The 121,896-nt window shown below is 37.6% G+C and overlaps 8 protein-coding genes and 1 non-coding gene across 10 annotated transcripts; 6 read left to right on the top strand and 3 right to left on the bottom strand.

Moving 5' to 3' along the window:
• Nucleotides 1-202: 202 nt before the first annotated feature.
• Nucleotides 203-21,914, bottom strand: pdcd6 (programmed cell death 6). Its single transcript, XM_056254164.1, has 6 exons — nt 21,728-21,914; nt 15,742-15,803; nt 4,474-4,518; nt 3,021-3,179; nt 2,678-2,787; nt 203-899 (listed from the first exon to the last, which is right to left on the bottom strand). The coding sequence occupies exons 1-6, from the start codon at nt 21,808-21,810 to the stop codon at nt 801-803; spliced, it is 558 nt and encodes a 185-aa protein (XP_056110139.1). The 5' UTR covers nt 21,811-21,914; the 3' UTR covers nt 203-800.
• A 653-nt stretch (nt 21,915-22,567) lies between these two features.
• Nucleotides 22,568-43,851, top strand: rec8b (REC8 meiotic recombination protein b). Its single transcript, XM_056254160.1, has 18 exons — nt 22,568-22,764; nt 23,105-23,173; nt 23,316-23,458; nt 27,438-27,513; nt 27,654-27,774; nt 28,000-28,057; nt 28,150-28,217; nt 28,525-28,606; nt 34,418-34,499; nt 36,104-36,260; nt 36,452-36,592; nt 38,168-38,240; nt 40,879-41,036; nt 42,383-42,431; nt 42,797-42,872; nt 43,039-43,155; nt 43,239-43,345; nt 43,432-43,851. Exons 1-18 carry the CDS (start codon nt 22,709-22,711, stop codon nt 43,506-43,508), a joined length of 1,710 nt encoding a protein of 569 aa, XP_056110135.1. The 5' UTR covers nt 22,568-22,708; the 3' UTR covers nt 43,509-43,851.
• A 2,692-nt stretch (nt 43,852-46,543) lies between these two features.
• si:ch211-196f5.2 (uncharacterized protein LOC556372 homolog) lies at nt 46,544-49,643 on the top strand. Its single transcript, XM_056254163.1, has 3 exons — nt 46,544-47,058; nt 47,147-47,379; nt 49,257-49,643. The coding sequence occupies exons 1-3, from the start codon at nt 46,745-46,747 to the stop codon at nt 49,367-49,369; spliced, it is 660 nt and encodes a 219-aa protein (XP_056110138.1). The 5' UTR covers nt 46,544-46,744; the 3' UTR covers nt 49,370-49,643.
• A 759-nt stretch (nt 49,644-50,402) lies between these two features.
• ipo4 (importin 4) lies at nt 50,403-68,184 on the bottom strand. Its single transcript, XM_056254152.1, has 30 exons — nt 67,824-68,184; nt 67,556-67,642; nt 67,396-67,475; nt 67,262-67,303; nt 66,920-67,049; nt 65,804-65,983; nt 65,634-65,699; nt 65,339-65,440; nt 65,179-65,262; nt 64,832-64,981; nt 63,870-63,923; nt 63,653-63,762; nt 63,425-63,533; nt 63,192-63,321; nt 62,911-63,024; nt 62,717-62,830; nt 62,483-62,606; nt 61,847-61,958; nt 61,635-61,762; nt 61,475-61,552; nt 58,935-58,992; nt 58,733-58,838; nt 57,212-57,405; nt 54,246-54,296; nt 54,005-54,130; nt 52,473-52,699; nt 52,258-52,390; nt 51,193-51,297; nt 51,026-51,095; nt 50,403-50,927 (listed from the first exon to the last, which is right to left on the bottom strand). Exons 1-30 carry the CDS (start codon nt 67,890-67,892, stop codon nt 50,797-50,799), a joined length of 3,264 nt encoding a protein of 1,087 aa, XP_056110127.1. The 5' UTR covers nt 67,893-68,184; the 3' UTR covers nt 50,403-50,796.
• A 2,221-nt stretch (nt 68,185-70,405) lies between these two features.
• Nucleotides 70,406-74,392, top strand: nanog (nanog homeobox). The gene is made up of 4 exons (XM_056254161.1): nt 70,406-70,939; nt 71,408-71,769; nt 71,866-71,985; nt 73,990-74,392. Exons 1-4 carry the CDS (start codon nt 70,582-70,584, stop codon nt 74,305-74,307), a joined length of 1,158 nt encoding a protein of 385 aa, XP_056110136.1. The 5' UTR covers nt 70,406-70,581; the 3' UTR covers nt 74,308-74,392.
• LOC130087726 (small Cajal body-specific RNA 11) lies at nt 73,809-73,938 on the top strand. Its single transcript, XR_008807381.1, has one exon. It is a non-coding gene; the product is annotated as a small Cajal body-specific RNA 11 (non-coding RNA).
• Nucleotides 74,393-76,086: 1,694 nt separating the features above from the next.
• On the bottom strand, nt 76,087-87,520 carry tm9sf1 (transmembrane 9 superfamily member 1). Of its 2 annotated transcripts, none has more exons than XM_056254151.1 (9): nt 87,250-87,520; nt 86,264-86,481; nt 85,994-86,125; nt 85,074-85,196; nt 83,509-83,861; nt 80,362-80,516; nt 79,026-79,211; nt 78,484-78,757; nt 76,087-77,273 (listed from the first exon to the last, which is right to left on the bottom strand). In XM_056254151.1, the coding sequence occupies exons 2-9, from the start codon at nt 86,474-86,476 to the stop codon at nt 76,880-76,882; spliced, it is 1,830 nt and encodes a 609-aa protein (XP_056110126.1). In that variant the 5' UTR covers nt 86,477-86,481; nt 87,250-87,520; the 3' UTR covers nt 76,087-76,879. The 2 variants fall into 2 exon arrangements, with proteins under 2 accessions (XP_056110126.1, XP_056110125.1); XM_056254150.1 differs by having other exon boundaries at nt 87,276-87,520.
• A 258-nt stretch (nt 87,521-87,778) lies between these two features.
• On the top strand, nt 87,779-96,941 carry fen1 (flap structure-specific endonuclease 1). The gene is made up of 12 exons (XM_056254149.1): nt 87,779-87,872; nt 88,118-88,233; nt 88,327-88,429; nt 89,561-89,663; nt 91,440-91,503; nt 91,595-91,704; nt 91,819-91,955; nt 92,063-92,129; nt 92,233-92,364; nt 94,661-94,812; nt 96,392-96,506; nt 96,748-96,941. Exons 2-12 carry the CDS (start codon nt 88,152-88,154, stop codon nt 96,823-96,825), a joined length of 1,143 nt encoding a protein of 380 aa, XP_056110124.1. The 5' UTR covers nt 87,779-87,872; nt 88,118-88,151; the 3' UTR covers nt 96,826-96,941.
• A 1,156-nt stretch (nt 96,942-98,097) lies between these two features.
• LOC130087636 (sialic acid-binding Ig-like lectin 12) lies at nt 98,098-104,771 on the top strand. The gene is made up of 7 exons (XM_056254045.1): nt 98,098-98,117; nt 98,233-98,624; nt 102,971-103,285; nt 103,383-103,643; nt 103,785-103,872; nt 104,033-104,084; nt 104,258-104,771. Exons 1-7 carry the CDS (start codon nt 98,098-98,100, stop codon nt 104,468-104,470), a joined length of 1,341 nt encoding a protein of 446 aa, XP_056110020.1. The 3' UTR covers nt 104,471-104,771.
• Nucleotides 104,772-121,896: the final 17,125 nt, after the last annotated feature.

The raw sequence follows: 121,896 nt of genomic DNA, 5'->3' as shown, positions 1-121,896 counted from the left end.
AACTATACACTAGGGTGTAGTATTGTGCTTTATACACAGAGAACCATCCAATCTAACCTAAAAAAAATATTTATTGATCATATTTGACAGTAATGACACTCATTTTTATCTTTTGTGTGCTGTCAGACTCTTGGTAAATGTAAAATTGCTCAAATAGCTCATGAGTAGCATTCATGAAAAGATGCACATACAAATGAAAGACTTATTTTCAAACATGTTCCAGTTTTTAATAAAACAGTTTTTTTGTTGTTATTTTAACAGTTGTAAGGCATCATGCATGAAAAAGGCATACAAAAGCATATGTACCTCCTTCCTAAAATAAAAGGTTGAATTACATTATTGTGCAGATTAAAAATATAATTCTTTACAAATATATGGAAGAGCTGACAGTCAATCCAAATAAAAGGATCTTTTCATGGCAAACACAACCTGCACTCACAGTATTTCATTGTAAACATGAATTCAGCCAAAGAAAGAAACATTAATTCATGCTTTGACATTAAGAAGATTTATCAGAAAGCATGCAACTGAGTCTTAATATGATTTTCACAATGTCAACATTCATTAAACACAGAGAGAGAGTGATATTTCATAATTCTTTCAATAATAATGGTTAAGAAATATGGCGATATGGCTACTAACAGACGAACAAACAGACAGACAGACGGAATGAAGAGTCATAAAAATCCCGTCCCCGTGTCGTCCTGTAGAGGGTAGTATTGGCTAGTCTCTGTCTCAGACCGCATGGGGAGGGACATTTGGCGTTTGGCACAGGAGAGTGCAGGCGTGCTCGTGTTGTGCTATACCACGTTGAAGACCATTGACAGATACTGCTCGTACGACACCTGGATCCAGCCGTCCTGATCTGTGTCATATCGCCGGAACACGTCAGTTAACCTCTGTTTAAATACAAAAATACCCAATCAGTTTTAGGTGTATATCACTGCATTATGGCAAACTGTCCCAAACCCATTTGACTTTTGTTCTTCTGCTGAACACAAAACAAGAATGTGCTTTTCTATATAATTACAATGAATGGGGACTCAAGTGTTCAAGCTTCAAAAAGGACACAAAAGCACAACATGAACGTTTTATAAAAGTGGTCTATATAAGTCAAGAGCTATGTATTGCAAGTCTTCTGAAGTTAAACAATAGCTTTATGTTAGGATTAGGAACAGACCAAAATGTAGGTTTATTCACTGATAATCTTCTCCTCCCGTAAACTGAACCACAATCAGTGCATTGAACTCAAGAACCAGATCAGACTGATTCATTAATAAATGTGACCAAATATCTGAGTTAGTTTGACCCCAAAACACTTTTTGAGTTAAAGGGGCTATAGATAAAATTTAGAAACCCTTGTTATTAGCGACACTGATGGAAGATGGAAATACTTTTGCAAAGATATAATGTTAACGAACATCCCCAACGGCCGTTCACGCAGCAGAAAGAGCAACGGAAGAGAGGCTCGTGCGTAAACGTCACATCCTTTTGATTTTTCCAACAAAAACAACCCGAGTCCTTCACATAAAAATCAGTCTACAGGCTTTCATAGGCAACCTAGCTGTTCATACATTGGCAATAAAACAAAACAATTAATACATGAAAATTCTTAAGCCCATTTAAGCAAAAAAAAAAAAAAAAAATCCAGTTTGCAGTAGAACCATACTACAACTAATAATAATACATTATCATTAAAGTGCCCCTATTACGCTTTTTTAAATATTACCTTTCATCAGAATGCTGGCTCACCATTGGTCAGCATCACACGTATGTGGTGCTCACGTGAACAGCGTCGGCCAATGGTAAGCCGGCGCTCTGACGTAGAACTCGGAAGAGCTGCACTGTGTTTACAACGTAAACGGCGTAGGAGACTGACACAGACGAGAAAAAAAAAAGTTGAATAAAGCCATTATTTTTGTTTGTTTATGTTGAATACTTTCACAAAGTATTCTCGTCGCTTCATAAAATTAAGGTTGAACCACTGTAGTCACATGGACTATTTTAACGATGTCTTTACTAACTTTCTGGCCTTGAAAGTGGTAATTAAATGGCTGTCTATGGAGGGGTCAGAGAGCTCTCTGATTTAATCAAAAAAGATCGTCATATGTGTTCTGAAGATGAACGAAGGTTCTTACGGGTTTGGAACGACATGAGGGTGAGTATTAATGACAGAATTTTCATTTTTGGGTGAATTAATAGGCTACATTTTTACTGTATAAAACTCGAAATGTGTTTCTAGGTAAAAGTGACTCAAAATGATGAAGAAGCTTACAAATCAGTGCAGACTGGCCAGTCGGTTCATTGAAAAGATCTGATTCTTAAGAAATATGAATTCACGAAACACATATCCATCTATCATGAACTCTTCATTGATAGATGATTCGATGGCAAATGTCAAGAGTGTCTGCAAATAACAAAAATTCTGTTTGTTGCTCACACAAAGCTATCAAATGACAGCTTGCATGAATTACTTTTATGATATGTTTAAGGTTCTTTTGCTATTTTGGAGCTTGACGGTCCAAGTATTTGAAAAAGAATAGGCAGGATATTCTTCAAACATTCTCCTTTTGTGTCCCACAGAAGAAAGAAAACAACATGAGGGTGTTAAAATACTGACCGCATTTTCATTTCTGGATGAAAAATTGCAAATGTTGCATACAACACAGATCATTACCTGTAGTACAATACAGCACTGAATGAAGTCATCAAAAGCCACTTGTCCCTTCTTCTGACGGTCAAATTTCTCTATCAGTGTGTTGTAGAACTGATCTGAAAGGCGATAACCTGTGCAAAAAGAGAAGTGTTCGAAGTTAGTTCAGAATTTTCCACAAGGGTGACATTAATCATTTTTCATCAGTGGTTCCATCAGTTTATTTGTCCTTCCTCTTATTGGTCTTGTGAATCAGTGCCCTTGCCACTAATTCCTACAGGATTTTCTTCTGAACACCTCACTGAATGCATCCATCACCTCCGGCTTTCCATTATTAGCAGTCAATAAGTAAGCATTACGAACTCACCAAAGCCGGTGAGAGCCTGTTTGAGCTCGGTCTTGTCGATAAACCCTGAGTTGTCCCTGTCGTAGGTGCGGAAGATGTTCTGCCAGTCTGTGATGTACTTCCAAACGCCGGCAAACTCGTTGAAGCTGACCCCGCCTTTGTTCTCCCGGTCAAACATAGCTAAAAAAAAGAAAAGAAAGCATTTAGGGAATATTTGGTCACATTTAATCCTCAAATTTGATGATTTATTGCATTACTTTGCTTTTGAGGTAACGTGACTGGTTGATTTTCTGTCAAAACCATTTACTGTGTTTACAAAGTACGGCCACGGGATGCGTTCATAACATTTTGCCCCGAATTTGAAAATATTGAGTACTAAACAAAACTGTCTGAGATGGACGAAACAGATGGAAATGTATCCCTGAAAAATCATAATTGAGCTTTTACGATGCCTGTGTATTAACTTTAAATGAGCTGAGAGTGATCGACTTATTCTGGAGTGAAGGATCATTAAACACAGTCAATTATTATTGACTAACTTTCTCAACAGAAGCTCTGCCGATTTCTGTTTCTTAATACAAAAATCTTCCATTTTCTGAGCTCCTTTCAAGGCGGATGATACATGCTTCCAGTTTAAGCTGAAACAACTAAACCTTTATAAGCTAAATGTGCTAATAGGAAACAATCTAGGTTGTCATGGAGCTCACAAACAAACAGAGGATTATGGGACAAAGAAGAAAAAGACAGAATGACTGTTTCTAAATTCTCTTGGAGACCGGTCTTGCTAGGCTACCTTAAAAGAACAAACTCGGAAGGACACGAGGACACAGAACACATCCTTGTGAGAATGAATATGTTGCTATAACTGACCGTTCAGCACATATTAGGCAGTGGGACAGCAGTATTCAATGCACAATAAATAAAACATAACATCACAGATGTCATAACCTATTAAAATATTGACTTACATTATTGTTATTATTTGATATCTTTTTATTTTACATGAGTATGTATAATTATTATTTAATGTTTACTTGAATATTTAATGCTTTGACAACTTTAGGATTCTTTTAAAGGCTTTCTCCAGGTATTAGAACTTCATTAAAATCATGCCAAACAAACAACACATTGTTAACTTTCGCAAGCCATTTCGTACTTGCAAACTTTCAGCGGGAATCTCTTAAGTGAGAACAGAGAAGTTTAAAGCTTACAGGCTTCCGTACGTCGTCCGCCCGATATGATTTCTGGGAATTTTAACGTTTTGATGCTCTCAAGTCTGCGCTCAATGCATCCTCGATTTCAAGAACACATCTGGGTATTTTCATGCATTATCTGTACTTGCGTTCTGGAGTATTGGAACTGAACTTTGGCGGTTGATGATGACTTATTAAGAGAACACAAGATCACTAAAGACCGCATATCGAGAAACGGCATGTATATGGTTTTGTGAACACAGGACAACGATAATACTCACATATAATTGATCTGACGGTCACAGGGTTGAACGGTGTCCATGTACCTGGAGATGAAACAAAACAAATAGTCAGATTTAATTTAAAACTAAATTATTAAAGCAACAAAAGGAAGCTTGAATCAATATGCCAGTCATTCCTGTAAGCAAAATGTTGATAAATGTTATGTCATGCACTGTTTTTAACATATGTAAGTAGAATAGAAATAGAATATTCAGCTAAATAAATATTTATTTTTCATGTTTGTATCATTAAAAGTAAATATTATGCTTATATTTCATTATATTGAGTAGGTGTTTTGCCAGTGCCCGATTATTTTCTGGAAGGCTCTTAAACCTGTACAATAGACAGACTTTATTTTAATGTGTCCTTGTTTAATTGTTATGACTGCAAAATTTAATACTTAGGAATATAAATTAACAAAATGTACTTACTACATCTAAGTTTAGGGCTTGGCTTTGAAATTGTGTTAGTTACTTCTAATTATACATCACTTACATTTATTACTATGGTAAGTGTAACAAACACATTCAAATAGTATTACCAAACATTTCTGCACATTTTAAAAGGGAATGACATATTAATAAAAGATTATGAATACAAACTCTTTTTCTACCTTACACACAGAGTAATCATAGATGGTAAAACCAGGAACACGTATTCAATAGTGTTCTTTTTAAGATAGCCAGCGGTTACAACACAGCTGTATAGTTTCTATTTTAATCATGGTCCTCTGTTCATTCACGGTCTCCTTTGAGCGTGATTTGTAATGCCAATGGTGAGATCACTAGGGAGTGGCATTTTGGTCATAACATGAATGTAGTAAAAAATACATTTCAGGTATGCTTCAGTAGGCAGCCTTTACTGACCTTGAGGAACACATTTTATAGTCTTGTCTCTGATCCCAGCTCAGTGAACTCTCCATTTCTGCTTTGGCTGAAATAACATCATTTGTTTGAGCGTGCTTATCTTAGGACACCTACAGAACACAGTGGGCGGCGTGCTCCGCGTAACAACACCAGAAGACACAGGAATGAAACGTACAACTGTAAAATAAAGCCATTCTTCTTCGCAATGCTGAGTCATGGCCTCACACACACTGACAGAGCCGCTACGAGAGGGAGGAAGGACTTGCACTAGGTGAACAATCAGGGAATAATCAGGATGCACCTTTAGTTAGTGGGATGGGGACAGATGTGAATAGCCCTGGGACGCAGGAAGAACAGAATGGAAAAAATAACCTTTGTAATGAAAGGCCAAATATATACACTCACCGGCCACTTTATTAGGTACCCCATGCTAGTAACGGGTTGGACCCCCTTTTGCCTTCAGAACTGCCTCAATTCTTCGTGGCATAGATTCAACAAGGTGCTGGAAGCATTCCTCAGGGAGTTTGGTCCATATTGACATGATGGCATCACACAGTTGCCGCAGATTTGTCGGCTGCACATCCATGATGCGAATCTCCCGTTCCACCACATCCCAAAGATGCTCTATTGGGTTGAGATCTGGTGACTGTGGAGGCCATTTTAGTACAGTGAACTCATTGTCATGTTCAAGAAACCAATTTGAAATGATTAGAGCTTTGTGACATGGTGGAAGTAGCCATCAGAGGATGGGTACATGGTGGCCATAAAGGGATGGACATGGTCAGAAACAATGCTCAGGTAGGCCGTGGCATTTAAACGATGCCCAATTGGCACTAAGGGGCCTAAAGTGTGCCAGGAAAACATCCCCCACACCATTACACCACCACCACCAGCCTGCACAGTGGTAACAAGGCATGATGGTTCCATGTTCTCATTCTGTTTACGCCAAATTCTGACTCTAACATCTGAATGTCTCAACAGAAATCGAGACTCATCAGACCAGGCAACATTTTTCCAGTCTTCAACTGTTCAATTTTGGTGAGCTCTTGCAAATTGTAGCCTCTTTTTCCTATTTGTAGTGGAGATGAGTGGTACCCGGTGGAGTCTTCTGCTGTTGTAGCCCATCCGCCTCAAGGTTGTGCGTGTTGTGGCTTCACAAATGCTTTGCTGCATACCTCGGTTGTAACGAGTGGTTATTTCAGTCACTGTTGCCCTTCTATCAGCTCGAACCAGTCTGGCCATTCTCCTCTGACCTCTGGCATCAACAAGGCATTTCCGCCCACAGAACTGCCGCTCACTGGATGTTTTTTCTTTTTCGGACCATTCTCTGTAAACCCTAGAGATGGTTGTGCGTGAAAATCCCAGTAGATCAGCAGTTTCTGAAATACTCAGACCAGCCCTTCTGGCACCAACAATCATGCCACGTTCAAAGTCACTCAAATCAACTTTCTTCCCCATACTGATGCTCGGTTTGAACTGCAGGAGATTGTCTTGACCATGTCTACATGCCAAAATGCACTGAGTTGCCGCCATGTGATTGGCTGCTTAGAAATTAAGTGTTAACGAGCAGTTGGACAGGTGTACCTAATAAAGTGGCCGGTGAGTGTATATATATATATATATATATTTGAGCCACCAAGGTCACCCTGGCCATATTAGGTAGGCTGTTGGAAATAGTGTGAATAGCGTGGTGCCATCTCAGAGGGAGAATGGCTGCTAGTGGCAAGGACTGGAGAGGAGGCGGGTCTGAACTGAGGCACAAAGACGCCCCTATGTGCTGCACACTGGCTCCAGTCACAGCAATGCCCACTCCGGGAGGAATCATGGAAAAACAGTAACATTCACATCACTCCACTAGACAAGCACACAAGCCGTCAGCCGCATACAACAACACTGCATATGCTAACACAAGGACTTCTTTTTAAATCATATTCAAGAGACAAACACAGCTGATAAAACACATTTTATGTTAAGAGACTGGGCTTAGAAATGGATGGTATAATAGCACATATAGGTAAAAAATTAGCTTTTTACTACACCTTTCAGAGGTGAGTGAATTAAGACATTTACTGGATGTACATATTTAGTTTTTTTATAGAACCTTTTCATTATTAAAAAAACATAAAATATATTTATATACATAAAATATATTTTTGTCCTTATGACAATATCATTTTTTCTGTGAAACAAAAGATTTTTTTACAGAAATTATTCATTTTATTCAGCAACTATGCAATTAAATTGACCAAACGCAACAGTAAAGACATTTACATGATTAAAGACTTCAAACTATTTTTTTTAACTTCCTATTAAAAAAATTTATCATGGTTTTCACAAAAATATTAAGCAGCACAACTGTTAATTTATAATAAGAAGAAATGTTTCTTGAGCAACAAATCATCATATTAGAATGATTTCTGAAGGATCATGTGACACTGAACAAATAAATTTAGCTTTGCCATCACAGGAATAAAATAATTTTTAAAATGTGTTAAAATAGAAAATAATAAAGAATAATGTTTTACTAATATTTTACAATATTCCTGTTTTTACTGTCATTTTGATCAAATAAATGCAGCATTGGTGAGCATAAGAGACTTCTTTCACAAGCATTAAACAAAATGTATATTATAAATTTATGATATATAAATAAATACATATTTTTATGTCTGTTTTGTTGACCTACAGTGAGGAATTTTCCTGTCACCACATGGAGTTCTGGGAGGAAAAAACTTCTAATGATAAACTGTCCTCTGAGGTCAAAGTTGTTTGTAACAGATACTTTTCTAATATCTGATTTGAATCTACTGTATCACTTTCATTAGTGAAGGTCAGACTAACATTCTCAAATTTGGATTTAAACCATGTAATGCTGCAGTTTCTTGTCTGCTAGCACAAAAGTTCACATCAAAGTTTGTTACACACTTGTATAGAATTTTGACCTTACATTGTGTTAATTTAATCAGGACTGGTATAGATATGAAAATGTAATATCAAAACAGTTGGTACAAGTCTGATACATCTCTGAATCTGACCACACCACAAGAAAACCTGCAAACAAACTCTGCATTCAGGCTCCAAAAAATATGAGATAAATGAGAACCAGGCAGTCAGTCACTATATGCCTATAAAACAGTTAACCACAGCTAAAAAGTCCTAACAGCAAGTTTGAATTTTTTCATTTCCATTTATGCTTTGTGAGTAAAATGCATTATGCTCTGGTCACAGGAGTGAAATTATAATGCAACACGGCTGGAGTCAGTGACCTGGACGGTTGTGACATAGTAAATCACAGCTGCCCACTGCCACTGCTTCACTTCCCTTACAGCAATGACTTCTGAAATAAATCTACATGAACAGCAGCACTACAGCAAACGCCTAAAGCAGCATTGGAGACATTCAGGAGTGTGTAAATGTGTTGAGCCAGCTAAACGACTGAGCTGAGAGGAAACAACTTTTAATGTAAGATAATCAAATCAATTGAATAACAGTGACAATACAGAAGTGTTAGTTCAACAAAATGATAAAGATAAAGCTATTTCAGAGGAAATTCATTAATATCAAAATATAAAGCTGGAAAATATTCTCTTAAAAATTAAGAAAGGAGGTTTAGGCAGCAATGCCATTTTAGGGAAAAAAAAAATAAGTTTTTAAAGTCCCCCTTTAGTCAATAATTGTATCCTTTAAAACTCACCTTTGATCACCAAAATTACATATTCATTGAAAACACATTTCTTCATGCCTTAAAATAGCTTGATTGTAACACGACACCCTTGCCTCATTTAGTATACGCTGTTATAATTAGCCCCGCCTCCACTCACACCAGCTCAGAGATCCACTCATTGACGATTACACGTTGACCTAATTGGTTACACTAAAAAAAAATGATATGTTGGCTTTACTTAACTTTTTTATGTAAACAGGTTCCACCGGTTCCACATAACTATGTTTCGTTAAACAAACATAATATGTTCATGTAACTTCAACATCATGGAATTTGGTCATTTTAAGCGACCCAATTAAACTCTGAGCTAATGAGTTAATTAAGTGAATAACTGAGTGATGATTGAGCATTATTGAAGACACCTGATGTTAACAAGCAGAATCTCTGAAGGAGAAAACCGGAATGTTTAAGTCACCATTATGGAGATAAGTGTGTGTTTTAGTTGGGCTCTTGACCATTAACTTTAGATTTTGTTTGGTTGGTGTACATGAGTTATAACAGCCGGATGAACAATAAACAAAGGTCATCTGATGGTGTTGGTTGTGTTTTAACATAATCATTATTTCATAATCATTTGACCTGAGTCACTGAACTTATATTAATCCGAATTTCTGAGTTAAGTTAACCTTTCGAATAATAGCAGCATTGTCATTGTAGAGGATACTATTTTTAGACTTTTCAATGAAAATCAAATGATCAAATAAATAAATAAATAAATAAAAAAGAAACTTCCTAAAAAATATTTTGAGAAGGCACACACAGACATCAGGAATCAGCCTGTGAATCTCAACAATGGTGACAATTATAAAGCATGTTGCAGTGCATTCTGGGTGCCACCAATCAATCATTCATGGCTCCCATCATGCATTGCTGCATGAATAAATAATGAGCTTATGATCTGTTTGTCACCATTGCTGAGATTCATATGCTGATTCTTGATGTCTGTGTGTGCCTACTCAACATATTTTTTAAGAAGTTTATTTTTTATTTCTTGATTTGATCATTTGAATTTCATTGAAAAGCCTAAAAGTAGTATGCTCTACAATGACATTAAGGAAAATTTAACTCAGAAATTGGGTTCAATATAAGTTCAGTGATTGAGGTCAAATGATTGTGAAATAATGATTATGTTAATTCACAAACAACACCATCAGATCTCCTTAGTTAATTGTTCATCTGGCTGTTATAACTCATGTACAGCAACCAAACAAAATCTAAAGTTAATAAGTTAATGGTCAAGAGCCCAACTAAAACAAATACTTATCTCCATAATGGTGACTTAAACATTCCGGTTTTCTCCTTCAGAGATTCTGCTTGTTAACATCAGGTGTCTTCAATAATGCTCAATCATCACTCAATTATTCACTTAATTAACTCATTAGCTCAGAGTTTAATTGGGTCGCTTAAAATGACCAAATTCCATGATGTTGAAGTTACATGAACATATTATGTTTGTTTAACGAAGTTATGTGGAACCGGTGGAACCTGTTTACATAAAAAAGTTAAGTAAAGCCAACATATCATTTTTTTGAGTGTACAAGGTCATTTGTGACGTCAGAAACATCAGCAATTTCAAACCGCATTTTTGAGACTGTCTTAGGTTCACTGCAGTTTTAAGGAGAAAATACTCAGCAATGCTGTTGACTTAAGAATTTGCACATGGTTCGTCTTAAAGCATATTAAAAACACCACATAGACAAATAAACAACATTAAAAGCTTGATTTTCACCCCAGGGGGACTTTAAAAGAACCATTTTTTCTTAGCGTAAAGAACACTAAGTAATTTGTTTCCCCTATAAAGACCATTTTGTGCAATGAAACGGTTCCATGGATGTGGAACCTTTATTAAAAATAAAGAACCTTTATTTTTAAGAGTGTATACTGCAGAGTGCAGACATAGACATGTTCAGCATCAAGTGTTGAGGTCAGACCCCTGGTGCGACTGCTGTGTCCCTGAGGTGCTTTCAGAGACTCAGAAAACAGAGTAATGGACTTTAGCAGTGCTGAAAGGCTTGACCTGACCACAGAACCACTAATCTATGAACAAGAACGCAGGAAGGCTCCAGCCATACACTACATAACACGTGGCATGCGATGACCTCTACAAAAGTAGACTATGAATTTCCAATGGCATACTTCTTCATCATTATATCACAGGGTTACTACAACGTTACACAGTTCTGTACTTCATGACGCAGAGTTGCTGAAATGTAAAGAGTGTGACAATGGCCTATGTGCTGTAACACAGCATCATGATCACACTGCAGCAGTGCTGACAGGAACAAGCGCTGGGATCATTGAACCGTTCAGCTTAAACTCACACAGCCAACTCTCAAGAATGATAACAGAGTTTCCTGCTAATTCTGCACCTCGTTGAGACGAGCACTACATCAACCTTGTGGCTCAGAGCAGATAACAGCTTCTGGCAGGAGGGAAAGAACTCTGACCCACTTTGGCAGCAAAGCCATATGCCCATGAAGCAGAATAGGGTAAGGAGATATTTCAGATATAAGGCACAATCCATGAGTAAGGCAAACTTTGGTGTCCTGTAACTTTTTTTAAACATCAGAGCACAAAAAACTATGGAAGTCTTGTTTCCGCCACATAATAAAAAACGTGATTGCGACTTTTTATTAGGGCTGCAACAAACGATTATTTTGATAATCTATTAATCTAATGACTATTGGAACGATTAATCGACTAATCGATTATTCCACTGATTAATCAGTAGGCTTTGATGAATTATTCAGCTTTTGCAATTAGTTAAAATATTGAGTTATACCTACTCTGACTGATAAATAAGACAAGGAAATCAGCCAACTGAATAGATCAATCTCCTTCAGGTTTTCTGTTCGTGGTTTATACTCGGATCCGCACAAGCGCAAATGTTTTTCTTACACTTCACCAAACCCATGATACAAAAGAACCAAAGGAATAGTGTAAAATCCAGTAAACCTTGAGATTATTACTTGTGACATTAGAACAAAATATATGGATATGAGAACATATGTATAAAACTAAATTAAACAACAATCTCTTAAATATTTTTTAATTTCATGAAATATTTATATTTCATTTCATGAACATTTTTTAGTTAACATGGACCTATATTTTCATTGAAAAGGCTTATATCTGCTATTGTAGGCTCATTTTTTAAATGCAAGCAATTAATTTAGACAAGTGGAAACTGGGTGGCTGACATTGTACAGGCGTACCAGAATCGCCTCGAAGTCGTGCATCTTCGGGAGCGGAGCCACACACAAAATTAGAAAAAATAACAAGGCTTCAGAAGTCGCCAACAGGGCAACTGCTACAATGACTGGTACTGTGTTTTTATGAGACTGGGCATCGAAACAAATTGCACAATTTGATTTCTATTAATAAGTTTGCGATTTGATTCAGATATAGATTAAATTAGATAAATTTGTATATATATATATTATATATATATATATATATTAGTGCTGGGCAAGTTAACGCGTTATTATCGCGTTAACGCATTTATTAATTAATGCCGACAATTTTTTTATCGCGCGTTAACGCAGAGGTTTTTTTTATTATTATTTTGAAAGTCCGTTGCTCACTGCCTCTGAATACACATAGGCCTACAGTCAAACCATGGATCACAGGAGGGGTGGGATGTTGGTCAGCCAGCAAATAACCCACCCAAACAAGCAGTGGAGAGGCTTTGGCAGGTTCTCTCAGGTGAACAGAAAGGGAGACAGCGCTCCGCGAGTGAATGACAGGCGCTCTATGGATAGTAACCATGGCACCGGCTTCTGTGCGCTACGCAGCTGTAGCCTTTTTAACTTAAATTAAAATTATACATAACTTTACCTGATAGGCCTGCGTTTAGTTTAGCGGGGATGCTCTGCCATGTGAATTCCCTCCTGTTGATGTCCTGATAACTATTTAGATTCTGGAAACTCACAAACAGCGAGCCGAGGATCAGTCTCTCTTCCAATGATTTGTGCTGCGCGTCGTGTACAAAAAAGTTAGACAATTCAACTTCGGCAACGCGCGGGCGCGTGCGTGAGGCGAGCATGACCGCAACAGTTTCACAGGAACGCACCCGCTTGTCGCTGCACCTGTGCTCGACCACTTCACCTCACTCTGTTTAATGTAATCTTACGTGGGAAACCATGGCATGCCATGACCAAACCTAAGCTGCTATCAGAGAAGTAACGTTGGTCGACTTATATCTGTAGTAGTGATCATGACCCTTTGACTACATAGACTGTTTCTGCTGCTCCCTGATACAAGATACCTGTTCAGAAAAAAAAAACAAGAAAACTGGACTCTTTTAACAAGCTAGATAAAAGGTAATGCCCTGGCAGTGGCAAATAGCTTTGTTTAAATATTTGATTTGATTACATTAATGTTTAAGTTGAGATTTACAAGAAATATTTTATTGATACTGTGTAAAGGGAATACTGCTGGTATAAAAGCACCTTATTTGTTTAAAGTTTTTGCAAACCACATGTTATTGCCCTTTTGTAGCAGTACATTTAAATCAAAAGTGCGCAATACACTACTAGAATTCATTATTCAATTTTGCGCGTAACAATGCGATTAATCGCAAGAAAATCATGCGATTAATCGCGATTAAATTTTTTAATCGTTGCCCAGCACTAATATATATATATATATATATATATATATATATATATATATATATATATATATATATTAGGTACAGTACATGTTAATTTTTCTCAAGTAAAAATAATTTCTCAACTAATGCTGTAAACTGTACAGGTAACCCAGTCAGCTGGTGCATTAATATAATATTGAAGGTTAAAATTAACTAATTCGTAATTGCATAATATGCTATGTAAAGTATTTATAATAACATGTATTATATTGCACTTTCACAAAAAAAAAAACAGTTTTTAGCTAACTATCGAATTTATGGTCTATCAAATTTCTTTCTTCTGCTGAACACAAAAGAAGATATTTTGAAGAATGTTGGTAACCAAACAGTTGATGGCCAACATTGACTTCCATAGTATGGGTAAAAAAATACTATGGAAGTCAATGGGGCCCATCAAGTGTCTGGTTACCGACATTCTTCAAAATATATTATTTTTTGTTCAGCAGAAGAAAGAAACTCATACAGGTTTAGAACAACTTGAGGGTGAGTAAATAATGACAGAATTTCCATTTGTGGGCGAATTCTCCCTTTAAAGGGATAGTTCACCCCAAAATGAAAATTCTGTCAGTATTACTAACCCTCATGTTGTTCCAACCCCGTAAGACTTTCGTTCATCTTCGGAACACAAATTAAGATATTTTTGATTAAATCTGAGAGCTGGATCACTCCTTCATAGACTTCTAATTGAAACTTGCCGGCCCAAAAGTTATTAAAGACATCGTTAAAATAGTCCAAGTGACTACAGTGGCTCAATCTTAAGTTTATCAAGCGACGAGAATACTTTTTGTGCGCAAAAAAACAAACAAAAATAACGACTTTATTCAACTATTCATTTCCTTCTCTGTGGGCCTCGAGATTTCACGTAGTGAAACTGCGCAGCGCTTCTGTGTTGTACGTCACACGCATCGCACACATGACCAGCGTCGGCCAATCGTGAGCCTGCGTGTGACGTACAACACAGAAGCGCTGCGCAGTTTCACTACGTGAAATCTCACGGCCCACAGAGAAGGAAATGAATAGTTGAATAAAGTCGTTATTTTTGTTTGTTTTTTGCACACAAAAGGTATTCTCGTCGCTTGATAAACTTAAGACTGAGCCACTGTAGTCACTTGGACTATTTTAACGATGTCTTTAATAACTTTTGGGCCGGCAAGTTTCGATCCCTTAGAAGCCTAATATGGAGGAGTGATCCAGCTCTCAGATTTAATAAACAATATCTTAATTTGTGTTCCGAAGATGAACGAAAGTCTTACGGGGTTGGAACAACATGAGGGTGAGTAATTACTGACAGAATTTTCATTTTGGGGTGAACTATACCTTTAAATCTTCAACCCTTTTATGCAAGTTATTATAGAGAAGAAGAAGAAAATCAACAAATATTATTCTTTGATTTCTGGGAAATCTAAAAGCTTATCAATAACAACAAACACATAGTATTTAGTTTGACCTTCTGAGGTCAATCAATATTTTGTGAACACATCCGTTCACTGGTCATTTGTTGAGAAAAGGACCCATTGTGTACCCCATTCATAGAAAGTGCACTGAAATCACCCAGAATCTCCAAAAGTTGCCCATAATGGTTAGTGCATGAACAAGAACTTCATTTAGCAACTGTGGACATCTTCATTTAGCAACAATACTGTAAAAATACTTTAAAGTACTTTAAAGATCACTGATATAAACAACAAATGAAAGACCCATTTGTATTGCAACAAAAATTAAAGAATATTTCCATATGGAAATATCAGCGTGGCACATGAAAATTTTGCAAAATCATACTGCCAAAAATAATAGTATTGACAAAACAATCAGATGACTGTTGTCATAAAACATATACTGTGTACAAGAAACACGTTTATCCGATGTAAAGGAAACTTGGTTCCTTTTATTAACAGTCTGATATTCTCTTAAATAAAAGATAGTGAATGGAAAACTCACACCATATTTATACTTGAGATTTTTCTTTTAATCTTTCGACTAAAAAGTAAGAAAAAAGGAAAAAAATGGGAAAAAATAAACATACCATTTGATAATGCCTGCTGAAGCTCTGTGTCTGATATTGCCCCGCTCCTGTCTTTATCTACCCTGGAGGAAACAGAAACATTTTTGATCATTGGCTAGCCAAAATAACGTGATTCATGTTAAAAACTTATTTTATAGTGAATGGCTTGAAATACAATGAGTTCTAGAACAATAAATGGGACAAGTAGGAAACAACTCAGGATGTGGGCCTGCTCAAATGAAACTGAAAGTAAAAGCTTACGTGGAGAACGATTCAGAGTGAAAATCATTGTATTTCCAATCATTTACATCTAAAAACATTTTCATTTCCTTTGAGTTTACACATGGGACGTTTTAGAAAAGTGTGTCTTGGGAAGCCAGTTGATTTGATCTTTCATTTGCTCACATATACATTCATTCGTTCATTGATGTCGTGAAGGCGCAGCCACATGCTGATCTTGTTATGATTCATTTCAGTCAAGGCATGTCAGCAATGACTTTAAAGGAGGGAAAGTCTGTCTCACGCAGAGCGCTTCGACTATTTCTGCTGTTGGGAGTGTTCCATTACACATATGCCATAAATCGTAAAAAGGACACGTTTCCATTACAAGCCTTCTGAGCTGAATTTAAGGGAATGGTGTTCCATCTATGTGGAAATTACATGTATTATTTGGTCTGTTTTGTAATATAGAGATTACAGAAGAAAAGGATTGGGCTTCACAAAATCTTGTGCTACACTATTATGAAATATACACCATAGGCTTAGCACACCAACAAAACCCCAGTGTTTTAGGCAGCGGAGGAAAAAAAACATAGAAAAACAGAAGAGACGGACTAGAGAGAGGCCTCCTCGATAATTCGGACAGCTAAAACCTTGAAAGAGAGTTCAGTCTGGGCCATAACCACAGTAAACCGTGAAAGGAATGTCTTGTTGGCTTGTTTATCCAACAAGACCCTGCCCAACCTGGCAATATTTGAACTCGTGACTCGAATTCACACAAGGAATTCAAAAACAACCGTCAACTTCAGTCACTCTTTATACACTGTAAAAAGTGCTACACCCACAAAGTAGGTTTTATATATTTTAAATATTTGTAATCTAGTTTATTTTATTGGTTTTATACAAAAAAAGTATCAAAATACTTCCTCTTTACTTAAAATATATCAGTTTTTATATAACAATATATTTTAAATAAAACCCATGCAATTTATTTGGGTAGTTATTTGTATGTGGTTGTTGTGTACAATAAATGTTATAAAAGTGAGTTGACAATGCACAATTTATTTGAGCAGCTGTCGATGTGACAGGTGTGTTCATCCAACGTAAATATTTTAAATTTTATAAGTTGGCATTATCCCTTTTTCACTGGCGGGGACTCCAGGCAGATGCAATATCTTCCTCGGCACTTCAACTGTTTGGTCGCTGCAGCGGATCTGAATTTCAGGGTCTGATTAACACGGTAAGTTGAGCAAATTTAGCCGAATGACTGGTGATGTAAACTAAAGTCACGCAAAATCGCTTACTCCACTAGGGAGCTGAGGTTAGGTTTGCAAATTGTATAGCTAGCTATCCTGCACAAGCTAAGATGGCTGCACAGTGTGGTCGATCGGCAGACAACAGCAGTGTTTAAAAACACATACAAGTTACGTATGTAATAATTAGTTGCACAAATGCCTCAGTTATATTTTTAGATTGCACAGATTCAATTTCGGGATCATATGCGATCGAAACGGTCACAATTTCTCGAGCCTTCAGGCAATAGTTGTGCGGGCAAATAAGGGAAAGTAAGATGTGGTGTTTTATGGACAACACTTTGTTTTGTGTGTTGTGTGTCTTTGACAGGACTCAGAGATTATGTTATTATACTTTTGCATTACTAAAGCAGATGCACAGATTAGACTGTAGAGATGTATGTTTAGTAGTCTGTCTGATTTTAGAGATTTGATCCACGTTATTTTAATGCTGCATAGTCAATTAATGACAGATTTTTGGTCTAGATTTTTAAACTATTTCTAACCTATTACTTAAAGAAGTTACATATACAACTGATTTTTTAACCTTATTTCTAACATCTAACATTTTCCTGGTCTTTAGATACCCAAGCACTTTTGTTACCTGGGGTCTTCGAACTTCAAATCCAGGTAAGACAAACTGATTTGTCAGATTATACGTGTTCTGTAAGTCCAATAGACGTTCAGGGAACCTCCATACAAGCTTAAAAACTAGTTCAGATGTGGACATATTTTATGTAATTTAATGTCTCATTTAGACAATTTAAACAGTTTCTGGACCAAATAAACACTTTCAGGATGCATTAAATTAAAACTCATGTTTATTTCAACGTAATTTCTAATCGCAAAGCAACTCACAGACAGTGTGTGTTTGTCCAAAAATCATGAAATCATTACTGTCTACTTAGGGCAGGCAGCTTAAGGTCCCTGGTTCGAATCTGATTTCTCTCACGATCCAAATATGTATAAATTACAGATGCCAAGCTGTCTAAAGGTGTCAGTGCATGTTTGTCCAAAAATCATGAAAAGAAACTTCACTGTCTGTGAATTGCTTTGCAATTACACATGGAAATTACATTGAAATAAATGTGAGTTTTAATTTAATATATCCTGAGAGTGTTTATTTGGTCTAAAATAAGTATAAATTGTCCAAATGAGACCTTAAATGATGTTGAGAATTGTCCACATCTGAACTAGTTTTCAACCTTGAATGGAGCTTCCGTGAACGTTCATTACAGAACACCTCAAAAAAAGTCGTAAAAACTTTCATTCTGGCTCCTCTGTGGACGTCTTTTCAATGTACGTCTTTGTGACAAAGACGTTGAAAAGATGTCTTTTGGACATAATTTTGCTTTGTGGGTTTATTAATATTGTGATGATATGGGGTGATTACGTTTGCTCTCGAAAGATATTTAAACTCTGTAGCTTAATTAACAGTAATGTGATGACCAATCAGGTACAGGCAAGGACAATTGCATTTGTTTTATTGTAATGCATCCTTTGAACCAGAAAAATACAACACTCATGCTAGAATAGATCATGATATTTTAGTACCCACACTCTATGGCATTGTCATGGTAGACTTCACTCTGGTCACAGTATCCATCTTGTATCCACCACCTTTAGCAACAAAAGTACAATTTGGACTTTGTGTCTTATCTCTTCTACCTGTCTGCTATATTCATCTCATTTCCTATTTGTCTGACCAAACTCTTGTTTCTTTTTTGTCTCCACCAATAGAGTCGGGCTGAAACAGAGGTGCACGCTGAGCTTGGGAGTTGCCTACTGAAAATGTACATGTGCCATCACCCCGACACGATTGGGATTATCATATAAGGACAGCCCGTGGTCAGAGGTGTGCCAAACCTGTTGAAAGCATGCTGCCTCCTGTTTGAAATTAACCTGTTTGCCTCTCGACCTCAAGTTTCCCTCAAAACTGGTGTATACTTGAGATATATCAGAGGCTTTTTGTAGGATTGGACCCTGTGCGTCCTAAACCATCATCATGTCATTTTTGACATTGCAGTTCCAGTGTGATACAATGTGATGTTATGGCTCACATTTACCTTGATCCAAACATTTCAGATTGGGCAGTTTGGATATTTCACTGTACTGTTCAGAACAGGTTGAAAATACACTTCTACAGTGTTTGTTTTATATTAGAGTGTACATGTGCGGCCACATTTATTTGCTGTTTTGTAGTCACTGTTAAAAGTGACACTGCTTGACATTGAATAAATTGAATATTGTCTTCAATCTATCTTCTCATCTTTTTCTTCTTCAATTGAATTTGTAATTGTTATTGACAATTAAAAAAATTATATTAAAATGTTTATTCACATATGATTAAGTTAATTTTACTAAGAAAATAAAGTTCATAAAACCTAATTAAAATGAGTACAGGTTACTTGTAGCAACCCATAAATAAGTTACCTGTACCAAGAAAAGTAGGTTTATCTAACTGAGTAATACTAGTACTATTAGTTAACTCAACTTGATTTTGTTGCGTTTGTATAAAGTAATGTTAAAGTGTTCAATATACTTAAAAAAGGCTGCAAGTTGAATCAACACAAAACATCCAATGCAGCCACTTGCCTCACTTTTTATAAGTTAGATCTAGGTATTACTTTTTACAGTGTACCAGTCAATTCTGATAAGAAGTGGTTTGAGAATCCCTGGATTTCATTTACTAACTGGACTGACTAAGTGAGAACTTCCATTCAAGGAAAGTATGAACAGGAACATCTGGATCATTACTTGCTTTTACCTAAATGGAAAGTGGAAAAAACTCGAACTACGTCTACAGCTAAGTGAGTGAGGGGATTTGGTTTTCCCAGAGTTTCAGTAGGCTTTCCAACTGAACTTTTTCCACTCACTTCCCAATAACATCACAGCAGCCATCATCAAGTCCAGGGGTTTTTCAACTGGGGTCCAGGGACCCCCAGGGAGCAACAAAAGGAAAATCGGGTTTAGAGTCGTTGTAAAAATAAATAAATAATAAATAAATATGATTAAACTAAATTAATTAATTAAAATAAAAATGTGATTAACATTTTTATTCTAATAAATAAATAAATGCATCTAACATTATACTCTAAAAAAAAAATCCTGGGTTGTTTCAACCCATGTGTGGGTCAAATATGGACAAACCCAACCGTTGGGTTAAAAATGTAATTAAAAGATGTAAACCAAAGGTTGGGTTTCTCAATATTTGACCCAAACGTTGGTTGAAACGACCCAGCATTTTTTATATATATTTTTTACATAATAGCAATTAAATATTTCCCAAATAACATTTTACACATATTTAATATAGTTTGGGCATTTATGTATAGCTGTCTTTTACATATTTTCCTTCACACGAGGATGATAATAATTGGAGGTGTGTGGCTTCTCAAAGATTGAAAACCCGTGCAACCACATACACAACCAGGTCATATACACCTAGCAATCATAATCCAACCATAATATGACACAATTCACCTTGCAGTTCAATATAGTCAATGGAAACTCAGATGACTCATATGTAAGAAACACTGGTGACTCACAACACCTTTAGACATTCCCGAGTCATATGACCAAGGAACAATCAGTTTGTTTTTATGTGATATTATATTAGTTCAAATATGAATGTTGCTAGGTTACGTTGACTGACTTAAATCTGTTTCAGTGTTTTGGCGGCAGGGAAATGTTCTAAAGGAGCGTTTATGCGTTCTTTTCTTGAGTTCAAAACGAAAGTTGAAGTAGGCTACATTTAATTTGACAAGGTATCTCAAAATCGCAACGGTTGACAACAATACAGACTCGAAGGCCAGATACGTCCGTGTGTACATAAATCACTGATCTATATAAATTACGTATAGCGATTAGTGACATTAACAATATAAAATAGCGCAACTGGAACGAAAGAAGAACGCGTCCCGTGTGAACGGCCCTTAAGGCTCAATCCTCTGCAGTATTGCATAATTCATTACCTAGTATAGAGACGAGCAACTTTGTTAAACAAAAACAACTCAAACTCCACTCACTTATATGCGTGTGTGTATTTGTGTAAAATCACACACACACACACGTACACGCGCGCGCACACATACACACACACACACATATATATAACGTTATATATAGGCTATATATATATTCACACACACAGACACACATGCGATTTTATGGTATTCAAAACTGCTAAAAGCTACGCAAAAAGGCGTATTCGATTATTCTCGGTGGCAATAGGAACTGTAACTGTGTTGAATGGTTTGATAATGAAAGTCAGACGAAAAGAGTCTGCTATCCGCTGAAAAGCAATCGAAATGCGGCGGAGCTAACTACAAAAAAATTACAGATATTTGCTTTTGCGAGCTATACAACCCTCTACTAGTTGCCTATTGCATTTCGTGTCTTCTTGTACGTGACTTGCAAGAACATGCTCTTTCCTGCTGCGCTTGTCAAATCGACAGGCGTTCAAATGCGGAATCGCTGCTCGTGTTTTCACTCACCTCTGAAATATATTCCATAAAAAGCTCTGATCCGGCGGCGCGTTGTTATATTGAGGTGGTCTATACTGGTTCTGGTAGGCCATGTCCACGGCTTGCCCCGCTAGACGATCAAATGTGCTCTATGAGCAGCTAGATTCAACTTGCTTAAATCGGACTCTAAAGAATTCTTCACGCAGAGGCGTGGCGTGAAAGTGCCCACTTCCCATTAAAAATTAGCTGACGTCACACGGGACAGCCCCCTTCGAATTCTGCCGGGGCTTTCTGCTGTTTTGATTGGATTGTCACATGTCAGCGCGGAGTGTTTGCGCTAAATGGGCGGGGCAAACAGTCTGACTAATGGAAAATATGAACTGTTCCTAAATGAAATATTTCTGTTTTCTTCAGACTGACAGATTTCGACAGGATAAATATATTTTTTTCCACAAAATCCAAGGGCAGTCAAGGCCATAGTGATAAATGTGTTATTGTATTTAGGGTAGCATAATTTATTAGACAATCTTACACAAAAATAAATATTTTGTCATTGTTGTCACCTTTTTAAACTATACGTTTAGAAAATGTAAAATGTGTTTTTTTTTATCAGAGTGTTATAGTCATTTTATGTCTTTAATGTAACATAAATATTAAAAATGTCTAAAATTATTAATAATCCCTCAGACCATCGGATGTGTGTCAAAAGCTAGTGAGCTGCCTACATAGACAGCATTTTGAGCCCCGAACAGCGACAAGATGATGTCTACGTAGGCAGCTCACTATGCTTTGAGGCGCAGCCTTCGTTGCATCTGTCAATCACTCCTCACAGAACTAACTGAAGAAAAAACATCTCTGTAACGTTATGGATTTAGCGCGTATCTGAGGAAATTCACATTATCTCCGCGTGTTTTGGCTGAAGTAAAGTGTGACCAAAGGTTATCAGATTAGATTTTAAATTAGATATCGATTGTGTTCAGATTTGTGAACTGAACCGAACTCTGAGGTAAAATGTTTTATTATCCAAACGTGCTTCAGCGTCACACTGGCTGCTTCTCTACTATCTGGTATGTATACCTTATTATAAACACGATTACGAATTTAATAAATAATAATAACACTACCAACATTAATTTATTGGATGTTAGTTTAAAAAAACTAACCACGCTGAGGTAACGTTAGCGTTTAGAAACTTTTAAAAACTTTTTAGAAACTCGCTAACCTCACAAAATATGTACTCAAACTTAACTCTGTAAAGTTAAAATAAACTATAAAATATGTACAGTTGAACCTATATTTAGACAGAGACACTATAATCTGAGTCAACAGGACGTTTAAGAACAAGAATATCATGTCAAAACATTGACTGAAGTTTTGTTTGTTGACGTTTGTTTGTTTTGTTTGCAGGCTGGCAGCCACTAAAGGCATCAGGATTTCCAGAAGAGAGTACCTCAAGGTCAACGTCATGCGCACTTGGTTAGAGAAATCTTTGTTTCTTCTTCAAAAATTCACCATATCAGTGTGAGGTGATAATGTATCATGCTCTTTCTTTCAGGTTATTTTGTCATATTTTTTAAAATGTTAATCATTATACGTTGTGTTTGTGTATATATTATAGTGAGGACATTGTGGATTACGTGATGGTCCAGGTTCCTCCAAGCCATCCTAGTCTTCCCCGGCCCCGTTTCTCTCTTTACCTGTCCTCTCAGCTTCAGTATGGCGTAGTCATCGTCTACCATCGCCAGTGTGCTCTTCTGCTGGGTGAGATAGTCGTCATCCACTGTAGAAACATTGACTACTAGTGTAGATTGTACAGTTTTGCTTAACATTTATTCTACAAAACACCATTTAAAGACTGCAGTACTAAAACTGATCAAAGCAACATACACCAACAGTATACTATCCCTTGTGAAAAAGAAGTACACGTTAGTATACTTTTAAAAGGGTATGGTACAACACCTTAAGGAAAAGGTGTTGCTTTTTACCACTCCCATAGTGTATGTTTGCAGAATTTTTATTTTTTATTGAACATGAATGGAGTAACATATTTTGTGTGAAAATAAATCATAAAAGTAGTATGTTTGTTTAAAAATCTTATGAATGAATGGCAAGGTGGGTCTTTTAACCCACACATGGGGTAAAAGGGCTCATCAGCATAGGGCAAAAGGCACAAAGTATTTACACAAATACTTTAGCTATAGTAATATGTTTTTAATAATGTCTAAGTTAATACTTGTTCAAAACAATCACTTAAGCAAAGTTTGTACTATTTTCTGTTTATTTTGATAAATGAAAGAATTAATTTTTGTTCAATAAATATTCATTTAATTAATTAATTAATAATTCATTAAAATATGTTCATATATTCATGCATCACAGAAACAAACTGATTTTAAAAAGTAAAGATTCTGAAAGCGTTGAATGAGATCCCATAATAATTCAATATAGATTTACAGTAGCAACAATAAATATGATATTTTATTAGGCCTATATGATATGATTAATATCTTATTTTTAAATATGATGATTTCATCATAAATATGATGATTATCTCTAAGCTGGGCACCCAACTTAATATATGATATTTACATTCTGAATCTAACCATGTCATGTCAACAAATGGAAAAGTCAGGCAGATATTTATTATCATGTTAATTATTGTGCCTTTAGCCCTGACAGCATTTTACCCCAAATACCATACTTTTACATATTCTTCTGTTGCTTTAATTACCTCTTCTGTTGCTTTAATTACCTTGAACAAAACTGAAAAACATTAACAAGACATTTATCTCAAAATACAGTCAATAATTTTATGGATTCTCATTTGCTACATAAATCTACATTTTAAAAAACATTAAATATTAGATCAAATTAGCGCAGAATCAACTTTGCATTGCTGTCCGCAATCGCGTCAAGGATCAGAAAAATTTCCAAGTGCATCATCAAAAGCGGTTGTTAAAGGGGTCCTATTGTGCAATTTTATGAAGTCTTAATTTTGTTTTTGCGGTGTACTAAAATATGTTTTCATGCTTGATTGTTCAAGAAACGCATTATTTTTCCACATGTTTTACATTATTACAGCACCTCTCTCCCCAGTTTGGCTCGAACACGCCGATTTCGATAAAGCCCCTCCTTCCAAAATACAAAGTTGTGCTGTGATTGGCTAGCTGGCCCAGTGTGTTGTGATTGGCAGAAAACAGTGTCTCTTTGACATAGCAACAACACTGTCTTTCTCTAATGCAGCTCAGCCAGGCCTCGCCAACTCTCTTGCGAATTCCGTGGGTGGGGATTATTTAAATGAGTAACATTGTGACTTCTTAAGATATTGAAAAATCGCGTTGTAGTCCAAAAGAGCTGCTGAATGTAATCAGTTCATCACATTTAATTGCATCTTATTTGCAATTAAATAAAAAGGTACGGTTTGAATTTTTTATAGATGCAGTTTAGCTGAATTCTTTTTTGACCCACCCAAGTTAGACCTAAGTAAATTTTTATGTAAATTCATAATTAAATCTATTGTCTTTAGTCAATTTCACACAGCAATCCCGGTAAATTACCGTAAAATTGCCAGAACGACTTTACCGGTAAATTAAAAAATGTGCTGTTCACACAAGCAACGGCGTTCTGGCTTTTTACCGATGACAGACCATTCACACATCAGTTCCAAAATACCGGTAAACTCTGTGATGATGTCATTAACCGGAAGTGACCTCTAAAGTTGTTAACAAATCTCTTCAGAGGAGAAGAGGAGAAGCGCTTTAGTTTAGGTATCACTTCAATTTGAAGACATTTGTGTGTTTAAATTGTTTTATTTGCTATTACAGCAGAAGATCATTGTAACTACACTTTTTTTTTCTATACAAACAAATACAACTTACATCCTAACAAATATGTTAGAAAAAAAAAAAAAAATCCAACCCCACCCAAAAACTCAACCTAAAAGTGCTATCCAGTGGTAAAAGCAGGTGATGAAGGCATAGTAAACATTAATCACTAGCTTGCAGAAAATAAATAAAAGGTGACCAAATTTTTTCAAATAACAAAATCTTATTTTTTAGAGCACACCTAATTTTTTCTAAATGTAGTGTACCAGTCAACTCTGTCAACCATAGTTTAATCGTTGGAACTTCCTTTTTCTTCCAAAACAAAAGAATACGTTTTTTAGCAGAAATTATACCATATGTTGAAGACATTTGTAAACAGTGCTGAGTTAATGTGTCATCAGCGTTATCATTTTATGAATGGCCCAGAGCCGTTGCTCTTTCTGACCTCGTACGTGCAAAATACATTTAACATGTATAACGTGCAAAATAAAATGTTAAAACAATGATTAAAACTATTAATTTGACATGTAAAAGTGCACTTTTAAAAAGTGTACTTCAGCATGTTAAGAAACATAGTCATGAAAGTGTACTCTCTTACACTTAAGTGGCCTTTTATTTCATATTTATTTTTGTGTCATTTTTAAAAATTATACTTTTAAGGTTTGAAGTACGCTATAGGTGCACATTCGATACAATAAAGCACACTTCTTTTTCACAAAGGATGTGCAATACAGGACCAACAAAACAATACAAAACATGCATGCAAGTACTTGATGTGACACTTGTGCTCTCAGCTGGTCCAAATGAGTCTGAGATCTGTCTTCACGTGACCATATGAGGGAAGCCCATATGGTCAAATAGCACACAACATTATCTTGTATTGATCAGCTGAATCCGCAGAATAGAGATTTGGCTGCTTCAGTTATTAAAATTTAAAACAGCTGCCAACACTGTTTGCACTCAGGAACAGATGAATGCTGTTGTGAGATCTTCTGTCTGTAGTATAACTATAAAACACATTGTCATGTATTGAGTGCGTTTAGAGATTTGAACGGAACCGATAAGCAAGGGAACAATTCAAGTAAGCTGAGACTGAAATCATTCATCAAAATGACAGAGATTTCAGAGAATAGTAGACGTGCGTACGTAAAGGTGCAAACAGATGCACTCCCTTAAATATGGAAGTGTCTCAAAGTGGACAACCGGAACAAACCGCTTAATCTATGGAGGTATTTAATTTATGAGCAGGAGAAAATTAAACAGAATCCATTTGAATATTAAATGACCTTAAAGTGATGTATGGAAGATTATATTTTCCACTATCTAGACAAACTTCAGCTCCCTTATCAGTTAAACCCAATTCATTTATAAAAAATAAGCTGCAAGAAATCATCAGGGTTATGATATTAAAACAAGTGCATTGCCATTTACAAATCATCGCCTATTTAATATTCTGTTAAGTATACCACCCTGATAAATAATAAATATGCCAGTACACAGAGGTTAGCTAATTATTACACCTAGATACAGTATAAAAGTCTTAGTTACAGTAGCAAAACCAGCTAGGTTTATTTTGAATTTATTTGTATTTGTTGTTCATTTATAGTAGTTTTTTTTATTTTTTTATATATATTTTATTTTATTTTATTCAAGGATCGGAGAGGTAAATCTATTCAAGGTAAATAGTTATTTAAAATAAAATTACAACTAAATTAAAAACTAAATAAAAACGTTGGTGCAAGAAACCTTGACACATTATAAATAGACATTTAAATTAAAACATTAAATGTTTTGCATGAATGCATTTTCCTTTTGTAACAAATGAATGCAGGCATAGTATTCCATTACATTGTCCGGCAATGTGTTTTTATTGTATTGAAATGGAGTGAATTGTTTTCTGTTTGATTTCCCCACAGAGGAGGTCCAGCAGACCATCGAGCGCTTGCTTCGCTCAAAGAGACACTTGAACATTGACATGCCGGACACTGACAGGTCAGATTCAGGGTTGTCACTGTCATGTTGTCTCACTTATGTAATTCATTCTGACACAGACGTTCATATTATTCTTTATACACCCGTGACAGCTGTTTATATCACTACTGTTGCTGTTCTGGGACTGTGTTTCCCTCTAGGTTGGTGCTGAATGTCGCTGACTCTCTGTTCCAGCTAGAGGAGGCTGAATGGGCACTGGAACCGTTTTTTGGAGTGATGGGGGTTGATTGTGATCTGCCTAGTTCTTACGTGTCATCTCAGGTGATAAACTGATGCGTATACATACGGTTTGCATGAATTATTCATTAGAGCTATATCTAAATACCAGAATATCGTAGAGAATTGGATCCAATAGCAACATTAAAAAAAAACTCACTTCCAAACTGTAGAGTTCATTAAAGTGAATTTAACGCAAACACATCACATTAGTCTAATCTCGACCTTTTCTAGGCAGTTCAGCCAATAATTTATTGTTTATTGTCACAGGAATTTATGGAGGCCTCACCTTCTCTGGCGGTCAGAAAGGAAATTACATTACCTAAAGGTGAGATTTTGAAATATCGCAAGAACTGATGTGGGTCAAAGAGTTGATCTTTATGGTTTTCATCTAATCTTTCCTTCTCTTTCCCTTTCAAGACCTCAATGCTTCTCCTGAATCAATCACCATCAAAGATGCAGAGCTGGTTCCTGTGCTCGGCACGGAGGTGATTTTCACTTGCATCTCACTCCTCCATACTGGCAATAAAAAACACACAGAGATCTATATTTGAGTCTGTGTCCGCAGCCTTTGCCCAAACCAAATGCATGACGGCACTTCTTTACCATTTGCCCCCACAAAAAATCATACGGCTCTTTGTGAAGTTTTAGATGAGATCATCTACCCACATGAGGCTTAGTCACGAATAACACCAGATGGGCACCCAACTATTATTCATTCCTTTTTATCTGCGTTTATTGTACCACACACTTCATATGCTGTTTCCCAATCTCATGTTTCTGATCATTTTCCAGTTTGGTGGGGCAGAGTTACCTGAAGCCACGGCTCATGAGATTGACATGCTCATGGAACAGCAGGATCTGTTCCATCTTGGTGGTGAGATTGATAGATAAATGGATGCACTAAAAGATTGACACATATAAATACTAATCTCAATTAACATTTGTCATTATTAGCCATTCACAGGGCCACACAGAATCTTTGCCTGCTTGAGATGCGTGGGTCAGCTCTAACGTCACCCGTCATCCATTTATTTAAAAATAAATAATCCACTCGCAACCCACCCAAACTATGATTTTCTCTGATTTAGATATTCTCACCCGACCCGCACTTGATCGTCACATTACAATTACTCAAATTCTCAGTGTTAAACGTGATGATACTATTCTATTACACTGAAATAGGCTGCTTTTAAATGAACATTTGTTTAAAGTAAAAGTTCTTCTTTGGCAAAATTACATTTCCTTAATAGCCTAAACACAGGCTTTACTCCCTTCAAATATAAATTGTCACTGACTACGTTTACATGCAGCCAATAACCCGTTCAAAACCGGGATATTAGCAATAACCCGGTCGCGCACGGCCATGTAAACACCGGCAAAAACCCGAATATGCTCATATCCCGGATTTTAAAAACCGGGATGTGATACCTGGGGTACCCCTTTTCTAACCCGAATTTTTGGTCATGTAAACGCACATCGGCATATCCCCATAGTGATTTGTGTTCTGCGCATGTTCTATTCGCAAGGAATCTTGGTCTTTTGAGTAGAGGAACTTCTCGGCGCATACAAAAACCTGCGTGCAGTATACCGGAAGTAAACATGGCGAGACGCAGCACAGCATACTTTTGGAGCGAGGTCAGTACCAGGACCAAAGCGCAAACAAAGGCGATCGCTATCTGCCCCGAACTATTCATTATCTGCGTGCTGCTGCTGTTGTTGTTGTCTTTGGATACAGGAAGAAGAATCGGAAATGACGCATAGTGCGTAAGGTTGTCCGTACGTCTTGACGCTAACCGTACGTCGCCGTTTACATCGGGATATTGCAATTCCATGTATACAGGAGAAACTCTCTCTGCTCACGCATGTAAACGGGTTATTCCTAATGTTTCAGAAACCCGAATAGTGACCTTAACCCGACCATAATCCGAAAATTGGCTGCATGTAAACGTAGTCACTGTTTCCGTCACTGAAACTTCCCAGAACACACACGTGCAATAAAATAAATATGTTCAGCCCAAGCAAATGTTGGAACCATTTGCAGTAGCAAACCGTGACTCTTGAACCTTTGCCCTCTCACCCCCTTCCCTTATTGGGGAAAGAGTAAACTGAGCCTAAAATTAGCCTAGCTTACCGTGTCCTCTTCTATAGTACTGCATAAGTTACCTTTGACAAGAAATGTAACAAGCAATCAGCACAGTGAGTTTGAGAGTTCACAACAAAATGTAAGAAATCCTCATTATCCTCAAATTGCAGCGACGGCCAGAATAAAATCTGTTGGCACGTGACCTATTAGATTTTAAATAACTTACCCACACAGCAAACAATTCAAGCAGTAAAGCTTTAGCTTGTTGGTTGATGCTGTCATCCAGAGGTATGGAGGCTTGGCCCTCTGTAATTTCACAGCAGGACCACCAATCACAGAGCTGAAAGCGTTAGGTGGAACAATTCTAATATGGAGAAAATGGGCATCTATATAACACAACACTACAAAAACTTAATAGGTAGATTTTAAGGGATTATTTCCTCACAAAGTTTTAGATGTTTGTCAATTTATGAATTCCAAAAATAACATTACAACTGATGACTTTTTATTTAAAAAGTTTTTACTTTTTAAACTATTATGTAAAAGTTTGTGAATATAAATTTTTACAATAGTTTATAATATACAATAGACGGTTCCCTCTGGTTTATTGTCATATACATACAGCGCTTCACAGCCATTACATATCACATACCCAGCACTTGATTCGTCCTAGTTAAAGGGATAGTTCACTTTGAAATTAATTTTTGATATGTTTTAGCTTACCTCCAGTGCATCCAAGATGTAGGTGTCTTTGTTTCCACAGTATCTTCAATTTTGATAATTTTAGGTAAAACCGTTGTTGTCTGTCAGTCATACAATGGAGGTGAAGGGGGTCCTCCTCAAAGAGCAGTCAAAATTAAACATTATTTAATGACTCGTAAATGTAAGTACACATTGATGCCCTAAGACACGAAACGAGCGGTTTTTGTGAGAAAACGAACAGTATTTATATCGTTTTTACCTCTTGTAAACACAGCCACGTCCAAGTGATCTGAGGGCGCGGACGCTTCCGTGTGTGACGTGTACGCAGACTGGTGCATAGATAAACTAGATGTCGCCTTGGCGACGGCAGTTCATTGGAACGAAACCTTAGCCAAGGCGACATCTAGGGTATATATATCTATGCACCAGTCTGCGTACACGTCACACACGGAAGCGTCCGCGCCCTCAGATAACTTGAGATGGTCCTCACTGCGGAACATGAAATCCACGGGGAGGAGTCGGATCCAGATCCGACCCCTCCCACCTTACATACACCTAAACCTACCCAACTCCGCCCCCTGATCCCTAAACCCACCCCTAATCCCTAAACCCAACCCTAATCCTACCCATCTCCACCCCTTGGATCTTGATCCGACTCCTCCCCGTGGATCTCATGTACTGCATTGAGGTGCTACTGGATAACTTGGGCATGGCTGTGGTTACAAGAGGTAAAAACAATATAAATACTGTTCGTTTTCTCACAAAAACCACTCGTTTCGTGTCTTAGGGCATCAATGTGTACTTACATTTACGAGTCATTAAATAATGTTTAATTTTGACTGCTCTTTGAGGAGGACCCCCTTCACCTCCATTGTATGACTGACAGACAACAACGGTTTTACCTAAAATTATCAAAATTGAAGATACTGTGGAAACAAAGACACCTACATCTTGGATGCACTGGAGGTAAGCTAAAACATATCAAAAATTAATTTCAAAGTGAACTATCCCTTTAACTATTTCAGTAAAATGCTTCCATTGCTCATTAAAACCTGCAACTGCGTAGTTTAATGAGTCTGCAAATTAGTGCCATCATTATGTTGAAAAACACTCATCAGAATAATTTCTGTATTTTTAGTTAAAGCTGTTAAGTTATTAAGCAATATTTTTTTTCTTTTGTGTTTTATATAATGAGCGCTAGGAGGACCTCTAGGCATATGTTTTCCTTGATTGTATTTCCCTGAAGAGATATTTATTGTTTTTGAAAACAAAAGTAAAGGAGTGACACACGTTCGTTACATTCTACCGTAAAAAGAGAGTTCCATGTCTTTATCAAAAGCAACATTAATGATTTATCTCTCATCCACCCGCGACCCACCCCCATTTAAATTGGAATGTTATTTTTTATTACTTGGCCCGCTTGACCCTCGGATTATACGCAGCGTCCATCGTGATCCGCGCATCATTACTGCCCACTGAAGTCTGCAGAACGCTTTGAACTACATTTTATTAAATATTACACATTGTACCTTCACCTACATCCATTGCAATATTGGGAAATATATATATATGAAAATATATTACCCATATAAATTGCAACATATACTACATGTAACATTTTACTTTTTTTTATTTTTTTTTTATCTAAATATATTCCTAACCCAAAATATACTATTTTCTTGCTCCTTGGTGTACATTTTGTAATATATTAAGGCATTTGGATGTTTAAATGAAATATATTTTGAATTTAAAATACATATTTATTACAGGGTTCCCGCGGATCCTTAAAAAGTCTTAAAAAGTCTTAAATTAGATTTTTAAAATTTAAGGCCATAAAAAGTCTTATAAAGTCTTATTTTTACTTATGAAAGGTCTTAAATTTTAGATGACACTTTGATTTAGACATATCTAAAAGATTTCCAAATTAAAACTATCTAATTAGCGTACGTATTTTTATTTATTTATTATTCTATCTTTGTGGATTTGCTAGTTCACGTGACATTTCGCGTCACTCGCGAGTCGCGGCAGCATAACTGTCTCCTGCACGCGAGAGGAGAGAAAGAGAAGAAAGGTCGTAAATGTCAGTTCAGTTGTAAGTTCATTCTTTATGTGCGTATGGTGTGCGATGTGTATTGTCTATTATGATATTGTAATCATTGTGTAATCATGTCCCCAAATTAGTTTTTGTCTTATATTATTCATATCATATTATGTTCTTATATTAGAATATCACATCAGAAAGAGTGCCGTTTTCCCGTGCACAATTCCAAGTGTGATATTTATGTTGTACAACAGTTAAATTAACAATAAGTTAACATTGAGTTACTTTTTAGACACAATATTGTCAATATTGTTTGTTTTCCCTTTATTTCGCCGACTATAATTTCAAAATGAAACCGTAGCAGAGTCTCAATGCAACCGACAGCGATGATTTCTTGACTGAAATCCGCGTTTTGAACGAATCACTTGCTTCTTTCCCGAATGAATCAGCCGTTTGAACGAATCGGTTGATTGACTCCCTCAACTCACTTATTAAGACAGTGATTTGCCGCTGCGGTTTCATATTTAAAGTACCCTTTAAATAAAATGTTAAAATTAGAAATCATTTCATATTTAAATATTGAATATTGATTTAAAAATATATATCTCATAGCTTTATTTATGCAGTTGTAAATGGAGTGTAAATATATTAATGCCACTTCTGATGCCGCTTCTGTCACCTCTGCACTGCAAAGATGGATTTTTGATTGAATGATTTAATTTGACTGGTAACAGTGGTACTGTATGATTATAATATAATTAAGTATTATTGTATAATTACTGTATAATTTAATTTGAATGATAGTATTTGACATTAGAGGTGATGCATAACTCTAAATAAGTTTAGAAAAAATCTCCATATATAGGTGAAAATGCCCCTGAAAAAATCAATTTAAGGTGGCAAATATTGCCCCTTAATTAAAATATTAATTTCTGTCACTGCTGTGAACTGACCACTGCATAGAATATGAAAAATATGAATATCTTCGTGAGTCAGCTGTCAACCACAGACCTAAACCAGCCATGGCACCAGTACAAAAACACAATCAGTAAAATATCATCTAATTATTATCAACAAAACGTTGAAAATATCAAGATATTTTTTTGTCAATACTGCACAGCCCTAATGTATGGTATTAATTTTGATTTCTTCAGGTCTTAAAAAGGTCTTAAAAAGCCTTAAATTTGACTTTCAAAAGTGTGCAGGAACCCTGTATTAAAGCAAGTTAAGTTACAACATATATTTAGCATGAACTATCATTCAAAAGTTTTGGGTCTGTAAGATTATTATTACATTTTAAAATAACCGTTTTCTACGAAGCCACTAAAGGGACCTTTGCAAAAATAAAAATATACAGGCTTTCTCGTGCTCAGGAGAAAATATCGCGATTGTTTTCTCGTGTGCACGCGAACGTTTCTCGTGAGCATGTGAAAGTCTGTATATTTTTATTTTTGCAAAGGTCCCTTTAGGGGCTCCGTAGTTTTCCATTTTAATATATTTTAAAATGTAATATATTCCTGTGATGCAAAGCTGAATCAGCAGCCATTACTCAAGTTGTGCTGCTTAATATTTTTGTAGAGATTTACTTTTGATCAATTTAATGCATCCTTGCTGAATAAAAGTAATAATTTCTTTAAAAAGAAAATCCTACTGACCCAAAAGATTTGAATAGTAGTCTATTAGAAATATATTTGTTCTGCAGATTTACCCTAAAACTCAGCACAGAAAATGCCAAAAAGATACTGTCTGGGCCCATTCGTAACATGATTACTTAGTTAGTTGACTGTAATTGCCAGCTAAAAACTCGTTTTTATTTTATTGAGTCTAAAAGTCACATGTTTTCCTCTATGCTTCCTCAGATGATGAAGATAAGGAGAGAGAGAGGGTGACAGAAGGGGAGAAATCAGGATATATGGATCCTGCTATGGTCTCTATAGAACAGTGAGTAGCATAAAGATGAGATGAAGGACATAAAGATGAAATGGATGAAGGAAATACTGCTGTTCCTTAAGATGGAAATACTGCTGTTGATTCAAATTTGGTTAGTCACACTGCACCCAATTCTGATCTTTGTGTCTTTAGGACTGACTGTCTGCACTGAAATTAAGCAAGACCTGCTTGTTCAGACAATGTAGTCAATATTTGTTATTTCTACGTAATGGTAATGGCTTAAAGGACAACTCCGGTGCAAAATGAACCTCGGGTGTAATAACACATTGGTACAGACTAAATCGTTCCCTGAGATTTGTTTTCATGATAATCGAATGTAAAGAGTTTTATCTCTAAAAACAGTTTAGCTTATAACGCTAGTATATTGGGCATCGAGTAAGCAAAAAGAGATCGCTAGTTAATACCACTAACAAGGCTCAAATTAGCCCCACACTAACACGGCAGCATAATGAGTGTCCTTACATGCAAATCGAAGCATTGAGAACTTTGTAAGTGTATAGACAGTTTAATAAGAAGATACTTTACACAGACAGTACAGTTAGCGCATACAGACAGGACCCATCTTGGAAAACAGTCTCGATCAGTCAAACCACGAACACGGTGATACGTGAGCTGAACTGTGACTTGGAATCTCATATGGTCCGTTGTTTCCGGAAGAAAGCACTGAGCGCATAAGAGAAGCACTGAACGCAACAGAGAAAATAAAAAAATAAATATAATTTATCTTATCTTCAATATCTTCACGTACTGTTCGTATCACCGTGTTCGTGGTTCGATTGATCGAGACTTTTTTCCAAGATGGCTCCTGTCTGTATGCGCTAACTGTACTGTCTGTGTAAAGTATCTTCTTATTAAACTGTCTATACACTTACAAAGTTCTCAATGCTTCGGTTTGCATGTAAGGACACTCATTATGCTGCCGTGTTAGTGTGGGGCTAATTTGAGCCTTGTTAATGGTATTAACTAGCGATCTCTTTTTGCTTACTCGATGCCCAATATACTAGCGTTATAAGCTAAACTGTTTTTAGAGATAAAACTCTTTATATTCGATTATCATGAAAACAAATCTCAGAGAACGATTTAGTCTGTACCAATGTGTTATTACACCCGAGGTTCATTTTGCGCCGGAGTTGTCCTTTAAGCTTCAGCACAACACACCAAGAGTTTCTACAACAACTGAGTGTCATTGTGGAAATGACAACATAAGCTTGGAGGCATTACTGTAGTTTACAGATGAATGCACAAGTTGTGTCTGAAACCATCCACTTATTCACTTATTAAAATCATCCGATTTGAAACTACATGTGAATGTGGTTTTCGTTGTGCTTCATCAAAAATATATTTACATGTGTTTCATGTTTTTCTTTCACCAAAAATCAGTTTTTCGCTGCCTGTCTGAACAAAGCTGTTGGGTGTTTTCTATCTAGTTCTAAACTGATAAACATCAGTTTGGACAGACAATGACAGTTGTTGGGCCAAATGTCCTTGAACTAGATAAAAAAAATAAAGAATCCCTTGACTGCACAGTTTAATGGAGCCCATAAGGTTTGCCTGAACTGGCCAGTAGAGTTGAATGGCGTTCTCGTTGTTTGCAGACTGAAGAACAGTGAGTGCATCGTGGATGAGAGGAATGGGCGTCTTACGGAGGTCACCTTAGATCGGGTCGCTCTGGAGATGACTCCTCCCCCCATCACCATGCCACCAACCACTGAGGCCAGTGAGAGAGACGTCGAGATGGAGCGCTCCAGTGAGGTTTGTGTGTGAAACCATGTCCGCATTACCTTGCCCATTATGCTCTAGTGTTACATAATCCATATGTGTTCTGAAGCGTGAACGCAAAAGCTTTGTAGCAAAGAACAGTTACATTGGGCTGAGTCCACAACAATGTGTTTAAAAACCTCTCACTCTTTCATTTTTCCTCTGGTTTTGTCCCTCTTTTTCAGAAACTCTCAGTTGAGCAATCTGTGCATCCAAAGAGGCGAAGTCGCAAACGGCAACTGATCTTCGCCGACCAAAACACACAGATTACCCAGGATGCAATGCGACAACAAATCAACAACCCTCTGATTGAAACCCAATCTCTGGTGGGAACTTTGTGAAAGATAACTAATCTAATCAGTAGTGCCAGAAATCTTTAGGCAAGTCAGGATTTAATTTGATGGAGTTTGAGGGAGCCGTGGTGTGATTACAGAAACGATTCTTGATGCATCTTAATTTTTCAGTAACAGCATATAGGTGCAGATCTTTAAAGAGTTAAAGGGATACTCCACCGTTTTTTCATATTAAACTATGTTATTCCCTCAACTCAGATGAGTTGATACATACCTCTCTCGTCTCAGTGCGTGCACTCAATCGCTCTGTCTTGCGGCGAAACTTTGATAGCACTTAGCTTAGCCCAGTTCATTCATTAGGATCCAAACAGAGAAGCGACCAAACACCTCCAGGTTTTCCCTATTTAAATACAATTACACGAGTAGTGTAACTCGACCAAGAATGGTGACACAAAATAAAACATTGCGCTTTTCTAAGCGTGTAAAGTGGATAACTGTAATGTATGGCGGAATACCATAGCAAGTGCTTGGGAGCACTTCGACTCGGCGCAGTAATATCATCACTCCGGAGAGGGTGGAGGTGGCTTCTCTGAAAACGTGGAGGTGTTTGGTCGCTTCTCTGGTTGGATCCTAATGAATGAACTGGGCTAGTTAAGTGCTATCAAAGTGTCTCGCGCGCCAGAGCGATTGAGTTCACGCACTGAGACGAGAGAGGTATGTATCAACTCGTCTTAGTAACGGTGGAGTATCCCTTTAAAGTGGCTCTTTGGATTCCTTATAAAAGCCTTACTAAAACATGTTCTTATAGAAATTATATTTTGGCAACCTTTGGTAATATTATTTTTTTATAAAAATTGTCTGAAAACAATATAAACGATATTTTATGTCTATTTTGATGCCTGTCGTTTGACTCTATTGAACTTTAAAGAAATATAGAAATAATATAAAATAACATAAATATTTATGTTTTCCTTACCTTAATTTAGTTAATTCCAAAATAATTTAAATACATTAAATTAAACACAGTTTAAAAGATTAATAAAAAATAAAATATTTCAAAAGTTTGAAGTTTTTGAATTTGATTTTTTTTTTAATCATTTCTGAAAGTCTCTTATGCTCACCAATGCTGCATTTATTTAAACAAAAAACTGTAAAAAAAAGGTAATATTGTGAAAAACTTTTATAACTGTTTTCTATTTTCATATATTTCAAAATGTAATTTATTCCTTAGATGACAAAGCTGAATTTTCAGCATCATTACTCCAGTCTTCAGTCACATGATCCTTCAGAAATCATTCTAATATGCTGATATGATCAATGTTGAAAACAGTTGTGCTGCTTAACATTGGTCTTAATAATGCATCCTTGCTGAATACAACTATTCATTTGTTTTTTTTAAATCTTACTGACCCCAAACTTTTAAACGGTAGTCAATGTAATATTTTAATTATATGTAATATTTAAAAAAAATTATAGATCTTTTGAAAAAAATGGCATCTATGTTTGCAGTGCATCTACTTTGGTGGTGAATCTATTTCCCCCCCAACCCTTGCTAATATGATTCTCTTTCTGTCCATCTGTCTCTTTTTCTTTCTCTTTTTTCCTTAGTCTGATGTACTCTTAAGTATTTCTGCCTCTCGGAAGGCATCAGCATCAGTTCTGCTCAGCACACCGTGTAACAGTACGTTATAACACCAGTACCTCTCATAAATGATATGCTTGCTCATATACAAACTTGTTTTAATATCATTGTGCATAAAGTCATCAACAGCTCTAGAAAACACTTTTTTTTTAAATTCCAACACTTATACAGCACAAATACTTATCAACTAAACAGAGAAACTACTGCATCAGCTCCTTTATCTCACACTGGACAGTTTAATAGATCTCAATAATGAAACCATTGGACCATCAAAAGGCTCAGCAGTTTTATAAGGAGCCAGGAAGCACCTTAAGGCCCGATCACATCAAGGACGATAACTGTAACGATAAAGATATACACTCACCGGCCACTTTATTAGGTACACCTGTCCAACTGCTCGTTAACACTTAATTTCTAAGCAGCCAATCACATGGCGGCAACTCAGTGCATTTTGGCATGTAGACATGGTCAAGACAATCTCCTGCAGTTCAAACCGAGCATCAGTATGGGGAAGAAAGTTGATTTGAGTGACTTTGAACGTGGCATGATTGTTGGTGCCAGAAGGGCTGGTCTGAGTATTTCAGAAACTGCTAATCTACTGGGATTTTCACGCACAACCATCTCTAGGGTTTACAGAGAATGGTCCGAAAAAGAAAAAACATCCAGTGAGCGGCAGTTCTGTGGGCGGAAATGCCTTGTTGATGCCAGAGGTCAGAGGAGAATGGCCAGACTGGTTCGAGCTGATAGAAGGGCAACAGTGACTGAAATAACCACTCGTTACAACCGAGGTATGCAGCAAAGCATTTGTGAAGCCACAACACGCACAACCTTGAGGCGGATGGGCTACAACAGCAGAAGACTCCACCGGGTACCACTCATCTCCACTACAAATAGGAAAAAGAGGCTACAATTTGCAAGAGCTCACCAAAATTGAACAGTTGAAGACTGGAAAAATGTTGCCTGGTCTGATGAGTCTCGATTTCTGTTGAGACATTCAGATGTTAGAGTCAGAATTTGGCGTAAACAGAATGAGAACATGGAACCATCATGCCTTGTTACCACTGTGCAGGCTGGTGGTGGTGGTGTAATGGTGTGGGGGATGTTTTCCTGGCACACTTTAGGCCCCTTAGTGCCAATTGGGCATCGTTTAAATGCCACGGCCTACCTGAGCATTGTTTCTGACCATGTCCATCCCTTTATGGCCACCATGTACCCATCCTCTGATGGCTACTTCCACCATGTCACAAAGCTCTAATCATTTCAAATTGGTTTCTTGAACATGACAATGAGTTCACTGTACTAAAATGGCCTCCACAGTCACCAGATCTCAACCCAATAGAGCATCTTTGGGATGTGGTGGAACGGGAGATTCGCATCATGGATGTGCAGCCGACAAATCTGCGGCAACTGTGTGATGCCATCATGTCAATATGGACCAAACTCCCTGAGGAATGCTTCCAGCACCTTGTTGAATCTATGCCACGAAGAATTGAGGCAGTTCTGAAGGCAAAAGGGGGTCCAACCCGTTACTAGCATGGGGTACCTAATAAAGTGGCCGGTGAGTGTAGTTCGAAGTAACTATTTCAAACCATCTAGTCCACACCACAACTATACTGATAACGGCACAGAGAAACGACATCGTTGGAATCACTTTCAGAATTTTTTTCAGATAAAAACATTGACAGCCAATCAGAATCCATCCTGTTTTAAAAAGCTGGAGCATTTAAAGCGGCATGCGACATAACCGCAGCGCATGCTTAGAATAAACAGAACGATATGTGACCCTGGACCACAAAACCAGTCACTTGGGTGCATTTTTTAAAAAGTTTTATATCTATACATCACCTGAAAGCTGAATAAATAAGCTTTCCATTGATGTATGGTTTGTTAGGATATATATTTGGATATATTGCAAATATATAAATAGAAACATATTTGGCCGAGATACAACTATTGAACATCTGCAATCTGGGGGTGCCAAAAAATCGAAACATTGAGAAAATCACCTTTAAAGTTGTCCATTTATGTTTGCGCTTGTGCTGCTTTCACTCACAAAAATAAATGTTTTATATATTTACGGTAGGAAATGTACAAAATATCTTCATGCAACACGATCTTTACTTAATACCCTAATGATTTTTGGCATAAAGAAAAATCGATAATTTTGACCCATACAATGTATTGTCGGCTATTGCCACAAATATACCCGTGCGACTTGTGACTTGTTTTGTGATCCAGGGTCACATATTGTGTGTTGACGTTAGGGTTGCCAACTGTCCCGAATTAGCCGGGACGTCCCGATTTTTGGGCCTAATTTATTTGTCCCGATCGGGACCCCTCTTGTCCCGATTATTGAGTGCTACACTGATCTGACTGATACAACAGCAACACGACCCGTAAATTAGTTCAAATCTCCTAGAATCTAGAGCTGCGCATGCGAGACAGAACATAGCTGTATGTGCGTCAGCGCCAAACCATGTAGCGCAGAGAGAGAGGGAGAGAGCGAGAGACTTTGCCATGCGAGAGACCACCCAAAACCCCCCCCACCCCGTCAACAAAACCGAAATCGCCAAAATATAGTAATATGTCCCGCATTTTTCTTTTCGGAAGTTGGCAACCCTAGTTGACGTGGACACTAATACACTCCACTCTTATAACGATCGACCTTGCATTGCAGTGCTCATCCACCCTGATCTCCAGAAACTATGGAAATCCTCCAGCGTTTCTTCCACCCTCCCCCGTCCCCGCAGGAAACGGCAGGCGCAGGAGGAGGGTGAGCAGTTGGACAAGGAGAAAGAAAGAGGGACGGAGAGGAGTCGGGAGTCTAGCAGAGAGGTGAAGAAGTCATAGGTTGCTTATCTGGTCATGTCGGAGTCAGAGACTTGATTTATGAATCATTTCAAATGAGAGTTCGAGGTTATTTTCAGGCACACACATTTTATAAGCATGCACACACATTTTATAAGCATGCACACTATTGATGTTTAAAGGGTTAGTTCAAACAAAAAGGAGAATCTCATTATCTTTTACTCATGTGAGAAATGAAAATGTATGACAGAACGATAAAAGATGACAGAACCTTTTTGGGTTAACTATCCTTTTAAACACTACATTAACCGGAAGTTGAATGAGAAAAATAGAGGACGTGGCTTGTTTTCTGGCTGGGAAATGATTGGATTTAGAAAAGTAGGCGTTTCATTCTGCTTGCCAAGCCGTCAAACTGACGTCATCAGAGACGGAAGGCCATTCCTGATGGGAAGTACATTTTCAGATTTTGATTAAAGATGGCGAAGACAAAAAAAAATTGTGGATTAACTTGGACAGATGAATTGTTTACCACAAGACTAGTCATGTGCGCTAACCAAGTAAATAGGGTCCATTGAGTTTATGCTAACCACTTAAAAAAAAGGAGTGCACTTAATTTTATTGAATGTGCTCTTGTTGTGAACTTCAACTCTTAAAAGTATATTTTTTAAAACTTGTATTGATATTATATTAATAAAAAGAAAATGCCACTTAAGTGTACTAAAAGACACCTATAGCGTACTCCAAACCTCAAAAGTATCATTTTTTTAAATGACACAAAAATAAATATGAAATAAAAGGCCACTTTCATGACTTTGTTTCTTAACACACTGAAGTACACTTTTAAAAAGAGCACTTTGTAATAATGTCTAATTAAAAGTTTCACTTTAAAGCGCATGTAAAGTACTTGATTTGTTATAATATTAACTGTGTTATTCAATATTACATTTAAAGTTAATATATTTGAAATGTACTGAATTGCAACATCATCATAACAAATGTGTAACAAATGTATTTAAATGCATGACATACAAGTTTCCGTAGTTTACCAAAAAATACTTCTCAGTACATTCGACAGTACACTTTAACCATATTTCAAAGTAGACATATTTATAAAAAATAAAAGATAACATTGCATAAGTCCTACTTGTGTGGGTAACAAAATCTGAGGTTCAGCTATCTGCATTTAATAAAATACAATTTAAGTATTCAAGTGTCCGAAAACATTACATTCAGTCTGCACTTAAGAATACTTTTTTAAAGTACATTATTTCCATAATTAATGCTGTATTTAATAGTATGCTAAAGTGTACTTTTTCACAAGATTGTCTCTAACTCGCTTTCCTTTCTGTGTGTTTCTGTGTGTGCATGTTTAGGTGGTCAGGGAGTCTGGTGAGGCGGCTCTGCTTCTGTCTGAGCTCTCAGGTGACAAACAAATGCTCCCCTTATCATAATAAAATCAATGCGATTTCAGTGAAATGTATAAGACAGTGTCAAAGCACTTTTTGCTTGACTTTAGCCTCTATGCTCAAACCACAGTCGGGTACCAAATAGCCCCACAAGAAAAAGTTAAATATGATTTTTTTTTTTACTTTTTTTGTTGTTGTTGGTCCCTATGAAGAAATTATGTTTGTTTATTGAAAATGTAAAATGCAGAAAGTTTTCTGTGGGGGTTGTGTTTAGGGGTAGGATTAGGGTTGGTGGAGAAAATATACAGTTTATACAGTATAAAAATCATTGTCTATGGACAGACATTAAAATCCAGAATGTGTGTGTGTGTGTTTGTCCAGCTGGTTCTGACGTGCTGCTGGATGTGTCTAAAGGAGACAAGTCTCAGAGTGACCACATCACTCCCACCAACAGATGGTGAGAAATTGCAAAAGGAAAAACAAAATGCATAAAAATAGACAGTTAATAAACACTAAATGTCAGAACATGCATCATATTCAGGACTGCAGTTGTACGTCATGCGGTACAGACAAAAAGAACTGTTGGTGCATGAAATCCTGTGAAATAAACATTATGTGTGCAGGTCTCCTATAGAAGAGGCTCCTGTGTCTATGGAGGTGATATTAGAGGAACATGTTGAACTGCCACAGGGAGAGACGGAGCCCGAGATGAGTGACATCACCACCGCTGACCTGCTCAGGTTCGAAGAGGCGCTTAGTAGATGAACATGTCTTTGTGTGTGTATGATCAGGGTTTTTTTCAGTCGTTCTCTCTGTCATACAGACTGATCATTGGCTTCATCAAGCGCTTTGAGAAGGTCTCCTTTCACTCACTGCTGCCTCCAGAGGCCGAGCGCAGCACTACAGCTCATCTGTTCTACAAACTACTGGGTAAGACACGAGACATCCTGTTGGTGTTTGCTTTTTACTGTCTCTCAGTATGTATGTGTGTGACATGTGATCTGTTTGTTCTACAGAGGTGCTCGGTGGTCTGAAGTTAAGTGTACATCAGACTGAACCGTTTGGAGTCATCACCATTACCATGAACCGTTGAACACACACACCATGTGCAAACATACATGCTCTCAAGAAAGTTGAAGCTGTTAGATTGGTTTAACTGAGCACGATGTTATGCTGAAATATATTAAGCCAGTTCAGAGGCTAGTTTTTGTATTCATAACAAAGAACAGTACAGAAAAACTTGTACATAATATTTGATGATTATGAATAATTGGTTACTGTAATTATTATTTTAATGTAAATAATCTCGCATAGCAGTTGCATGGTCTTAGAGCGATAAAGTGTTCTTTTTAGATATTTTTTTAATGAATTTTTATGATGTTTTGAACTTTATGACGTTTAATGTTTTCATTTGTATATATACTGTATATAACTTGTTATAACTTTTAATCTTTTTAATCACTTAGGAAATGGTTTGTAATAGGCTTCTGAAGTTTTTAGCTGTTCTCAAGTTATGGAAGAAATATGTTGAAAGGTTTTTATAGAATTTGTCTCAATGCTAATTTCAATATAATAAATTTATATATAAAAAAAGGGACTAAAATTATTGTTTGAATATTTGCTGTTATAAAAATATAAGCATTTGTTGTCAGCTGTCAAATTATGTTCTACGTTGATTCATCTGTCACATACAAAATATTCTTACAGACCTATTAATATAGTCAAGTCACCTTTATGGTTCAGTTTGGTTCAATAACTGTCACCTTTATATATATATATAGAGAGAGAGAGAGAGCTTTATACAATACAGATTGTTTCAAAGCAGCTTTACAGGGATAACGGGAAAATAATGATTCAATGATGCAAACAGAATTCAATTCTGCTGTAAAGCAATAGTCAATAAGTTGAAATCACTTCAATAACTGTAAGGTTCATCAATTATGGAATGAGTTCAATTCATCTATAAAGTGGCTCTGGAGAAAACGGCGATGTCATCATCCAGCTCAGTTCGGTTCTCATCCAATAATGTCAGTGCATTCAAGTCAATAATATAATCATAAGTAGTCCAGGCCTACCTAGTGTGTACTTAGTTTTAAAGCCCATGTGATTTAAACAACTTCACCACACCGAAAGTCAATAAAAATCATCATACTGAAGTAGCAAACAGATCTTTTCTTTCGTGACATACTTGATTCTATCCAACTGTTGTTGACCCACTGGATGGAGGAAGATTTAAATGCGAAAACTTTGGAAGATTAAAACTGAGGTAAAAAAAATACAAATGGTTTAATAGCAAGCATTTACAAAATAGGGTGAATTTCCATTACATGATGACTTAAACCATAGACTAAAAAATAGGCTTTAAACTAGTGTAGGGGAAGTGAAATTCAATTACCCCTTCGTCCACAGGGGGCAGTGCAGGACCAGTGAATCCATTAACCCTCCCAGCAGAAATCCCTTTGTTGACAGTGATCTCATACAGTTCATGATCTCATGCCTGCCTGACCTCACACTGTTAAACTAGAGTCATGAAGCAGTTCTCACAAATGTAACACCAGCCAGAAACAACGACAGACCGAAAACCGGCAGCCCACTGGGCACAGCAAAACCCATGCCAACCTTTCTGTTGCGCGGATTATGAAATGCGAAGATTGACGTATGCAGACCAGACTTATATGGTAAAGCAGTAGTTAGCATACAGATGAAGAGTCACGGAAAAACTATGAACGGTCAACAACGACTTCACACTGTCCTCAGGCAACCGCTATCCCACCCCATAGCACAGATGCTCTGAATTTCAAAAGGGCTGAGGGGAAATATTTCATATCTGGCCTGCACATGGTCAAGGGAACCCCAATCAGATGTTTACATTAACAAGTGACTATACAGACATTAAGAATATGACATCACAAGTCAGAAGATAAACATAATTTACGTAAAAGAGTGTAAAATTCTCATTGACTAGACAATGAAGTTAAATTTAGGGCAGTATATACTATTGTAGCACTTAGTGAGCACAGCATACTTGAATGTTGAGTATGCTGATCAACTTGTAGGCCTATTACTGAAGGGGAAAAAAGGACAGAAGTTCATAGGCTGTTCATTCCTGTGATGCGTGCCACACGATCATGAACATGCAGAGTTATGAGGTGACATGTTTTCTCAAGGCATTCAAATGTGGCACTTTGCTGTAAGGACACAGTAAATCGCTCAGTTCTAGTAATCACCTGTCAGACAGGAATACACAACTGCACTGCATGCTTAGAATGTAGTTGTGTTAGGATCACTTTTGTTATGTTAATTACTTTTTCAATTCCATAAGATCACCTTCCATAAGATCAACTTAAAAGAATGATTCTCCAGCATTTAGTACCTGTTTGTTGTTAAAAGAACTGTGAAAACATTGACATATTTACATATAAATTGCTGTGCCATTAAACAAGCTTCCTAACATAGCAGTGACTTAATTTAGTAAATTTGTAATATCTGGTGCAAAATATAATGCAGAGGGTAAGGGGATTCTAACTTAAACACGTCTGATTGGCGTGAAATTATCATATGTTTGTGATTGGCTACACTGCTTAACGCTGAAAAAATGCATTGATCGAAACCTATTTATATTAGTTTTAATGCTCTCAAGAGCGGAATCACCAAATCTGCTTATGTTTCAGTTTATGAGTGTTTGCGAGAGTGTAGGATTCAGTCAAAATTTAGCTTGTGCGCTGATCAGCGGACACTAATCAGCGCCTCTGATTGGCCATTGCATTCGTAAGCTCAACAGAGTCGTGTGTGATTGGTTATAGTGCCCAACGCTATAAAACGCGTAAAAAGTATGATGCAACATGATCAGATTTAAATTTAATGTCGCCTGAAATCGACACTTTTCATTTATTTTAATTTTCACTTTATTACTAGATTTTGTTTCAACGTGCAGGTGCATTTTTGGCCAAAGCTCCCATTTTACACACTCCACTTATGTAGAGCTAGTTAGATGCTAGTTAGTTTGTTCACAGAGTACTTAAGTAGCGCACACACACGCATTGGGAAGGGGAAAGATGATTTAATAATATAAACAACTCTCCATACTGTAATTTGTCAGCCTATGACAGACTAATAAAGCTCACACGTCAGCGCCACATTACACACATTCACACAGACCGTTTAAATCTCCACTGGACTTCAGTGTTCTCAGAGCGTCACGCATTCTCAACCCAACGGCAGAGAGAGAAGCACCTGGGAAGACTCGTCTACATCAGGTTTTATTGGATCTCAAATTTGGAAAATCAGCTGATTTGAGGAGATCAGGGTTACCATTTCAACCACAGAGGAATGAAAGGAATCAACTCAATGATCATCATCGACGAAAGGAAAGAAAACAAAGAGGAGCCACAGCTGCCAGTTAAAGACACCAGTGGCAAGCTGGCAGGCCAAGAAAAAAATCCAGAGGTTCAGCATGGGGTCCAGCACTGGGAGAAGCAGGTGAATGGTGACGGCCCCTTAGACTCCCCCACCAATGACAAAACGGTGCGAGCCGAGCTGGACTGGACGGTGCCCATGTGTGTGCATCTGCCCATTGAAGTTCTGAACCCTGACCAGGCTTTTCCATTCCTGAACACTACACTTGCTGACCTCGGCATTGAAGAGTGAGTTTAAATTTACAGATGCAGTTGTATCTATTTAATTTTGGGTGAAATATTCTGTTAATATCTTGATTTCTCTATGTGTACCCAGATCAGCGGTGAAGGAGCGCGTGGTGTGGGTGGACACTAAGCGCACACGGGTGAAGGGGAAGTCAGGGAAGCTGAAGAAGGAGAAGGAAGTGATCGTTCTGGAGGTTCGTGTGAAAGCGCAGCATCCCGGAGAACGTCAGAGTCAGGAGGTTCTCTACAGCACCGAGTCCCACACCGACCGCTCCTTCTGCAGAAGCGGGGTGGACATCCTCCCGTGGAGACACACACAACCAGGTGAGACATGAAGGAGCTAAACCAGTTTTAACTGGCAAACATCATTTCATTTTACACTTTTGTTGGCTCAAAGGAGAGGATCAAGTTAATATTCCCAGGCAGGGTAATTATAATTAACTAAAACTAAGGGTACATTTACAAGTCAACGGCGTATTAAAAGCGTATTATTTATTTAATAAAATAAAGTTTTTCTCTATGATTTTCGGGTAAAGATGACAGCGTTGTCAAAATTATCCCCATTCAAATGGATTCGCGAAAATGTCTAAAACGCTGTATTATGCTGCCAGGCCAGTGGTTGGCATTGTCACTTTGTAAAGAAATGCTACGCGCCTATAGACTGAACAAGTAACATGTATGCACATGATGTCACCGTTTTCACTAACTAGCGTTTTTGTAGTTTACATGGAGATGATAATGCTATCGTTTTCAAAAACTTGCACTTTGTTTTCAAAAGTTTGCATTTTCAGGCCCCCAAAACACTATTGTCGTGTAAATGAAGAGCCAAAATGCATAAAAAAATGTTTCAGTTTTAGTTGAAAATGGTGTCATATAATAAACAGCCCCTAAAACCATAAAAAAAAAACATTTCTTTACTTGAGATAAAATCTGAAAAAGATAACTTAATTTCATCAGCAAGTTGCCAAAACAACACTTCTCACTTGCATTGTTTAACTTTACTTGATGTACCAAAATAACTAACTAAAAATGAAATAAAAATGTATAAAATGTATAAACATTGCACCTGAATAAATATGCTGTAACGATAAAACTTTATACATTATAATTAGTCCGGTGACGTAGGACTGCACGCACCGCAACAGATTTGGGAAAAAATTTTTGGGAAAAAAATGCAGCTTAACGTGTTCTGAATAGATTTCTAAAGTTCATTGAACTTCATATTCAGTAAAGCAATGGTGTTAGTTACCGAAAATAAATATGAAATAAAAAAAACTTGGCGAAAAAACACATGAAAATCATCAACTAACTAAAATAGGTTATATACAAAAAAAATAAAAGAATCAATAAAATGACAAAAGCACCTAATAAAATTATATTTTTAAATTAAAATAACTAAAATTAAAAAAAATATATTTAAAAAATAAAAGCTAATACAATAATTTGTATAAATGTACCCTTAGTATAATAATATACATAATAGTATAAAATACTAAAAAAGCTTCAGTAAGGTTGCTGTACTTTACAGCAGTGTTTCAGTTGAAATCTCATTAAGATGATGGTTTCTCCAATGGCATTTTGCTGCACAGATTGATTTGTTCTGGCAAGTGGGTAATAGTTTCACTAAGTAAATTTTTCTAAGAAATGACTTTAAGTAATAGGCTTCCGGCACACATGAAATCAGCAACATGCACCCAAAAATCATTATTAACACTGCAGTCAAGAAAGAGGAGCCATGTTAAATGCAACCAAACAGATTGTATATTGTTATTGCCGACTTCTATTGAACAAAAATCCTTCATCTCCACTTAATTACAACTAGTATTACTACAATCCAGCTGAAGTGAATTTCATCAGCATTTTTTCAGTCCGTCGGTTTCCATTAGGCTGCAGTGTCAGGGCTTGCAGTAATAGAACGCTTCATTCCTGACGGTTAGCTAACAGATGACATCTGCAGATCAGTGAGGTGAGCTAACATAACGCTCGTGGCTGCTGAGCAAGTGTGTTTGGTATTCGCACGCTCAGCACACTCTCCTGCGTGTTTGTAGAGCGATTGATATTCGCTTTCTCCCTCGACATACCTATTCCCCAACCTCAAATTCTTCTGGGTTTGTGTGTAGAATTCGTCTGATGCACATAAAAATAACCCACCGTATAAACATGGCAATGAATATTCTTGTGTCTCCCCTCCCCCCTCCCAGCGGAAAATGAACTCGAGCCGGTGGAAATGACTCTGGCCTCGGACACAGTGTCACAGTCCAAGCCCAAATGGCAGAAGACAGAAGAAAAACGAGACTTGCCAAGCGAGGAGTGATTGGAAGGCGTTTGACAGCTAGGCTAAAGCAATCTAACACCTTACACGACACAGAAGACTATTCCCAATTCAGGTTCTGGACGTTTTAAACTTGTGCAAGAGTCTAAATTTGATGTGCTATGCTGCAAGTGAAGGATTCTGCATTTTATTTATATTAGGTGGCTGTTTAACTAAAGTTGTGTGGGTAATATTCTACTAAAAAAGGTTTCAATCTCTTGCTATTTTTGTATTTTAGAATAATCAGCATACATTTCATCAGTGACTGCTTTACCTACACACACTTTTACCTATATATAATTTATATCCATCTACTTAAAAAAAAATCTTCCTGATCCCAAACTTTAAAATAAATATATACTTTTAAGCAGCAAAGAATAATTAAATTGATCAAAAGTGACAGTAAATACATTTATAATGCAACAAAAGATTTCTATTTTAACAAATGCTATTCTTTTAAACGTTCTATTCAAAGTATTTTGAAAAACTGTATCATGGTTTCTATAAAAATATTAAGCAGTACAACCGTTTCATCATTAATAATAATAATAATAAATGATTATTGATCAGCAAATCAGCATATTAGAATGAATTTTGAAGGATCATGACACTGAAGTAATGATGCTGAAAATTCAGCTTCACCATGACACTAATAAATTCCATTTAAAATATATTAAAATAGAAACAGTTATTTTAAATTCTAATAATATTTCACAATTTATCATCAAATAAATGCAGCCTTTAAAACCATTTTAAAAATCTTACCGACCCCAAACTTTTAAATGGTAGTGTATTTGTGTTGGTTTAATTTGCTGATGCATAAAAGAATATTACTGATGCAATAGAGTTAAAATGATCCAGAATGAGGTATAATCTAATTCTGCAACATTAAACCTTGTACTGCATTTTTCTATAATAATAAAAATGTGCTTTTTCAGAAATATGGTGGACTCTTAAACTAATTCTGGATAACAAGTTCAACATATTCATGGAATATTCCCAGGACATGCATACCAGAAATAAACAAACAACAGTGAACAATTCATAGAAATATATTTCTTTCACCGCAAGGGCAATTCAAAGCTTCACACTCAAATAAGCCAGAATTTCATGGAATATTCAATATAGATGGGAAAGCAGAAGATTCATTGAGACAAAAAAAAAAAAAAAAAAAAAAAAAAAACTCTTAGTAAAACAAAATAAAAGTGACAAGAAGCATAAGTGACCTTTGTAATAAATTAAGAGGAAATAGTCTCAATGTCTCTGCTGCAATACAGAAAGCAGAGTATGCCAGTGAGCGCATGTTCTGCTAACTGTCTAAGCCCATTTCTAATGTAATAGAAAAAAATCTATTAGTTTGGCTGGCTTTCACAAGAGTGGAAGGCCTTCTGGAAGGGGAGGGGATAGATACTTTGAATAAGGGACAGGTGTTATGATTGAGTGACAGCAATGGTCATTTTGTTTCTCTGTTCATCGGGAAGTGACATTACCGCACTTTCAAATTCCTGAGTGTGATGCTGGGCTAGACCTCGGAGCAGCAGGATCAGGCTGTTTTGTGTTTCTAAAAGAATAAATATGAGTCAAAATAAAAATGATGGATTCTGAATGTCATTCATAATATAAAATTAAAATATTCCAATGGTATAAACACTTTCTTACCATTATCGACATCCTTCATGCCCAACAGATGAGCGGCAGCAGATATTATTGGCCTGAGCTGACTAACAACCTGGAGTGAGAAATAAAATACAATCAGCCCATTGACAGGACAAGATTCAATAAGGAGCTGTGAGCAAAGCATGCTGGGAGTGAAACTGAGCGTTTACCAGCACAGGGTTGTGTGAGTAGAGGAAGGTCAGGCAGCTGTAGACGGTCTTGTTCTCCTCCATGTCCTCTTTCAGAGGGAGACGAGCCACCAGAGCAGGAAAGACCTGCGAGAAAAGGGTAAAATGGGTATTATAACCTTATTTATTTTTGTTGTATCACCCAAAACTCTGTTCAGGGCTCGACATTAAGCCTTTCCATGTGCTTAAGTAAATTGGTCATTCACTTGTCTGAGTAAAACATTTGCTTGTCCAGTAAAAATAGGATTTTTTTTGTGTGTTGTAATTATAATTTATTCTGAAGCAATATTCTCATCAGTGTTCAGTCAGCTTTGACATATTTAACTCTGCCTATTTATGATAATGTTAACCTTTATAAATGGCATTTTTCCCTAATCGTTTTAAATTAATGCTTCATCTTTCATTTTAAATTCTTAAATTTGATAAATAAATTAAATTATAATAATGAGACACTATAGGGCTGATACCAATCAAATTAAATAATTTACACTGAAAAATTACAACTGCATTAAATAATGTTATGATTGTTTTAAATATTTTTTGAATATACAAATAAGAAATGTTGGAAAGAATGATAGTTTTAAACACGAAACTAAACCACCAGTAGGTGGCGGCAGGTGACCGTCTTAATGAGTGAGTCACTGATTCAAACGACTGGTTCAAGCAGCTGATTCGTTCAGGAATGAGGCAGTTGTTTATGAATGGTCATTGAATCTTTCGCTCAAACGATTCGTTTAAAACGCGGAATCATTTAGTTAATGAAAACGCGGTATCATTCAGTAAGTATCTATCCTGTGAGGTGCATTATGGTTCTGCGTAACAATGAGAATGAACCTCATTGGTTCTTGAGAAGCTCAAACCTGCTGTGTAACACACGAGAATGAACCTCATTGGTAGCGAACATGCTTGAGCTTCCGTTTATCTTCATTTGTGTTTCGAAGATGAACCAAAGTATAAGGAACAACATGGAAGGGAGTAAATGAATTTACATTTTTGTGTGAACTATCCATTTAATAATAAAGATACTAAAATGAAGACAGAAGTGACCTGCTCGAGTGGGACCCCCTCCACGTGGCTCATGATCATCCTGCACAGGGCAGCACACAGGTTGTCAATCACTCTCAGGTCAGACTCTTTAGAGAGTAGGTTGGAGAAGAGGGAGAGCATCATGGGGTAATCACTGAAGCACCGGGGTTAAGGTTAACAGAGCCATGGAGATCTGAGAACAGGTACACATGCACAAAGGGATCTGTGAAGGATACGAGGCAACGATGGGTCCGGCGGCTTGTGCGAGAGCTCCCAGTGCATACACACTGTTATTGCGCACTTCTGCATCACTGTCCCTCACTCCAGCCACAAGCAACGGAAGCAGCCGATTGGACAGCCGGCCAGCAACCGCCCTGCCTCCAGCCACACCCGCCAATGAGTGCAGGGTTTCTCCAATCGTACCAACAGAGAAGGAGCGGTCTGCCTCCGTGCATGAGGATTTCTATAAAAAAAAAAAAAAAAAAGTAAAAAGGGTGATGCTAGAAATGCTCAAGAAATGGACGCATTTAATTTAAGGATTTAATTAACCATTTCATTTTGTTAAAGAAATGACTTTACCAACGAATTAATAATGTTAGATTAATCAAATAAATTCTGTTCTTTTGAACTTTCTATTAATCAAAGAATCAATGAAAAAGGTATCGCAGTTTCCACAAAAATATTAAGCAGCACAACTGTTTTTAACACTGATGATAATAAGAAATGTTTCATAAGCAGCAAATTAGCAAATTAGAATGATTTCTGAAGGATCATGTGACACTGAAGACTGGTAATGACTGCTGAAAATTCAGCTTTTCAACCACAGGAATAAATTACATTAAAGAAAATGGTCCCCCTGTGGTGAATGTTGTGTATATGTCTATGTGGTGTTTTTAATATGCTTTAAGACAAACCATGTGCAAATTCATAAGTCAACGCCATTGCTGAGTATTTTCTCCTCAAAACCGCAGTGAACCAAAGACGGTCAAAACGCGGTTTGAAATCACCGGTGTTTCTGCTGTCACAAACTTCCTTAATCACGTCAACGTGTGATTGTCAACTAGTGGATCTCTGAGCTGGTGTGAGTGAATGGAGGCGGGGCTAATTTGCATATTCATAGAACCTCGTATACTTAAAATAGCTTAAATGTAACTACACTCTTGCCTAATTAAGGCATGAAGAATTTTTTTCCGAAGAAAAAATGTTCAAATAGGTCATTTTGGTGATCAAATATGAGTTTTAAGGGATACAATTATTGACTACAGGGTGACTTCAAAAATATTTCACAATATTACTATATTTTTTATCAAATAAATGCAGCTTTGGTGAGCATAAAAGACCCTAAAATATTGAATGGAAATATACATTACACATATTTTTGTAGTTTTGTTTATTATAAAATATCAATTAAAATGAAATGCCATTTAAGAATGAGTAAAGGAGACTTTAATTCATGATGGAAATATTGACAACTAAAAGAAATCTAAAAACAAGAAGATAAACTCCCTTAGCAAAATAAAAATAAAATAAAAATGTATATACTCCTATATCACCTATACCTTAATTCAATTCAGTCATTCATTCCAGGAGAGCAACAAAATATCTGGTACATAATATCTGGTACAAGTAAAACATTTAATTCATTCTCAAATGCAAGTCACATCACGCTCCGTCTGAGAGACTGCCGATTGATGATGCTCTTGATTTGAATAGGTCTTAAAGTATGACCTTCATCTGTGAATGCAGAATGAGAGAATTCGAGACTCACAGCTTTGCTCATGATGAGGGGCAGCAGGTCATTGAGGTGAGGGTAGAACGTTTCAGCTGGTACAGCCGAGGCTAAAACAGGAATCCCTTCACCGGCAAACTCCTGCAGCATGGCATCATACTCCGCCTGAGACACAAACACTCAATTATTCCACTCTGTCACAGTCCTTTTAGGTTAATTGTATCGTTGCTGACAGTGAACTGTGACTAAATTATAAAAACTAAAATACTCAAATAAACACCTGCTGCTCGTCATCATCTGCTTCATCCCCACCTACATCCTGACACACGGTCTGAGCAAGACAGAAAGAGAAAATGAGATCACAAGCATAAGAAATAACCAGCCACCCCCTTATGACTGCAGACTTATGTAACACCTTGAAGAAGTGAGAATAAGCTGCTGTTTGTAGCCAGTTTGTGTCAGCGCTATAATTCATTTAATTATTTGAAACAAATTCTTTTGACAGTATAAGCCTTTTGCTTGGCTTAAAAGGATTTTCAGAGGATAATTATATCCAGTTTTTCTACTGCCTTATTCACATTCTTTTTTGGTTCTCACAACACAAAGGCTATGTTCAGACCGCAGGTAAATGTGGACCAAATCCGATTTTTTTGCTCGATTTTTTTGCAGATCTGTTTTTGTCATGACAGTTTGAACAGCACAATCCACATGGAATCTGATCTTCCATATGTGGTGCTAAATCTGATACAGGTCAGATTTATTGCAATGCGACCTCAGTCTAAACAGTCACTCATAACGGAATTAATGCGACTTACATCAGATCAACACTCGTCACAATTCTGTGCTCATGGGAGTCACTTTAAAGATTTTACATATCCAAAGTTATCAAGACAGTTGCGAAAGGTAGTCAGTGGAAAGACAGTGATGTTTCAGAACCAATAAGTATTACAGTGACAGCTCTATATAAAAGCAAAACTCTTTTTTCGTATATAAAAAAAATCGGATCTGATCAGTAAGGCTTGCAGTGTGAACGTAACCAAAATGACTTGATAAAATGATGTTAACCGTTGATCATGTTACTTCTTAACATGTTTTGATCTTGTTTATCTAATGACAGTATATCATATCATACATAAAGTGGTTGTACTTTTATAAGTGTAAGGGGACTTTTCAATGTTTTTATATGTACTTTATGATGGAAAATATTAGTGCTGGGCAAGTTAACGCGTTATTATCGCGTTAACGCATTTATTAATTAATGCCGACAATTTTTTTATTGCGCGTTAACGCAGTTTTTTTTATTACTATTATTATTTTGAAAGTCCGTTGCTCACTGGCTCTGAATACACAGGCCTACAGTCAAACCATGATCACAGGAGGGGTGGGATGTTGGTCAGCCAGCAAATAACCCACCCAAACAAGCAGTGGAGAGGCTTTGGCAGGTTCTCTCAGCCTCAGGTGAACAGAAAGGGAGACAGCGCTCCGCGAGTGAATGACAGGCGCTCTATGGATAGTAACCATGGCAACGGCTTCTGTGCGCTACGCAGCTGTAGCCTTTTTAACTTAAATTAAAATTATACATAACTTTACCTGATAGGCCTGCGTTTAGTTTAGCGGGGATGCTCTGCCATGTGAATTCCCTCCTGTTGATGTCCTGATAACTATTTAGATTCTGGAAACTCACAAACAGCGAGCCGAGGATCAGTCTCTCTTCCAATGATTTGTGCTGCGCGTTGTGTACAAAAAGTTAGACAATTTAACTTCGGCAACGCGCGGGCGCGTGCGTGAGGCGAGCATGACCGCAACAGTTTCACAGGAACGCACCCGCTTGTCGTTGCACCTGTGCTCGACCACTTCACCTCTCACTCTAGGCTGATTTATACTTCTGCGTCGGACCTACGCCGGAGCCTCTACGCTATAGACTACGCGTTGGTTTTCATTTATATATCTGCGTCGTTGTCCGCGTTGACGCGCAATTACACATGCAGAGGGAGAGTGTGAAACCCGGGGAGCGGTTCTAGCAATCACAGCGCTTGCGGTACGCGTAGAATTGACGTTACATTTTTGGAGAGGTGCACGTCAGGGTACGCGCGCTATACAGCTACGGCGTGAGTTCGACGCAGAATTATAAATTGGGCTTTACCTCTGTTTAATGTAATCTTACGTGGGAAACCATGGCATGCCATGACCAAACCTAAGCTGCTATCAGAGAAGTAACGTTGGTCGACTTATATCTGTAGTAGTGATCATGACCCTTTGACTACATAGACTGTTTCTGCTGCTCCCTGATACAAGATACCTGTTCAGAAAAAAAACACACATGAAAACTGGACTCGTTTTAACAAGCTAGATAAAAGGTAATGCCCTGGCAGTGGCAAATAGCTTTGTTTAAATATTTGATTTGATTACATTAATGTTTAAGTTGAGATTTACAAGAAATATTTTATTGATACTGTGTAAAGGGAATACTGCTGGTATAAAAGCACCTTATTTGTTTAAAGTTTTTGCAAACCACATGTTATTGCACTTTTGTAGCAGTATATTTAAATAAAAAGTGCGCAATACACTACTTTAGAATTTATTATTCAATTTTGCACGTAATAATGCGATTAATCGCAAGAAAATCATGCGATTAATCGCGATTAAATTTTTTAATCGTTGCCCAGCACTAGAAAATATAAAATGAAAGATTGATAAAGGAGTTGTAGTTAGTGCTGTATTTTTGGATTTTAAGAAAGCTTTTGAAACTGTAAATAATGATATTTTGCTTTCTAGGTTATCAAATTTTAGCTTCTCAGCTGATGCCATTATGTGGTTCAAACCTTATTTAGAAAATATGAAAAAATGTGTAAGAGTTATAAATACAGAATATTTAGATTCTAATATTGGAGTTCCACAAGGATCTATTTTAGGTCCATTGTTGTTTAATATGCATGTAAATTATTTACCAAATGTCTGCCCCCATATGTTCTTTGTCAAATGAATGCTGATCATGTTGTTATGCATGTACATGAAAAGTTAGGCTACATAAGGAATTATCCCAACGTCACAATTACTTGCTAAATCATGTTTACATCTTAAATGTCGAGAAAACAGTTTGTATGTTCTTTACCAAAAGGGCATATCCTGATGTAAAAGCTGAGGAGTTTGTCCAGGGACAGAATTTTTATCACATTATATCTGGTCAGATGACAGCATTCATTTTAGGGTTCGATACCCAAAGAGGTCTAAAAATTAAATCCTGACCTTTTTCTTCAGTACGTCTTTGATGGCGTTACTTATTTCAGTCAGTATCCCTGGAGCCTGCAGTGCCTCCCCCTGGCAGGATTTAACCACAGCATTCATGGACTCCAGTACAGCCATCACCACCTGTCTCTCTCTGTCTTGTCTCACCGCCTCCAGAAAACAAGGCAACACCACCTGCAACAGCTTATGCAGAGCTGGAGAGATATAAAGAGAGATATGCAAGAGTTGATCAAAGGATTCAGGGTAATTGAAAACTACATGTTCTTTCACCTTCACATTTACTGCAGCTAATTTAATGAAGAAGTGGGTGGAAAGGAAACGATAAGAAGTGAATGAATGATAGGGGCCTTGAGGCACTCCACGGCAATACAGTCAGAGTTAAAAGTTAATCCTCTTGACAAGTGGCGCTCCTAATTCTTTGTGAGACATCATTAATGAGACAGACACAGAACAGATGAAAGGAAGCAGAGAGAGCGTGATGTGAATATAAAGGAGAGTTCAAATGAAAAATCAGAGACATGTAGATGTTAGTACCAGAGGTGGGAGGTTTGAGCTAAATTTTCTAATGGTAACAACAGTATACATCAAAAATATTTTTTTTTCTGGAAATTCAACTCGAAAATGTTTCATTCATAAAGATATGCATTACTATATGGTTACGTAAATAATCTAGTAAATCCATCTTATTTTATCAAGTTATTTAACTCGATTGACAGACACCAAAGGATATTACTTCATTCTATTTTTAAAACCTCTTCTACTCACCAAGGCTGCATTAATTTGATCAAAAATACATTAAAAAACTGTAATATTGCTAAACATTATTAAAATTTAAAATCACTGTTTTCTATTTGAATATATTATACAAATGTAATTTATTGCTGGGATGGCAAAGCTGCATTTTCAGCAACCAATACCCCAGTCTTCAGTCACATCCGTCAGAAATTATTCTAATATTCTGATTTGTTGCTCAAAAAACATTTCTTATTATTATCAAAACAGTAGTGTTGCTTAATATTTTTGTGGAAACAGTGATGCATAATTTTCTCCTGATTATTTTATTAATAGAACGTTGAAAAGAACAGAATATATTTGAAATAGAAATTTTGTAACATTAAAAATCTCTTTACTGCCAAATTTAATGCATCCTTATTGAATAAAAATATGAATATCTTTCAAAAAACTTTTGAACAGTAGTGTATAACTTTCAGTTATGATTAAAAGAACAAGATACTTAGAGAATAAAATATTATGGCATTAATGATTATTTGTTAATTCTAAATACAATTGATTAATTATGAAAATTCCTGAAAATGGACATTTCTAGCTTCGGTTATAATCAACCGAGTAATAAGTTGTCAATACTTGACCAGTTAGAAGTGTAGACTATAGTTTTAGCATCAAAGATATTCTGAAGCATAAAGAGCACAGAATAATCTACCAGCTGACACACTGCTACCATCCCTCACTAAATGTGGTCATACTGCTCAGACCTATTGTGTACAGTTGGTTTTAATGTACCCTGGTGGTTAGCCTCCGTTGGGTTTTCCTTCCACACTTTGTGCTGAGCTCGGCAGAACTGGCCCATGGCACCAAAGGCAGCTCTCCTCACGTCCTCATGTGGGAACTAATAGATGCACAAGCACAAAAGAGCACAAACATCAGTAACTCAGCATTATGTGCAAGCACTCATGAAACCACAAACATGGTACCAGTCACTCACATCACTGAGCTCAAAGACCTGCTGGAAGCTGGACTCCAGGAAGGGCTGGAACGCCACTCTGAGAGACAGAAAAATAAGCTGGATTCTAAGAACTGTGTTTTGTACCAAAACAAAACATTTAGTATACTCCACGTATTAGCCAGTTAACTGTCTAATAACTGATAAATGTCTGTCTTTTCTGCTGACATAACCAAAGCCACAAATTTGAGGGGGATTTGTATTAAGAACTACTTTCGTGACACAATAAAGCCCAGCCCAACATTATATTAGGGGTGGAACGGTACATGTATTCGTATCGAACGGAAACGGTACGGGCGTCACGGTTCGGTGCACGAATTTACACGGTATAAAAATAAATAAAACTGTAATGCGGAACTACTGTTAGATACGCGGGTTCTTTAGGGACACATAATCTGTACCATCGGCTTAGCTCTGAACGCGCGTTCACTTCAAACGTTGGCTTTATACGGTCGTCCTATTCGCTTTGGACTAGCGTCGAACTAGACGCGAATTTGACGCTCTATTCGCGTTTGGTGTGACCGTGACTGCATAATGGACAGGCTGCGATGTCAAGATTGCAATGCTGGAGTGTGTGTGTGTGTGTGTGTGTGTGTGTGTGTGTGTGTGTGTGTGTGTGTGTGTGTGTGTGTGTGTGTGTGTGTGTGTGTGTGTGTGAGAGAGAGCGAGAGAGAGGCGCGCGGGCGCGATCGACCTGTGTGTGTGTGTGTGTGTGAGAGAGAGAGGCGCGCGATCGAACAGTGGAAACATAAAAAACATACTCCGTCATTTTGTTCATACAGATCATTAAACCTGCAAAGTGTTTACTTCTATTTGTGTACACTCGCAACAAAACACAACATTGTGCTTTTGTCACACTGTAAACTCTTGTCAAACTGTAACCTACAACTGTCACCCAACCAAAATCACACACACACACACTGTTTTAAAAGCAAAACATATTTATCCAACTCCATTTCAAAACAGTCTGTTGGTCCCATCTTTTGGACATTCGTCATATTGCATTGGTTTTCATTTCTTGTCCTCGGAGCACTAATCTTACACATTCTACATTGATTAAAAAAAGAAAATCGAATGTGTAATGGTAGTATTATTTTATACAGAAATCAATTATTTATAATTCAGATGAGAATAATGTTACATTGTCAATTAATAATGTTAATTAAAATTAAGGAAAACAAATATATTGATCTGAAATATAGCAAAATAATTTTAAATTAATTCCGGTACAATTACCAAACATATCGCAAGGTCTTTTTGTCTTTTTATTAATTTAATTAATAAACTAATTATATAAAACAATTGTCAGTGCACTACAAATAAACTGGTTCTATGCCTTTATTAATAAAACTTATTTAAAAAATACAATGCCTTCTGCATTTTTTTTTTGCTTTTCCCTCCATTGTACCGAAATCGTACCGAACCGTGATGTCTGAACCGAGGTATGAACCGAACCGTGACTTCTGTGTACCGTTCCACCCCTACATTATATCCTGCTCAGAAATATGCTACTGTGGAAGTGTAGTTTGTTGTGAATGCCAGAGCCAAGAGAAATTGCGCATTAGATACCCTTCAAACGTTCAGTGGCAGTTTTAATGTATTTGAAACAATTCTCCTATACTCACTAAGGCTGCATTTATTTGATTGTTGCAATTTAAAATAATTTTCTATTTTAATATATTTTAAAATGTAATTTATTCCTGTGGAGTAATGATACTGAAAATTCAAATTTGCCATCAGTCTTCAGTAGCCATCTTTCCATCCACTTGTCAATCGAATTATCTGAAGTTCGGTAAAAAACCTCATGCGAATAAAGCTGGTGAAAGTGTGTTTCCATCCAACGGCTTTAAAGCGGATAAAAACCTGTGCGTAATGACGTCACATGCAGTTTTGCGATCAAATTGGTATATCGAATTGATTTGAGACATGTTAAGGTGTTTCCATTCATTTTCTCACCGAATTGCACAACATTCAAGCCAACATTTGCGAACAAAGTTTTACTAGGCAAAATGGATCGCACCCTAATAACGTTTCCATTCGCGTTTATCGCATAAGCCGTATATCGATCAAGATAAAATCCGATGAGACCGATCGTATTTCATTTGAGTCGATATTCATGAAATTCAATCGAATTTTACTGTTTCAATAAGGCATTTTTCATTCGATATCACTTAATGCGGATAAAAACGTGTGGATGGAAACATAGCTAGTGTCACATGATCCTTCAGAAATCATTCCAATTTACTGATTTCCTGCTCAAGAAACATTTTGATCAATCGAATCAATGTTGAAAACAGTTGTGCTGCTTAATATGCTTAATTGGAGAACAGCATTTATTTGAAATAGAAACCTTTTTTGATCAATTTAATGCATCCTTGCTAAATAAAAGTATTAATTTGTTCCAAAAATAAAATCTTAATGGCCCCAGACTTTTGAATGGTAGTGTATATGCACCTAATATAAGCCTCTAGTTTGCAAATGCATGACAGTTTGTGTGCATTATGTAAAACATGCCTCATTACCCTGTGTTGAAGGCGATTTCACCCAATGCATCACAAGCATCTTCTTTCTCATCTATGTAAGCATTTTCCACACTGAATCTGAGAGAACGGAGGGAATCCTGATTAATGCTCTTACATAAGAGAACAATAAAGAGACAGAATGAGAGAGACAGAGACATACCCTGCAACATCACTGTCATCAATCTCAGTTTCTTCCTCTTCATCTAAAATGGCATCACCCTCTTCATCATCATCATCATCATCGTCGTCATCCAGGAGCACAAACTGTTTGTCTTCCTCCAAATGAGTCTGTGAAGTGGATAGGAATATTATAATACTTGTAATGTTTGATGGTGTACAGAAGATGATCTGAGAGAAAAGTCCTACACTGACCATCACACCCTCTGTGGATCTGAGTGACAGCAGCATCACCGTGGTGATGGAAGTTAGATGAGGGGTTAGACAGTCAGGACTCATATCAGATACAGCAGAGAATAAGCTATACCTGGAGAGAGGCAGAGAGAGAGATTCTGAATGCAATCTGCTTAAAATTCAGCCTCAATCTTCCAAAAACTGACAACAATGGCATCAATTTAAATTCAATGCATGCTTTAAAAAAAAAAAAGTATATAAAACCTAAATAAAAACTTTTAAAAAAAACTTAAACAAAAAATAAATAAACCAAACATGAATAAATAACAAATCTGAAAACAATGGTCTGAGTTTAAATAAACCATGCTTTAAAAAAAAAAGCATAAAACAAATACCTATAACAAATATATATAAATAAAAAAGATAAATAAATATATTTATTTTAAAGTTGGTCCAAACATGCATATGCATACTAGAGTAAACAAACTGGTGACACCCCTTCCAAAAAAAAGGTTGTTTTTTTTTTAAATGAAATTCATACAGCTGACAAATTGAAATGTTAGGACTTTTCCATTACTTTTCCTATGAATCTTCCCTTTATAGTGTCTATAAATACACATAATTTCCAGAGCAGACAGAGGATTTCAGAGGTCATACGTGCAACGGCGCAGGTCTGGATCATCCACTGCGTCTGTGAGGTTCAGACCTAACTGCACACATTCCGCTGCCAATGGACTAAACGCATCCTTACCAACAGTGCGGGCCAACACGGAAAGTGTGTCTATGAAAGATATACAGAGAAAAAGGAGTGATGAAAGATTAGGTTAGGCTGCATGCCTCCTTAAGCATGATGCTTACGAAATATGGAAGATGTTGGATCATTGTTTTGACCTAGTGCCTGTGTCTGCAGAGCCCTCATCTCCTCTCTTGTGTCCGTCAGGAATCCCTTCAGACTCTCAATAATTGGAGGAAAGTAAGGCAATAGCATCTCCTTGGCTGCATTAGCTGAGAAAGCAAGAGATCTCATAAGTCTGGGCATTACTATAACAGCATAAAATGGCGTGTAAATGGAAGGATGAAGTTACCGATTGCTCCGATTGCACTGACAGCTAGCTCTTTCAGTTTAAAGTTTTCTGCATTGTTAAGGGCTGACAACATGGTTTCCATTAGAGTGGGCAGATAGGGCTCAATTTCTTGACCTGATCATGAGAAGAATGAAAAGGAATAAGAGAGAGAAACAAGATGATTTAATAAAATATTAAATCAAACAAATACATAAAGTATATTATATTGATAAAGCATTTATAATTATACAAATTAAAAAAAATCTTGAAAGGTACATATTTAATCGTGTCTCCATTCTAACCTAAGTTCTCTAAGAAGTTTTCTAAGGCATAGAAGGCCTTCGTCATGTGTCCGATTTTGGTCTGATTCACCGCCGACAAGTATCCATGCAACAACGGCATCAGTTCAGCGTGGAATTTACTGACATCTGGCTGTGAAAGACAAATTAACTCTTTAAACTCAAATCAAGCTAATGAAAAAACATAAAAGGCATAACGTATTGATAAAAAAAATGTCTTGACATTTCAGTCTGACCTGCAAGTGTTCAGAAAACTGGCCAAGGGCAAAGAGCGCTGCACTGCGGACCACCTGGTTATTGTCTGATAGACTGCTACACACAGTTTGAAGCATGGATGACAACATCCTAACACATACACAAAGAGGAAAAAAAAAGCATTAAGCAGACTGCTTTTTTGTGAATTTGGAAATTATGTGCTATGAATTTAGGTAGAAATCTATGTATAATTGTAAAGTACAGCCTACTTGGTGCGGATGTGATCTGCACAGCCCTCGGCCAGCACTGCCATACACATGAGACCCCCCTTACGCTCATACGGGTTCTCACTTGACAAGCAAGCCTGAGTGAAAGGCATCTGCAGGATGCAAAATCACAAATACATTTTAATAGAATAACTGGAAGGTATAAGTCTACTTTTTCTATTATGGCCAATCTTTACAATAAGTGTTTTTGTTTACTAACCAGCTGGTTGAAGAGTTTTTCTGGTGGCATGTGAAGAGCCATTGTGTCAATGACCTTCAGGGAAACACATATGTAAGATAGTCATTAAAACACATGCGAGAGAGTGACATAGATACAGTATAGGGCAGTGTTTCTGAACCGGTGGGTCGCAAGACAAGTGGGTTGCGGAGTGTGTAGTAAAACAAACAACAACAGAAAAAAGTAATTCTAATGTTTTACTGATGTAAGACTTTTATTTTGAAAGACGAGTTTGAAAGCTGTTGACTTTTCTGTCTTTTTTTTTTGTCTGACTTTTCTGAGAAAATGGAGTTGCCCTGATTCAGTATCTTGGGCCCGTTTCAATAAGGAGGTTCAACCAACTCTTGATTTAAAACTTGAACTCTGAGTTGACTTACCCTGAGATGGTAAACGTTCGGTTTCAGAACAGCTGAATTAAGTTAGTTCATTTAACTCTGTGCAGGTCGACTGAGTGCACCTCGACATGATCAATGGAGCTCCGAAATTACGATTCACCATGGCAACAGCACCCGATAAAAAGACATCTGCATACTTCCAAGTCAATACGTAATTTTAATTCTTAATCATGTTATAATATCAGAGGTGAAAACTTACTAACTTTACTTTATTAACAAAACCTAGTTTAGGACTGCCATTTAATAGCCTTACCTTATACTGTTTATTCATCAGTGTTAATAATATTCTAAAGTTGGACTGTACTTGTGTGTGTTTTTGATAAATAAATACTTGATTCATGCCTGGTTTCACAGACGAGGCTTAAGCCTAGTCAGAGTAAAATACATGTTTGAGCCGTCTTAACTGAAATGAACCAAGGTCAAATCCTGGCTTAATCTAAACCATTTCTATGAAACCAGGTCTCAAATTCCTAAAAAAAAATTAGGTTGTGGCTTAATGACAATGGGAAAATATTGAGTACAAGAGATAAAGCATGTGAAGAGACCCACCTGAACAGCAAAGTGTTTGGGATTCTCACTGTCGCCCTCAGTATCATTTTCCTCATCCTCTGGGTCCTCTTCTCCAGGAGGAGGAGCCGCACTCAAGATTGGAAACACTACTTGCAGGATTGGCTGCAAGAGTTTATGCTTTAAAACAGCCTAGAGAACAGATAAAAAAATCAGAAGTGCTTATTAGAAGTAATCATTTAAATCACTCATCCATTCGTGCTTGAGTATACTTTGAAAGCTGTGTGGACACGACTGTGTTTGAGACAGAGCGGAACGTTAAAGTATAATTAAATTAAGTATACCCTGGGCCCTTAGTAGGAAAAGCAAAGGCAAGAAGTGAGAGATACCTTGTTTTTAAGTCTGATGAGAACAGCGATACACGACAGGGCTTTTACACGCAGAGAATCACTAAGGGAGACGTCTGCACTGATCTAGAAGAGAGAACATAAACTTTATTACCCAATGGCTCCAAATCAACACAATCACTTTGAAGAAGTGTGGACAAACCTCAAGGCAAAACTTGACAATTTCAGCAATGTGTGGGACAATGATGGAAACCTCGCTTTCCATCAGCTCATCTAAAACTTCCATTGCCTCGCTGGCCTGGTCCTTAAAAGAACAAAAAACAAACTTATGAGATAAAAATTAAAGATTGAGGGATGGTCAAAGCCATTGGGCCACTTAAAGGCTCATAAAGGCAAACTGATCAATCAAGCGACGCAACTCACACAGTGTTTAGCACATCATTGAGTAACACAATGGAAACAGTGATTGGAGCATTACCATATGAACACAGCCTCACCTGGTCTGCCTGAATGAGGCGTTTAAGAGCAATGAGCAGTTTGGGGATCAGAGATCGCACCAGGTTCTGAAAGAGAGAAAAACAACATTTTGAACATGCTGAATGTAGTATTAAACACTAATTCTTATATCCAAGGGCAAATTACAGCAGTCAGAGGAAGCAGAACAGACCATCTCCTCTGTGCCGGTGTAGGTTGTGATGGAGGTAAGAGTGAGAATGCAGTAGTAGAGAGCTGTAGTATTGTCCAGGTCTTGGAGAACAGTCCCAAACAGCTGGAGAAGTTCCTTGTAGTGGGGTTTAAAGGGCTCTGGGTTTGATCCCACCACCTTACTGAGCAATAAAAGACCCACCTGAACAGAACAATTTTTTTTTTTTTTTGGTGTTTTTTTATGACAAGAATGGTACAGCAATTCCAACTAACTCAAATGTACAGAGAATTAAGCAAACAAGCTAAATAATTTTAAAAAGACAGTATATTGCTGGATTGCAGGATAGTTCACCCAAAAATGAAAATTCTGTCATCATTTACTCACCCTCATGTTGTTTCAAACTTTCTTCTGTTGAACACAAAAGATGATATTTGAAAGAATGTTGGTAACCAGTCAGTTGAGGTAGCCATAGTATTTTTTTTCTACTATGGAAGTCAAGGGCTACCGTCAACCTTTTGATTACCAACAATTTTTAAAATAACTTTTTTTTATATTCAACAGAAGAAAAAAACTCAAACAGTTTTAGAACAACTTGAGAGTGAGTAAATGATGAGAATTTTTTTTTTTTGGTGAACTATCCCTTTCACACAAATTCAATTCATCTCCATCATGTGCTGAAATACTTTACAACAAAATGACTAATATAATACTAATATAATAATAACAAGTTTATTTTAATAATAATAATAAATAGTCATATATATTAATAAATATATAAATGTAATATATATATATATATATAGTATATCATAATATAGGCTATATATATATATATATATATATATATATATATATATATATATATATATATATAAAGCAAATGTATTTCTTTTTCGATCTTAATAAAAACATGATTTGTTTTACAATTAAAATAATTATATAAATAAATAAATCATTAGTAAATATTATTAGAGTATTTGCAGTCGAGAATTTACTAAAAAATACCAAGTTTTTGAACATTGTACTTCAAATAATACCATGAAAAATCATAGTATATGAATTTGATAAAGATCTAATATCATAAATGTACCATGGTAGTGGCACAGTACTTTTTTTTAACAAGTTAAATGGGGTTACCTGTCTATCCTGTGGGTTATTGCTTTTAGTAGACTGGTTTAATAGGGTGAGGAGAGCGGGCCAGCGGTCTGGGGTCTCGTGTTTCACCAGGACGGCGCTCAGCTGAGAGAGAGAGTGACGAACTGTGTGTCTGAGGAATGGAAATAATAAAAGAAAAAAAATTAACACCTGCATGAAAAATAAAGCAAAATGTGTTACACCCTGGTTTATTAGTAATATCTGTTCCTTAAAGCTGACTATGGTAATACCATAATATACTACATAGTACAGTGTTAACGTAGTTATCATACACTATCATAGTTTGCATTATTACATCATGTACCATGGCACCACCAGACTTACTCTGTTTCTTGCTGTAAAGCCTGCAGCACCACTGCCTTCAGACTGAGGGAGCAGGATGAAAACATATGAATCACAAATTAGCAAATGTCTATCAAAATATATTAAATTATATAAGTGAAAAATATATCCAAAACCTTTCTCGGTGGTCTGGACTGATTTTCTTCCAATGTTTTCTAACTCTCATCCTGAGCATCACTGCAGCCGACTGACGGACCTGAAGCAAGAATGATAGCATTAAAGCAAGTCTCTGAGTAGGACTATGAAAACTTGACATAATGAATAACAGTAACTTGCCTGTGGGTTCTGAGATCCAGTCATGACAGCACACAAAGCAGGAATGATAGCTGGATCTTTAAATGCCTGTTTCAACTCAGCTGTGGCCTGATAAAGAAAATGACTCTCCTTAAACATCATCACGGGCTTAGAAAGACCATGTATAACAGTTACTAAACCCCACATAACACTGAAAATGACCATTAAATCATATAATCAATATTAAATTAATCAAATATACCATAACGCATATTTTGGCACAGTATGACAGTTTCATATAAGTATCTACCTGCTGAATAACAGCGTTGTCCGGTTCTGTCAGCCGCACCAGGACGCGCTCGAGCTCTTCTGACATCATTTCACCGTTTTACGTTCAACCGTTATTTATTCAAAATTACCAAATAATCTACACCGACCACCAGACCAAATCAGATGACATGCAGTTGACAATATGACTGTATTCACACAATATTTTGGGTCAGATGACACTCGTAAGAATATTAGATAACTATGTTAGTATAACATAAATAAACTGTCATGTGGAAATATTATTTAACTGAACGAGCGCTTATGTGCGGAGTTCCCAAAGTTACCACGCTGGACAGAAGGAGAAAACGCCGCATGAGTTGGACGTTAAAGGGGCCACAGCCCTGAAAACCATGTGATTCAGACAGACATTTGACGGCAACAGCGCCGGCTGTGGTAAAGGAGGTCGAAATTCACTGTGCACAGACCTGTGAAAGAAAGATAAAAACTGTGGTTGAACCACATGATAATGAAACTGTTGTTGTTTGTGTGTCATTCAAGCAACAAAGTCTCTAAAGTTCTTCATATTTTGCTTCTGTTTGTTTTGAAGTGGATCATGTTTAGGCGGCGGAAGCTTGCTTACTAGAGATGATGAAGCGCTAATGGGCTATTTGCATTTGAATCAATCTCCATAAGAAAGCTGCAATGGACAGATGGCAAACAACGATTATCATCACTGAGAAAACTGCACTACAGAAAAACAAGTCAAAAAAATCTGAAAACAATAAACAGTAGCCACTGTAAATCAGTGAGGAGGACTGTCTGCATTAAATGAATGCATGTAGCCTACAAACAAAGCCACAAAATAAATAAATACAGAATGGTGAAAAAACAAATCTCTTAAACAGCAATAATAATAATACTAATCTGACAACAATGGTATCATAATTTTAACTCAAATCTTGATAGATAGATAGATAGATAGATAGATAGATAGATAGATAGATAGATAGATAGATAGATAGATAGATAGATAGATAGATAGATAGATAGATAGATAGATAGATAGATAGATAGATAGATAGATACTCTTACAACAATGGTCTCTATTTAAATGGTATCTATTTAAAAAAAATACGTATATATAAATAAATAATCTGACAGCAATGGTATCAATAGTATAAATTCAAATCATGCTTTAAAAAATAAAACAAAACGTAGGCTATATAAAGCCTAAATAAAAACAAAAACAAACAAATACAACATAAATAACTACAACAAATAAACAAATCGTCTGACTCAATATAATCAAATATATCATAATTTAAACTCCAATCCTTTTCTAACCCCTCCCCCCAAAAAACGTTTAAAAACCTAAATAAAAACAAATATAACATAAATAAATAAACAGAACATACAATCTGACAACAATGGTCTCATAATTTAAACAAATCATGCTTAAAAACAAAACAAAATGGAAAAAAGCAAATAAATAAAATACTAAATAAATAAATGCCATTGAAGTTGAACTCAAACACCACAATGATAATACACATCTGGAATATGTAAACATTGACCGTACTTGTGTCTAAATTTCTAAATGATTTTGTCTGATTTGCTGAATTGGTAAACAAGTGCAAAAGGCAAATGCATTGCTGCCACTGCCACACCTCCCCACCCTTTCACACCTCTTTTCCCATAAACAGATCTGTGGTCTCTCTAATCACCCCATGATTAGCTCATATTTTCACCTCATACAGACATATTTCCATTCTAATGCAGTAGCCTAGAAATGGGTGGACTACAAACGCACCTATTCAGGTGGTAATTGTAAGGCAAACCTGCTTAAGGCATTCAAAAAGTCCAGACATTCCTAGTCCACACACATTTTCAAAGTTAAATAGCTCTAGATTGGTGCACTTATAGGGTAACTTGTTCACATGAGGCTTTGTAATGTTTTATAGGATTAATCATGCTAATCTAAAGAAATTATTGGCAAGTTTTACCCTGAAAGTAACTGTGGTAAACATGTTAAAACAGACAATAGATTAGAGGGATGAGAAGGAACTGCACTAAATGTGAAAAATGTAGCCCATTTTTAGGTTTAAAATATTGATAATCTTTCTATAATCATGTAGGCCTACATGACAAAACCATGGGTGTTGCGTACATCACAAGTAGCCTAATAATTCTATTTAGGCTTATTAAATAGTTCTCACTTTTTTAACATGTGTCAAAAATACAGTTTTTAAATGCGTTTTTTCTTAATGTTGATTTTTTAAGATTAATAGTTCTCTGTTTTATGGAGTTTTATGGAGTTAGTTGTTTTAAATAAAAAAAAATATATATAGATAGAAGTTTCAAAATAATTTGAGTCAAAAGTTTTTAATTTCAAATACGTTTTCAGTGTAATTTTCATCAATAAATAGCCTAATTGTGTCATTTAAAAATGTAAAACGCTAAATGAAAAAATGCAAATATATCATGTAAATGTGAGAATACCTGGCTCAGCTGATGTGGAATGAGGGTGTGGTTTCCAGCTCTCAGAAGCTGCACCTGATTGGTCTGCGCATCTCTTCGCAAATCCGCCCCGCCCACATCCACTCACCTGGCCTTATAAATCACCTTCTCCACGCACTTTTTTTTTATCAGGTCATGTCAAGGGGTCTTTTTGCGTGATTATGAGGAGGAGAGCTATTATCGGCATCTGTTTTCGAGGGTAGTCAAACCCTTTGGGTTTTTGTAGTCAGGTGCTATTCTCTGCACATTTGTTTTTTGCTCTGCGTTCATCCGACAAGGGAATGGCGGATTGGAAGATACCAGTGAGTTACAACTTCAACCCATCTTATCATGCGTATGCATACGGGCTCGTGTATCCGCAGGTGTCTGAGCACGGCCACCCGAATCTGAGCTGGGCCGAGGCCGCGTACGCTCAGTCCGGCGGGGTCACCGCGAGCTATTACTCCTCTCAAACCACACAGCAGTCGGCATCCTGGAGCTCAGAGACCGGCAATGCGAGCAACTACGGCAACTACCCGAGCCACACGCAGAACGGACGGCTCTTCATCTCATATAATAAGACTGAGCCCGATCCAAAGGTCAAAGATGCAGAGCAGGCCAGCAGCGATACACCCAGTGACTCAGAGGCTCATACCCCAGGTAACCCTCCTCTGATCAAGCCTCACGAAATAATTGCAAAGCAAATTTAATCCAAATTCCCTAAAGAAGTAATAAATTGCTCTTTCAACGTAAATAAAAAGGATTTTTCGAAGTTGTAAATAATTCAAAGGTTATTGGAGTACATTTTAGAATATCTGTCTGTTAATGTTTTTCTTTATTTTATATCCTTTCCACTTCTAACAACTTTAGTATGGCGACTTAAATTATTTCAGTTCAAGGCAACATCTTAATGTGTTTGTTTTCCATCTAATGTATGTTTTACAGCTTAATTTCTGTTTATCAAACAATTCTTTCTTTTTTTTTTTTTTTAAGAACACTGTTGTGTATAAACCATACTTTCAGGAAATGCAAGCACATTTATAAACTTAATTTCAAAGGTTTATCAATTCTAGGTACCAAATGGCATAGTCCATGAAGTAAAGCTTTTATTTTCCCCCATTTGTATAGATTCCTGGAGCTCAGGGAGCAGTCGTGAGGGGGGCGCTCTGACCAATCTCAGTCACCCGTCCTGGAAAGATCAGGACTACGAAACGGATAGTGGCAGTCCTGACAGCGGACAACCGATCTCAAACTCCGTCTCTGCTGAAGGAGAGGAGCTGGTGAGTCAGAATTTGGGGGTGGATGCCTTGCCGCCTCTGCCCACGCTGACCACATCTCCAGCCCGACGTCCAGCCCAGCCTCGGAAGACTCGTGCTGCCTTTTCTGAGGAGCAGATGAATGCTCTTATCCACCGGTTTAATGTCCAGAGATACCTCACGCCCGCAGAGATGAAGACTCTGGCTGGAGGGACGGGACTAACATACAAACAGGTTAGTGATATAAAGAGACTGAAGACTGTTGAGAGAATTAAAGCTTTAATGGATTGCTGTTAGTGTCATGATGAATAACGCTTTTTCTTTGCAAAGGTGAAAACGTGGTTTCAAAATCGTAGGATGAAACTCAAGAGGCATCAAAGAGATAGTAGTTGGATGACCGAGAGATACGTCATTAATGCCGTACCAAACACCTCAGCTGCTCATTCTCAGGTGAGCGCGGTTTCATGTCAAACCATGTCATTCCAAACATGCATCTTTCTTCCTTCTGAGGAACACAAAAGATATTAAAGGATTAGTTCACTTTTAAAAAAACTTTTGCTGATAATTTACTCACCCCCATGTCATCCAAGATGTCCATGTCTTTCTTCAGTCAAAAAGAAATTAAGGTTTTTGATAAACATTCCAGGATTTTTCTCCATATAATGGACTTCAATGGTAGCAAAACGGTTCAAGGTCCAAAAGACAGTTTCAGTGCAAACTGTTCAAATGGTTTTAAATGACACCAGACGATGAATAAGGGTCTTATCAAGCGAAACGATCGCTCATTTAAAAAATAAATAACAACGTTTAAGTTTTATAAGCTCACATGCTCGCCTTTCTCTGTTTTGTGTAACTCTCCTGTTCGAACTCGTTCAACAAATCTTTTTCCGAGTCAATTCGTTCATTTCGGTCGTTAAATGACTCGAAAAAAGATTTGTTCATTTTGATGAACGAGTTCGAACAGGAGTCACACAGAACAGAGCAAGGCGGGCATGTGAGCTTATAAAACTTAAACGTTGTTATTTATTTTTTAAATGAGCGATCGTTTCGCGTGATAAGACCCTTATTCATCGTCTGGTGTCATTTAAAACCATTTGAACAGTTTGCAGTTTGCACTGAAACTGTCTTTTGGACCTTGGACCGTTTGGTACCCAGTAAAGTGCATTATATGGAGAAAAATCCTGGAATGTTTTCATCAAAAACCTTAATTTCTTTTCGACTGAAGAAAGACATGGACAACTTGGATGACATGGGGGTGAGTAAATTATCAGCAAGAGTTTTTTTAAAAGTGAACTACTCCTTTAATGTTTTAACCATTTTTGTCCATGCAATTTAAGTCAATGGGGTCCAAGCGAACACCGTTTTTCTCCCCAAAAAAATATTTTCTTTTCAAAGAAAGTGACACGAAGTTTCTCTGTTGCGGTGTTGTTGGTAGAGGAACTATATCTACACTGATGTAATGATTTACAGAGCAAATTATCGTTCCCGAAGGCATTTCAATAGTTTTGATTGTGTCTTAAAGGCACAATGACTACGTTTACAAGCTGTCACTATTCAGGTTTCTGAAACATTCGGAATAACCCATTTACATGCGTAAGCAGAGAGAGTTACTCCTGTATACATGGAATTTGTAATCATTTGGCAATATCCCGATGTAAACGGCGACGCACGTTTAGCGTCTGGACGTACGGACAACCTTAAGACGCAATATGCGTCATTTCCGATTCTTCCTGTATCCAAAAACAACAGCAGCAGCACGCGGATAATGAATAGTTCGGGGCAGATAGCGATCGCATTGGTACTGGTCCAAAAGTATGGTGCTGTGCTGCATCTCATGTTTACTTCTACTTGTTTACTTCCGGTATACTGCATGCAGGTTTTTGTGAAGTTCCTCTACTCAAAAGACCAAGATTCCTTGCGAATAGAACATGCGCAGAACACAAATCAATGTACCTTTTGATGGGGATATGCCGATACGCGTTTACATGACCAAATATTCGGGTTGGAAAAGGCGTAACCCAGGGATCATATTCGGGTTTTTAAAAACAGGAATATTAGCATATTCAGGTTTTTGCCGGTGTTTACATGGCCGTGTCGACCGGGTTATTGCTAATATTCCGGTTTTGAACGGGTTATTGGCTGTTTGTAAGCATAATCATTGATACAAAAAATTATATATATATATTAGGTTTTTCTGTGGAACACAAACACAGATATTTTGAACGTTCAAAATGATTATCCAAGCAATAAAGTCATACAGGTTTAAAACCATGACGTCTACACTGTTGCTTGTTCTGTCTTGTTGGTAGCAGAACTGATCAGTGTGGACGTAGAGCAAGTTATCATCTACAAAGGAGGCATTTCAGTAGTTTGGATAATGTCTTAAAGGCACGATGATACAAATGACCCATCATTAGTTTTAATTTACCCATAATTTGGTGTTTTGTTTTTAAGTTTCAGACTGAAACCGCTCGAGCAAACCAAGATCACTACAGTAACCCTCAGGTGAGAGAGCCTCTGTTCAAGAGGAGTCCTCAACAAACGCCCATCTACCCCAGCTACCCACAGCCACGCTCTCCTTCTCAGGCCACTGCAAGACCCCTGGGAAACTGGCCTCTGCCCCCAGCTGTGACGCACTATGAGTTCCCCAACCCTACTAGCTACATTCAAGCCCGTGATGGTGGCAATGCAGTGAACAAAGGAAGCAGCCCTACTCAAATGGCATCCATGCCGAGTGCCCAATGGTCAACAAAAGGAATGACTTTGCTGTGAGTGCGGCTGCTTGTTGTATATATCCATTGCTTTCACCCCCCGCAGCCTTGGGTACTCCCTGTATTTGTAAATATATAATTTTTGGCAACAAAATGTTGGATATTTTTAGGTGCTGATGTCATGGGTTGCCAATTGGGGTTAAGTGAGACATGTCTCAAGATTTTTTTTGAATCTGTAAAGTTTGCCTTTTTTAAAACTCAGCGCGTTTTATACCGAGATCTATTTTTATAATTTCATTGTACCTTTTCAGAGTATTTAATATCTTGATCCCTCTGCTCTTCCAGGTGCTCGTTTTCTTTTTTTAGATTTAGTCAGGACAAAGTCGATTTCTTAAATGAGTTCCATGAATTTGAATGCAAGGCACTGCTCTACATCTGTGTACAAGAAAAGGTGGTCTGCACTGTGTTTCGTTCTGTGTATCAATTTCCCTGGGTTTTACTGCTTTTCTATGCGATCTGTTACATTTGTGCATTTATGAAATTCTTTGCCCACCTGTATCTGGACTTTAGTAATTGACAAGCTTTGTGCTTGTAAAGTACTCCTGCCCACACAAACAGTTCTTTGACCCAGTTGAGCAATAAATGTTTTATCTGTTCCTAAATTTGTGGCTTTTTTTTGTTTTGTTTTTTCAGCATGTAGTTCTGTATTCAAGTGTTATTTGCCATTTATAGGCCTGCTCAACACTTAAACATACTGCTTTTAATGTATCCTTTAAGTAATTGTTTAATCAGGAACTGGTCATAACTGCAGCCTTGTAGCGGTGTCTTGTGAGTGTGCGTTTACATGACAACGATGTACAAAACTTTTCTTTTTTTTAAACCGATGACAACATTGTCAATGCTCCCTGTTCACACCGATCCTTGAAAATGACGACAGTTTTATGCATTCCAGGTCAGTTGGCAATTGTCACTTCGTAAAGAGCCTGGCCACACGCATTCCTATAGACTGAACACGCATGCGTAAGACGTCCCCGTTTTTGTAGTGTACACAAACTATAATGCTTGTTTTTAAAACCTCGCACTTTTGAAACCTGTTTTTAAAAAAGTCTGTTTTTAGACCCCTAAAATACATTGTCATGTAAATGGATGGCCAAAACAAAGTTTTTAGTTGAAAATAGTGTCATGTAACGGTACATAAATGTCCCCTAAGGGTATGTTTACACAATGTACTAAAAATGGAAGTTTTTCTTTTTTCGTGTACAGACGACAACTTTGTCAATGATACTATTCACAAGGATCTGTGAAAATGACAAAAGGCTGTTATGCTGCCAGGCCAGTAGTTGGCATTGTTACTTTGTAAAGAATTACACGCCTATAGACAACACATGCATGACGTCACCTTTTTCACATTTACTTTGTTGACAGGGGGATAACTATAATAAAATTATTCTTCCACAAAATACATGCATTTTGTTTTTTAACTGCTAAGGGACCAAAAGTTAGTGTACTTTTAAGCAACACAATTGTTTTCTACATTAATTATAAGAAATGTTACTTTAGTGCCAAATCAGCATGGGAATGATTTCTGAAGGATCATTTAAGACTAAAGTAGCTAGTGACTGATGTAATCCTGAGAATAAATTACATTTTAAAATATATTAATATTCAAATAAGAACCTCGTTATCAAATAAATGCTGCATTGGTTAGAGACACTTTCTAAAAATCTCACTGACCCCAAACTTTTGAACGGTAGAACAGATCAAAAGGGCATATCTGACAGCGAGCTTTAAATCCTTTCGTCTTTTCAATTTACCTACATTTATATGATCGACACCACCATTGCATTTCACCCACATTTATTTCTCTTACTGTAATAAAAGTGACTTTATTGAAAACATAGTATATTTACATTTCACCAGATCACAGTTGATGGCGACTTCAGACAATGGTATTGCTTCCATAATCTATTCTTCATTTGATCAGCTTGCTTGTGTTAAACCTTCGTTACAAAACTCAAAATGTGCATATTGCACCATGTACACAATATGGCACATCTCTTTTCCTCAAAGATGATAATATCCTTCCATATAACCACACATCCCCCTTTAATCAAGTAAACTCACCTACAGTACATATAAGTGCTTTATCTTCTCAATGGTCTTCTGAAACAAAGTATGAAGGCCTCTTATTCTTGTCCCCTTATGTCTTGAAACTGACATTTAATCATTGTAGTCACTACATTGACAAAATCCAAAACAGACTTTACAACTTTCAAGTCTTTGATACATGGTAAGCAACATTTTGAAGTATGAAAATCTGACCCTTTCAGCAGCACAAACGATCCAGCTGACTCTCAAATACTTCTGTATTTGATGTGCAGATAATCTAGCAACTATATATCTATGTGAATTTTAAGTATCAGGGTGTTGGTGAGCAAAATGGAATATTAAATTAGTCTTTAGTCTTTAGTCAGTCGCTTTGTCTGTTCCCTATTCCTTTTAAGATTGGCATTGATAGTTTAATATACTTCAGCAACACAAAACCTGCTCATGCAGGGATCCACGAGGAACTGCTCCATGAGTCTCTTTCCCCATTTGAAGGGGGAGGGGGGCATTTTGAGAGGAAACGGCCCTCAGTCCATCTTAAGGCTACGGTAGATGTAACGAATAAAAGCCAGAGATGCCCAGAAGGAGACTGTTCCCAGCATGAGCGAGAAAACAAACGCAGTGAGCAAAGAATATCCGAAGAATTCGACGCTCTGTACAAGGCCGCTCATGTTGGAGCGATTGTGGTAGTAAAAGAGAGAGTAAAGGAATATAAAGATGCCAGTGGAGCCGGTGCTAAGAACACTTCTCCACCACCAGCGGTAGTCCTCGCCTGAGAGCAGGAAGTAGGTGAGGGCCACAGAGATGCAGGCGCCCACCGAGAGCAGGATGGCAAACACGCACAACAGGATGCCGTAGAGTGTGTAGTGTTCACGACCCCACGCAGTGGCAAAGATGTAGTACAGTTCTACTGAGATGGCACTGCAAAGTCAAGAGGAGAAAGGAGATAAAGATATAATATAATATAAAAATATATATATAAAATATGAAAGTGATTTAATTATATTAAAATGTTTTCTTATATGATTTAAAAAAAATCTTTTTAAAATATATTATATTAGCAAGTTTTCATACATAATTATTTATATTTTATTATAATATTTTTATTATATAAGAAACATTTTCAAATATTATATTAGAGCTACAATATGTAATACTTTTTTCCGCCGCTAGGGGTCGCTAACCTCATACAATAACAAAGGCGTAGGTTGATGACGCAGTGATAAGCGGAATGATGGGACTTGCTGTCATGCTGATGGATCTAATAATGTTTATGGATGAGTGAAAACATTCATGTTTTTTAACATGACATATACATTATATATATATATATATTTATATATATAATAGAATATATTATATAAGAAACACTTTCAAATATTATATTAAAATGATTTCTTATTTGTATAACAAAATATTTTTTGAATGTTTTCTTATATATATAAATATTTTTGAATTTGATATATGTTAACATGTTTTCGTAAATAATATATATATATATATATTTTTCTTATATAATATATTTATTAAATATGAAAGGATTTTTAAATGTTATAAATGCTTATTCCATTCTATAATAATACATTCTAATAATATATTTTATATGTATACACACACACACACACACACACACTATAACAATGTATTTAAAAATGTTTTCTTATATAATATATATTATATTTTTACAAGGGATTTTATATTAATATATATTATGCAAGAAAACATGTTTTTAAACGTGTTCTTATATTATGTATTATATATAAAATGATGATAAATATTCTATTATATTCAAAATGGTCATCAAAAGGGATGGAAAATTTACATTTGTATTCAAATATTCCCCTTCATACCCAAATATACCCATTCAAAAACTATACAAAATTTTTAACAATTTTGTAAGCATATTGCGTGGTTGTTCTTGTAGTTTATCTGTGACAATAACGAAATGAAGCATGCCAAATTGTGTGGACATAATTTTTGGCCAGGCTGTCAAAGAAATTATGAACACATGCAAAAACATCCAGAAATTACTTTTGGCCACTACTGTAATACAATTTAAAAATGTTTCCTTTAAGTTTTCTTTGTTTCTTCTACTGTCTGGAAATCATCTGCTAAGACTCACTGCTCTTACCTGAAAGGCAGGAAGCCGCCGATGGCCATGTGCACAGCCGTGTGTTTGTACCAGGGCTGCTGGGGGATCTGGCGAGCTATGTTACGAGTGCGACACGGCGCCTGGAAGTTGCCAGCTCTGTTCTTTCCAACAATCCCACCAATGACGGTGAGAGGGAAGCCCACCAGCACCCAGGCGCCAAGCAGTAGAAGCACGGTGGTGGCCGGCAGGGCCTGGGTCGATCCGCTCCACCAGTGAACGGAGTTCACCACACTCCAGGTGAAGAAGAGGGGGGCTGTACGAATCAGAGCGAGTGAAATATAGAAGAGAAGAACAAAGAGAGCAATGGTGAGTGGGCGAAATGTCAGTTACATTTGCTGATGAAAACACTGTAATTGTGACAGGTAATATGTATGTTGAGATTAACATCTAAAATAAAACACACTGGAATTTGAAAATCATGTTGAGCACATTGCATTGTGGGAAACAATACCCCACACGGTGTGCTCCTGTTGCATAAACCATCTAGATGTATATAAATACAGAAGATTGTTGTGTCTCACCAGAGAAGAGCGCAGAGGTGAGGATAATGTTCCAGACCCAGCGCTGTCCCTGGATCTGTGTGTAGAAGCTGCAGGAACAGTAACCTGACACACAGCTGGTCAGAGCGTACAAAACAATCGCTGCCGAGTTTATGGCACCATGACGATGGACATTGAACATCCCCAGCAGTGCCATGACAATGATTCCTAAAGAAACCGGGAAAGAGGGTTACCTGAAGGTCATGTTCTTCCTATCTGCAACTCACTTCTCATATTCATCCCAATTTCATCCCAAGTACCTAATTGACATGACTGTTTTACACAGAATATTGAAAAATCATCAATGCAAATTAGTGACAGACAAATTGAGGTAAAATAAACAGGGCTGTCAAAGTTAATGCATTAACATGATTAATAAAAAGTTGAACCATGTTATTTTTTGTTTTATACCATAAATACATGTATACCATTATTCAGTTATTATAACTGAGCAGATTTGAGGCTTAACATTATTAGATATTAATATGAATATTTTTAGAATGGAGATGCCATCCTCAAACAAGGCTGTAACCGTGTCTTGAACTAGGTGGGGACTAAAGTTTGAATTATTTTTTTATTTGATTTTTGTTGCAGAAATTAAAAATATATAGTTAAATAAATACATATAATAGGAAAATAAATAAAGGAATAAATGACTTGATTAAATTATTTCTATTTTTGGTCATTTTATTTAAAGGAAATAATTAAAGGATTAATAGGGATTTAAGGGAATAAAGTAAAAGTAAAAAAAAAAAAAAATTGGCTTGATCAATTTAACCTGGTGGAGGAAAACGTTTCCTGACTCGCTCTACAGCTCGTTTTTTCCAGTTTCAGTTTTCAATCCGATCAAGTATTTATATGTCAAACAGATTAGCAAAGGTCTAAAGCACCCGTTACGATCAAAATGAAATTTCAGTCAGATTTGGTTAAATCATTCCGATTGACGTGGTTACATGTGACTTTTATTCCGACTGTGCTACTAGTCCGATTACAAATGGATTATTAGGCTCCATGTAAACGCAGCTAGTGACAAGTGCTGTTAGACCGCTGAAGCAGAGCAGCCTAAACATTTTATTGATTTGTTGTCATCCTAACAACAAAAAGAGCCGTGCGTAATGGAGAAGAGCAGAGCAGCATTATAAATCTTAAATATTGGGGGGACAATTTGGCTATTTCTAATTATTGGGGGGACTTATCTCCCTCACGGCCCTGTCCTCAAATGATATAAGAGTTATTTAGCATGCTCACACCAGCTCATTTGAAAACAGGCATTCATTTAATGATTTGATACATCTCTCTATAGTGCAGCATGTGATACCTGTGGCCAGAGTTAGAAACTGCGCCCCGACCCCTAATACAGCACACAGGAGGCTCTTATATGGTGGGAAGCGAAAGACGTCTGTGTGGATGATTTTCCATCCGTTATCCCCCTGATCCAGATCGTCACAACCACCATCTTCCTCCACATTATACCTGTAGACACAGTGACAGCGTTCCATCAGTCCAGTGTTCATTAATGATCCCTCCCCTTCCTCTATATAGATCATTTACTTATTATAAATACTGGCTATTTCATTGCTTTCACCTGACTTACGATGATAATATACATTATACAAAATCAACAGAAAATAAAAGGCAAGAGTTACACACAATCGTTCAACCGTTTGGGGTCAGTAAAAAGAAATTAATAAGAATAAATGATAATAAAATTATAATAAGACAAATAAATGTTTCTTGAGCACCAAATCAGCATATATGAATGATTTCTGAATGATCGTGACACTAAAGACAGCTTTGCCATCAAATAAATAAATTTATATTAAGATGGAAAACAATTACTTTAAATTGTATTCATACATTTCACAATATTGCAAATAAATGCAACCTTGGTGAGCCGTGAAGTCACAACTTCTTTGTGGATGTGTTGCTCAGGGAGCAACAGAAACAAATTTAATGGTTGACTAATGGAAATATGAGCTCCCTGGAGTACCAAATGTGCTGCTAATTGAATGTGTAATAAACATGTAACATTTTCTTATGAACTTAATTAACCTAAAATTACAGTTTAATTAAGTGCAGTTTGCATGCACAATGTAAACAAACAGACAACAAGATCAGCCAAGAATACCACCTTAAATTGATTCAATAATTAAATGTAAATTGAATATATACTGTATATATACACACACACACACACTGCCCGGCAGTGTTTGAATTTAAATAGACAAATGCTTAAGAGTCTATGATTGGATTATTATTGCAGTGATTATGTTTCTAGCATGTTATATGTTTGGCAACACTTCTAACCCTAATTGACGGAGTGTGTAGCTTTTTTTATTTCTTAAACAACCATGTAGCAAGACACATCATGGCCATATTCCAGGATGACAATGTCAAGATTCATTAGGCTGAATCATTTTATGAATCAAATTGTAAAAGTCTTTGGGATGTGCTGAAATACACTTTACAGACTGTCAATACAAGATCTTGACCAAAATGTATGTATGTAACCTACCTCTTGATGGAAATAACATCACAACATTTATTTCCATCAAGAGGTATAACATGCTAGAAACATAACAATCACTGCAATATTGATTCAATCTTAGACTAAGCATTTGTCTTTGATTGCTTAGCAATCTTAGCATTTGCCTATTTAAATCCAAACAGTGTCTTTTTTTTTTGGCCGGGCAGTGTGTGTGTGTGTGTGTTATATATATGGCCATTTTATAAGTTACACCTGTTCAACTGCTTGTTTACGCAAAATCAGCCAATCACATGGCAGCAACTCAATGCATTTAGGCATGTATACATGGTCAAGATGATCTGCTGAAGTTCAAACTGAGCATCAGAATGGGAAGAAAGGTGATTTAAGTTACTTTGAACGTGGCATGTTTGTTGGTGCCAGATGGACTGGTCTGAGTATTTTAGAAACTGGTGATCCACTGGGATTTTCACACACCACCATCTCTAGGGTTTACAGAGAATGATCCGGAAAAAAAGAGAGAGTATCCAGTAGGGATGTGCCCAAAGCCGAATACTATGTTTAGAAAGGAAATTCTACGGAGCCCCTAAAGCAGGGATAGACAACTTCGGTCCTGGAGGGCCACTTTCCTGCAGAGTTTAGCTCCAACCCTAATTAAACACACACCTGAACAAGGCAATCAAGGTTTTCAGGATTACTAGATAGATACAGGCAGGTGAGTTTTTTTCAGGGCTGAAGCTAAACCCTCCAGGACCGAAGTTGCCTATCCCTGCCCTAAAGGGACATGGTGATATGAGATGAGAGGAAAAAATAATTAATTAATGCCTTTGTGTTTACTCGCAATTACTGTATATAGTTGGGTAATAATATTGTATGTAATTTGCGGGGTATCAGGCAGCCGCTATCGAATTCCTGCATATGTATAGGGAGCGGCGGTACTGATCACACATTTTACAAGAGAAGTTTTTTGTCAGGATCTGTTGCACACTAAATCCTCCAACCTCATCCTGTCAGTCATCTCTCCTTACTATCTTCACATGATAATACAATCTGATGTACTATACTGTAACCGACTACTGCAGCAAGCCTAACCATGTCCCTCTAGGCGGGGCTCCATAAAATGTGATACTCATTTTCCATGCCTTTCTAAGTTTGGATTTAGGCTTTGGGCACATCCCTAATATTCGAGGGAGCGACAGTTTTGTGGGCGAAAATGCCATGTTAATGCCAGAGGTCAGAAGAGAATGGCCAGACTGGTTCGAGCTGATAGGAAGGCAACAGTAACTCAAATAACCACTCGTTACAACCGAGCATCTCTGAACTCACAACACGTCAAACCTTGAAGCAAATGGTCTACAGCAGAGGAAGACACATCGGCCACTCCTGTCAGCTAAGAACAGGAAACTGAGGCTGCAATTCACACAGGCTCCCCAAAATTGGACAATATTAGATTGGAAAAACGTTACCTGATGAGTCTTGATTTCTAACGCAACAATCAGATGGTAGGGTCAGAATTTATTGTAAATAATAAGAAAGCATGGATCCATCCTGCTTTGTAAAAACGGTTCAGGCTCCTGCTGGCAGTGTAATGGCGTGGGGGATATTTTCTTGGCACACAATGGGCCCATTAGTACCAATTGAGCATCGTTTAAACGGCACAGCCTACATGAGTATTGATGCTCCAACCCGGTACTAGCAAGGTGTGCCAAATAAAGTGGCCGGTGAGTGTATAGCCTAGATGTAGGCTCTTTGTGGTGTCCGAGTTACATTGCAATTTGTCATATTAGAAAATGAGCTCACAGGTGTGTTTTACAGCATTATTTTGCAACAGTTTTAAACGCAGCTTATCCAATCAGAATTTAAAGTCCATAAGTAAGGGCTGAAAACTTTTAGCAAGAAAAACGGTTCATTATTAATTAAATACAATTATGTAATCGACCAGATTTGCATATGTGAATGTGACTTCAGATCCCTCCTCACCTGGCAAAGTCATTCTTCAGCACTCTCATGAGGATGATGATGACGAAGCCCAGCAGTAGCACCACCAGCACTAGAGAGTTGATGATGGACAGCCAGTGAATTTCCAGAGTCTTGGGAAAAAAGGAATAGTCTCTGAGGCGCTCTGCTCTGCGTGAATGGGGCAACGTACTCTCAAACCAGCGAACGCTGTAGGTGTGTGTGATGGACAGACCGCCACTGCCAACACCAGCACCATGGCCTGCCCCTCCTTCCTCTAATGGCTCCGGCTTCACATCCTTCACAGACACATTGGCGAAGATCACAGAGTCGCCGTTGTACTCTATATTGAAGTCCAAGTGTGTCCACAATCCCACCTGATGTACAAAAAAGGAATGAAGAGAGACATGATGCTTTATTCACTGAATTAGCATATATCAAAACAGTCAAATAGCACACAGCAGCCTCAAAAAAGATTTGGACACTTAATGTACCGTACGTAATGTACAAACTACCATTCCAGAGTTTAGGGTTGGTAAGATTTTTTTATGTTTTTACTCTCTTATGCTCACTCTCAAGGCTGCATTTATTTGATGGAAAATACAGTAAAACATTAATATTGTGAAAATTATTACAATTTCAAATGACTTATATTCTAATATACTGCAAAATGTACTTTACAACTGTGAAGGCAAAGCTGAAATTTCAGCATCATTACTCCAGACTACTTGGTGCCCAAGAAACATTCCTAAGTATTATCAATGTAGAAAATGTTTTTGTGTAAATGATTACTAAGATTAAACTAAGATTCTTTGATTAATAGAAAGTTAAAACATAAAACTATTAATTAAAACTATTTAACTAAAAACTATTATAAAAGCTTACTGACCTTAAACTTTTGAACAGAAGTGTTGTGTACATACATATTTAATATTCAGGCATGTGATCAGCGAAAGACAAAAAAAGAAGGAAAACCTGAAAAAACAGCGCTGTCCTCCACTCTTAAACATGCAGCGCATCAGACTATATATTTATATAATGAGTTACATCACAACCGTTGTGATTTGATGATCGAACTAAGCCAAATCACATTCTCACAACCATGCATTGTCAAAATTCATAAAAAAGTTATCAGGCAACTGGCGAGTAACACCGTTTCAACAGATTTTTACTTGCATTTGGTGCTTTGAACCCTGGCTAAGATGCTGTGGGTGTCCCACAGATGGCGTGGTAAGCTCGTGCAACGCTGTCAGAAGCAGACCGTGCATGAAACAAATGTATTCGAAAACATAACAAATTGGCAGTTGATTTAGCAATTGTTTAAGGCCATTTCACGATTTCAATCACCATACAGTACCCAACCGACACCCCCAACCCCCCAACCACTTTTATACGGGAAAATCCCATCCCTGAATATTTTTAAAACTAACAAACGTTTTTGGTAAAAACAACAGTGCGTGTTTTGATTTATTCTTATCTAATGTAAAGAAATGCGTACATTTAAAATTGCGGCAAAGTGCCCAAACACTTTTTGCGGCCACTGAATGTGTGCGAGTGAGTGAGTGAGTGATGGAGACATAGAAAAAGACCTTGTGGCTGTGAGGCAGGAATCCACTCTCTTCCATGTATCCCACAAAACCCCAGATGGGAATTTCATCAAGGACAAACTCAAAGTAATACAGCTCCTCAACAGCTTCTCGCAACTGATCCACCTGTAGTTTCAAAAATGCATAAAATATAAGACATCTGAAGCCATTTCTATACATCTCTGCCGTTTCCTCTTCTTTGACATTCAAATGTGTGAAATCCTGTTCCAGGAGATCTGGCCTCCTGCACAGTTTAGTTCCAACCCTCCACCACACCCATCACTCTCAAATGAACCTGAAAACCCTGACTAGCTGGTTCAGCCATGTTTGATTAGAGCCTGAGCAGGATAGAGATGCCCTGCCATACGTTTTGCTTATAATTTCCCAAAATGTTGCATGCCTAGTGCCATTAACAAAATCAGGAACTTAAAATCTTAAAAAATCTTAAAAACTTAAAAAAAGTATTTTATGCTCTAAATAAGGGGCTGTTTACACGACACCGTTTTCAACTAAAAACATAAAACTTTGTATGCGCTTTGGCCGTTCGTTTACACGACTACGGCGCTTTGGCCGTTTGTTTACACGAATACGGCGTTTTGGGTGCCTGAAAATGCAAAGTTTTAAAAATGGGTTTCAAAGTGCAAATTTTTGTAAATAATGTAAACAGCAAAAACACGAATCTCTGAAGACGATGACGTCATGCACACGCATAAAACGTGTTCAGTCTATAGTGTTTCATCACCTGGCAGCAGAATACAGCGTTTTTATTAGTTTTCGCAGATCCGTGTAAACGGAGATCGTTTTGACAATCTGTACGTTGAAAACTCAAAGGAGAAAAACTTCTCAGTTTTAAGCATATCGTTGTCGTGTAAACGTACCCTAAGATTGCATTTTAAAAATGTTCTGAATGACTGCATTGCTACCTCTTTCTCAGAGAGAGTGAGTTTGCATAGCGGCAGTCGCTCTGTGTTTTCCTTGAAGCGGATGTTGTAAAGAGACTCAGCCATACGGTCTCCATCCAACACCTCTCCCAGACTCAAGGCTTTATGATGGACCTGCAAACAAATCAATCATCCACAAGGTGATAGAGCTGCACTAACAGTACATTTTATTGACATGTATTGCACCATAAGGTCATAAAGCAAGCACAATAATAGATCCAGATAATACTGATTAGTGCAGTGCACACTCACCTCTTTAGGTCTGCAGACTGGCAGAGTGTAATAGTGATAGGTTTCCTGGGGATTGTGATATGGACCAACTTTGTTAACGTACAGGGTCACCGGATCGCCTTGCTTGTAACTGACTGCCCAGCCAAAGTGAGGCAGCAGGCACAGAACCAGCACACAGAGCCTCATGGATCGACCAGCGACACGCAGGCCTGAATGTTCCAGTCTTGCTGTCATGACACCTGTTGGTGAGCAAATCAAGACTGTAAGGGGTCAACAACTATGCAGGCAACAAAAAACATTTACATAGTTATTTTAAATGGCTCATGGTTGACAGGTCCTGCGGTTTAACATGCTAGACTCCATCTAGAACCTTTTTAAACAGTGAGGGTGAGTAAATGATGACACATTTCATTTTTGGGTGATCTATCCCTTTACTTCATGATTTCATTTTGGGGTGAACTGTCCCTTTAAGAGAAATGGTAACAAACGTTTAAGGATATATATATATTATGCATCAACTACATATAATACTTCACTCGAATGACATAATTACATAATTGTTCAATATGGAAGCAAATATAGGTAAATAAATGGACAATGTAATGTAAAGAAAATGGTGTGAAGTCGCGTTATTTGAAGGTTTCCTTATTACATGATTGTAATTACACAAATAAGTACTTAGTAAAATGAATTTACAACATATAGCTTAACTTACTATAGAGCTAGTGTTATACATAATTATACATAATTTACTGTTATTAGTTATTACTATAGTAAGTACATGTAATATGTGTAACGACACTGTAAAATAAAGTGTTACAGAAATCAGTTCTTATGGAGTCTCCTAATGGAAGAATTGGACCATTTCCCCAACGTCCTCCGCTAGATTCATTTAAATTAGTTTTAATAGGTTAAATAAACAGATGTAGCTAGCATCCTTCAGACATAAACAAATGAGAAACAAATCGCACTATAAACCCTTTCGTCTACTAAGATGCTTTACATACTTCCGCATCCGAGAAATGCACCAAACCTGTTTCAGATGCTTCCTCGGATTCCTCAGAATCGCTTCTTTCTTTTCAAAATCCAGTCAACAGCACACGCGTATGTGTAATGTCATATCTGACCATTGCTGGTGATTGAAGATATCCAGTCTTTGCTTTTACGCGATGAAACAGCCAAAAGGTCGAGAGCAGCAGCGGCGAACAGCGAATCCACGTCACCTTAAAAAATAAAAACACCCTTTTTGGGATCTTCCGGGGTGGGCGTGGCTACAGCGCCTGCTTCAAAAACCCTCGGATTCTTTAAATCACAACTTTAAGTGAGGGTTCAAATGTTTTCCGTGCATGTTAATAGGTGATAATCATTACCAGGAACATCGGTGTCATCATTTCTTCTCTCTCGTGGATGTTTCGCCAGTCCTGACTAATCGCTCGAGATGCATGTCCGTTGTTCTTCCTTGCGAAGGCTGAACTAGACAAATTTGATTCATCGATTCCATCGATTTCGCATGAATACGATTATTTATGCCTTTATTTAGAATTCGCGCGAAATTGACGACGCTTTTCCTCGTGGTGTCGTTTGTATGTGTATGCCTGAAAAGCGAGAAACTAAAATAAACATTTCATTGGTAAGTTGACTATTTTTTCTGCGTTTTGCAGTCTGTAAAGTGTTGTTACATAAATGCGATGCGTGCATAAGCCGCTTTATGACATTTGCGGGCTTTTAAGCTTTGTTTTGGATGCATAGAGCAGCTCATCAGTGTGGAGACTAACTTAATTTAGCTTCCATTCTGATTTATGAACTAACGTTACTCTGTGTTGGTTTTTATTTTGCAACTAATATTTTCGGCTGTTTGGGTTTTAATCCCTTTAGATATCTAGCGTTAATCATAACATAGTTCATCACTATGGGAATTCACGGTCTTGCAAAGCTTATTGCAGATCACGCGCCTTCAGCCATCAAGGAGCAAGACATCAAAAACTACTTTGGTAAGGTCCCCTATCATTTAAATGAGATTGATTATTATTCCAAGTAAAACGTGTGTGTGTGTATTTATATTTTTGTATTATATTCATATGTAGGAAGGAAGATTGCTATTGATGCGTCCATGTGCATCTACCAGTTTTTGATCGCTGTCAGACAGGACGGAAATGTTTTGCAAAGTGAAGATGGAGAGACCACTAGGTATGTAGTGTTTTCTACTATCATTTGTCCATGACTGAAATGAAAAACGAGAATCTGATTGAGTTCAAAGTGTAGATCAGTGGTATTCAAATAAAGTTTCAAGAATTCCGGACAATTTTTTTTTGGAATGTGCAGCTGGGAAGTATTTGTACGTTGTAAAAGAAAAAAAATCCAAAATAGTCATCAAAGATCAGGGCCCTCAGAGCCAAAGCAGTGGTTTCTATTAAAAAAAAAATTTAGTTTAGCTCAATTGGATATGAATATTAAAGGGTAAGATGATCAGATGTTTTATCAGTCTATTATTAATTTACATTTAGATACCCATGTATGGCAGGAGGCCATCATGTGATAAGGATACTGTGTTGGGGTTCAGGGTTTTCCTCTTGAAGTCTGGACCATTTTATATTTTTTTTAAAATAAGTATCTACTAAAAACAAACAAACAACATGCATAATAGTCATGACTCCCTCATCATGAGCAGAAAACATAGCTAACTAATAATTTCAGTTAAGGGTAGCCTTTTCTTGCCATCTACAAAAAAATCCCTATTATAACATTGTTATGAAATGCTCTTAACATGCTGGTTATTAATGCTAATAAATGTCTGGTCCAAAAACTTGTTTATCTGAATGATCAGAGTCATATATATGACAGATATAAATGATTGTATGCTGGATTCTCATTTTCTGAGGTGTTTTAGTCAAGTTTGATCAATCTGTTTTGCTGCTTACCTTGTTTCTGCTACTGTTGTCAAAACTGCGTCATGTGGCGCTTTAGCCAGAGAGAGAAGCAACGCCCACAAAATGGAAAGGACTTGAATGAGGCATTACATGTTTGGCTCTAGATACATTACAAATATTAGGATATAGCTCTGCAATAAAAGTGTTCACTTTAAATAGTAGAAAAGGTTAAATGGTGCTACCGTTGTTATGTCTCACGGTCTGGTTGGAACCAAGCAAGTGTCCGGAACTGGACCGTGAGACATAACAACGGTAGCACCATTTGACCTTTTCTACTATTTAAAGTGAACACTATTTGAGGAATCCTGGGTGTAGATTCTGAGTATATAACCATGTGCCACTTTATCTTTGCATGTTCGTAGCATTCATACATGTGTCATTGTCTCCGCAGCCACCTCATGGGCATGTTCTACAGGACCATCCGAATGCTGGAGAGCGGCATCAAGCCGGTTTATGTGTTTGATGGGAAGCCCCCACAGATGAAATCAGGAGAGGTGTGTCATAGACGTGCAATTACTCTAACGAAAATTGTCAATATTTACTCATACTAATAATATTTAGTCATTCCAAACCTTTTTTTTTTTTATCCATAAAATACTGAATTATAATTTGCTGAAGGGAATGTTTGCAATAAACAAATCAATAAAACTAAACAAAAAACAATATTACAAAACCATAAAAACTGGAAGCTGCGGTTGCCAAAAATTCACTGTAAAAATACTGTGACACTGTTTCAGGTATTACGAGTAGGGATGGGGATTTTTCAAAAATATTGCATTCGAATATTCGGGCTCATAAAAATCGAATATTCTTTATTTAAATGACGTTTTAACGAAAAAGACGTTATTTTTTAAGTTTAAGGTTTTTTTTACGTTTTTTAACAAGCTTATGATTAGACAATATACACACAACAAGCTTAAAATATATCTTAAGGTTTTCTTTTAGTTGAAAACATTAAACAATATGAGTAGCAACAAATATAAAGAACAAAAGCATTTAAGCTCAAGCAGGCTAATGGTGTGTTCACACCGAACGCGTTTAGAGCGTCAAATACGCGTCTATCGCGTCTAGTTAGACGCTTGAACATTCGCTCGAGTTCAAATTGTTCAACTTGCGCGGAAGACATTCGCGGCAAACGCGTCGCCCAATTCGCCTCATTCGCAACGCCCGGCGCGAATGATGCGTCTATTCGCGTCTTTGCATTGACTTTGTATGCAATCTACTCGCGCAAATAATTAAATTCGCGTTCGGTGTGAACACACCATAACGGAGAAAAAAAACGCTAATAAAGCAGACTACGCCAGTTATCATATAGGCCGAGTCAGAATATGGTTATCGTGTTTATTGTTTCATGTTCATGTTGAGAAAACAATATCCACATGTTCGAGTGAGAAAAACATGCTGTGCTGACTGACGTTGCAGAGACAAAGATAACGATGTTCTAAGCGAAGTTTCTAACAGCACTTCGCGTTTCCTGTTCTTAAACCTGTCTCCCTCAACGAAATTTAAAGGAAGCATATGTCTGAAAATCATTAAGCTATAAGATAAGTTATCATCTCGGATCACTCGGGGTATAGCCTACAGCTGCGCTTTAGCTACCTGGACATCTGTCTTTCCTCAGTCGACTCGATTTCATGTGATTTCTCATGGCGGTGATATTATGATAACTCCGATTCATTAATTAATTTGATCAAAAGTAATTCCATTTTTTTTAAGATCATTTAGTAAGATAATTTTTATCCGAGTAGCCTAATTCCAAACTTCGCGAGGCAGACGACAACATTATGCGATCAAATACAAACAACTTGTTAAACACGCTCCACAGCGCCACCCAGTGCATTTAATTATAATTGCGAATTAGTGCTTGGGATTTATCATGGATTCACTGCATTTACGGCCAGAAAAGCAACTTAGTAAAATTCGAATAGTATTTCATATTTCGAATAATAATTACAGATCGAATATTCCTGCACACCCCTAATTACGAGATGGCATATTTGTGCCTGTACATTTCACAACTTATCTCATTAAAGTGTTAGTTCACCCCAAAAATTATAATTCTGTCATTAATTACTCAAAGTTTGAGAACCACTGGCGTATAGTAAATGAAGCAGGGGTGTAATTACATTTAAGCTATTTTAAGGCAAGAAAAAAATATTTTCACCCCCAAAAAAAATTTAATTTGTCATTTCGATTGTCAAAGATGAGTAAGGGATAAAATAATTGACTGCAGGGGAACTTTTAACATATATTTATTTTTATTCTTGCAGCTGGAGAAGAGAGGCGAGAGACGAGCGGAGGCTGAGAAACTTCTAGCTCAGGCACAGGAAGCAGGTACAGACACTTTCAAAACAGCATGAATCGGAGTTTCAACTTCTTGAAAATAATTCTTTAAAATGGAACCTAATTCCAAAAATTCTCACAGGTGAACAGGAGAACATTGACAAGTTCAGTAAGCGACTAGTGAAAGTCACCAAACAACACAACGATGAATGCAAGAAGTTACTTAGTCTAATGGGAGTCCCATACATTGAGGTACTGCCCCAGTCACTGACTGCCAACTATATAGAATATCATTATTATATGAATATTATTATGCAGATAATTATTTTGTGGATTTAAACAAAAGTGTATATATTTCATGTTAAGGCTCCATGTGAGGCTGAGGCGAGCTGTGCTGCTCTGGTGAAATCAGGGAAGGTTTATGCCACCGCAACAGAAGATATGGACGGTTTGACATTCGGAACAACAGTCCTGTTGAGGCATCTAACAGCCAGTGAAGCAAAGTATGTTTGATACGCGTCATATCTGAAATAGTTTTTGCATTTGTTATGGAGACAGAGACATTTGGGCATGCACAAATAAGTGGTTTTTCTCTCTTTTTTCATCTTAGAAAGCTCCCTGTCCAAGAGTTTCATTTCAGTCGTATTCTACAGGATATGGGTCTGACACATCAACAGGTGAGACCTTTGCTTTCAGTAAATCCTCTTTTGTACATAAATATGTAGAAGTGTCCGTTCTTTCTAATCGCTGTTTGTGTGTATGTTTGAATGTCTTCCTCAGTTCATTGACCTGTGTATCCTTCTGGGCTGTGACTACTGTGGTACTATAAGAGGAATCGGACCCAAGAGGGCCATCGACCTTATTAAACAGCACGGCTCTATTGAAGAGATCCTTGACAATATTGACCCAAATGTAAGTTTATTTTTCACTGTTTAAAGCCATTTACTTATTATTGAATTGTAGGGGAATTTACAGTTAAGACCAGAGGACCAGATATGATGAATGAAGACCAGGAGACAGAGATGGGTACATTCCAGTTGAGAAGACATGTAGTTCTATAACTACTTAAATCTCACAAGCTTGAAGTCATTCAAGTCATTTAATATTTAGAAGGATAAATACTGATTAATAACCAACCACTCAAAAAGGATATAAATTGAAGCGGTAGAGGATTCAAGAATCCACTCCTACAGAATTTCACATTGCAGGTCAGTACATCTTCAAGATGACGCTCATATTAGTGATGCACCCTTTCAAATCACACATCCAGGATCATGTACTTGGTGAATTGTGCCCTCTAGTGGTCAGTGCATTGATTCGTTTGAAAATAACTTGGCAACATGGCAAATCTATTGCCATTTATGCCTGCCATAAATATTTTGCCTTACCTTTTTTTTTTCATTTATTTTATTTATTTATAATGCATTTATCATACTTGTTTTTGCTCAGTAACACTCAAAAACACTGTGAAGACCCATAGTGGTTTTGTTCCTCACGTTTTGTGAAGGAATTTCTGGAGGGAAAAAACGTATACAAAATTATACAGCAGCCTCTTTATTAGGTGCATTCACGCCATGTTGTTATTACTGTAATTACGAGATTTCAACTTGTAAAAAGTGTTCACGATCTGGTAGAGCCTGTAATTACAGCTTGTAAGTTGGGAATTGTCTGAGAGCTCCTACTTGTACCACGTGACTGCTGTACCTCTTGACAGCTGCATATTCAAAGAAAAAAGAGGCTATTATTCCTCTCAGAAAATGTACATTTAGTCAGTCTGTATTTTCAGTTAAAGCCACAAGGGAATGGAACTCCATCCCATCAATGATTAGAAGACTGGATAAATATGGTTACGTTTCATCTTAAAAAATGGTTACTTGCTACTCAGCACTGTCAACATTAGTATCTTATTCTGATTTTAGCCTCTTTGTAATAATTGCTACTGGTAATTTGCTTACCTCTTATGTAGCACAATATATGTTTAGATAAAATTGTCTGTTAATGTATTTTAGCACGATGTCTGCATGGAATCATATACTTTTAATTTTTATTTGATCATGTCAAAAAAAAATGTCTCTTTTGTGTGTGTATTAATATAAGAATCTTTGTTTTTAGGGTGACTTTTTAACATTCTGTCAAGGGTCTACAGATGAAAAATAGCCTTTTTGCTAATTCTGGCACATTTACAGCCATGTTTATTAATGTGCACTGCCCCTGTAAACCAACTATTTAATTATATTTTAGCATAAACATACATCGCTAGGCAGGTAATGAGCCAACTAGCTAACATTTATAGTTTATTTACGACTGAAATGTTGCACGTATATTTAACACTTCATTTCAAATAACATATAAAAAATAAATGTCAGAAAGATACCAGTTCTGCTGTTGTTCTTAATACCAGGGGCCTATACAATGGTTTATGTGGCAAGCCAGGTATGTTTCAGTTTAGTTTGCGCCAACCCTGAGTTTCGGGCACCATGAAAGAGGTTTGGCTTTTAGCTGTGTTCATCGCCATAGTAACTTGCGCTTCACAGCTAACCACCTCCGGGGCAGGTTATGTTCTGGGTAAGAGACCTCAAACCGAAATAGAACCGATCAGCTGTGAGCAAAGTGGCGCATGTCTGATACAATAGTCACTCCCCCTGTTTCTACTCTAAATTAAAGGTCACTACATAGCAAATGATTTTTAAAGACCAAATCGTCTGGCTTTTAGCAATGCTTTTATAATAATAAAACTGATTTATAATAATTTTGTATGATTTAGATATGTAATTATTACAGCTTTAATAATTAAACATGTACAAATTTAGTTTATCAATTGTTAAGCAATTAGTTTAAATGACCAAATATAAAAAGTTAATATAGATATGCTTTAGAATCAATAGATATAAAAATAACTAAATGTGAGCTTAAATGTTCAATTCTCTATACCTATATCAGCTTTATATTAACTAACTTCACAACTTTTACTTGCACTGACATAGCAAGATTTTTTCTTTTAGTTGTCCTCTTTCTTAGAGAGCTCTTGCTGTAAATTTGCTTAAATAATTTTTCAATCTCGTAATATTCTGCAGAAGACAGAAGTGAATTGTGCTACTTCTCTCATGAAAAGTGAATTGCAGTTTCATTGTTGCTCAAAAACCACAACATCCAGCCTTCATCTTTTAAGTAGGCTTCCAACATATTGTTTGTGTGGTTTGTGCTGCAGAAGCACCCCGCTCCAGAGGACTGGCTGTATAAAGAGGCTCGGGGTCTGTTCTTGGAACCTGAGGTCGTGGACGGCCCATCTGTCGATCTGAAGTGGAACGAACCTGACGAGGAGAAACTAATTCAGTTCATGTGTGCTGAGAAACAGTTCAGGTACAAACCAGCTTAAATCTCTACAAATACTACTTTCTGCCAAAAGGGTGCTGGACTTTAACATCAGAAAAGTCCGTTTAAAATAAAATGATTTAAATTACAAATACTAGTTACATTTTACTTGGTAACACTTTATTTTACAGTGTCCTTGTTACACGCTATAGTCACTATAGTAATTACTATAAATTGTGCATAATTACATGCAACTAACCCAAAACTACACCCTAATCCAAACCCTATAGTAAGAACATGTGGTTAATTAGTATTACTCTGTACTTAAATGTATAATTGCACTGTAACACAGACACTTAAAAATAGCGTAACCCTTTCTTTTAAAGGTGGAATTACACTCAGTACTGTGTATTTACTTCCTATAGAATTAGGGTTTGATTTAGTTCACTGTCATATAGCAAGGTCACTGTAAAATGTTAATTTCATAAAATTAGCTGTAAATAAACAGCAATTACTTTATTCATTCTATATCTAAATGACTACAAACCATTGCAGAAGCAGCTTTTGATGCCACATTAATGGCTCTGGATATGAAATGGCTTGTTCACAAAGGTTGTGATTAGGGCTGCAACTAATGATTATTTTGATAATTGATTAATCTGTAAAAAAAACAAGTATGATGAAAAATCTAAAAATGATCATACATTAATTATTTTTTTAATTAAACTCATTTTTAATATAAAGCCTATGAAACCAAATATAGTGAATATCTAAGTAGGCTATGCTGTACATTAGAACCGAAAAAAGGTTCAAATACAAACATTGCATTCTAAACTTAAAAATAACAAATTGTTTACTATTTAAAGCAGAAATTAAAATAACAATTAAAAATGGCAAAAGCACAAAATATTCACTTGTGCGAGATATGAAGAACACACACATTCACTATAAATTATACATTATAAAATAATTATATTACATTAATGGGCTATACCTACAATAGTGCCTTTACTGTTAATGCTCTCATAAATATGATTACTTGTTACATGTAAAAACTTTAACCTACACTTAATTTCTAACAAAACATATTTTAGCAAAATGTGTATTGTAGACAGAAATATTGCAGTGAGGAAAACATGTCAAAGGCATTAAACAGCACATGTATCTGTCAAAGCACGAGAGGGTGGATCGCATTAAACGCTTATGCTTTTGTTTGAAGCGCTTAAAACTAAAAACTTAAAGCATTCTCATGTTTCGGACAACTTTGATCGTGTACCTTTCCCACAGCAGCTCACCTCCGCTATTTTAGTTTCAGTTATTCACTACTGTAAAGCGACGTGACTGGCTGATGGTTTTCGAGTACCGCACGCAGACACAACTAATCGTCATCAATGATCAAATTCGTTGTCGATTATTTTTAATTATGGATAATAATGGATTTTATCGATTAGTTGTTGCAGCCCTAGTTGTGATGTGGCATGTTTATTTGTGTATAAGATTTGATGATGTTTGTGCCAAGCGTCAGCTCTGGCATAAAAACCACACCAATTTGGTGGAAAGCCTGTTGTGCTGTGAGGTTTGAGATGAAACAAATAAATATGAATGTGTTAAATGTGTGTGTTGTTAGTGAGGATCGTATCCGTAACGGCTGTAAGAAGATCATGAAGAGTAGACAAGTGAGCACCCAGGGCCGTCTGGACACGTTCTTTACTGTAACCGGATCAATCTCTTCTAAGCGTAAGGTAGGATGTAATGACTGGAACTAACTTGTAATGGCTATGTTGAGATAATTAAATACTCTAAAAAAATAATAATTTACTTATTAATACTTTCATGAAAAATAATAATTTACTTATTAATACTTTCATGATTGAGTTTATGGTAATTGTGTGGATTTATTCATGTATATATATATATATATATATATTTAATTGCTTCATTGCAAAGTTATTTGTAAAATATTGTTTTTTTTTTATCACATAGGAGCCTGAAAAAAAAGGATCCGCCAAGAAGAAACAGAAAACAAGTGCTACATCGGGCAAATTTAAGAAGGGCAAATGAAAGCGATTTCAGCCAGAGGAGTTTAGAGCTGGTCATGCCCTTAACAGTTATTCCATTTCATATTGACGAACAAAACATGAGAACATTAAGTATTTTAATAAACTTGGGGGAAATAAGTTTTAAATGCCCTGTTTTTCTGTACTGTCTTGAATAAAGATTGAACTATATTATGTTTTGTGTGGTTTGTTTTGATGATCTATCTGGTTTTAAGATATCTAAACAACAGGGTCATTACATGAATATATATTTTGTTCCCATCCCTACTGCAAGTTAAACCTATAAACTTCGTTTTACCTACTCAGATTTCTAACCTAGTGACGCTTGTTACCGCCACCTGAATAAAAAAAAAAAATCTTGTGACTTTTACATCTCGTTATTCTGACTCTTTTCTCTCAGAATTACATATGAAGTCACAATTGTGTGTTATGAAGTGAGAATTGCGAGAAGTATATATCTTTATAGCAAGCTTCCACACTATGACACAATCCACCATTATTTCAGAACAGTAATCATTAACTGTATTAAAGCTGCTCTGTTCTTTCCTGATGGGTTGATAAACAGTATTAAAGCTTCTCTGTTCTTTGCTGATGGGTTGATAAACAGGTTTGCATGAGGAAGTGCAACAGACAGTTGTTTAATGCAGACAAAAACACTTTTATATGATATTCTAGCACTGAAGTACAGAAAGAATTTAAATGTAAAAGGTCATTTGATATTCTATATGCATGATTTACAGACTTGGGCATTTGGTTTATTTTATTCTGGTAATATTAAATGCTTCACCTGCCGAAAGTACACATTGGGGACTCCTGGAAATAGTTAACCTCTGCATCATTACTCTGTCTGAAAACTAGTAGTCAGATCACAGAAATCCATAGTTCTGTGAGGAAATCGTGCTGGACTTCTGTTTTACTCTGAATGAACGACGGACTGTCCTGCTCTAGGTGAGGCTTCTCTGTCATTTTGTTGTTTCTCATTAAGCACATTTGAGACTATCCAATTAAAAAATATTCACATTAAATATAATTCAGAAAATATAACTTTTTAAGAGTCAAAAGAAAAAGTGTGACATCTGTGTGAAACCTTTTTGTAGATTGGAAACTCATGTTTTTTGTGTTTGTACCTACAGCACTCGAGATGTCTGTCTTTCCTTTCATGATTTTTCTGTTCTTCTCCAATGAACTCGTACTGGAATCGTCAGCAGCAGGTGAGACAGCTATTGCTGTACAACTAAAATGAAAATAATCAAAAACATTTTGTAGTACAGTAATTATGTGTAACGATATTTTAAAGTGTCTTTATGTTTGTTAGTTTCTTTTCAGAAATTGTGTATTTTGTAAGAAAATTAATTTTGCTTTAATTTTGAACTTTGTATTACACTCATTTTGCACTACACGATATTTTAAGGTGTTTGTTTATATTGCTGTTCTGGTTTTCAGAAACTGCAAATTTGCCTAGCAGAATAACAGCACTGAGCGGCTCTTGTGTGCAGATACCTTGTGCATTTGGAGTGCCAGACAACGAACTGAAGAAAGCAGAAAGTATATTTGGCGTCTGGATTAAGCATGAACATGCTTTTCTCAACTCAGGGAGTTTGGTAGTTTATAATGGAAGTACAAACATCAGCACAGGATTCAGTCGTATAGAGATAACTGGAAATCTTAGTCAGCGTGACTGTACCACAGTTTTCTATGATGTGATGAACAATCATTCAGACAATTACTACTTCAGGGTGGAAATAAAGCCACAGTACTGGTTATACACATACAATCTGAATCCCATCTACATTTCTGTCTCAGGTGAGTGGGGCTCCATATTATATTAACTATATAACTCCAAACTATATTAATCTGTTGTGACATTTTACTTCCTGATTATGATTCACGATTGCGAAAGCCCTGAGTATTTTTTTAATTAAAAATAAATTAAATAATGGTGTTTTCATCAGAGAAGAGAAGACCCTTTCAAGGAAAGTCTGTTCATTCGGCAACGCCTCCAGACAATTATTTCGAGCATCCAATACCTATTTCTCTAGATCTATTTGAATGGGAGAATCCTGAAAAATCAAAAACTGTTTGCCGAACAAACAATTGCATATTTTAAATCCGCAACAAAATCCCATAAATGTTGTTTCTTATGCTCAAATAGCAAGCATTAAAAAGCATATTTTTTTATGCTAGACCAGCCACAGCGCATGAACCGGAGCTTCTAGCAGCTGCAGTGACGCAATGACTTTACAGATCAGCAATTGGCTCTTTATTTAGAAGGCGGATAGGCGGAGTTTGGGGGGGGCTAGGGGGGGCACTGCCCCCCCAGACCAGAGCCAATTAATGCCTGCCTTGTGCTTTGAAAAAAAAAAAAAAATACTGTATTCATATTTTCTCATTTTATTTGTCTTATCTTATCATTTTTGCGGGTATAATGAGTAAGTTAAGGCTAAATTATTTTTAATTACTGTATTGAAAAAGAAGCTAATTTTCTCACGACTGGCGGATCTCAAAGTATCGCGGTAAGTGAGGAATTTCCTGTGTGTTTTTCGCGTACAGACACGTCCGTTCACATGGATCCCCAAAAAGGACTAAAACCGCTGTATTATTCATGCCAGGCCGACTCTCCATGAGAGGATAAAGAACAGGCTGCGGTTGACGATGGGAGCAGCCAGGTTTTCTTCTCTTGCGATCCTTCACATCGAAAGCGACATTACGGCCAAGCTCTCACCTGAGACCATTATCGACGCAGGACGCAAAAAAACGAAAATTACTGTTGCACTAGTCTGAGCAATATCTAGGTCTGTAAGTTTTATTTCTCTGCCAAATAACTGCTTAAGATGGAGAAAAACTCAACACACTGCTTTCAATATGCTGTTCAATATGTTTCAAAAGTGGAGAGTAGGCTATGTGACCGTTAATTTTTCCCGTGTCTCAATGTTTTAAATGTTTCATGAAATGGCTACAACAAAATGCGAAATAACTTTTTTTTTTTTAATCGCTCTCATTGCCACAATTGTGTTTCAAACGTGGAGAGTAGGCTATTGTGTGACTGTTCATTTTTCCCGTGTCTCAAAACGTTTTAAATGTTTCATGAAGTACAATAAAATGCGAAATATAACTTTAATCACTCTCATTGCCACAATGTGTTTTGAAAAAAGGAAAGAAAAGAAAAACTAAAAATCTTTTTGTTTTGGTTGAAGATAATATTTTAACAGTGCAAAAGTGGTCCACATTTCATTTATCCTAATTGTGTCCGAACGACAATGATTGCTACATGAATGAATGAATGAATGCTACAATGATTTTTTTTTTTTTTGCCCCCCCTGGCTCGAATGTCAAACTCCGCCTATGGCGGGACGTATTCCGCGGCGCCATATTGTGTATTGCAGTAGAAGTGCACCGTATTTGTAAATCTGTATAATTTGATGTTGCTGCAAGCAGTGGAAGATATTTTGATTGGATATTATGAGGGCACATGATTAAAAAAAAAGTATTTACACGGATAAATCAATTATATAAACACTGCAATATTCAATAAAAAATAGAATTGTCCATCTTGATTTCATGGCGAATTTAATAATAAAATATATGATGCACACAATTGCATAGGCAAATTCACAATTCACATGCACAAAAAACAATTTATGTGCATGAAAAATGCAACAAAAAAACCCCTCAGATGTCCAACTGCTAAATTTTTTTTGAATGTTTATTATTGATTCTGAAATTGGAAAATCAGTGTGTGAATCGCCATGAATTTGTGTGTGTATTTTGAAACTTTCCTGAGAGCTCTCTACTCCCACACGCATCCCTACTTTTCAGCCGGGACTTAAGGAGCACGGTTTTGCTTTTGCACAATATGACTTGATCAGAATGAAAATTAAACATTTACATCAAGCATGGCGAAAAAAAGACAGGGATGGGCATTCAAGTAAAGTAAAATGTTTTTGGATATAGTTTGTTGGGTAATACTTTAGAATAATGGTCCGTCCAAATTAGTTAATAGTATAGGCCTAGCTGAAGTGTTAATGTATTTTGTACTCCATTACTATAAGTTACCCATTAATGAGGGACTATTATTCTAAAGTGTTATTGGTTGTTGTGACTAAAAACACATTATCGGGACAGTGTTGATAATGAAGCATGCAATTTGCAGAGATTATCACATTGTTTAGCGTAGCTATAGGGAATACACTTTTCCATGAGTTTGCTTGTGCCTTTGTTTTCATTTACAGCACAAAAGTGTCTAAAATGGTGAATTATCAATAGTTATGAGATTGTAACATTTCACCAACTGACAAGCAAATTCCATGCTTCCTTATTAATACTGTCCTCATAAAGTTTGCTTTTGAGTCACAATATGTTACTGTCCAAAAACATTTTGCTTAGACGTGCATCCAAAGACTTTAGATATACCAAGATTGTGTACTCGTATTACTATGAATGGGAGAAATTGCAACTGAATCTAAAGAGTTGAGTCAAGTTCAGCTCTAGTACAGGAATCGTTTATTGCTGTCTGAAATTGCTCAATTCTTTACTCATTCCTCTAAAATTAATTACTGGTAACAATGTTAATAGGCTACTCATCATTTCAAGGTATGTCATCCCTACATTGGACTAATTTGGATAGTCATGCTAAAAGTGTGTTATTTTAATAAAGGGAAATTAGGGCTTTTTGTGTTTATGGTAGGCTACATTTACATGACAATGATGTACTAAAAATGGAAAAGTTGTATCTTTGTGCAGATGACAACATTATCAAAATGATCCCCATTCACACGGTTGAAAACGATTAAAAACTCTGTGTTATGCTGCCAGGTCAGTAGTACGCGATGACACTTTGTAAAGAGAGACACGTCTGTGCACATATACGCATTCTTCTACAGAGCATTCGTCCCAAACGTGCAACGTTAATAAAATATTCACAGATTCGTGTTTTTGAAGTTTACACACACAGAGATGATAAACAGTATCTTTTTCAAAAAATTGAACTTTGAAACCCGTTTTAAAAAAAAATTCTGTTTTTAGTGTAACATGATGTTGTGTAAACGGCCCCTTAGTTTTTTCCCCTTAAGTTACATGTGTCCTTTGTAGTTTCCCACCAGTCATTAGTTGTCAAGCTCACCTGTCTGCATTTAGTTCATTATCATTGTGAATTCAAGTTCCTCTTTGTTCTCCGTTTATTTGTCGGTTCTTGTCAATGTGTAAGTGAAGTTTGGCTAAATTGAATCTTCTGCCTGTTTCTGTATGTTAATAAAGGCTGTTTGAATTTATCATCTTCGTCATGCCTACTGACCAGCGCCTCCCAACCCGTGACACAATGACTGCTCTCTTGTTCTATTCCTGACTCTGTTTTGATGTAAAGTACATGAATTCGAGGAAACGATTCCATTAACTCCTATAGTGAGAGTCAGTCAACTCCAAAAAACTGGAATCAAGTACCCCTATGAGCAAGATGAATAAGTCATGGATTCTACATAAAAAAGCCAAAGCAGCCAAAGAAACAGTCATTGTTCTAAAACTCTCAGGACTGCTGGTCCATTTTTTAACACTGAGTATAAGAAACCATTTTTTAACACTGAGTATAAGAAACCACATTTATGGGACAGTTAATGTCAGATTTTCCTGCTGGTTTGTAATATGTTATTTAAATATGAGTGGCAAACACTGAAGTTTCAGGATTTCTCAATTCAAATAGACAGGACTTGAATGCGCGAAAAAGCTGCCCAAAAGTCCTTGCAAATATGGCAGCAAAGAGTGATTAGACTTTCCATTAAAATATGCACACAATTCTAAAACGATACATAAACTCATGACGATTTGCAATTTCAGATTCAATAATAAACTCAAATAAACTCAAATTTAGCCATTCAAAACTTTTTGTACATTGTTCGTCTTTGAATTTTGTTTTGGATTTGTTAAATGTATTTTATGAATACATATTTTTATTGTGTGCACATAATTTGCTTTTTGTGAATGTATAATATTTTCGTGCATGTGACTTAGGTTTAATGCATGGTAATTTATTGGTTTATTTAAAAACTTATTGTATCCTCTCTGGGTATGTTGATTGTGTTTTTGGAGTATGTTTATAGCTGTTGTATGTTTTCCTTAAATTTAACAGCAGTTTATACCGTGTTCACTTTGCCCTGTAGATTCACCACAACCTCTCATCTTTACACCCGATCTGAAAGAAGTAAAGGAGAACACAACAGTCAATCTGAGCTGCTCCGCTGAAGCCCCCTGCCCAAAACAACCTCCTACAATATCCTGGTCTAACACCCCTGAATCTGCCCACATTACACCACAGTTACAGGAGAAACCTGATAAAACCCAGTCAGTGTTTTCACACATGACCTTCAAAGCTTCATACATGGATCACAAAAAGAACATCTCCTGCACTGCTACATATCCAAGAAAATCATCTAAAGACTCAACTGTGGAGACCACCGTGATGCTACGAGTCCTGTGTAAGTGATCTAGAGTAGTTTTTTAGCATTATTATGTTCAGATGTGTACTATTAAAACATCTAGTTTATCCTAAGAAGTTTCTATTTTGCCCTCAAGTTCCACCAAAAGAAACTCGCATCACCATCGATCCATCTGCTTCAGTCTCTGTTGGCACTAATGTGACTTTGACCTGCAAAAGCAAAGCCAATCCATCAGATAACATGACCTTCTCCTGGCACAAACGTGGACAGGCGAATCAGCTGGATTTAGGAGAACTGACCTTTACTGTAAATAGGAGCAGGGGAGGCTGGTACTTTTGCATAGCAAAGAATGAACATGGTACTCAGAATTCAGAAGAGATTCAGCTGATTGTGGAAGGTGAGTTTATTTCTATGTACAGATACTAAACGCTATCTGATGATCATCATAGTTAGCTCCAGTTTTATGATTGAATTTTATTTTTAAATGATCTGCACAGCCTATATTGACCAACTAATTTTGCTTTATTTTTTCAATCAGGCTCATTCGATCAGTCTTTGATCATTGGCTGTGTAGTAGGAGTTTCAGCAATTCTGTTGACATTTCTTCTGATAACACTTTTCCTAAGGTAAGCACAGTTAGATGGTGTATTGTATGGAATTGAGCAACCATACTTCAGAATAAATAAATTCAGACCTGTCATTTCTCTTTGAAACATTTAATCTGGTGTTCACAATATGGTGGTATGTTATGTATTTTATGTATTTCTTAATTTCCTATTAATACAGAGTGCAAAGAGTAAAGGCATCAACTATTATGGAAACCGACGTCTCAGATCAGGTATGTTTTACACTCTTTTAGCAGATCACATTACTGCCATTTCAAATAGGAAGTGCCATAACAAGCAGATATCAATATCATGCGTTTACAATAATGGTTTATTATGTACAGAAACCAAAAACCGAGGACAGTGGATCCACATAAACAGTCATTTATTATGTTTGCCTTTTCAGGGTCTGGAAAAACAAGTGCAGACCATTTATGCTAATGGTGGTTTTGTGTCGGGTGAAGAGCTAGAGATGCCAAAGGATGAGAATGACATAGTCCACTATGGAGAGATTGACTTCTCCACTTCCCAAACTAAAATCACCTCAGTACAGGGCTCAGGACAAGAGACGGTATATGCCGAGGTCAGAGGTCCAGGAATGGAGATGAACCAGGATTAGTTTACATTAGAATAAATGGCTTGAGTGAACGGTGTTATGTAGTATGCTTTATTGGCTTGGCTTATGGAAATAAAACATTTAACAACTTTATTTCTTAATTTATATATATTACTGTACATCACATTCATTGTTTTTTCTCATAGTGATTCCAATGTCTTCCAGTCAGGTGTTTAAATGCCACATCATACGTATTCTGTAATCATAAACTTGATTTGTTTGTTTTTTTCTTGTTACTTCTCAGTTCCAGTTTTTCTTCATTCATTCCTCCCTAAATGCTAGTTCACTATATCTAATTATAATTCTAAACCATGCTTATGTTTTAGTCACAGATGAGCAAATATGAAACTGTTTGACAGAGCAAATGTATTTATAGAATTGTATAGTTTAGCACATTACACACAGTTAATTATAACAACTTTTTTAACCAATGTTGTATTCATGTTGTTTTGTGTATATTTGTTCATTACAACTATAGTTTATTTTAAATGAAAGCGATTTCAGTCAGAGGAGTTCAGAGCTGATCTTAAACATCTTTTACAGTCAGGTTATTTCATATTGAGTAAAAACATTTATATATAAAGAAAAAAACATTATATCAATGGCAATTTTAAAGAACTTCCTGTGAAGTTTTAAATGCTCAAAAGGTTTTTGAATAAAGACAATTATTTAATAAATAATGGTAGTAGAGTGTGTTTTGTTTGTTTTGTTTTGCGGAAGTGAACAGACATTAAACTATATTAATGCTTCTGTATTTAACACCGAACAATGATCTGAATGAATACAGGACTTAAATACAGTGGACCTAATGAGTTATTTAATATAGGACAATAGTTGAGCGGAATCATGAACCAAGGGAACAAACTGAGACATGAACTAGGTCAACTTAATATAAGGAAGAGGAACAATTCAATTCAAAATTATTTGTATAGCGCTTTTCACAATACATATTGTTTCAAAGCAGCTTTACAGAAAGTGCATTTAAGAAATGTACATAGAAAAATACAGTTAGTTAATCATCTATTAATTTAGGGCATAACATATCGCCGGCGTTGAGTCGTCTCTTCACAGGCGTCGAGTCGTCTCATCGCAGGTGTTGGGCCATCTGAAGTCTCCGTGAGAGGCTGGATACAAACTGGAGCTGACGAACGCCATTTACCTCGGGACTAGCGTCCCGAGATAACAGCAGAAAAGCAGATGGGAAATAATTAGCATAGCTGCTGTTCATAATATTAATGCATTCGATCTGATTCAACAGTGGTATAAAAGGTAAGCATTATGTGAATGCTTGGCTAAAGAGATGCGTCTTTAATCTAGTTTTAGACAGCGAGTCTAAGCCTCGAACAATATCAGGAAGACTATTCCAGAGTTTAGGAGCTAAATGTGAGAACGCCCTCCCTCCTTTAATGGACTTAGATATGACCAGAAGCCTGGAATTATAGTGATCTTAAAGATTGTAGGGCGATAGAAGGTCCATTAAATACACAGGTGCTAGACCATTTAGAAACAGGGAGAGAGTGAGAGAGAGATCCCGAAGGAGCGTGGCAAATTACAGACCGTAAACCCTTGTGTCATGATCCTGGTTTCTCCTATCCTTTTCCGCCCTCTTGTGGTCACTTTCATTTTTGCTTTCACCTCTCTTACACGCTCTTAATTACTTACTCCCGGCTGTTCCTTATTTTCCCGCTGCTCTGCTCCTATTACTTCACACCTGTTCCCTTTTCTCACTAATTACGTTTGCTACTTCTTCTCTCTCTTCCTCCTGTCTCTTTGTCAGGTTGTTTTTGACTACTGATGATAGAAGCGTCTAGTGATTGTTCCCCTCTGTCCTGTCCTGTCCTGTCCTGTCGGGGACTAAAGACGTCTTGCTGCAAGTATAAATCTGCTTATGCTCTAACCAGTTCTCTGTGTACAGTGCCGTGCTTGTCTATGCTGCTGCCGCTCCCCGCTGTCATCTGTCGTTACCATTGCTGTGTAATCTCAGCCTTGCCCCAGCTGTGCCCGTGCTTCTACGACGGCTTTCGCCTTGGATCATTTCCAAGAGGACTTCTCAGTTAATTTATTAACGGCCTCAAGTGTTGCCTGTTTTTGTTGTGTTTTATTACAAGAAGATTTCTGTTCATGTTTGCTGGCGGCTGTTCCATTACTTTCATTAAAGAATAATATTGACTGTCATTTGCGACTGGGTCTTATCTATCCTTACAACAGAACAACCTGACCAAGTATGGACCCAGCAAATGAGACTCCTTTCCATATTGCTGTCGAGCGCCAGGGAGCCTTACTGGGCAGACACGAGGAGGAGTTGTCCGCTACAAGACGCGTGGTGGAGACTATGGCTGCGCAGGTGTCTGATCTTGCCACTCAGCTACATCATCTTCGCCAGGAGACCTCACTTCTATCTCCGTCATCCTCGTCGTCTGAGCCAAGAATCAATAATCCACCTGCGTATTCGGGTGAGCCAACCCAGTGTCGATCATTTATTACTCAGTGTGAAGTAATATTTTCTCTTCAACCCTCAACTTACGCCAGGGACCGCGCCAAGGTCGCCTTCGTGATTTCCCTTCTCTCCGGACGGGCTCGTCAATGGGGAGCGGCCAGCTGGGAGGCGGAGGCAGAGTTCCTGGATCATTTTAACCTGTTCAAGGAGGAGAAGATTCGCGTTTTTGATCGGTCGGCACATGGAGTCGAGGCTTCCCGTTTGCTCTCTTCACTTCGTCAAGGGAGACGTTCTGCCGCCGACTTCTCTATTGAGTTCCGTACCCTCGCCACGACTTGCGGCTGGAACGAGCCCGCTCTGGTGGCCCGTTTCCTGGAGGGGCTCAACGCTGAATTAAAGGATGAGATTCTCGCCAGAGAGGTTCCTTGTCGTCTTGATCCTCTCATCGACCTTGCTATCCGTATTGAGAAGCGTTTTGATCTGCGGCGACGTGCGAGGGGTGCTGAGCCTGGTTCCCTCGCGTCCTTTTCTTCCTCATCTCCCTCTTCAAATACCTTGGAGGTGGCTACCGAACCTATGCAGCTGGGGGGCTTACGTATTTCCCCCAAGGAACGAGAACGGAGAATTATGAATCGACTGTGCCTCTACTGTGGCTCCGACAAGCACTTCGTTTCAACGTGTCAAGTAAAAGCCAACGCTCGCCAGTGATGGGAGGGCTGCTGGCGAGCGCAACTTCTCAGATCCCTTCTTGTCGTGTCAACACGGTTATTCCTGTTCATCTGCACTGGCAGTGTGTCACAGTTTCTACCAACGCCATGATAGACTCTGGGGCCGAGGGGAATTTCATTGACGAGACCTGGGCCCGTGAGCAAGGTATTCCTCTCATTGATCGTAAGGAGGCCACTCCCCTTTTTGCCCTAGATGGTAGTTCCCTTCCTAAGGTCAGCTGTGAGACTGTTCCCCTGTCACTCACGGTCTCTGGAAATCATCGCGAGACTGTTTCCTTTTTAGTTTTCTGTTCCCCATTTTCCCCCATTGTTTTAGGCCATCCCTGGTTGGTCCAACATAGCCCCCATATTGACTGGGCCAAAGGAACGATTTTATCATGGAACCTGTCGTGTCATGTTAAATGTCTTGTCTCTGCCATTCCTCCTGTTTCTTCTGTCTCTGTGTTTCAGGAGGAGCCAGGCGATTTGTCTGGAGTTCCGGAGACGTATCACGATCTGCGAGCGGTATTCAGTCGTGCCCGGGCCACTTCTCTTCCTCCTCATCGTCCGTATGATTGTAACATCGAGCTTCTTCCCGGTACCACGCCACCCCGGGGTAGACTGTATTCCTTGTCGATTCCTGAGCGTAAGGCTCTAGAGGATTATCTCTCTGAGGCTCTTAATGCAGGTACCATTGTTCCCTCCTCCTCTCCTGCCGGCGCTGGGTTTTTCTTTGTGAAAAAGAAGGATGGGTCCTTGCGTCCCTGTATAGATTATCGGGGTCTTAATGACATAACGGTTAAGAACAAGTATCCGTTGCCTCTTATGTCATCCGCCTTTGAGATTTTGCAGGGAGCGAGGTTTTTCACAAAGTTAGACCTACGTAACGCCTATCATTTGATACGGATAAAGGAGGGTGACGAGTGGAAGACCGCGTTCAATACTCCTCTCGGGCACTTTGAATATCGCGTTCTTCCGTTCGGGCTCGTAAACGCTCCTGCCGTTTTTCAGGCACTCATTAACGACGTCCTTCGCGATATGCTCAACATCTTTGTTTTTGTATACCTGGACGACATTCTGATTTTTTCACCCTCTCTTCAGGTTCATATTCAGCACGTCCGACGCGTTCTCCAGCGCTTATTAGAGAATCGTCTATTTGTCAAGGCGGAGAAATGTTCGTTTCACACTCACTCAGTGACTTTCCTCGGGTCCGTTATTTCGGCGGAGGGAATAGGGATGGATTCGACTAAGGTCCAAGCGGTCTCTGACTGGCCTGTTCCAGACTCACGCACGGCTCTTCAGCGATTCCTTGGTTTTGCTAATTTTTATCGTAGATTCATTCGGAACTTTAGTCAGGTTGCGGCTCCCTTAACCGCTCTTACGTCATCCAAGTCTCGTTTTGTTTGGTCTGACTCCGCTCAATGTGCGTTTGATCGTCTTAAGAGTCTTTTCTCCACTGCTCCCATCTTAATCTCTCCCAACATTTCTAACCAGTTCATAGTCGAGGTTGATGCCTCTGAGGTGGGCGTTGGGGCCGTCCTCTCCCAACGCTCATCTCAAGACGGTAAGGTACACCCTTGCGCGTACTTTTCTCACCGTCTCTCGCCTTCAGAGCGCAATTATGATGTCGGGGATCGCGAGTTACTCGCTATACGTTTGGCGTTGGGGGAATGGCGTCACTGGTTGGAGGGAGCATCGACACCATTCATCGTTTGGACCGATCACCGTAACCTCGAATACATTCGTTCCGCCAAGAGATTGAACGCGCGTCAGGCGCGTTGGGCTCTGTTTTTCGCACGCTTCGAGTTTACGATTTCTTATCGTCCTGGATCAAAGAATGTTAAGCCCGACGCGCTTTCTCGAATTTTTGAGCCCCCTGTAGCCACCCTAACCCAGGAGGGAATTATTCCTTCTGAACGGGTGGTTGGGGCGACTATCTGGGGAATAGAGCGACTTGTTAAACGGGCGCTTGCCCATTCCATCGTGCCGCGAGGTTGCCCTAAGCATTTGCTTTTCGTCCCGGTCTCCGCCCGGCGCGCGGTTCTTCAGTGGGCTCATACCTCCAAATTAGCTGCTCATCCCGGTGTCAGAGGTACCGTTGCCTCGGTGAAGCAACGGTTCTGGTGGCCGGGTCTTGATAAGCAGATCCGTCGTTTTGTTGCTGCGTGCGCGGTCTGCGCTCAGACAAAGTCCCGTCATTCCCCTCCGGCTGGCTTGCTGAGACCATTGCCTATACCCTCTCGTCCATGGTCTCACATAGCTCTTGATTTTATTACTGGTCTTCCCGCGTCTAAGGGTTTTACTGTTATCCTTACCATCGTTGATCGTTTCTCCAAGGCCGCACACTTCGTTCCCCTGCCTAAACTTCCCTCCGCCAAGGAGACGGCTCAGATTATGATCGATCACGTCTTTAAGCTCCATGGTCTTCCGTCTGACGTTGTTTCTGATAGAGGTCCTCAATTCGCCTCTCAATTTTGGAAGGAATTTTGCCGTCTGATCGGGGCTTCAGCTAGTCTTTCGTCCGGGTTCCATCCCCAGACTAATGGTCAGGCCGAACGCGCGAATCAAATTGTCGGTCGCCTTTTGCGCAGTCTCGCTTTTAAGAATCCCGCGTCCTGGTCCGAGCAGTTGCCCTGGGCTGAGTATGCCCATAATTCTCTTCCGTCCTCAGCTACCGGTCTCTCGCCCTTTCAGTGTTGCCTAGGCTATCAACCGCCTCTATTTTCTTCCCAGGAGTCAGAGTCGCACGTCCCGTCTATCCAGGCTTTCATTAAGCGATGCAGACGAACCTGGAAGAGGGTGAGGTCAGCCCTTTGTCGATCTAGAACTAAGATGTGCGCTACAGCGAATAGGCGACGCATCAAGAGCCCTCGCTATTTATGTGGTCAAAGAGTGTGGCTATCCACCCTGAATCTGCCTCTTCAGTCTATTTCGCGAAAACTGGCTCCCCGTTTTATCGGCCCTTTTCGAATTTCTAAGGTAATCAGCCCTGTCTCAGTCAAGCTAAAGCTTCCGTTTTATCTTCGTCGTGTCCACCCTGTTTTCCATGTCTCTTGCGTAAAACCTGTTACTCGCGCTCCATCCCGTCCGGTGCACCCTCCCATCTCTGTCGAGGGCTCTCCCGTGTATAGAGTTCGTAAGCTCCTAGATGTTCGTCGTCGTGGTCGCGGTTATCAGTATTTGGTGGACTGGGAGGGGTACGGTCCTGAGGAGAGAAGTTGGATACCATCACGGGACGTCCTGGACCGCTCGCTGATTGATGATTTCCTCCGCTCTCGCCAGTCTTCTTCCTTGGGAGCGCCAGGAGGCGCTCGTTGAGGGAGGGGTACTGTCATGATCCTGGTTTCTCCTATCCTTTTCCGCCCTCTTGTGGTCACTTTCATTTTTGCTTTCACCTCTCTTACACGCTCTTAATTACTTACTCCCGGCTGTTCCTTATTTTCCCGCTGCTCTGCTCCTATTACTTCACACCTGTTCCCTTTTCTCACTAATTACGTTTGCTACTTCTTCTCTCTCTTCCTCCTGTCTCTTTGTCAGGTTGTTTTTGACTACTGATGATAGAAGCGTCTAGTGATTGTTCCCCTCTGTCCTGTCCTGTCCTGTCCTGTCGGGGACTAAAGACGTCTTGCTGCAAGTATAAATCTGCTTATGCTCTAACCAGTTCTCTGTGTACAGTGCCGTGCTTGTCTATGCTGCTGCCGCTCCCCGCTGTCATCTGTCGTTACCATTGCTGTGTAATCTCAGCCTTGCCCCAGCTGTGCCCGTGCTTCTACGACGGCTTTCGCCTTGGATCATTTCCAAGAGGACTTCTCAGTTAATTTATTAACGGCCTCAAGTGTTGCCTGTTTTTGTTGTGTTTTATTACAAGAAGATTTCTGTTCATGTTTGCTGGCGGCTGTTCCATTACTTTCATTAAAGAATAATATTGACTGTCATTTGCGACTGGGTCTTATCTATCCTTACAACACCTTGAGACAGAGAGACACCAAGATATCGAATTATAAATGCATTAAAGCTAGATAACACGAATATACTTGCATGGTTCTCTTATGTTGCTGAACAAGGCTGCGTGAGTAAGCGTCTTCGTGTGTGTGGCGTTCCGTCGGAGCGTCACGTGGTCTGCGGATGGTCCGGAGCGCGCACTTTCAACGAAGATTTAAAGGTCTTGGACGTAAAGTTACCAAAGAAACAATTCAGACTACGTTCATTACTTGTCTGTGGAAATGAACAAAGTAGAATACGAAAAGGAAAAAACAAAACTTAACCAAATAAAACAAAAGACTAAGGGTGTTGTAAGGTATGGACTGTCAGTTGACTTCCTCCTTTCCTCAAGCAAGAACGTGTGTACAACACACACACACACTCTCTCTCTCTCTCAGGAATGGCCAGAGTCATAAAAATGCTTGAACATTCCATGCCCTCCCCCATCTCTGCAAGAGAGAGAACAGAACTCTAACACACACACGCGCAAACCAACACACACACATGATGGACCTTTACATTACACTCATAAAACGAGCCATTACCAATTGTATACGATATATTCCTGTATGTCTGTGTGTTTCCCAGTCCATGGTAGTCTAGATATGATCTCCTAGCATATCAGTGAAACTCTTGAGAGTTTATAGTTATGTATTAAGATGTATCTTCGTATTCCAATTATGTGTAAATGTTTTGTTTGGTACCGTTTTAATTATCTCGTTCCAACTGATTTGGTCAGATACAGAAGATTACAGTAAAATGTATGTTTTCTATGTTTTTACCATCTTGTGGAATGAGTCTGACAAATTCTGACTGGTCATAAAAGAGGCGGACACGGCCATAGTTTAACTTTGACAAGACAAAGAGAATTTGGCCGCCAAAAGTTTCTTTGAATGTCATTGGCCAGTTCGCACCTCAGAGGTGTGGACTCCAGTTCCTCTAAAGAGGACTGAACCTCCCTCTGGACGCTCTCTTCCTCCCTTGTCCTCGTGTCATGATGTAACGTCTCGCCTCCGGGCGAGTTCTTCGCCTTTCTTTTATTTGTTTCTAATTTAGTTTGTGTTTTTCAGTTGTAAATAAGTCTCTGTGTTTAATTCCATACGACAATTGAAAAGAAAACCCTGTGACATATCTCTTCAGCAAATCCATCTACAAGGGACCTTTAAACGAGCGCGCGCTCGCTTTGAAGGAGAAACACGCGCACGTGACCGCGTGACGCGCCGGACCGAGCGACGCACGCGCTTCTTCACCAGCCATGCAAAGATGTAACGTTAACTCCGCATGATTTCCCCGTCGAGATCTATATTTCCTTTTTGTTAGTCAAAGTTTTGTTTTCCGTAGTCGACTCAGTTCACTTCCACAAAGTGAAACGAACTTAGCCGAACTATTTCCCTTTGGAAATGTTACCCTAAAGACTGTAAACCTCCGTTCAACACGCGCGCCAAGCAGCCCACGTGACGCTTCCTCACACACAAAAGGACTCAGCTCACGCGGCCAGACAGGGCCGTACAGAGAGACCATAACATAACTTGTGCAAGTATAATCTCTTTATAGAGCTTCTAAGAAGTTTTAAGATGAGGTTTCGTGTTGTAATCGGAGAGGTGAATGTCTTCCTGCCAATGAAATTCTGCCAATGTTCTCTGTTCTCTCTCTCTTACTCGCTCACGCGTGTAAGTTATCCATTGTCCAAACTTTACGCATTTCTCGTTCATTGATGTCTTATTGTATTGTTCATTGATGTCTATGTGTTTGTAAATACATATATCCCGTGTAACCGTAGTAAATACATAAGTAGTCATGCCTCTATTAAATTAATTATATATTCATTTGATTGATGTGCTGTCTCTTTGCTCAGTTTCAAGTCCCTTAAGTGCAAAAGATCTTATGCTACAAGCTTACTAAAATTAAAAAATACCTTAAAGAGTATGTGTTGTGTTTATAGGGCGGGAAACCCAATTCTTCTGGCCAGAGAATTGGTTTCCCTAAATCCTATAAAGTAAGATGATATTGTGGATCCCACAAATATTATCCTGACAATTGAGCTAATTCATTTTACCTGTTTTGTGAAACGTGGTCCGTGTAATTAATTGCAATCAACTTGTGGTTAATTTCAAGGATTCACATGCATGCAGGTAAAATGACAGATCCTCCCTTATCGGGAGATTTATTAACATGTAAGACTGGTCTAATCCAAACATGCATGAATAATTATTAATTACCAATTATTAATTATGATATGCAAATTCCCCACGTGAACGCAATGCGAACTCACCGGCTGACTGAAGAGGCACAAAAGCCAATCCATGTCAGCGGAGCACATTACAAACTGCTAAATTAGCCGAAACGTTTTAGTCATTGTAATTGCTAAAATGAATTGCAGTTCGTAATACTGATATTCCCGGTTAAAGTATTGAATGTAAACTGTAGTTCGTATATAAAAAAAATAAATAAAAAAAAGAGATATTACCGGTACCTCTGTAAAGACGTTTACATGTTAATATATTTTCTTTTGATCAGCCTGTTTTCAAAACGAGAATCTTTTGAGCAGACCGAGAGAGGATCTGAATTACAGCGATGCTCCTGTAATTCAACCTAAAAGGCCTTATAATCGTTAGATTAACGATAAACTCCTGGTTAAACATTGACGTAGCTACTCAATTGTAAAAACCTAAAGCATATTTAATCATAGGTGCTATTTGATATATGTTATGGGAGTCGAAAAACAGATGAATAATTCCTGTTTTCTCTCGCACAACGCAGTGATGAATCCTGCTAGATGTGCTTGTAAAACATAGCACCGAAAAAAATCCAACACTGAAAACATTTTTCATCATAAATGCTATTTGATAAATGTTATTTGGATCCGAAAAACAGATGCCTAATTCCTGTTGTCCACAATTTACGTGTAGTGCAGCGAAGAAATCCTGCCACACACTTTTGTGAAATATAGCATCGAAAAATCCAAAACCTAAAAACATTTTAATCATAAAAGGCTATTTGATAAATGTATTTGGATCCGAACGACAGACGTGTAATTCCTGTTGTCCCTATGCGTGTGTGTAGAGAAAAAAAATCCTGCCACGCCGTTGTGTGAAATATAGCATCGAAAAATCCAAAACCTAAAAACATTGTAATCATAAAATGCTATTTGATAAATGTATTTGGACCCGAACGACAGACGTGTAATTCCTGTTGTCCCTATGTGTATGTGTAGGAAAAATCCTGCCACGCCGTGTTGTGAAATATAGAACCGGAAAGAAATCCGTCGAGATTTAAATTCCGCACTATTTCTGATTTATGCAGCAATTGAGGCGTGTAATTCTTTGCACGTCCTCTGAGACAGTCACATGTGAAAGCAGGCGGGTTGCAATGCTACTGCCAAACGCTAGGGCGCGCCCTTGAGTTTCCCAGTATCAGACTGCCTCCACGTCCTGACTTTACCCTCCATGAGCGAGATGTCGCCATTGTAAGGGGTATACAGTCAAAGACCCAGAACCAGATATGAAGAATGAAGACCCGGAGTCAGAATTATAAAAAATTAAAGAAAAGTTTTACTGAAGATAGTTTGCATTTTCATCAGCAGAAGTCAGCTTCAAGACTCACACAGGAGTTCGTAGGCCGCCCCGCTTACAGTTACAAAGATCACAGCAGTTATACCATTTCCAAGGTCTAAGCTACGTCATTGCTTACAGGTTGAATGATTCTCATTGGCTAAGAAACATTAAGAGCCTAAACAATTTAACACATGTGAGGAGATAGGGGTGCCTATCGCCAGTAGTCAAGATAGTTGTCGTCCACTCATTATATTTAGGTCTGTGGTGGCCTCGCAGGTTAGAGAAGGGCGCCGGGGTGTCTGGTCCGAACGTCCAGAACCTACATAGAATGTCATACGCACACACACACAAATAACAGACACTAGCAAATAACAGCTCCCATCAAGGCTGAAGAGAGTCTGAGCTCCTTATTATCAGTTAAGTATACCAAAACATAATGCTAAAACATTCACTCATTTGGGAGAAAAACAGATCACTGGCATTTACTCCCAAGGAAGGAAATATACTGGGAAGAATACATTTTAATACAACAATTAAAGTTCGATATAGTAACGCTCAATATAGCTTGACCATATGTCCAACGAAGAATCATATGTGTCCACGCTGCCTTTAGGACCCTCTACTGATACCAGAGAAAGAGACAAACGGCCTTGTGGGTTACGTGGCCTTCGTGTCCTGCGTGTACTACGTGCAATCTCAAAGTAAGATTGGAATGTACCTAAAAGAAACTGGTTATTTACATCACATGCATTTAAGAAAATATAATTTCACAAGCACAAAGAATATAAAAATTATTATGTGATAATGAATATATTTGATTATTGATTTTTATAAAGGAAGTATATAACCATTCAAAATGATATATGATTATATATGTATTTGAAGAGGCAAGGGATTTTGACCAACCCTTCAGTCCCCCGTTTTAGACCAATGTGGGGTCCAATACCGCCACGTCTGGTCTAACCAGTGAGGTCACTATACGGAAGGGAGGAGTGGTGACGCATGCTCCCCTGCCGGGTCACACTTGTCTCTTCACCTCGTCACGGACATGCTGGATACTAAAAATTCCAGTCCCCATTAAGAGGCTCTCCCACCTTCCACTCACAACAGGACATCAATGTCATTCTTCCTCAGTTTATCAGTCAGGTTAAAATTTTATAAAACACATAACTGATTACGAAACAAGTACATATTTATTCTCTGGAAGCCAGGCTAAATAAGCAAGCACTATTGCTGTATTCCTAGCATGGGCTAGATCCACAGTCACTACTCAGATCCTAAATAAAGACATTGTCTATAATCATGAATACCAGAATATATGCACTAGTTTTTATTTATTTATAAAATTATGATTTCCAAATCCTTTTATTATAAACAAAGTTGGATGGTTAATCCATTATTTTCACTACCCCTTTTATAGACCCTTTAGGTTTAAAACACAATGGTTGTCTAACTAAAAATAAACAACAAAAAATAAAATATTAATAATTAAGGCCCATAATAACCGATGTAAGCACTTTAAGTCTTTACTGATATCATCCTTGAGTTTACGGTCACATAGCATGTACCATTTTAATTGTATAACATCTTATACCCTTTTTTGTTTGTTTCAAAAATAGAAATAAAATAAAACAAATTCACATCATCATTTCAGTCATTATTTTAACACTAAAATATATAATCGTTCCCCATTCTGCTTAATAAAGCTGTTGTTTATTCCTTATCTTTATATCACTTGAATCCCTGTCAATCATACAATGTCTTATTGTTTTTATTTTGAAACTCACTTTTCCATACCATTTAAACTTAATTTGACTTCCATAAATTCTATCAGAAATTGTATTTTCATAACATACATTTTTTTCTACTATATTTCTTCCATCTTGCCCTACATGCCAGTTCCTTCTGCATCCGAGTCTCTCACCACTGTCAGCCTAGTGACACTTAAAGTTCCCTTGTTAGGGAAATCATGGTATTTTATTAATTCTTCAATACTCTTGTTTTCTTATCATTAACTTCAACTTTATTGTTCATTATAACTACTTCTCACAGTATTTGTCTCAGTTCCACTTATCTTTACAGTTTTACAGAAACCAAAATATTATGTTACTCAGATCCCAGCCCACAGCCATATAGCTGCTTTCTCTTTTTACCTTTATTAAATTGTAGTTTTCTTAGACATCTAATGTCATACATACATTTAATGGATTGAGAAATAAAACCTTTTCTTTTTAGAAGTTATATTCACTCCTCCTTTGTTCGCCCTCCGGCCTTTCAATAAAAATGAGGGAGCTCACTCTGGATAATTTGGATAGTGACTTAGCCAATGTGTCACTTTGTCTCTCTGCCGTCAAGTCTATATATATATATATATTTTTTCCCTTACGTTTATCCTTATGATCCCACCTAGTTGTTTATTTAAATTTAGACCCTCAGTTGAATTTAGACAAGAGTTTTACCCCAGAATGGACGGCAATCTTCTTTACAATTCCAATTTATATAAAATACTAATCCAGAGAGTAATTCAGTTCAATATCATAAATGACAAAAGCATTCATAATTGCCAATAGCAGACAGAGCTGGAGAACCAATCCAATTAAAGCTCGTCCCATGTTCTGTTTTCTCTTTTCATCAGATTGACTCAGAATAATCAACTTTTTAAAGTTGGTCATTTCACTTAACCCATCTGTAATGATAAAACACTAATTCCAGAGGTTAATGACACAATATCCTCAAAATCAGGAAATAATAGTACCCCAAACTAACACATACAAGACATGACGTGCAGTCACCAACAAATACACATTCATACCCGACACACATATGTTAACTGTTCATATTCTCATATTCATATATTTTATATTATTGCTAAAAGATTTAAATTTTAAATAAGATTTTAACCTTCCCATTTTCCTGTATCTTCTACCTAATTTTACATGGTCTCTTAACCAGTTTCAAAGCATGCCTGTTCATTATTCATTAGAATTTAACGAGGTCAGCTGGGTTGTTTTGTTTCATTATCATTATTTTGCTTCAGCTTGCCGATGACAGAAAGACAGACACAGTTACCATCCCTTCCTCCGCTCAAGCAGTCTCTCTCACTATAAATAAATTTCTAAGACTGTAACTTATATAAAATGTAATATTAAATTCGTTACAATAATCTTTGACCATTCACCTTTGTTATCCAGACTTTTCTTAAATCAAAAGCTGTCTTCATCTTTAGCCACCACCATGTCTAACGACCTTCAAGAGTTAAAACTATGTTATAGACATATTAGTTCAAAATCAACACTATGATTTTCCTTGCCCATAAGGCAACCGACATCAAAAAGTTTTATTACTGTCTCCACAACAACTAATGGGAATCACTTCATGGCCCTGACTGAACCCCGAAAGTCCATTCCAGTTAGCTCTTTATCTATAATCTCCATCAGGGTGTGGCCCCCTGGCATATTTGCAGACAATGAAAAACAAGCCATACAACTAATGCGGTTTCTGGTGAGTGGAATGGAGGAGCTTTGTTTCTGGGGCAGACTGCAGTAACTCGTCACCGCTTCATCTCCCCTTAACGGTATAAGGACGCTGCTGGCCTCACAGCTCCTGCTCAACTCTCATACCTGTCTCACATAACACACCTCCATTCAGGAGATGGCCAGTGACTTTACGTGAACCCCTCTGGCTTAGGTTGCCCCCTGTCTGGCCAAAGAAGGTCTTACCCGTCATAGAGATGGTCACTCGTGCCCACTGGTAACCGCTTTTTCCCATCACAGAATCTTTGACCGTTTTCTTCAACAAAATCTGTTGTTCTCTGGAGCTTAGGAAAGACACAATCAAGAGTCACCAGGGCCATTTGGACTGCCTAATAGTTGTAACACAGGGAGACAGGTTAATAACAACAGTATTTAATCACTTAAATCCATTAACCATCTTAAAAGCAGCAACCTAGCTACTCAGTGGACAATGGTAATGGTACAATCGTGGTACAATCGTGGTACAATCGTGTGGACAATGGTAACAAGGTCATCCTTTCCTAAATAATTTTCTCTCAGCACCATTTCAGATTGTTCCAGTGAATTCCTGAAATTGTGTTTCTAACTTTCAATGCATGTGCAAGTTCCAGTTTTAATAACATGGATTTCACTCCTGACTGTGTACACTTATTTTGAACTTGGTTCCAACCACATTTGAACTTAAAATTTAAAAGTAAGTATTAGCAGTTTCTAGCGCCCCCTTTGTGGCCTTCCCCTGCTAAGTCAGCTCGTCACTTAGTTCCTAACATCATTCTGTTCCGAAATGGCTTTCTCCCAGCTGGCTTTATTTTGGTTTTCGACTATCACGACTATCACCATAGTCGTGATCATCATCAAATATAATGCCAACCTTCAATTTCCTACACTTATTCAAATTTGGTTTGAAACAAACAAATTTCAAGATTAATTTGAATTAAGTCTTCGTTCCTGTTGGCTTTATTTTCGATATTTCCTTTTTCAAATTATTTTTAATAATTTTGATTCGATACGTTATGACAACTGTATCCTTACTGTCTAGAAGTTACTTAACATCTATGCATATGCTTGATTTGAATTGTAGTTAAACCAGTTTGAATGCAATTTAAATCAAGGTCTCTGTCAGCCAGATTGACCACCAGGAGGAAGTGGCCCAAACGCGCCACTGCAGCTTGCTTCCTCCTGTGCTCTTCCTGCTGCACTTAATCTCTTCTCTGAATGGAGGCTAGGTTGTTCTGATAATTAACATCGTCATAATTTCCTTTTTGTTTGTACCATAATTTTAGTAAAGCCGTTGCCTTCGATTTTTTTTCTACAAAAATAGACACTCAATTTGATTTAGATAGAGAGAGCTTTAATTCACGTTGAGGTTCACTTGTCCTTCATCCTGTTTTGTGTTTGTAGGTAGAAATTTCTCTCGTGCTGTGGTGATTTGACAGTCATCTCTGCTTGGGGTCCAGCAAGCGGGTTCGTCTGACCTGCGTCACCAGCGCTGACTGAGCGCGAGTCTCGGACTTTCCCGTATCTCCCCGTTGGTGCGGCCCGCAACACATTACCAATTTGGCACTGCCGGTTGCGTGAGAGGGCGCACATCGGTACAGATATACGGAAGGGCCCGGGACACTGCTGTCAAGTGTTTGGGGATGACAGGAAGACCAACCACAATGCTGACTCCAACCCGAATGACCTCATTTCACCCCCAGGCAAACTAGAAAAAGGTATTAAACCCATCCACTTAGTATTGGCCACAGAATCTATGAATTCCCCCGGTCATTGAAGCGTTTGGCTCCCTTCTCCTCTCCGAGCCACAAACCGCAGGCTTAGGCCTCCTCTTCCCTTGTAACACTTCCTGTGTACTATTGACGCCATTTCATTACAGACCTTTCCATCTTTGAGGGTTGCATGTTACTTCAAACTTTGCTATCTTGCCACTGCTCTTTTCTGTTGTGCTCTGTTCCTTTCAGTTCACCTAGAAGACAGAACCTATCTGAGACAACAAGGAACGCTGAATAATAGTTTGACAAACCAAGCCGTTAGCATCAACAGGTGACCCCTAAGCTACCGCCCTGTTAAATTTTATTCAGGCCCATGCTGACCTACCTAAATTGTCCCACCGAATGATTTAACTGTCTGCATCAGTTAACCAAAATTTTCATACACGGCATAGCCCGTATTATAGCTCGTTAAACGTAGAACGAAATTGCACTGGTCTCTCTGCGTGTGTTGTGTTCCTCTCGCCCACAGTGAAGCCAGTATGTTCCGGTCCTACAGTCCCACAACCCGCTGGGACAACCTCGACACATGGCTGATGGCCATGACGGCTAACTTCCTGCCCGAGGACGCTAGTGACTCAGAGCCTCGAGCCAAGAGCATCGCAGACGTGGACAAGCTAACGGCGCACAAACCAAGCCAAAGCTCCCATGACAAAGACCGGTCAGACACGTCAACCTCACTTGCCAGCTCATCACACAAGGACGTCTCCACGAAAGGAGCCGCATCGCCCTGGAGCACGAAGTTGCAACGCTAAGGATGCAAGCCGAGGATGACAACGACCCCTAGCTACAAGAAGGAAGTGGAAAGACTTCAAACTGCCCTGTCTGATCTTCATTCTGCACAATAGACCGAAGAGAGCAGTCAGAGAAAAGAACCAGAGAGGAACTCGACGAGAAACTCCGACAAAAGTGAAGCCCCTTGCAAAGAGCAGAGACTGAACTTAAAGAGACTCAAAAGCCTTTCCAGGAGAGGCCTGCCACTAACCACGGCATGGCTCCCAAAAGACTTAACAAGCTAAAAGAAGCTTACACCAAGCAAAAGACTATGCACGACTCTTTTAAAAAACAAACATTTGCGACATGCTGGTTGAAATGACACTGCTAAACATTAGTTTCCATGACAATACTGTTTCATCGCCCAAAAGTCAGCATTTATGCACGAGAGGGACATAACTATATATGCTTAGACAAGCTTTGACTTCCAGCAAATCTATGTCCTTACTCTGTAAACAAATAGATTAAGTTGCGTAAAATAAAGAGAACAGTTCCACGAGTAGAATTAGCAAATGCCAAAACACATCTGCATTTTACTTAATGTAACACCAAGTTCTGGAAGGTCTTAAAATATAAGTGCCTCCTGTTAACCCGTTTAAACATGCATAATTCATGTAAAATGTACAGACATTTTTCAGGGACTGTTGAATTGTCTGACATGCTCTGGTTCCCATGACAACAACCTGTCACAGGAA

This window comes from Rhinichthys klamathensis, unplaced genomic scaffold (genome assembly GCF_029890125.1).
Source record: "Rhinichthys klamathensis goyatoka isolate OS25496 unplaced genomic scaffold, OSU_Roscu_1.1 h1tg000110l_1, whole genome shotgun sequence".
NCBI classification, from domain to species: Eukaryota; Metazoa; Chordata; class Actinopteri; order Cypriniformes; family Leuciscidae; genus Rhinichthys; species Rhinichthys klamathensis.
This window is presented reverse-complemented; position numbering and strand designations above follow the sequence as displayed.

Bases quoted from the DNA above. Each gene is read 5' to 3' on its own strand.
- fen1 (XM_056254149.1), top strand. From the start codon at position 88,152: ATGGGAATTCACGGTCTTGCAAAGCTTATTGCAGATCACGCGCCTTCA. The intron at 94,813-96,391 runs GTACAAACCAGC...GTGTGTTGTTAG, and splicing joins TGTGCTGAGAAACAGTTCAG to TGAGGATCGTATCCGTAACG. The intron at 96,507-96,747 runs GTAGGATGTAAT...TTTATCACATAG, and splicing joins CAATCTCTTCTAAGCGTAAG to GAGCCTGAAAAAAAAGGATC.
- si:ch211-196f5.2 (XM_056254163.1), top strand. From the start codon at position 46,745: ATGAAAGGAATCAACTCAATGATCATCATCGACGAAAGGAAAGAAAAC. The intron at 47,059-47,146 runs GTGAGTTTAAAT...ATGTGTACCCAG, and splicing joins GCTGACCTCGGCATTGAAGA to ATCAGCGGTGAAGGAGCGCG. The intron at 47,380-49,256 runs GTGAGACATGAA...CCCCCCTCCCAG, and splicing joins GTGGAGACACACACAACCAG to CGGAAAATGAACTCGAGCCG.
- LOC130087636 (XM_056254045.1), top strand. From the start codon at position 98,098: ATGTGTAACGATATTTTAAA. The intron at 103,873-104,032 runs GTAAGCACAGTT...CTATTAATACAG, and splicing joins CTGATAACACTTTTCCTAAG to AGTGCAAAGAGTAAAGGCAT. The intron at 104,085-104,257 runs GTATGTTTTACA...TTGCCTTTTCAG, and splicing joins AAACCGACGTCTCAGATCAG to GGTCTGGAAAAACAAGTGCA.
- rec8b (XM_056254160.1), top strand. From the start codon at position 22,709: ATGTTTTATTATCCAAACGTGCTTCAGCGTCACACTGGCTGCTTCTCT. The intron at 22,765-23,104 runs GTATGTATACCT...TTTTGTTTGCAG, and splicing joins GGCTGCTTCTCTACTATCTG to GCTGGCAGCCACTAAAGGCA. The intron at 34,500-36,103 runs GTGAGTAGCATA...CGTTGTTTGCAG, and splicing joins GCTATGGTCTCTATAGAACA to ACTGAAGAACAGTGAGTGCA.
- nanog (XM_056254161.1), top strand. From the start codon at position 70,582: ATGGCGGATTGGAAGATACCAGTGAGTTACAACTTCAACCCATCTTAT. The intron at 71,770-71,865 runs GTTAGTGATATA...TTCTTTGCAAAG, and splicing joins CGGGACTAACATACAAACAG to GTGAAAACGTGGTTTCAAAA. The intron at 71,986-73,989 runs GTGAGCGCGGTT...TTTGTTTTTAAG, and splicing joins CCTCAGCTGCTCATTCTCAG to TTTCAGACTGAAACCGCTCG.
- ipo4 (XM_056254152.1), bottom strand. From the start codon at position 67,892: ATGATGTCAGAAGAGCTCGAGCGCGTCCTGGTGCGGCTGACAGAACCG. The intron at 65,700-65,803 runs GTCTGTTCTGCT...TCTCTCTTTCAG, and splicing joins ACACCGGCACAGAGGAGATG to AACCTGGTGCGATCTCTGAT. The intron at 65,441-65,633 runs GTGAGGCTGTGT...TGTTCTTTTAAG, and splicing joins GCCTCATTCAGGCAGACCAG to GACCAGGCCAGCGAGGCAAT.
- pdcd6 (XM_056254164.1), bottom strand. From the start codon at position 21,810: ATGGCCTACCAGAACCAGTATAGACCACCTCAATATAACAACGCGCCG. The intron at 15,804-21,727 runs GTGAGTGAAAAC...TGTTTCCTCCAG, and splicing joins TTATGGAATATATTTCAGAG to GGTAGATAAAGACAGGAGCG. The intron at 900-2,677 runs GTAATGATCTGT...GTATTTAAACAG, and splicing joins AGTGCTGTATTGTACTACAG to AGGTTAACTGACGTGTTCCG.
- tm9sf1 (XM_056254151.1), bottom strand. From the start codon at position 86,476: ATGACAGCAAGACTGGAACATTCAGGCCTGCGTGTCGCTGGTCGATCC. The intron at 86,126-86,263 runs GTGAGTGTGCAC...ATTTGTTTGCAG, and splicing joins CAGTCTGCAGACCTAAAGAG to GTCCATCATAAAGCCTTGAG. The intron at 85,197-85,993 runs GTAGCAATGCAG...TTGAAACTACAG, and splicing joins TCACTCTCTCTGAGAAAGAG to GTGGATCAGTTGCGAGAAGC.